Here is a 144,179-nt window from a genome sequence, read left to right as displayed (position 1 = left end):
TGTTCTAAGTGGATCAAAAGGAAAAGGTTTAAGAATATATGAGGATTGCATTAAGAAGTTATAGGCCAAGAAATGCAAGCAAGTTGCTACTTCTAAAACCTAAAACTACTTATATGCTAAAAGTTGTTATGAACAACAAATGTTTCCAATTAAATATACCAGTTCCAATTGATTAGAAACTACCTTATATAGTTGGAACTCTTGGAAGGTAAAAGAATGAAAATGTTTCAATTTAATAAGTATATTATAGAAATTGATTCAGCATATTACTACTTCTTGGACATATGATTTCATATTTAGTTCTCTCATTGAAAATGTGGTTGAACTAAATGAAAAAGTATGACTAAGGGAGAAGTAAATCTACAAGTTTAGAAGCAAATGTTGCTACTTCACAAGTAGAATCTACAAGTCTAGAAGCAAAAGTTACAACATTATAAGTAGAACTTATATTTCACCTTACTTAGTAATTAGTTAGAATTAAATAAATGTTATTTATTCTTGTCGTTCACAAAACAACATTCAATTTTTTTTAAATGACTAAGCATTAAAGATTCAAGAATACGGAGTAAAAGTTATTCTATGCTTTATTGAGTCACAATGTGTTTTGAATAGCTAAATAGGTTGAAATGTTCTATATGGTAGATAGAGATAAACCATTTCTATATGTATAAATTTTATCTCTAAAATATCAAATGGCTCAAATAAAAATGAACATTGTATACAGAAGATCCAAAGGGATGGACTTTCAATATCATTAGATTGTGAATCTGTTAATATATGTAAACATCATTCTGAATTTGATAAAATAGACAAAGTCATCCTTTAGAGAAATGATGACGTAAACTAAGGTTCAAAGGCTAAAATTGAATACATATTCATGTGAGAAAAGCTTGATGTGTCCAATTAATATAGTATTTTACCCCCGTCCCTTGGTCATAATTGGTAGTGTTTTTGGCTCTTTAGAGCCACTTTTATTACTAATATGTGTTTTCTAGTGTTTTTGTAGTTTTGGTTGAGTTTTATAGGGAATTTCACTCTTGGAGCATTTTCCCGGGATTTTATGGAGCGACTACGAGCATTGGAGGAGCACGGCCATCTTTCATAGCCCAACATCGGTTAGAGTCATCGAACCGGTGATTAAGGGCTCGACTTATGAGAATATGAGGCATTGGACCGAATGATTAAAGCCCTAAGGAGGATATTTGGTTTGGGCCGAGGTACAAGCCTAAACAAGGAGTCCAAGTAGCCCGAAGGGTCTCCGCCCGATGGCGCGCCCGATCGGGCGCGAGAAGAGAAACATTCATTGGGAGTAAAAAGGAGGGCCCGATCGGGCGGTGCCTCGCCCGATCGGGCGCGTGTTGGCATTAGTAGATTTTTAATCGTCGTTTAAGTTTGTTTAGTTTAGGATTCTTGCTTAATATAAATACTTTTTCGTTAAGCAAGTTTAGTATCTTTTTTTAGACTCTTTTTTTTACCTTCTCCTTTAGACTTTCTCTCTCTCTCCTCTTAAACTCTAGTATTATTTTCTCTCTCTGCAACTCTTTGTTTAATTCCATCTCTTGTTTCCTTCAACTTTGGTAACGATTTCTTCTCCTTTAATCTCAGCTATTTATTTTATTTCTTCCATCATGACTTGTTTAATTGCTTTGTTTAGTTTATGTTCGATTATGTCTGAGTAGTTTTCTTTCTAGGGTTTATGGGGATCCATAAATAATATGAAGGGGTAATTTATTGTTGTTGATTGTCAAAGCTTGATTAATTTCCTATTGATTGATTTAAAGCTCTGTGACTAGATTAGGCCTGATCTTTTATGCATGAGTTTGACAATATTGATTCGAGATTCGAGAGATGAGAATTGATGTTTAGGTCTAGTTTCAATAGGCAGGTTAATTTATAAATGGTTAAGTCGAGATTCGAGAGATGAGATTTAATACTGGTAGATTAATTCTGTGATTGTAATACGTAGCGAAAGCCCTTTATGATCTGATTAATTGATGCATTGGTGATTGATTATTATGTTTTACCCTGGAATATTATTTATTGCTGAACCTATGCCCTAGGTCTTTTATTATTTGATTCCTCCCTACTTTTATTTCTCCCTACTCATATTCTTCGTAGTATAGTTCCTTCAAATAACAACTTTTAGTTACTTAATAATTTAGATTATAATAATTAATTAGGAATAGAAAGACTCGTTTCCCTGTGGATTCGACCCTACTTCCCTATATATTATTAGTTAGTGGTTTTAGGAATTACTTTTGATTAGGTGATACGACTTTACCCTGTCAAAATTTGGCGCCGTTGCCGGGGAAACGGTATTATTTTTATTTCTAATTATTATTAGAGTCTAGATTATTTTGTCTTTTTTTTTATGAGTTGAAAATATCCATGCTTACGCCACTACAAGAATTGTATAATTTTTATGCAGCACCTAACTACTGTAGTTGTCAACGTCTTTGTCATGAAAATCCTGAATGCCATTATAGTGAGTTTTTTGTGCGTGCTCCGGATGATTTTAGAGTCTTTTCATATACATATGATCATATTCGGAAACGATTAGTTGCTAATGAAAGTTATTGGAAGGCTCTTGATGAAAAAGTCTATGGACACTATAATAATACGAATGTCATTGAGGATGAAGAACCATCGGTTATAGAATTTGTGGTTGAAAAATCATTGGTTGACGAATCGGTGATTGAAAAATCATTAGTTGTAGAAATGGTGGTTGAAAATTCCTTTGTTGATGACGATGTTATTCGTAAGGGTGAAATTTTCAAGTCATTATTGGATGATAAAGACAATGACTACCTCCATGTTCGTTCTATTAATTCTAAATTTTTAACGGAGGAAGTAGAAGGTTGTGGTGTATTTTCATCTCTCTCTTTTGATTTTTCCTTCTACCTTGAGTTCTCTTTATGTGCTCCTAACCTTTTCTTTGTAGGGATTAATGTGCTTGCAATTAAGCCCTATATAGTGTTTAATGAAATGTTTGCAGAAGCGTTTGATAAATTACTCAAGGCGTTGAATTCTTCCGATTAAGAGAAGGAGTATGGTCGAGCGGGACCTTGATAAACTAGCGCTTTGCGGGAGGCAACCCGTACTTTATTTTGCTTTTTAGTTTAGTTTTTTTTTTCTTTTAGAGAGGTAAGGAGAGTGTAACTTATGCTTGTGGGAGTTTGTTTTTGTGCAGATTTTGAGCTAGAGAAGGCTTCATTCACGCTGGAACTGCACTCGTATTCGATCGGGCAGAGTTCGCCCGATCGGGCGCGGAGATGCATTGCAATCCTCGAGGCTTTGATGACATTATTGTGGTGATGTTGAGGAGTAGTCACCTTGACTACTAGCTTCCCTCTAAGACAATGAGGACATTGTCTGATTTAGCTTGGGGGGAGGTTCTCGTGTTTGTATGGTATATCTTTCACTCTCTTTTATTTTATTTATTCATTTATTCCCTTTTGGTGTGCTTAGTATAGTTTTTATTTCTTTCTTTCTTAGGTTAGATTTTTTTCCTTTCAAAAAATTGAAAAAAATCAAAAAATCAAAAATTACGTTCCAATGAATTGTAAATCATGCTTCCGTGTGTCCCATACTTAGAAAATATTGTTTTGATTCTTGGTAAATGATAATGAGCTTTGTGAATTTGTTGATCATAATTTGAAGTTTAATTGTTTGGATTCCTAAACATGCGTCAATTTTGCCAACTATTTGTGAATATAGTGCTTGACTAGTTGATTTGGTTAGGAATATCTGATAGTTCCATAGTTCCTGGTATGTCAATGAATTTGAGTATTGGTTTGCAACTATTAGTAATGTCTATATAGCTCAATATTATGCACATTGAGGAAGACGAAGGCATATGTTTTCTTAGGAAACCTTCAGACGATATTAGATACATTTGTTCCCTTCTTGTTACCCATGTTGTTGCTTGTGCCCTTTTATTGTTTATTTAGCCACATTACAAGCCTATATGAGCCCCATTGGTTACTAGTCCCAAGCTTGGCTTGGGGGAGCTATTAGTTGGAGAGGTGAGGGAGTTGTGGTGTGCACATTATTTGCACAATGTGGGAATAAAAGAAGAGTGATTGTTCTTTAATTTTATGATTGGAAAATATTGATATGTTGTGTTACAAAGTTGAAATTTCCAATATGAGTTAAAAAGAAAAAAAAAAGAGCAAAAGGAAAAAAAATTTAATGTTCAAATGTTCCATTTGAAGGTTGTTCAAAAAAGAAAAAAAAAAAAGAATGAGTCCAAAGTTTGTATTTCACTTAAGTTCTACATTATCATATTTTTTATAAGTGAAATTGTAGGTGTTGGGATTGTTTATATTGTTTGGAGTTATATTTGGTGGATTCTTGTTGGAGTTAGTTATGTTGTTGGAGATGTATGATCATCATTTATTTTGATCATGGGTTTATTAGGATTTGGCTCCGTTAATGCATAGCTTTTCTCTCACATATTCCCAAATTTATCCTACCCTTTACCCTAGCCTTACATTGCAAGCTTTAAAGACCTTCCGACCTTTGTGCATAGAGTTGTGTGAATGTGAAAGTGTTGTTTATCAATGCAAGTTATGATTTGACATATTTCGAGTCGACTAGTAGGTTGAGCGTTCATTGTTTTAAACACACGAGAGTGTGAGATGGGTGGGCATTGTTCACAAATAAATGGGTTGGTTGGAGAGCGATCGAGTACATCTTTTACTCGCCACATAAATGAGAGTTGAGTGCGTGAGCACTAGTCTTGAATTCTATATGCTCATGTGGTTTGCTTTACTTGACAATTGTTGGGGATGAATGATAATTAGATATATGATATTGATTGACATTGAAGCATGTTCATTAGATTTATCTTGAATCGTTTGTGCTTGATTTTGTTTATTGGGATGAGGCATGTTTTATATGTTCATTGATGAGATCTTTGCTTAGGGACAAGCAAAGGTTTTGCTTGGGGGAGTTTGATGTGTCCAATTTATACAGTATTTTACCCCCGTCCCTTGGTCATAATTGGTAGTATTTTTGGCTCTTTAGAGCCACTTTTATTACTAATATGTGTTTTCTAGTGTTTTTGTAGTTTTGGTTGAGTTTTATAGGGAATTTCACTCTTGGAGCATTTTCCCGGGATTTTATGGAGCGACTACGAGCATTGGAGGAGCACGACCATCTTTCATAGCCCAAGATCGGTTAGAGTCATCGAACCGGTGATTAAGGGCTCGACTTATGAGAAGATAAGGCACTGGACCGAATGATTAAAGCCCCAAGGAGGATATTTGGTTTGGGCCGAGGTACAAGCCTAAACAAGGAGTCTAAGTAGCCCAAAGGGTCTCCGCCCGATGGCGCGCCCGATCAGGCGCGAGAAGAGAAACATTCATTGGGAGTAAAAAGGCGGGCCCGATCGGGCGGTGCCTCGCCCGATCGGGCGCGTGTTGGCATTAGTAGATTTTTAATCGTCGTTTAAGTTTGTTTAGTTTAGGATTCTTGATTAATATAAATACTTTTCCGTTAAGCAAGTTTAGTATCTTTTTTTAGACTCTTTTTTTTACCTTCTCCTTTAGACTTTCTCTCTCTCTCCTCTTAAACTCTAGTATTATTTTCTCTCTCTGCAACTCTTTGTTTAATTCCATCTCTTGTTTCCTTCAACTTTGGTAACGATTTCTTCTCCTTTAGTCTCAGCTATTTATTTTATTTCTTCCATCATGACTTGTTTAATTGCTTTGTTTAGTTTATTTTCGATTATGTCTGAGTAGTTTTCTTTCTAGGGTTTATGGGGATCCATAAATAATATGAAGGGGTAATTTATTGTTGTTGATTGTCAAAGCTTGATTAATTTCCTATTGATTGATTTAATGCTCTGTGACTAGATTAGGCCTGATCTTTTATGCATGAATTTGACAATATTGATTCGAGATTCGAGAGATGAGAATTGATGTTTAGGTCTAGTTTCAATAGGCAGGTTAATTTATAAATGGTTAAGTCAAGATTCGAGAGATGAGATTTAATACCGGTAGATTAATTCTGTGATTGTAATACGTAGCGAAAGTCCTTTATGATCTGATTAATTGATGCATTGGTGATTGATTATTATGTTTTACCCTGGAATATTATTTATTGCTGAACCTATGCCCTAGGTCTTTTATTATTTGATTCCTCCCTACTCATATTCTTCGTAGTATAGTTCCTTCAAATAACAACTTTTGGTTACTCAATAATTTAGATTATAATAATTAATTAGGAATAGAAAGACTCGTTTCCCTGTGGATTCGACCCTACTTCCCTATCTATTATTAGTTAGTGGTTTTAGGAATTACTTTTGATTAGGTGATATGACTTTACCCTGTCAAAGCTAAGGTTCAAAGGCTATAGATGAACAATGAAACTTCATTTGTGACATGATCACCTGTGCATAGTTGAAGCATAAAGAGTGAGATTTTTGAAAAGTTCAAAAGTTCATAATGAATTTCAAAATCAACTTAATGATCATCTAAGGGATTGTGAAATTGTTTCACAATTTACTCCTCCTATAATACCACAATTATAAAGTGTATCAGAATGGAGAAATCGAACATTGTTAGATATGGTTCAACCTATAATGAATATTAAGATTTTAACTTGACAAGATATAAACATATTACAATATGATTGTGATGGTGAAGCTTTGAGTCAAGATATTTACTTGGCAATATATTCAAAGTATTGCGATATGATTGAAATAATGAGAATTTAAGCCAAGACCTTGATAAACATCCAAGAGTTGTGAAATCGTTTTACAACAAACTCTGAAAGAAAACCTTGTAAAGTGCCTATGGAATGAGCTATCAATCTATGTGAGATATATTTTGATAATGGATGAAATTCCCTATCTTCCAACCATTATTCAAGGGATATACTTTTAAGATGAGCTACAAAACTAAACAAAACTACATACGTCAAATCAAAATGTAGCAAAGGCTTCTTATGTGATATGGATAAAAAAAGTTCTTATAAATTTTTTTTACAAAGAAAGGAATAAAATTTGTATTAAATCATTTAATACACGTTTGATTCCTATACAGAGCACGGGGTACTACTACACAAGTCACATACTTAGTGCAAAATGTTTGTTGCTTAAGTAAATGCCTTTATGGAAAAGATGTCATTTCTAAAAGGTCAAGTGGGAGTAGTGTAAATCTCAAAAGAGTTTCAAGTAAAGCAACAAACAAACATGGTCCAAACCATGGCTGGTTCACCCCATGCTAATGTGCCTCTTAAAAAAGGCAGGTGGGAGTATATGAATCTCGAAATAGTTCGAGACCCCCGAAGGAGTTCGATAATCTTGAAGAAATTCGAGAAATAATCAAATAAAGGCAACAATATGAGCATGATTCACCTCATGTTATAAATGACAATGCGTGGTCCCATTAAGTGTAATGGGAATGATAACCATGTGTCGAAGGAAGTACATTCCACGTGCACACCCTCTATTGACGTTTCTCATTAAAAACTAAACAAAGTTTTTATAAAAGTTAAAAATTGTTGCATAAAGACCCACAATGATGACTAGAATATGTGAAACTTGGCCAAAGAAATATGATTTCATATTGACTTCTAAAACGTTGATTTGAACATAATGATTATGCAAGAAGTAAAGATGATTTGACAAGTTATAACTCCAAGTGTTTTAAAATCATGGAAATCTGAAATAGATTCTAAATCTGTAAGCAAGTGTATGACACTTGATTAAATAGCGTAATTGGGTAAGACCCATTATAAGCGAAACTGACAAGGAAGAAAATGTTTTCTAGACAAAGCAAAGACTTGTTAAAGGATTCGATGAATTCTTAGTATGACTATAGTGAAACCTTTACATTATTCATGTTGCCAAGATCTATTAAAATATTTTAGTGATTTCTACCTTATGAGATTTGGTAGATAGATTTCAAAATGCTTTATTGAAATGGTTCATGAAAGACGATTAATCATAATAGTTTTGAAAATTCAATGATCCCAAGGATGCATAAGAGATCCATTTATGGATCAAAGCAAGCATTTTGGAGTTAGAATCTTCAATTGAATGAGTTAATTAAATTAGTTGATATCCTCATAAATGAAGGTGTTATGTATACAAGAGTTTTAGTGGGAGATATAAAGTCTTCTTGGTCTAGTATAAAAAGCAATTATTCCATGCTTGATGGGTCAAGTGATGGTTAATGCATTTTGTATGAAAAACCTTGAAGAGGATGATGAGTACATTTGGGAATCAAGATCTATAAAGATAGGTCTTAAAGGATGTTTGAACTTAGTTAAGAAACTTATATTGATAAGATTCTTATGAGGTTCAACATTATATTGAAAGGAGTTTCAATCCCATATAACATCGCACATTACTTAACAAGAATCAATGCTTTGAGAAAGGTTGATAAAATTAAGGGTTTGAGTGAGTGCTCTGTTAGGTTTTGCGGTGTTCGACACCGCACGAAAACAAAACCCACAAAAGGATCGCATGCATAATAATTACAACATAACAACATAACATGCAATTAATGAAAGCATAAACACATAAAGGGAAGAGAGAGAAAGTAGGGATGAGACTCGCTCACCCTTGACTTGAATTAAGACTACAAGGCGCAGCATATTGCAGGGATTTATGATTAGCAACACATTTAGATCTTAGTTTTTTTTTTTGGTGTTAAGGAAGTCTAGCTCTTAGATAAAAATTTGATTTTGTTTATCATTTTACTCCATTAAAGATCCACATTGATTTGTCTTCATGTTTAACTTACTTCTTCACCTAATTCTAGTTAGGTAATTATCAATTGAAATATCCCTAAGTAGTTTCCGAATTTAGGATTCCTTAGCTTCATGCCATTGACCAATATAATCCTCTTGTCTTTGATTATGGGATCTATGTTTTAGGGGGTTCCTCCATTATTAGAGCTTATTGGTGATGGGATTTGGTGGAGTGGACTGGTGGCTAGGATGTTGCGTTTGGTGGCTAGGATATTATTGCTCGTGGATGTGATAGTGGTGGTCAAGAACACAGGGTAAGTTCGGTGAAAGAGTTAAAGAGTCTCGCAAAGTTTCCTTAAACTTTGAACATATTGCTAACCTTTCCTAAAGTGTTTTAATCCAAAATTATTCATTTCGTGCTTTATACCCAAAATCATTCATTTTGTGTCCTTCAAATCATTCATTTTGTGTCCAAATCATAAAAACGTCCAAACCAAATTATTTTGGTCCATAATCCAGGTCCAATTATTGCATTATTGGATGAGCCTTGAAAAAAGCTTTCCTACGATATATTATAAGTCCAAATCCAACTGATAACGAATATGCTATGGCCAAAATACCAAATCAAGCCCAAACCGAGCCTAGGTCCACCTTACCTACGACCCAATGATCATATGAGGGTCCAAATGTCATAATCCTAATACTAAATATATTAAGACTCTTTTAGAAGTTTTTAGAAGGTTATAGTTTATCCTTTTCGAAAACACAGTTAATACATAAGTAAAGGTAATAAAGTCATTGGGTACGCCTCATCCTATTGAAATTCAAAAACGTTTGGATATATTTTACGATCATAATTCCATTAGAATTCAAAATCCGAATAAATTATATTATCTTTTAAAACTAGAGCGCAACGCCAAGATCAACGCAAGGCGATAGCTCTTACGCGGCACATTGGAACCCAGCGCAGCGCGTCAAACCCAGCACGGCGCGTCAGAGTCAGTTTTACTTCCTTTTAAATTCTGATCTTTTTCTGATCGTCTAAACTCTCTTTTTTCATTATAAATAGAGGTCATTTTCCCCTCTTAAGATCATGGACAAAAAACATCAATAAAGGGAAAATAACCATCGATAATCCGTAGTCACAACAATCATCAACATCCCCCTTTCATAATCTCTCATTTATCATCAATTCCTCTTTTCTTAGCCTTAGCCTAAACACATCATCCTTAACACATCCTTTATTCATCAAAACACCAACTTCCTTTGCGATATTTGAATAATCTAAACCATACTCGATAAAATCTTCGACCTCAACATGAAAGGTTGATAATTCTAAGTGTTTGGATCCCAAATCTATGTTTCTATTCATATTTGATTGATTTTATTTTTACTTTATTGATTTAAAGTTCTTGAAGTTTACTAAGGTGTATAATGTTTTAATAGCAAGAAAGTCGAGGCATCAAATTACTTAATTATACTTTTGGTTTTGGAGAAGAAATCATGTTTAGGATGTTATTTTTATTTTTAGTATCATGATTAAGATGTTGATTTTAATTACTAGTATCATGTTTAGGATAACTCTTTGATCTTATTATTAGTGACATGCTAGGATTTGTTATTAATCAGATTAGTATAATGCCTAGAATCTTATTACTAATAATATTTTGATGATGCTTTTATGATGATGATTGTTATATTAATCATATGTTGCTTGATTATTCATGATTTATTGTTACAGCTTGATTACACCCTTTTTTGCAGGTTTTAAAGGAATTTATATTTGAAATCACGCCTACTAAAATAATGAATAATTGAATTTATGTTCAATATGATTTTAAATCAAGTGATCAGCAATTATAGATTTTATTGTGCATTAATAGTCAACCAACGTAGCTTAAACAGGTTTAGGTCTAACTTGATGATTGCATGTTGATTGAAAATCGCGCATGAATATCTAAGAATTGAGTAGAGGCCTATTATAGGGCGAGTTTGGCTTCTCTTAGGTCAAATTCGTACCATCATCCCGAAACATCCAGTCATGGTTCTGGACCACTATGGAGTTAGCAATCTCTGTGATTGTGAATGGGGTGTAACCTTCGCACCCGTGAACGGTTTACAAGTTCCTAAAACTTGTTGGCGACTCTTTTTCTCTAGCTTCTTTTCCTTGGAATGCCGCCTACCTAAAAGAATGAACCACAGTAGGGGTCAAAGATTGATATTTGAAAATTTCTCTACACTCATATTTTATTTACATAAAAGTAATAATAGTATATAGCGTGTGCGTACCTTTAATTGCTAATGAGATCTAAATAATCGGTCACGTAAGCCTTGGTGTTGATAATGTATTATAAAATAGAAATAATTGAGAGGTTGGGAGAGAGTAAATTAGTATATCTATTTTTCATATGATAAAGGTATACATTTATATAGTACAATATAATGAGTTTGCTTGGAGAATAGTAAACCGTCAACCTAAAATGTTCCAGGATAATACAAGGGTACAATGGGCATCCACAAATATATTTCATAAAATTTCATATTTAGTTTGTTTTTTAGTTATATTTTTCTCTTTTTATTAGCTTGTAATAATATAAATACGAGTTTAAACTTTTAAATCCAAATTAATTAGTTTAGGCCTCTCTTTTATTTTCTCTCTCTTAGTTTTAGGAATACAATTAGGGTTCTTAGTTTTAGAGAGAAAAAGTGAGGAAAATCAAAGAAAGTTTGAATCTTTTGGAAGATTATTTAGTGACAAAATGATCTAAAGAAGGAATCAACAATCAATGAGCATTTTACTTGCTTTCATTAGTTTAATCTTTGAATTTATTTTGTTAATTAGTTGTTAATCTTTGTTTAGTTTTCGTTTATTTTTCCTTAATGCTTAGTTTAGTTGCCTATTTTGCTAGTTTCTTTTAAAATTTCTTCTTTTATTTCATTATGTTGGGCTAGGTTTTTAATCTAGGGAAGGGAATGAGAGAATATTGAAGTTTTAATTGATTAATTGTGTTTAAATTATTATTGATGTTTAATTTATGGATATGGATGATGACTTCATTGCTTATGGTCTTTCTAGCTAATTGGCCTTTTGATTTTTATAACACTCTCAATAAATTGAGGGTATAATTGCATCCAGATTTAGGTTAGTTTAATTGTGCGGGACTTAAATAATTTTAGTTAAGTTAATTAGCATGTTTGATTACACAAAAGTGAGTTAAATGTGTTGGTTTCTTCTAATTAAGCTCTTGATAATTTACGCACATTTGGTTTTTTGAACTCATTACTATGCCTCGATTCCCCTATACCTAGTGTTTTTTATCGCTTGATTTCATTCATCTTGTCTTGTTTAGTGCTCTCTTCCAATTTAACATCATACCTTGTTGTTTAATTAACTCAACTTTGTGCTCTTAGTCCTTGTGGTTTAACTCCGAAACTTGTCCCTATACTCGTTTAGTGGTTAGTTTAGAAATAATAAATATTATTTGATTACGAGGAGATAGTAAGCGAGCTATTTTCCTATCTCTTATCATTAACATCATACTAAGTTGCATCCTGTATTTTAATGTCACATGCTTTATTTTCTATTCATGGTTTTATTTTTTTAGTGCTATGATCAAAATATTATTTGTTAATCCATATCGATATTTAAAAATCATGACTAATAAGATAATTAAGAACAACCAGATTAGGTTCCTATTAATACTATTGCATGTTTAATAATTCAATCGTAATTTATGTGTGCTTTAATATTCAACAGACTTAGCATAATTAGTTTGGATTCAATTGAATATTTGTTTGTATCTTTTGAATTTCAAATTATACATGCATGTCGCAGTAAGAGATGAGTAAAGGCCAATGCGGATGAAATTGTCAATGTAATTTTTTACCATTATCCCCGACTCGTCTTTCCGTGTTTCGCCCATAATGACCACATGGGGTTAACAATCACATGGATTGGGAATGGAAGGTAACCTTCATGGATTAAATTGTTGTTGTCTTTGGTTTTTGTCCCTTTAGTGGTTTCCTTTAATGAGCCATGAACAACTTACAAGTTTTGTAAAAATATTGTTGGCAGCTCTCTATTTTATTCCATATCCCTATCATTATAATGTCAAATTCACCGCTTCCTATAATTTTCCAAGCATATTCACGTATGCTAATGTAGGCCAATTCTTATGACTCCTACATTAGTTTTAGGGGAGGGAATGACTCGGGTACATGTACCGTCAGCAATATCGGTTCGGTTAATCGATAACCAATAACACTAAAAATGATATATATGAACCGAACCAGTAACTTCGGGTACCCAAACTTCGGGTATTCGGTTTTTCGGATCGGTTATCGAGTACCCAATATGATATATCCAATATTGAAAATTTAGACTTTATAATTTAATTATTATGATATCAACACTAGTTAACAACAATACCACATGATCTAGACCAAATTACTAATAGTACTACAGTACTACTAATCATTCAATTTACGAATTGATTATGAAGTAGTGTAAAAGTTTAGATTTTGGATAAATAGATTTAAGTAAGGAAAAAAAATTGCTAATCGGATTGGATCATATAATCGTTAATTTTAAAATGATACTCAATAACCGTACCCGATAACAAATTATCGAATTGGGTAGCAAAACAATTATGGTTATCGAAACGGGTACTCTAATTATCGGATCGATTATAGTTTGGGTTTTCAGTTATTTGGATAATTTTGCTCAATCTAATTAGTATTATATCATTAAGTAAAGACTAGAATTTCAAAACTAATGGCTTGATTTATCACTTAAGAGATGTAGCGAATATTGTTAATTTTTTGTTTTTCCACAATTTAATTTAAGAAAAACAGCATTCGTTTGAAATTAATTAATATGTAATCAGATATCATGTATCGTGTATTTGTTTTGGCTATGAAATTATGAATGAGTAGAGTTAGTAAATCTTGGTTTAGGACCAATTTGACACTTCTTTAGAACAGCTTTTTCGTTCCCTCACTCACAAATTCATCTTTGGTTTTACCTTTAATCGGTGACCTTGGCCTCTTGGGGTTAAAATGACAATGAACTCATGCATTATGATTTATCCTTTTGCACATTACTTAAAGACGGTATGAATGGGGTAATGAGTGTTTAGGTTTCAAAATGGCCTTCCATTTAAGGCATTTATTCTCAATTGGGCCACCAAAGTCCAATAACCGTAAGTCATGTCCAACAACCTCAAATCATCCTAAAAGGCATGTAAAAGTCCACCAACGGAGCCCATTCGCTCAGGGTTTGACACCTGTCCTAAGCACCTCGCTGTTTACTACCTGTAGAAACCTGATTGTGTCACCCCAAAAACCAAATCCAGTGATGAGTACCATTCACGTCTTTGATTATCGAGTTAGAGGAAGAGTTTAAGAGTCTCGTGAATTTCCTCTTAGCCTTGACCATTTCTAACCTTTCCTTAAATGTTTTAGACCAATATTCATTCATTTTGTGTCTTTAAAATCATTTATTTCGTGTGCTCTTCATAAAATTGTCCAAACCAGATTATTTTGGTCCATAATCCTAGTCCAATTATTTTTTCAGTTGTATGGGGCTTGAAAAGTGTTTTCCAACGATATATTTGATAACTTGTTATTTGATATGATTTTAGGGTGTTTTTAATGTTGGGTTTCGATAAGTCTAACTCACCGCGAAACAAAACCCGACCCCTAAGACCCGCTCACAATTAATATAACTAAATGACATAAATAACAAGAAAGAGAGAAAAGACGATCTTACCCTTGTCGCATGCTTCGCTCACACCCGGAGCTCCTACTTCAAAGCCAAGTCTTGCAAGTGCAGAGACCTCCTAAGATATCCACCCGCAACTCGAACCGATCGGTCTCTTACTCGGAGTTCAGCCGAGTCGGACTAAAACACTACTCGAGTATTATATGAACTTAAAGGTTTTCTCTCAAGTAGAGATGCCTTTTTGAGTTCCTACTCAAGTGAACAATCCCAAGGTATGCCTTGGCTATTTATAAGGAGTATGCCTTGGCTATTTATAAGGAGTGCTTCCTTGTGAATTTCTCTCATCTTTCAATGTGGGACTTTTTCTAAAAAGATCCCACATGGAAAGAATGTTGAATTCAATTCCTAGTTAAATAAACCAGGGAATCACTAAGTAACAAGTGTCACATGGTTAGGTGAGGACCACTTCCTCACTTGCTCCCCAAGGCAACTCACATCCATTGTGAGCTAACCATGTGGCACCCAACCTTGAGCTCCACCCTTCAGCCTGCGTCCATGACCCGTCACCCGGGTGCGCGGCCCACTGCCACATGGCGCTGCCAATGAGGCGCGCTACCAACGTGGCTCGCTGCCACGTGTGCTGCCACATGGCGTACTACCATGCACGCTGCCACATGGCGTGCTGCCATGTGCACTGCCACGTGGCGTGCTTCTATTTGACGTGCTTCCCTAGCCTTTCACGTGGCTAGGGTTTTTACTTGTTACTTGAAGCATTTTCTCGTCTTGCCAATTCCTAAATTTTGGCTCGACTTTTGAGATTTGGTTCCGACGCTCTAAGCTCGGAATCCGACGTCTTTGTTCATAATACCCGAGTGACTCATTAATTCCTTTCGCATTAATTTGTCGTGTCGGATCATTAGTTTCTTTGGTATGATCCGAAGGGTTCAGTCAAGATTAAGCTATAATATTAATTATACATTAGTATTACTGATCGAAAGCGGCCTCCAACTAGGCATTCTGATCACTTGACCTCACTGAATAATTAGCTTTCTAATAATTCCGAACCCTCTATCGGAATAATACACTTGTTCGAAGGACATCATTCCTATCAATCTCCCACTTGTCCTTCCGGACAGGTGCGGTTTTTGTGTATAGCCTATTTCCTTTGTCACTTAATATCTCTTTATGAACTATAAGGTAAGATTATTCGTCATCCTTATTACGTCCTGAAGTGTTTCTCGAAATCCGAGTTTGACTGTCAATAAACAGATGATTTCTTAAAATCCATCTGAGCACGGCCATGCATTTTACAGTCTCGCTCTTTGAGAGGCCTTGTAAACAACAAAGACATGTTCCCTATTGTTAGTAGGGGGACATTCCTAGTCTTGCACTATCAGCTTCTCTTACTAAGAGAACCTAGCCACTCGAGTGTTGTCGTTATAATCTCCATTTACGGCAGACGTTTGACTAACATCAAAACGGACTAGTACTCAAACAGGAGAACTCACAATACTCATGGTCGAGGAAAGAGATTCCGATAGCCATAATGAGAAGTATACTTATGACGATTTTTAAATCTCTTAAAGCATTCTCATAGGTCGATCAAGTATGGTTCTAAACCAATACCTGTGCAAATGATTTATGACAATCATGTCCTTGTAGCATAAGAAACGGTGTTATAAATCAAACTACACACTAATCTCAAGTGGTCATTAATCGTCCATAATTTAAATGACCTCGATTAGGGATAATTTTCGATTATAATATTTAATGTTCACTTAATAGGTGTTTCTTTATCCAAGACTGGTCTTGATACCCTATTTAATCTCTTAAAGCATTCTCATAGGTCGATCAAGTATGGTTCTAAACCAATACCTGTGCAAATGATTTATGACAATCATGTCCTTGTAGCATAAGAAACGGTGTTATAAATCAAACTACACACTAATCTCAAGTGGTCATTAATCGTCCATAATTTAAATGACCTCGATTAGGGATAATTTTCGATTATAATATTTAATGTTCACTTAATAGGTGTTTCTTTATCCAAGACTGGTCTTGATACCCTATTTTGAATATTCTCATAATCAAATGGACTCAATATTTAATCCTAAACCACAATTAAATAGAAACGGAGTGATAAAATTGCATGAAATTAAATTACTCCAAAACTTGAATGGTTCATCGTAGTGTTTTATATAAAATGTTCAAAATTAATTAAAATACTAAATAGGGAAATCAAAGACAATCTCCAACGTGCCTGATTCCCATTGCCTCAATGTGCTTGTTGTGCTTCACTTGAGGCAGAGGTTTAGTAAGTGGATCGGCTACATTGTCGTCCGTTCCAACTTTACAAATTCTGATTTCACGATCTGACTTCTATTCCCTTATCATGTGAAATCGCCGCGTGACATGTTTGACCTTCTGATGTTCCCTTGGCTCTCTAGCCTGAGCAATAGCTCCATTGTTGTCGCAATAGAGGGCTATTGGACCCTTGATGGAGGGTACAACATCAAGTTCGCCAACGAACTTACGAATCCAAACTACCTCCTTAGCCGCTTCAGGAGCTGCCAAGTATTCGGCTTCAGTTATAAAATCTACAGTTATGCTCTGCTTGGCACTCTTCCAACTAAAACTCCTCCATTTAGACAGAACACCTATCCAGACTGTGATTTGAAATCGTCTCTGTCTGTTTGGAAGCTTGCGTCGGTATAACCTTCAACAACTAATTCATCTGAGCCACCATATACCAAGAATTTATCCTTGTTCCTTTTCAGGTATTTTAGGATATTCTTGGCCGCAGTCTAGTGCACCTCTCCTAGGTCTGATTGGTATCGGCTCGTAGCACTCAAGGCATACGATACGTCTGGCCTAGTACATATCATAGCATACATGATCGATCCAATAAGCAAAGCATATGGAATCTGATTCATCCTTTCCCGCTCATCAAGTGTCTTCGGACACTGCTTCTTGCTTAGGGTTATGCCATGTGACATGGGTAGGTGACCTCTCTTGGCCTCCTACATGTTGAATCGAGCTAGTACCTTATCAATGTAAGTACTCTGGCTCAATCCAATCATCCTTTTAGATATATCCCTATAGATCATGATCCCTAATATGTACTGAGCATCTCCCAAGTCTTTCATTGAAAAACATTTTCCAAGCCAAGCCTTTACAGATTGTAGCATTGAGATATTGTCTCCAATTAGCAATATGTCATCGACATATAAGACTAGGAAGGCAATGTCACTCCCACTGACCTTCTTGTAAACACAAGACTCATCTGGATTCTTGATAAAACCAAACTTATTAATGGATTCATCGAATCGCATATTCTAACTTCTTCTAGCTTGCTTTAGCCCATAAATGGACTTATTAAGCTTAAACACTTTCCCATCATTGTTTTGGTCAACAAAACCTTCAGGATGTGTCATATACACAGTTTCTTCAAAAATTCCATTGAGGAAGGCGGTTTTGACGTCCATCTGCCATATTTCATGATTGTAATATGCAGCAATCACTAGGATGATCCGAACAGATTTAAGCATTGCGACCGGAGAAAAGGTTTCATCATAATCAATACCATGAATTTGCCTGTAACCTTTTGCTACCAGTCTAGCTTTGTAAATGAATACATTTCCATTTTTGTCAGTTTTCAATTTGAAAATCCACTTACATCCGATAGGTGTGTAACCTTTGGGTAAGTCAACTAAGTCCCATACTTGATTTTCAAACATGGAATCCATTTCATATCTCATGGCCTCTTGCCATTTAGTAGAGTCGGTGCTCGCCATCACTTGCTTGTAAGTTGTCGGTTCGTCTCCATCCATTACTAGGATGTCCTGATTCACGGTTAATACGACATCAAGATACCTATCAAGTTGAGACCTTGGCCTTTGCGACCTACGTAGGGTAACGGACTGAGAATTTGCATTGCCGGTTTGACTTTGCACTTTTTGACCAACGACAACAGATGTTGTTTGAGCACTTTGACTTTGTTGCTCGTCCTCTCGAACTTCATCGAGTTTGATTTTCCTCCCACTTGTCATTTTGGAAAGGTGTTCCTTCTCCAAAAAGACACCATCGCAAGCAACAAACACTTTGTTCTTGGATTTATTATAAAAGTAATACCCTTTGGTTTCTTTTGGGTAACCCACAAAGAAAACCTTGTCAGATTTGGGGTGAAGTTTGTCAGAAATTAATTTCTAGACATATGTTTCGCATCCTCATATCTTGAGAAAAGACAACCTTGGAGGTTTCTTCGTCCATAATTCAGATGGAGTCTTTTCCACAGCTTTTAATGGAGCACGGTTTAGTGTTAGTGTCGCGGTTAGAAGTGTGTGTCCCCAGAAAGAGATAGGAAGATCACTAAGGCCCATAGTTGATCGTACCATGTCTAGCAAGGTTCCATTTCTCCTTTCAGATACTCCGTTCCATTGTGGAGTTCTTTGAGGTGTCAATTCTGAAAGTATACCCTTTTCTTTCAGATGGTCATCGAATTCTTGGCTCGAGTATTCACCACCTCGATCCGATCAAAGGGCTTAGATTTTCTTGCCAAGTTGATTTTCAATTTCACTCTGAAATTCTTTGAATTTCTCAAATGATTCAGATTTGTGCGACATAAGGTAGACATACCATATCTGCTATAGTTGTCTGTGAATATGATAAAATATCGATGGGCATTTCTTGTGGTTGTGCTCATTGGTCCACATACATGATGAGTGTCATTTATGGTACTCATTTAGCTTTTTTTAGGATGATTTCATTGTTTTTACATCTCTTTTATCTCCTTTTCTCTAGTTTTATTTGTATTTTCTCTACTTTGCATTTTCTTTAGTTGCTTTCTTAATTTCTTGCTTTTCTTAGTTTATTTTGCATTTTCTTCTTTAATTGTTTGCTTTTCTTTGATTCTAGGAAGTTGGTGATGTTCGAGAGGCTCAATGGCATTTTCTCGGGGTTTTCAAGCTAAAGATATGTTCCGGTCCCTCCTTTTGAAGCCCAAAAGCAAAGGTATGCAAGAGTCAAGTCTTCAAGGATGCGCCCTCATACTACGTGGACATGAAGAGGCGGTGTTGAACCCACCATAATGGCTCCTAGAAACTGCCACTATCAACATGCATCATCCGAAGATCACGGGGTCATCTTCAAGCGCACCATAGGAAATCCCCTGCTCTCATGGTGCGGCTGCGCGTGAGGGAGAAGCGGTCGCGCAGGTGGCTGGCACGGCCGCGCCTCTCTCTCTTCCCTATTTCCGTACCCATTTTGTTGCGGCCGCGCTAAGGAGTGTTTGTTGCGGCCGCGCTAAGGAGTGAGAGGCTGCACCTTTTGAGGTCTCTTTTGGACGTCTAACTAACTTCTTCTTAGTTAGCTTTACTATATATAGATTTCCTTCATTTCTAGAGAGAGAAGAATCAAAAGAAGTTTTAGACATAATTTTGATCATAATTTTAGCTTAGTTGAGAATTTCTCTCTCTAGTTTTAAGGTTAGTTTAGGAGCAGATTTAGAGAGAGAAAGTGAGAGATTTTAATGGTGATATGAGAGATTGATGATACAAGGGTGACAATTGTGTTGAGGAGCTTCTCTATTATCGATGAGCATTTCTAACTCTATCTCATCTTATTGTTTTGTTTAGATTCATGTTTGTTTAGTTTGATTTTGATGTTTGATCTTCATTAGTGTAATTGTTCTTGATAATTTTTTGATTCTTGATTTCTTTAGTTGATTCTTGTTAGATGATGATTCTTGAGTAGTTGTTTGGCTAGGAATTGGGTGAAACGTGTATGATTGATTGATTGTGATTAATTTGGGAATTGTGTTAGTTGATTGTTGAGATTAAAGTGATTAATGTAAGTTTGCATGTGTGTAATTTGATTAAGCCTTGAGAATTATGCTAGATTGCATTATGATTGCTAATGACACGACCAATTGATTTAGGAATTGCAATTATCGATTGGTTTGGATTGTGATTCTCTTAGTTTGTTATTCGTAGAGACATCTAGCTTAACGATTAGGAGATAGCTCTTTGATTCCAATTGATAGCTCTTATCATTAGTCTTCACAACCATTGATTGGCATGTTCTTCCCAAGTTGTTGCAATTGTCATGATTACTTGTTGATCCCCATTCCTAGTGTTTTATTTGTTTGGTTGTTTGTTTTGTTAGATACTAGTGTTACCTCTTTACCCTCGACTTCGACCTAGCTTAGGCTCCCAAATTGAAAGTGCTTGAACGTAACCGTTCCTTTGGGTTCGACCCTTGACTTACCTCTATACTTGTATTTAGGTTTGTTAAGTGTTTATAAATTTAGTTTGACTTAGGGAGGATTAGTCAACGACCTAGTCTTTCCCCTCGTCAATACATCGGTGTGTATTAGGCCCAATAAGTCACTTTCCCTTTCTCCTAACTTGGAGAATGGCTGCTTTATCATCTTGCCTAGTAAACATCCTTCGTAATTTTCAAACGATTGTAAATCGAATGAGTCAAGAACACCTTCCTGTAGAAGTTTCTTGATGCGTTTGATGTTGATGTGGCCTAGACGACAATGCCACAAGTACGTCTCATTTGACTCTATGGTCTTAGCTTTGTTAGCGGTGTTATTAACATTATAAACTTGTTTGTCTAATGAAAGCACATAAAGACCATTTTCAGAATGTGCAATACCATATAAAACATTATTGAGATAAAACGAACATTCATTGTCCTTTACTTGAAATTCAAAACCTTTGGCGTCCAATGCCGAAATTGAAATAATGTTTTTGGTAATGTTGGGAACATAATAACAGTTTTCAAGTTCCAAAACTAGCCCGGAGGGCAAACACAAACTGAGATTTCCTACGGATACGGCCGCAATTCTGGCTCCATTGCCGACCCGGAGTTCAACCTCTCCCTTCGCTAGCCTTCTAGTGTTCCTTAGTCCTAGAGAATTGGAACAAAGGTGTGAGCCACATCCGGTATTCAATACCCATAATGTTGAGCTAGTGAAGTTTAAGTCTATAACGAATACACCTGATTCAGAAGCAACGGTTATATTCTTCTTATCTTCCTTGAATTTGAGGCAATCTCTCTTCCAATGTCCCTTCTTCTTGCAATAGAAGCATTCGGAATCAGATTTAGAAGATGCTACCTTCTTCTCCTTGTTATCTTTGGTAGCTTTAGGCTTAGGCGGAAAAGTCTTCTTACCCTTCCCCTTGAAGACTTTCTTCTTCTTGCCTGAGCGCTTAAACGGCTTGCCCTTTTTTATCATGAGCATATCATGCTTCCTCTCATCCTTGAGCGTTTGCTCGGCTTGCTTCAACATACCATGAAGCTCAATGAGGGTTTTGTCTATGTTGTGCATATTATAGTTCATTTTGAACTAATCATAGCCTTTGTGAAGCGAATGGAGAATGATGTCAATGGCCATCTCGGTTGAATACCCCGCGTCAAGCCTTTCCATGTTCTCAAATAATCCTATCATTTTGAGCACATGTGGGCTGACCGGATCTCCTTTCTTGAGCTTACTCTCAAGGATCTGCCTATAGGTTTCAAACCTTTCAGTTCGGGCCTGCTCTTGGAACATGTTCTGAAGCTCAGAAATGATCTCAAAAGCTGTCTCCTTCTCAAATAAAGTCTTCTGAAGGTAGGGAGACATAATGGCTAACATGATGCATTTGACATCCCGATTGGCAGTTTGCCATCGGTTCGGGGCAGCCTGAGTCACTTCCTCATTGGGAGTGTCGGGAATTTCCTTATCAAGGACTTATTCCTTTTGCTCTTGCATGAGAACTATATGCAATTTTCTTTGCCAATCAAGAAAATTTAGCTTACTCAATTTCTCCTTATCGAGAATTGAGGCAACGAGAATTGATTGCTTGAGTTATTCGCAGACATGGTTCTATAATTAAAAGAATTTGAAATGAAAAAACATTCATAATACTTAAATAATATTGAATTCATGCATATTTATCAAACTTATTTAAACGTCTTATTCACACATTTAAAATTGTCCCCATTTGGTGAGAATAAGTCGATTCCAAGATCCAAAGAATCAATGAGTAATTAAACATGCTTTGTCTTGTCTTAACACTTAATATTCTAAGGTAAGCAACTCTTTGCTAATGGCTCCAAGCCACTCTCGGTTAGATAAATCGTCGCATCTAATGCTCTCTCAACAACTTATCCACTTTGCCACGACATGTTAGGACTCCATCACTCATATCGTTGAGTATAACCAAAACCAACATGCATACCCGGTATGCCTTATCTTTCCTAGGAGTAATAGTGATGCCTCGCTTTGGCGTAGCCCATCACTACTCTCAATAGTTCGGTAAGTGTTGTTTTGGAATGGCAAGTTTTACTCAATATTTTAGGGACCTAGGGTTTTTATATATATCGAAAACATAAATAAATGATGCATTTGGCAACTAGCATGACCCCTTGAGTCTTCAAATCTTCAAGAGTCTTCTCTTGCAATTTCATGGCTTCGTCTTCCAAGAACCTCCGTCTTCAAGACATAACCAAAAAAAATGCAAATACTAGTATATACGATTAGGACTAATCTAAATATTAAGGTACAAAAATACTCAACGGTTCGCAGATCGAATTTAGATTTACAAAAGTCAAAGTGGGGGCTTCTGTAGACACCCAAATGTGTCTCCCCAAAAACCAAACCCGGTGATGAATACCTTTCACATCATTTGATTATCGAACGAAGTAAAAGTGTGAAAAGTCTAGTGATATGGTTGTTTTTGAACCAATGCCTTGGTGCTTGTAATAAGCCAATGATTAGGCGCTTAAGCTAAGTGAGATGATCGTCGTCAGGCCGATCACTGATTGCGATTGTAATCGAGCCGACTATTAATCATGTCAATTTGCTTATAGGGGCTAACTGGCATACCAAGGAACCCAATCAATCAATATGACCATTTGACTCTAGTTGATTTGCTAAGTTGTTTGCGTCCTTTTGCTTCAAAAATTTTGTAAAGATCACCTGTCCGTCTAAGACTTAGTATGCTTGCATTTATATTTGGACTATAGGACTTTCCTCATGTTTTTCTTAAGGTTGACCTAAGGTTTGTTATACTTGACTCATCGAGATTGACTGACTTGAGGTTGACTCAATGTGTTTGGACACGACATGACTCAATGTGCATGACTCGTGTTTGCATTGTATTGTGATGTGTTTGACTCAAAATGCAAAAAAGCAAAAAATTTCCGTCATTTTTGTGGAGGGTACCGACTTTCTCCCGAAAAAGAAAGACACAAAAAAGAATCGAAGTGGGTGTTTGAGGTGCATGTTGAATTAGCTTAGTTAAATCTATATGTCGATGTTGTATCTCATAGTGCAAAAATTAGTTCATCCTAGGCTATCTCAATTGTTGACTCGATGATGAAAGTATTTGGGTAACTTAGGCACGGAGGCTAAGTACTTCGTACTTTGTGATGCAATAAGAATTATGATAATGAGTGATCTTGATATGACAAGGCGTGCTTCATCGTTGTGTTAAGATTTCATGACAAAGGGTTCCTATGAGGAGGATTATTTGTCTATGTATCTGTGATGTGTGTGAAAGTGACACTAAAGCTAGGCTGCAAAGGCTAAGTGTATGGAATATTTTTTTTTTTTTTTGAAAAGAGTTAAATAGTGGTGACTCTTAGGCTAGGTAAGTTAACAATGTAGGGATCAAGCCCCCAAGTCTAGCTCTAAATGGATAGGGATGAGCATCGGAGATCTCTTGATATGATCAATTACGAATGTAAATATGAATGCATTTTTTATTACGGCCGCACCTCAATGTGAGGTTGCCTACGTATCCGTTAGGAATCAGGCCGAACGTAGCTCTAGCGGAACCTCGCACAAGTGTGTGTATACCTCAAAGAGGTCTTTGAAGGGTTGTAACGTGGTTAGGGTAAAGGTTGAAGAAGAAGGGGATAAAGGCTCAAGACTCTAGATAAGCCCCCAAGATGTGCAACCTTGCTTTTGAAATCTTTATATTTTTATGCTTGAGGTTTCCTCACTTTTTAACTCTCTTTTGTTTATATTTTTGCTCTCTCTTTTTTTTTTTTTTTTTTTTTTGCTTTTGCATTTTTTTTTATAAGTGTGGGCAATCTCGATCATGCGGTTTATCACTCACTTGGCATTCATGTTTCTCAGGCACGATACCTAGCACTCGATAAGAGACGCAATCTGAGACGTGTTCTTATCAAAGATATATTCATATCAAAGACATTGGAACACTTGCCCTTTTGCACACTTTTATTATTTTTGCTTATTTTAATTTTTTGAAATTACTCAAGCTTTTGTTCTTTGAAAATTGCATAAGTTGCACACATCCCTTCCCAAGGTTAGGTAGATGTGGGTTGAAAAAATAAAGGTCTATCGTTAGACGAGGCTCAAAGTGGTTTGTAAAGAAATGATTGTATATTTGAAGGTGATATGATAGGCTACAAGGGGTGCCTCAAATCAGTGGTATACCTTGTGCTTAGTTCGGCATGGATTTTTTTTTTATTATTTATTTATTATTTTTTTTTTAGAATGCGATGCAATGATCATATGTAAGAAAAGAAATGCTCATTTATTAAAAGGAAAAAAGAAAAATCCTACAAAATAAATCTAAGGAAAATAAAAGGTTCTTATGCTAGACTTATTGGGGGAAAGGAAGAATCGAAGAAATAGAAAAAAGAGTCACGAAATCTTGTCGTTGAAGCTCGCCTCGTGTCTTGTGCTTTATCATCACTCGGTCTTCTTGCCGGCTGCAGGTATGGGAAGCTTGTTATTATCGATCAAATATTTGATGGCTTCTTTTAGCTTCCAACAGCTCTCAGTAGTATGACCCCTACCTTGATGGTACTTGCAATGTGCATCTGGGTTCCAAATAGGCAATCTCTTCTCAGGTGTGGGATCTTGAATAGATCCAATGGGAGTAATGAGTCCCTTGGCATGGAGTCGATCGAAGGCAGTATCATAACTCATCCCAATATGAGTGAACTCTTTCCTTAATTGCTTTTTAGATCCTTGGTTATCCATGGCTAAGACTTCATTGAGATCAAAGGTACTAACGTTGTTGCTAGAGTGGGTGTTTTCAGAAGAAGAAGGATTGTCGTTCTTCTTTCCTTTCCAACCACTGTTGTTGCTATTGTTAGTAGCTTTTTGCTTTGCAAGGTCATCTTCGATTTCAATACCTATGTCATAGACGGCCTTGAAAGTATTCAAATTATGTTGATATTTCAAATGCTTCGAATACTTGTCTTGAAGGTTCTTGATGAACATCCTTACAGACTCCTTTTCAGTAGGGACCTCGACCATATTAGCGGAAGTTTCCCTCCACTTGTTAAAGAAAGAGGTGGACCCTTCGTTTTCTTTTTGCTTTAGCATCTCAAGTTGTCTATGGTCTATTTCAACTTGAATGTTGCACTTATATCTATCAATGAAAGCGTTTCTTATTCCATCCCAAGTAGAGGTCTTCTCTTTATCAAGAGAAAAGAACCAATGTTGACAAACTGTTTCTAGAAATAGTGAGAACAAAGAGTGAAAAATATTCCTATCAATTCCCTTAATGTTCATTATAGTTTCAAAAGCCCTTAAGTGAAAATAAGGATTGTCAGTTGGCTTAAACTTAGGGATTTCATTGGCATTGAACTTCTGCGGAAGAAGCTCCTTATCCACTAAGACCCCTTGTGAGTTAATGCCCTGGAACCTATAGTCATTGGAGATTTTGCTCAAGCTTTCTTGCATGAGCACCATTTGTTGTTGCTTCACAAGGTCATTGATTTGAAGAGCCATAGCCTTCATCATTTCAGTTATGTTAGCCACGTCCTTCCTAAGTTCGTTGACTTCTTCCTGAGACGCCATTATCTTCTTACCTTTTCTCTTTTGTCGAATCGATTTATCAAAAAGTAGTACTTGGACAAAAGTGTTATCCTTGATTAAACGCCCTTCTCTCCTTGACCAAGTGCTGTGGAAAGGGAAATTGGGGGTAAATTTTATTTTTGACTTCAAGCTCTACTCAACATGCAATAAATGAGAAGAGATCATGGAAGAAAAAGAAGAATGATATGTGTAAAAAAAGCGATGTTGATAGAGAAATATGAGAGAATTAGGAATAGAATAGACCCCCAACTCAAATGACGGAAAAACGACTCATGCATGAACCTAAAACATGGTCATGGTGACATATACACAAAGTGTGTGCTAAGACTAGTGAGTGTGAGTGACATGTTTTGACTCTTGTGTGAGACCATGGGACTATGTGCTTAGACTCAATTAAAAACATGACTACTTTCATTAATAAACTGGTTAAACCGATTAAGCAAACTGATTAATTAGACTCCTCGTGAAGACTCGAACGGAAAACTGGACTGTCGTCGGAGCAACAGGACTGTCGCCAAACGCTAAAGACCAGCGCCAGACGACAACATTGTCGCCTGGCGCTAATCACTGGCGCATGGCGCTACAGCCCAAACTTTTGCGCCATTGCTGGAACATTGGTCTGGGACTGTTTTCAGTATTTTACTCTAAAGGAACAAGCCTAAAGTCGTACTAAGTCAAGTTTGATCAATTTATTTAGACTTTAATCATTTATATTAATTAATTAATTAAGAAAAGTCCTTTAGTCATTAATTAGTTCATTTAGACTCATTCACAAGTCAAATAAACGGTTAGTGTAAACACATATAGGTTATGCATAAGCAAATAATGCACAAGTAGTCAAATAGTCACAATATGATGCAATGAGTTTGCAACCTAACCATGGCTCTAGTTCTCTAAAGTTCAAGGATATGGGTTAGTCAAAGGGTTATGGTCATATGTAGAACACATATGGGTTAAGAAAAGAGGGAAAAACTCAATCAGGAAGTAAAACCGAGCAAACAGTACTAGAACTGGTCGAAAAAGAAAGGTAGATTTCTGACTCGGTATTGGAAGAACTCGGCGCGAGACTACAGTGCCCGTCGCCAGACTATGGCTCTGTCACCAGACGATAATTACTGTCGCCATGCAACAGAGCCATCGCATGGCGATGGCACTGTTTTATGAGCGCTAGTTCCCACATGCCTTAGCAGCTTTCTGTTCTTGAATTTTCCAGTTTTCCGCAACGTTATTTTGATTCTAGTTGTGAAAGATATTTCCCTAATTTCCTACGTGTAAAAATCCTATGTTTTTAACGCATTACGGATGGTCTTTCCAATGTGGACCTTTTTATGCTTATGCCAATAATGTTAATCAAAATTACACACATGAAATACTTAGAACTTTTCGAGTCTCATCCACTCATTCTAAATTATTGCCAAAATAAATTTCAGGAATTAAAATAGAAATCCTCCCCAGTGAAGTCGCCAAAAAACTGTAGGGAATATTTCAAGCATCCCACACTTGAGCCCCACTGTGATCATACACTTAAGTATGGTGGCGTCCAAAGGGAAGGAAGCCAGAGAAAAAGAGTCGCCAACAAGTTTTGGGAACTTGTAAACCGTTCGCAGGGTGAAGGTTACACCCCTTCACGATCCATGAGATCGCTAACTCCATAGTGGTCTGGAACCATGACTGAATATTAGGAGATGAAGTACAAATCCAACCTAAAAGATATTGAACCTGCCCTTACTTCATTCTTCTCATATTCATGTGCGCTTTCTGACTAACATACAATCAATATATTAATCCTAAACCTGTTTAATCTATGTTGGTTGAATATTAATGCACAAACAAATCTATTATTGGCGATCACTTGGATTATAATCATATTAGCCTAAACAAGATTATTAATTATCTTATTAAGCGTGATTACAAGCACAAATTCCCTTTAAACATGCATAAAAGGCGTGATCAAGCAATAACAATAGCAATATCAAGCAACATAATAACAATCATCATCATCATAATAATATTCTCAATAAAGCATAATAATAATAATAGCAAGATCGTAGGCATGATATTAACAAGATTAGTAACAAATCCTAGTATGTCACTAAACATTAAAGATCAAACCCCTAACATGATACTAACATGATATAAAGAAAGAATAGGAAGCATCATAGAAACATGCACGATATTAGAAATCTTAGTTATTACCCTAAACATGATACTAGGAAGCAATAAAACATCCTAACATGATACTAGGAATAAAAAAAATAATCAAAACATGATTTCCATATCAAAATAACAATTAAATTACTTACTTGGATGTCTCGTATCTCTTTCTAATAACAAAATACACGCGTTAGTAACTTCAAGGAAAATATCAAATCAAACAATTAAATAAAATAATTGAAATAGAGATTTGGGACCAAACCCTCAGAAATTATCAACCTTTCACGTCTAGGGCGAAGGCAACTTCGAACTTGGCTGGGTGTGCCTAAGACTTGTGAATGTGGAATTTTGTAAAAGGGAAGGTTAAGAAGAAGAGAAAGAGAAAGCTTCTAGCTTTTAGGAGAGAGAAAGAATAGAATTAGGTGATTGTTGATAATTGTTAATCCTAAAAACGAGGAGATACGACCCCTATTTATAAGAAAACAGTCCGGAAATGATCAAAAACAAATCAAATCCCATTCGGAATAAAATACTTCCTGTCGCGAATGACAGGAGTTAGCGTCAGACGACAGGCATTAGCGCCAGGCGATAGGCTTGTCGTCTTGCGCTGAGTCAGAAATAAAACACGCTTTGCACGCGGAATCCTCTTCTTAATATGATTAAGCAGTAAATTCCTCGTTTATCAAATTAAAATCAGGTTTATCATAAAACACTTATTTTATTCCAAATAAAACTCTTTAAAATAATAATTATCAATCCTAATTCCTTTAGCATTTAAAAGAACCTTCTAAATATTCCAGATGATTAAAATCAATCCTAACAACTTTAGGAATAATAATTAATAGGCCCTCCTCTAGATCATTGGGCCGCATATAAAATTCATTTTGAGCCCAATTTAATATTTTGACCATAACTTCCTCATTACTCATCGAAATTGGGCTTATAATATATCGCTGGAAAGCTCTTTTTCGAGCCTGATCCAACTAAACTATTATTGGACCCTTATCATGGACTAAACTAAATTGGACTGGCTACTTTCATGAATAGAGTACGAAAAGAAATATTTTTCAAAAATAGAAAGAAGTATTTTTAACAAAAACAACCACATCACTAGACTTTTCACACTTTCCCTTTGTTCGATAATCAAATGACGTGAAAGGTATTCATCACCGGGTTTGGTTTTTGGGGAGACACATACAACCAGAAATTAAATCCATTTAAAAACCTTGAAAATTTTTGTTACAAAAATAAATGGGCAAGGCTCCGATACCGCTATTGGGTTTCGGTTAGTCTAACTCACCACGGAACAAAACCCGACCCCAAGACCCGCTCACAATTAATATAACTAAATGACATAAATAACAAGAAAGAGAGAAAAGACGATCTTACCCTTATCGCGTGCTTCGCTCACACCCGGAGCTCTTACTTCAAAACCAAGTCTTGCAAGTGCAGAGATCTCCTACGATATCCACCCGCAACTCGACCCGATCGGTCTCTTACTCGGAGTTCAGCCGAGTCGGACAAAAACACTACTCGAGTATTATATAAACTTAAAGGTTTTCTCTCAAGTGGAGATGCCTTTTTGAGTTCCTACTCAAGTGAACAATCCCAAGGTATGCCTTGGCTATTTATAAGGAGTGCTTCCTTGTGAATTCCTCTCATCTTTCAATGTGGGACTTTTTCTCAAAACAATCCCACATGGAAAGAATGTTGAATTCAATTCCTAGTTAAATAAACCAAGGAATCACTAAATAACAAGTGTCACATGGTTAGGTGAGGACCACTTCCTCACTTGCTTCCCAAGACAACTCCGTCCATTGTAAGCTAACTATGTGGCACCCAACCTTGAGCCCCAAGATGGGTTTGGTTGGGCCGCCACCCCTCGGCGCGCATCCATGACCTGTCACCCGGGTCCGCGGCGAGCTGCCAACGTGACACACTGCCACTTGGTGCACTGCCCACGTAGCGCACTGGCACGCTGTCACATGGCGTGCTGCCATGTGTGCTGCCACGTGGCGCGCTTCTATTTGGCACGCATCCCTAGCCTTTCGCGTGGCTAGGGTTTTCACTTGTTACTTGAAGCATTTTCCCGTCTCGCCAATTCGTCGTGTCGGATCGTTAGTTGCTTGGGTTTGACCCGAAGGGTTCAGTCAAGATTAAGCTGTAATATTAATTATACATTAATATTACTGATTGGAAGTGACCTCTAATTAGGCATTCCGATCACTTGACCTCACTGAATAATTAGCTTTCTAATAATTTCGAACCCTCTATCGGAATAATACACTTGTTCGAAGGACATCATTCCTATCATTTAAACGTTGATTACTTGATAGATTGGTGTTTTGGTTCACTATTACTCTATTTTCATGCATTTTTCATGTATCCTTTGCTTCACAGGTAGTTAGTGTTTTTTTTTTTAGTTTTAGGTCAAGACAACTAATTAAAGTCCTAGGATGATAAATTCAGGTTGGAAGCAAGAAGATGATGGAAAGAAGCCAAGGCAAAGGAGCCAAGTTAAGAAGAAAGAGAGATGTGCAGTGGAGAGGCCTCTCCAAGCCCAGCCAAAACTTCTTGCCTTAATTTTGAAAAGTGAAGAAATTAGGAGAAGCGGCCTCTCCTGTTAGGTGCGCAGCCTCTCCACTTGGAGAGACCTCTCCAGGTCAGTGGAGAGGCCTCTCCACCTCGCTGTTGTAGCTACTACCTCCCTTGGCAGATTCAAGGAATTTTGTGAGGAGAGGCCTCTCCAACATAGGGGAGTGGCCTCTCTACCAAGGGAGCGGCCTCCTCACCCCGCTACTGAACATTATGCCTCATTTACCCGGTTTGGAGCGGCCTCTCCAAGTCATGGAGTGGTCTCTCCAGCCCCTTGCAGCGGCCTCTCTAGGACTTGGAGAGGCCGCGCCCGATATCTTCTGCGGTTTTTCTTTTGTGGAGTTTACTATGTAATTGGGGGTTATAAATAGTATTAGGGGTTCTTTTGTACGGAGATCCAAGTTTTTAGAGTCCTTTCTCTTAGTTTGTAATTTAGAACATCAAAAACTCTCAAATCATTGCTTAGTTCTTAGTTCTTAATCTTGAAAATTTTACTTCAATCATTGTTAGAAGACAAGTTCTACCATTGTGATTCAAATTTGAAGCTTCTAGTAACTATTTCTCACTCTTTCCTTGTATTTCTCTTTACTTAGTTGTTAATTACTTGCTTAATTCTTGTATACTTAGGTTGTTAATTAGTTTAATTCTTAGTTTAATTTTCTAGCACTGCTACAATTTCCTTGTTTTTGCGACGCTTTTAAGGCTTATTTTGGACGCCTAAAAGCGTCGACAAATTTTCTCTTGACTCCTTAAAAAAGCGTCGAAAAAAGGTGAGTCGAGAATTTTGCATAACACCAAAAAACGTCGAGAATCTCGACGCTGATTTGTGTCCTAATTTTTATACTAAGTGTCCATATTTGAACTGGTTGGCGCAATTTATCAAAGTTTACGACGCTTTTTCATGTCTACCAACAAAACATTTGCGACGCTTTTTATTGTCCTTAGTTTCTAATATATAATTTATTCACTCCATTTTTCTACCTATGTTTTAATTTTGGCGACGCTTTTCAACGTCCATTTCAATTAAAAAATTCCCTTCATAATAGCGTAAAGAGTTCTTATTTATGAAAAAGCAATGCTTTCATTAGCGCTTTTTTACTGATATAATATTAGGTTTGGTAATTGAAGACAACTCAATATCCTTGTGCTATGAAAACTTCAAAAATAATTAATTAAAAAACAAAAATCTCATTTTATTAATATAACTTTATTAATATCTTCCCTTACACTCGAATATTCATACAAGCAAAAATAGCACAAAAATGTTTCTAAGCAATTAGTTATGGATTTTATCAGCACATTTTGAATTTAAGGATTTCTTCTTAATCAATAAGTTCATTTGTCGTCATGTCTAGCAGACAAGCTCATTTTTTCACAAAAAAAATCTTCAATCAACCTCCAATAATCCAACTGCTCCTTTATAAGCTTGTAAGTGGGGGTAAGCAAAGTTCAAATTATAGACACTGCGTTGAACCTGAACATGAAAAACAGGGTGCATTAGTGGGAGTACTTAAAGCAAATTACATAGTAAGTATACTGACTTCATTTTTTGTTTACAAGTACCAAATTGAATGACAATAAGCAACGTATTGCAGGCGTAAACATGAAACAATTCTTACAAGTCAATTGCCATGTTCATTAGGTCACCTAACCAACGTTATATATCTATAACTATATATGAACTATGGAGTATCATACCTTAAGAAAATATGCTTACATCTTGGATTGTTGATCTTTAAATTCCTGAAAGAAAGTAGAGAGCCTCATTGTTTAAAATTAATTAACTCCTCAACATTTTCAGCAATGGTCAAACTCTTTCATTGATGCAGAGCTAGAGAAAGTGATAATTACCTTACATGGGCACTCTTCTTTGACTTTAGAAATGAAGAGACTTCCCACACCAGAACGTGCACCACCTCCATAATAGTGACATAATTTAAAGGTTTTTCCATTATGAAATGACTGCAAAAAGACAAAAAAGTGAATATCAAAATAAGAAGATGAGTTTTAGCCCTGCTATATAATTTTACAATCAATTCATATAATATATGAAGTATACAATGGTTAACATATTTATGTATTAATAAATATGAATTAAAAGAAGATACTACATGCAATCAAATAATTAAACAATAATTTCATTTCATTATATACAATATACCTAAACTCATCCTGAGATCAAGATATTGTACGCAACAAATTAAGGAGTTGCATAGCATAGTTGAGTTGTAAGAGATGGCCACCTCTAGCATACTCTCCACCTATGAATAAAATGACCTTGTGACTAAGAATGAATGAAATATATTAGAATATATTAGAGCATTATGTCAACAAAGATATATAAAATGAAGACTGATTAGATAGTGACAAAATTTTTTTGAAAACAAAAATAAAATTTAGATTCAACTATACCAGCAGAAATCAAATCCAAATAATTATAAATGACAGAAGCATAGATAGAAATAACACTGCCCACATAGCACTTATTCTAGTAGTGAAATCAAATTCAGAAATAAAGAGAGATCCAAAAATACAATTTATAAATGCAACCACATAGTGCAGAAAACAGTTTAAGCGACATGGAAGATTTCTCTCAAACTTGCGAAAACTAGAAAATCTATGCATACTATAATATACTTTAATCATGAAATGGGAATCGAAAGAGCTGGAAATTAAGAAAGATGCTAGGCATAAAAGAAAATTTATATCCATTTTAAGGATTGTAAAAGAGTCATTATCACAATCAATTCATATGTACATGTTACATGGAGGCAAAAAGTTTGTTATATAAATGAGTAGCTAGAGAAAGACAAGTAATTATCAGTAGGACTAAATTGCTTTAATCTCTTATTGTTTATACAAAGCACTAAGTCAAGCATTGTTTTCTTTTTAAATCTTCAAATCATGTAATATTATTCCTTACTTCAATCTAGTAATCTTTAACAAGCTAGAAGTCACACTCTGACAAAAATAACCAATTTTCATGAAAGTAGAGCAGAAAATCAAATCTTAATTAATACTTAAGATGTGTATAACCAATGCTGAAAAACAAACAAGTATTGTAGTAAAGATTTAAGATCATGAAAAGAGAAATGTCACTAAAAACCTTGAATCAAAGGTTTAAAGAACTTACCTCTAAGTATACAGATAAGATTCAATATATATACTTGATATATATCTTTCAATTTGATCCCGTTAAAACATACTTTGATGTAGTTTATGTCATGAGAATAGGAATTTCTAGTCAAGGGAATGTTTATGTCATCGTGATTATGCTTTAACACTTGTTTTACGCTTTGTAACCACGAGAGTAGGTTGTATTCACGATTCAAGTAATCCCTCTAGCTTGAGAAGTAGTTGGGTACTTTAAATGACTTCCCCTATGTTATCCCCTTAATTTACCTTGATTGTTGCATGCTAATTGTGTTTTGTGATGAAGTTGAGTGGTATAACCCGATCCTTGGATTCCTCTTAGCTTTTAGATGATTTTAACTAGTAGGAGTTACTTAACCAAACCAATTTTGACTTCATTTAGCTTATTTGAAAGGTAGTACCTCGGTGGTTGATTCAACGCCTCTCTTGGGTTTGACCCTTTTTACCCTTGCTATTAGTTAGTGAGACCAAGATAGGATTTATCTTTGGTAGGCTTGAGGACTGACTATCAAATTTTGGTGTTGTTCCCGGGGAGGCAAAGTCACATTGAATGTATTATTATTGAATGAGACTAAATGTGTGTATATGTATAGTCCTTTTCTTATCTTAATTTTTGTTTTTGTGCTCTTAACTTGTGAAGTCATTGCTAACGTTTTTCTTAGCTTTGTTTTTGCATGATGTGAAAGAGTAGGCAATCACCGCTTATTCCCGTTGATCTAGAGCTAAACAAGACTTTGAGAAACATTAGGAGACTTTTGCAAGGCACACTCGAGTTCTCCATTTTATATTCGGATTCCGATCTGGAAGAGGGTTTTGGAACCAACGAAGAAAATAACATGGGAGAGAATCCTCCTTCACCTTTGCTACGAGACTATGACCACCCCAACGCTTTCCAGCTTCAGAGTGGCATATGTCTCCCCATCACAAATGCAAACAACTGCGAGCTTTCACCTCAACTCATCCACGTGATTCAAAGCGACCAATTCAGAGGTAGTTCTCATGAGTGTCCTTTCGCTCATTTGGACAACTTTCTTGAGTTGTGTACAAGTATCAAGCAAAACAACATTTCAAAAGAGTGCAAGTAGTTGGGGAAAAGGGAGGGGGTGGGTTGCGTAGGTGGGGAAAAGGGAGAGGGTGAGGTCACGGGCTTCGGCCGAAGCTTTGGGCACCATCCACCGGCAGCGGGGAGGGGTGGCTGACGGGAGGGGGCTAGCAGTTGAGGGTGGCTGGTTTTTTTTTTTTTAATAAATTTAACGGAACCCTAACGAATTCCATTAAGTGGTAGTTAAATTTAACATTGTTAGATTTGGGTGGTAGTAAAGTAATATATATATATATATATATATATATATATATATATATATATATATATATATATATATATATATATATATATATATATATATACAGGTAGCAAATGTGAAACATGGTGTTTTTAATGGTAGCAAATGTCAAATTATTCAAATCAAAACAACTATGAAATTAATTTCCAACAATATTGGAAATTGCCTCCTCGAAGTACTGTTGAAGTATAATATTTGCAGCTTTTTTGTTGAATATATAATTGGTAATTTCAGGCTTAATCAAAGGATTTTTTTTTCTTTTTTTTTTTTTGGTAGAAATAATCAAAGGAATCTATTCACAATATAGCTGACAAATATATTCAAGAGTAAAATAGGAAAGAAATCTATTGATAATACAGTAGCCAAACTTATTGAAGGGTAAAGTGGTCATTACACTATTCATAAGCTTTTTAATTGCCAAGTTGTGGCTTTTTAAAGGTTATATCATTCAAAAAAAATGAATAGTTCTACTTTTACATTAAATTGTCTTGTATTAATAGTTCTACTTTTAACATTAAAATGCCTTGTATTGTCACGTAGTTAGATTATTTATCTCGAATCTCTAATGTCTCAAGAACCTACATTTAAGACTAGGGATGGCAGTGGATCTAGACCCGACTCAGATCCGTGGATCCAAATCCGTTTTTCACGGATCTGGGTCTTCAAATTTTGGACCCGTCGGATTCGGGTTCTGCTGAAAAAAATGGATCTGGATCCGGGTCTGGCCCCTAGACCCAAACCCAAATCCTTTTACTCGTTTTTAAATTTTCCTATTAAAAAATAAAATTGTTTGTTTCTTTATTAAAAATGTTGATAATGTTAGTAGTGATAAAGATTAGACCTTTTAAGAGATGAATTTTAGATGTTCATATCTGATACATCATCGTTGTTTTTTCACTTGCTCATTTCAGTCATTTGTAACATCGTATTTCGTTGTTTATAATTTTTATTTCAAAGTATAAGTGTATAAGTTGGTTACTTTGTGTTTTTAGATTAGTTGTATAACATTAATTTAGGTTGAACTTAATAACCATCAACGGAAGTTTGAAATGCATTTTTTGACCCAAACATTACATTTATTACAAAAAATTAGGAAAAATACGTTGGACCCGTTTTGAACTCGGATCCGTGGACCCATCGAAACTGGATCTGGGTCTCCATTTTCCAGACTCGACGGATTCGGGTCGAAATTGGATCCTAGATACAAAAACGGATCTGGATTCGGGTCCATCCAGACGCGCTCCAGATTCGACCCGTTGCCATCCTTATTCAAGACTCGAGTCAAGACTGAAGCACATAGTATAATTTGCCCCTTAAAGGCTCCACCTCTTAAAATATAAGTATACAACAGATGTATGAGCTAAGCTTAGATCAAAATCCAAAATAAATTGATAAACATGTTTCCAGCCATTGTTTTGATAACCACAAATCGCTGAACTATCTCAATTTGAGAAACTGAATAAGTATTGCTCTAAATCATAATCTTGAATAAATATTAAGTTTAAGATACAGATGAAGTATGACTATGACGATTGACATATAGTGAAACAGATGCAAATTACTTAATATGCTCATTGGACTACACAACTTATTGAGCTATATAATCTAAGGGTTGAAAAGAATCTATACAACAAAAACTGGCAAGTATGGGACTAAAGTACTTAGCGACGGGCTATAGACTAATACTCCGAAAGCTTCACCTTCGAGAGCTTCTTCACTACAAAAATTCTTCAGACACCCCAGAGTGGCAGGAAAGTTTTAACAAAAGAGTACACGAGTGCACCAGTAAACATGTAACTGTCAACTCTGTCTAGTATTCCACCTGTGGATAAAATCGCAATTAAGATTTTGATAAATTGGATTAAATATGGAGGGTTTTACACATATGTATTGCGTTTCTGAGCTATGTATGAACATTTTCTTATTTCCCACTCAAGTTCAAACTTTCAACAACCCTTGTTTAATGCTATTAAGTGCTTAGTTTTTTTTTTCCTTTTAGCTTCTTATACGTAGTCCTTAGGGTTCCTTTTTCCTAAGAACAAAAAACAAATGTAACCTTCGTGTTCCCCCACCACCCCCCTCCCCCTCTTCCCCATGTAAAAAGAGAAACGAAACACATGGCATACCATGTCCTGGTATAAGAGACCCAGAATCCTTTACACCTGCATCACGTTTTATCATCGACTCAGTCAGGTCACCAAACAACGACCCAAAGAAATTCAGAAACCCCAATGCAACTGCACTGCAAAGAGTAAAAAAAGAGATCTTAAGTCAAACTACATTCAAAGGTTGACAATTGAGTAATCAGAATTGCAATCAGTTTGACACCTACATTATGATTGTTAAATAGGATCAACAAAAATCTTTTACAAAAGGGTTAAGGTTGAATAAACAAACCTACACACACATAAAAAATAAAAAAATAAAAAAAACAAAGCTCTTTCCACTTTTCCAGTAACAAGAACATGATCATGAAATAATTAAAAGTGTGGCAAAAGATTATCTTTCTTACAGCTACAAGATCTCGCTGAAAAATGTAATCTAAATACCAGCACAACAAAGAGAAGCAACAGCATAGATGCAAACTTTTTACAGAAAAAACAATGATTATATCAGGCTTACAAAATTTTGATCACGAGATTTCAACATCCGGACGAGTTTAGCAGAGAGGCATTAGATACTACCTAAAGATAACACTAAGACTATGCCCTTTCAAAAATACAATAAGAACTTTCCAATAATCAGACATAATCACTAAGGTTATGCCCGTTCTAAAGAAACATCAACGATTTTGTATTTTAGACCAAATAAGAGATATAGATGAACCAGGTAGGCAATTACCAGCCTAATAATTGGAACCCCAGTCCTATAAGCAGAGAGCAGCCACATAAGCAGACAGAATGACTGACAATCCAAAAGAGCTACTGAAGGCACAAAGTTCAAAACTGCAAATTTCTATTAAACTCTAGATTGAAAATCACTTTCTACACAATATACTAGGATTTTTACAATGACTAATCAATAGGCAAACTGTATGACACAATCAAGAGGCAGTGTCACAATACAGGACAACAGAGTGACTCTAATCTGATGGTTTACCAAGCAACATAATTTAAAGAATTCATTAACTACAACAAAAGGAATATAGCTATGTATGTACTTTTAGAATCCTTACCTAAATGTTTTGATTCTTCTATTGTAGATAAAAGATATTTCCTTCAATATTATTTAGTTGAACGGTTTGACTTTTGTACAATTCACACACTATTTTTACTCTCTTTAATGATTTATATAGGAAAAATATAGTTATGTGAGGTCTCGTTTCTCAATTCATACTTTTATAAATGATTGGAAATACGCATTGGCAAATGTGAAATGAGAAACATTGCAACTAATAAAAATGGTCGAATTAAGGAGGGAAGGTTTGGTACACACATCAGAAAGGGAAGCGAATCAAGAATAAGAAATAAAGGACAATAATAAAGAATTATGCTTGAATTTTATAGGTAATCCAATCCATTTCCCTTGAAAAAAGCTAGGTTAATTTAAGAGAGAGAGAGAGCACATAGCTACTATAACACCTCACCCAAAGTCACTCCAACCTGACCTCCATCATCCCTTGAAAAAATTCCTCGTTTTGCGTGCTGAAAAATGTTTCTTTAGGGTTTTAGGGGGTCATTTTAGTTCTTTTGGGTCCAAATTGAGCTATGACAAAAAAATAGCATAAATGGATTTATGTGTTAATAATTTTTCTAGCCGCGAAAATTGTTCGGGTAAGGTTTAGGGATCGATTTAGTCCTTAGGGACCCAAATTGAGCTCGAAATTCACAAAAAAAAATGTAACTCTCTTGTTTTGCGTGTTCAATAATGTTGATTTGGACACACAAAATGAGGCATATATGTTTTTTTTTGCCGTTTTCGGACTTAATTTGGACTCTTAAGAGCTTAACCGACCCCTAAAACCTTACCTGAAAAGTTTTGCAGCTAAAAATATTAATGACATGCAAATTAATACATTTCTTAGCACGCAAAACGAGAATGACTCTAAAACCTTAACAGAACATTTCGGCACACAAAATGAGGAAAAAAAATTTAAAGTTGGTTAGTGGGCCCCACTAATGGTTTCTTTGACGAATCTGTTAATGGGTACGAAAAAATAAATTTTTGCATTTTTGGTGGTAGTAAAATAATATTAAATTTTAGATAGGTACCAAAAATCAATTCGAGATTAAAAATAAAATGTTCCAAATCAAATATAATTGTTATATTATACTTCATAGTTTTGTAATATCGCATGAAAACTAACAACTTTTGAATTTTTTTTTTTTTTTTTAAATCTTTATATATACCTAGCTGCAAGGTACTTCAAAGAGTTGTTTTGCTAATTTGATGATTAAAGCAATAAAAATCAAGATAAGCAAAACATACCCTTAATACACCCGGACCCATGTGTATATAAGAATCTTTGACATGGAGCAATGGTAATATATTTTTTATATTCCAAACATAATTATTAAATGAACATTAAATCATGAGTAGCATATTGAAATAACAAAGATATCATCTTAATAATGAAAAAACAATTACTACACCGTTGTTTCTCATATACAGAGTATATTTCTACCATAAATATTTCTTTTATTTCTATAATACCTAGTATATATTTTCTTACATAAATCAATAGTTAAAATCAGAATAAAAAGGATTAAATGTCTCTTAGTGAATGTTATTTATATCATTGATAGATGTTAAAATTTGGCATTTAGGAATAAAACTTGTCCTAAAATTTTTATTGACAAAAATCCACCTCACAAAGTAGCCACCCATTTACTTTTTCATAAAAAAAAAAAAAGTAAAGCCCAACTCAGTCCCCAACCTATTACACATGAAGGTGAATTTCAGAAGCTATGCACCCTCTGCCCCTCTGGATCTATTCCAAGTCGTAGAAAAATGAATGGAGTATAAAAAAAAATTAAAAAAAAAAAATTAAGAAAAAATAGTCTAGTGGTTGATGCAACCACCAAAAGGAGGCAGTTTGATGTTCATAGGCACGATATTATCCAGTATAGACACTATATTATCACACCTTAAACCAATGACTTCCATGTGAGAAAGGGAAAAGTGTACTCCAACTATATTCTGCAGATTACTACTTTAAGGTCCTATAAAAGAGGTCAAAGAGTGAATATACGCTAAAATTATCTCAGGGTTGGCTAAATAAATAATGATATCTAGACCACGCAATGGCTGAGCTGAAAAACAGGAAATTTTACCTTGTCAAAGACTTTGGCCAAAAAAGTAATTTCGATAATATGACAGAAGTAGCAACACAACCAGCCAAACCCACTATAGCTCCTTCCCACGTCTTTTTTGGGCTAATATTAATAAGCGGAGTGCGGCCAAATGCCTGCTTAAGTAAAAAGGAAAAGCAAAAAATATGCATTATATAAATAATAATATCAATAGTGCAGAGACATATGGCTATCATCCTATAAATCAAAGTAGAAATGACATCATCATATCCTTCTAGTACAACATCGGTTGAACTTGTGTTAAGCCATGCTGATTTTAATTATTTGAAATATTTCTATAAAGATTATACTTTAAACTATATTTGAACAAGCAAACATGCAATTTATACACTGCCTCCATCAGAGGTACAGATTACTGTACGTTCTGCTAGATTAGCACACTTTTACTAATATTATTTTACTAAAAGCAGATGGGTACTAATATAATTTTAATAAAAAGTGTGCTCAAGTATTAAAAAGTGTTCTTAGTATTACAGTAGTAAAAAAATTTAGAATCTAGCAGATGCGTATCATTTACCAAAAAAAAAAAGTTGTCCCACATGGTTTCTATTAACATTTTTGCTAATCTTTGGACTCGCACCCATCCACTATTGTTCTTATCTCAACATTTTTCCTCTCCTTAAACTCCATGCTCTACAATACTTATAACCTTTGAGCTGCCACGAAGAGAATAGCATAAAAGAAGCACATAATGAACTTAAAAAAACTATCTAACAGTCGGCACAATTAGAAAATTAATTGACCTGGGCTTAATAGCAGAGGAGGAACAGGTTCATCCTCTCACTGCTTTGAGCCGTGAGATTCATCACTTTGTTAGAAATAAATATATATACTTCAAAACATAGTCAGGTAGGATAACATGATTTTTATTTTTCCAAATATATAATTATTGTATATTTTCGCAATATGTAGCTTGAGATATATAAATTACAACATTGCATTTAGAATTGTGCAATTCGAAATAGGATAATCAATTAGGAACGGATGGTGTATTAGAAATTTAGTAAAAAAAACTTAGGAGTTCCTCAACTACTTTAGTAATAAAAGACAAAGAAAAAATAAATAAATAAAAAAACTCCTTATCATTAACCGTAGAGGGCAAATATTGTTGAGGAGAGAGACCATAAGCTTCAAGAAGAAGACGATTAACCGTATAGGATCTGGAATGTTTTACAGGCACCAGCTTTGATAAATTTGGTGCCTAAACCACCGGGAATTGCTCTCCGGCATACTTTATTGTAGCAACAGTCATCAACTTCTTACATTGCTTAGCAACCCGTACAATAGGGTTTTCTAATCATTAGGGCTTCCAATTGGGTGTTAGGTTAAAGTAATTTCATTCAATTAAAAAAGGGATGTTACTTAATTGTCACTTTAAAAACCGGATAAGATTCAATTTGAAAAAAACAAAGGTCTTTTTAAATTATTTTTTTGGCTCCTTTTCCCGCGCATTCAAAACATAAGGTGGCTGGTGGAGGCAGCATAACAAGTGCGCTTATTAGTGCCTTCTAGAATGCACTGCGCCTAGGGTAAAGACAGTTTGGTCCACACCTTGACTAGCCTAGCACCTAGGCGCACCTTGAGCACACTTTTTAATACTAAGAACCCATTTGCTAGATTTTGTACGTTCTTTATATAAAATTAAGTTTTCATCATTTTCACAACCATTCCCCCGCACCCCCCCAAAAAAAAAAAAAAAAAAAAAGTTCTTCACTTCTCAAACCTCCTATAGTCACTTTCTCTTATCAATCAGTATCCTCCCACACCCTCTATTTGTTCTTCTCTTTAGAACTCACCACAACTCTTGTCCAGCTTGCCACAAAATAATATAGGCAGTAAAAAATAATGGCCTCTCTAGTTGAAGCAAATAGATCTATTCATTCACTGTTATTGTGAAGGGAAAATGTGGCAATAATAATGCTTGGATGTGTTGAATAAAGTGATGACTGAGAACTATTCTTCATTCTATATTTATTATTTTCCTTTCCATTAATTTAAAATCCCTTTTAAAACATTTTCATACCCTTGGAAGGGATAGGGTTTTCAACTATAAGAGATTAACATTAAGAAAAGTAATGAAATAAAAAGAAAAAATAATGAAATTAACATCAACAAAAAAAATAATATCTGCTATGATCCATTTCCAATAGTAAAAAAAAAAAAAAAAAAAAAAAAAAAAAAAAAAAAAAAAAAAAACTGAATACACATCCTCAAATCAGATGGCAACATGGTGAAGAAGTTGGGAAGCAATACCTGAGATAATCCAAAAAACCTAACTCGAGCCCTAATGAAGTAAAGTTCATGTACGGAATCTTTGTCATACAAAATACAACTAGCATCAACCACTCAATTCAAAAATTAGTACTTACCTTGCCTCCAAGGAAAGCAAATGTATCTGCTGCGATAATGCTGCTGATAGATAATAAGGTAGCCACAAGACCTACAGTCCAATGTGTTGGGCCACCAAGAAGAACAGGCCAGAAATTTCCGATTTCTGTCAATCATTAAAAATTTATGCACTGTTTTAGATAAAAATATCTGGGTAAACTCTATAAATTTTAAGTGAACTTGTCTTGTAATATAGAAAGGATTTGTTTGCACTTGATGATACAGCAACAAAGAACATAGAAAAAGGAGTGGGAAGGAGCATAATAGAAGAAGGTATAACACAATCCATCTTCAATTCAACATATTCAATACTCAAAAAAGAATAATATGAGAGGGGAAAAAAACACTACGTAATCATTATGAAATATCTCGCAACCTACTCACCACCAAAAAACCCCCAACTACAATCGGAAATCACCCCAACAAAGAAAAACCCTAACCTCCCTGAAAAATCCAAACCACCGCAAGATAAGGCAGAGAGAGAAGAGGTCAATGTGGTGACAACGGAGGAAGGGAAAGGAAAGTTACGGCGGTGGAGAGGGTAGACCTGTGGTGGAGCAGCCACGGAAGTGACTAAAGTGAGAGAATGGGTAGTTAAAGTGAAGTCAATGCCTGAAATTGTGAGTTCACTGGAATTCAGCTAAAGGTGGTTTATTGCAAAAGAAATTATGAATTAGGTCTCTTCTTACAAGTTTTAAAGGTGGTTTCTCACAAAAACCACCGTTTAAAAGGTGGTTTCTAACAAATTTTCCAAAATTTAAAGCAAATCCAGGATAAAATCCGCATCAGCACATCAAAGGAGCATTAGTAGGCCCCTTGGATAATAGCCACTAATTTGGTGTGACAAACAGAACTATGCCTCTAGCCTCTGATAGATATAGTCTGTATTTTAACTAGACAAACACCCCAAACCATTCTTACAAGACTTTACATATTGCAAACAACTCTGATACAATCAGACATGGAGTCATACTTTTGAGTCTTTCCCAGATATCCAATTCCTAAAATCACAAAAGCATAACTTCTATTTTTTCTTTTTGGTATCAACATTCATTTCTCTTTTTTCACATGATTTATACAAGAATGGATTAGGCTTTACAGTAATTAGGATGAGAGATAAAAAGTACCCTACCTCATAACAAAATTTATAACACACAATTCTCATTCAAGGAAATGCAAAAAGTATAGAAAGCTAGATAGTTGGCTCTCATGGGATCTTTTCATATTGCTACCAATATATATATATATATATATATATATATATATATATATATATATATATATATATATATGTACTTGGCTACTTGTACTAAATCGATAGTTCTTACATCATAGAATGTGTATGGAGCTCCAAAGAGATAGAGCAGGAAAAAAACGGTTGAAGAACAACTATTATCCTTGGGGTTCTAAGACATGGCCTTGTAGATACAAGTTCCCCCCCCCCCCCCCCCCACCACCACCACCCCGCTCAAACAATTTTTATTCAGGAAAAATTACAATATTATATTAAAACCATGCAAGGTATTACCAACTTTATTGTATAATCCCTCTTTTCCAACACGGTCAAATTTAACACACTAGCTAATGCATTAATTTTGACCAATAATATATATAACCAAACATACAAAAAAAATCATACAAAAATTATAACATGAAACTTCATACTAAAACCTAATTAAAAACAGTTTACACAGTATATAGTGCGCCTCACTTCAAAGAGGCGCGCCTCGGCGCTGCAGAAGCCCTCTCACTTCAGTGCGCCTTAAGCTTTTATATATATAGGAAGGCAACCCCTCCTTTACGTGAGATCCTTCATATGTGAGAACACTCTCTGTGTTCTAATTTGAACCCTTCTTTTACATGAGATTCTTTCATACGTGTGAACACTCTTTATGTTCTAAATTTGTACTCGTATGTTTGTAAATATTATATCAGAGGTATTCTAAATTTTTACTCACATATTCTAAATAATAAATGAGTTAATTCACATGTTCTAAATTATTACTCCTGTGTTCTAAGTGTTAAATTAGTTCTAAATTTTAAATTTTGTGATCTAAAATTTTTAATCATATGTTTTGTATTTTTAATCATATGGTCTAAATTGTTACTTTTATTTTCTAAACTTTTACTCACATGTTCTAAATTTTACTACTCCCTCCGTCACATAATACAATGCCTCTTTTCCTTTCTGGGTAAACCAAAATACAATGCCCCTTCCTATTTACAGGTTGTACTTTTTGACATTATTACCCTCTTTTTTATGATTTGTCATCTTATTTCCTTTTCTTTTTTGTACTTTTGATATCAATTTCCGACACTTTCTCTCTCTATCTCTTCAATTATTCCCAAACATTTTTTCTTTCTCTCTATCTCTCTATGTTCTAAATTTTTACACGTATGTTCTAAAGTTCTACTCACATGTTCTAAATTTTTACTCACAGGTTTAAATTTTAGATCTGTTCTCATATCGGTATGAGTTCTCACATATGTACCTATTAGTAAAAAATTAAATGAATAAAATTTTAGAGTTTAAATTATTTTTAAAAAAATTTATCTTTTGACATTAGTAATTTTATCTATATATCTAATAGAAGAAAATAAAAAGAAATTTACAAATTTTATCATATAAATATATAAAATGTATGTTTTAAATTGCACTGGTTAAAATCTTTTATATATTAACAAATAAATTAAAAAAAAAAAGGAAAGAAACTATAATCAAAGTCTGTAAATGAATAGTGAAAAAGGCAATTGCCAATTATACTAGAAGAGAGGGAATATAAATCATAGAAAGAAAATCTATTAAAACAACTTCGTTTCGTAAAAACATAATTGCATTGTATCTACATTGTATTTCTAAATAAAGTTCAGAACTATACTTGTGTTCAAGGCTGGAAGTGATAAACCACATCGAAGCTTGACCCAGAAACAAGGTAGATAGCCACAATAAAACAGCCCGAACACGGCACTACTAAGCTGAGCAAAGCGAGGATTTCCTCTTTGTAAAAGCAAAGCTGTTGCAACAATGAAAGCTGCAGATGTTACTGAGATGTCAATGTGACCAGCATACCTGACAACAACCAAAAAAAAAAAAAAAAAAAAAAAAAAAAAAAAAAAAAAAAAAAAAGCAACAAAAAAAAAAGTAAGCAATTGAATAATACCCTTAACACCCCCCTAAAAAAGGAGAAAAAGAAGTAAAAGAAAAAAGAGATCAGCAAAGACAGAGAAAATTTATACTCAAGTGAATATGTAGTTATCAAATTATCATATACCATCAAAACCTGAATAACAAAGGCATCTCTCTCTAAGATTGCAAAAAAACCCCATGTATCTCCTTCATCAAGGCTCATCAATGGCCGAGGAGGGTCTGGTGGCTCTTGTACAGCACTGATGACCCTATATCAAGCATGTTTTCAGATCTGGAGATAGCTTCTCACATTCTTTTCTCTGTTTTCCATCCAGCCTATCTTCTTGGTATTTAAGGTATGTTCCTTTTTGTGGAAAAATTGTGTTATAAATTTTAGGAGGCTTAGGGCTTGATCTCTTCACCTTATTTTTGCCGAGCTTATATTATTTTTTATGAACATAAATTACTGAACTCAAATTAATTTTACTGAACTGAAATTATTTTTACTGAATTGAAATTATTTTACTAAACATATTAGTGTGAAATACAGGATAAAGTGTGAATATCTTGATTTTTCAAAAGTGAAGAGTAGACAGAGCACTTATATGACACCTTCAAGCTGTGAGAGGGAAAAGTTAGGGATTACTAAATGGAAAGAGTAGATGAGGTTAGTTCTTGTTGATGCTAGTGCTAGCAGTTGCTTATCTTCTCAGGGAAGAGAATTAGGGATGAACATGGTGCTTGATTGCCCAAATGAGATCAGGGAAAAGGCTTTTTCTCATTATGTAGAATAACATGCATATTTTCATAGCTCTCCCGTCCATCATCATGACTTTCATAAGAAACGAGAAATTTACCTACGAGAAGAATATGAAACCAAGCAGAGCAAGAAACTGACTATGACAAAGCATTAAAGCTTAATCAATCCATGATTTACTTCCAAGCAACAAATGGAAAACCATATTCTTCTGATACAAAAGCCAGCTTATATCTTCACACACAATCATCTGAAAGTTGGACAGGTATTTAAGCTTAAAGCTTGGACAGTTTTAAAACAATGTAGAGGAAAAATAAAATGTTTTATGCTCAATCAGCCTCTGAGATGAAAAAGTGGAAGAAAACAACACAAGAACCCAATACCTATTGCAACCAGTCATAATCAGATACCTCCCCCACCCCCCCCCCCCCCCCCACAAACACACACACACGGAAAACAGATCAAACTCCAAATTCTATTGATCCCTTGCTAGGCTAGGGGGTAATAAAAATAAAATAAAATATAAAAAAAAAATCCTAGGAAAGTCATTACGGATGTTACAATATGACAATAAGATCTGCAATTGCAAGCTGCATCCACTGTACATTATGATTTATAAACTCATATAGTATTATAGTACGTATCTTGGAAAATATCAAATACTCCATCCATCACTCAAAGACTATCACGAAGCACGAATAAAATGGATAGAAATGTGAATATTTTTTTTTTATTATGGATAAAGCAAGAAGAAAAGTAAAAAATAGCGTCACAAACTCACAATACATAGAGAAAAAGGGGTGATGTGATAAAGAGAGAAAGGGAAGATCTTGAAATAGAAGTGTGCGCGCGCGCGTGTGTGTGTGTGTTTTAGGAACAGCCCAAATAAGAAAAGTGTGATAATTATTAGGGGATTTTAAGGTCTAATAAGAGTTTATTCAGAGATATTGCATCCAACAAAGTGGATACTCTCTTCGTATATGTTTCAGTTAACATCTATTTTAAACTCTTGTTTTAGGAGAGGAAAGTTGGTGTAAGAAAAAGGTGGGTGGTATAAGAAATAGGTGGGTAAAGTAAGACAGAGTAAATGGAGAAGTGTAAACATTGTGAGGTAAGAAGGTTAAGATTATAAAACCTATTTGCTAAAAATAGAATATATTAGAACTGGGTACATAAATAAAATACCGCAAAATGGAAAGTGGGTAAACACAAAAGAGGGACTATATAATATCCACTAAATGGTCAAGCATACAGCAGTACAGCCACAAATGGCACAAACACAAAAGATTTGCTATGGTTGACTTGGTACATTTGTTATTTTTAACTCATATCCCACAACTGCAGCTGGTGATATAGCATGAGAAGTATAAAATCACACCCAAAAACAGAGAATCAAAGGTGATGGAGTAGATCTTACAAGGTCCAAATAGGCATAAGAGCACAGATAACAGAACAAACTCTTGACACGTATCGAGGTGGCGGTGTCATTCCTATGGCAATCCCATCACTCCTTACCAATCCAAAATACTCTCTTGCTGCAATAAAAACTGCAGCAGCAACACCGATAGTGTAAACCCATCCTCCTGCCAGTATGATGCCGCCTACTGAAATGCCAATCACAAATCCATATATAATTCTGTTCTTCAACTGACCAGCTTTATGTTGCTCTTCCAAATGCATCTCTTTCTTTTCCAATAGGTTGCTGCCTTCGTCAACTTCCTACAACACACCCTTTCAAAACCAGCAACAACCAACAATTGTGGTAACAAGAAACGAAAACGCATCCTATACATAACAATCCCCCTGGGTTCAGAAACTGAAAAGATTTTCTGAAGACATTTGATTTGTTTTATATCTCACCTAGAGGCACAGCAAACATTTTCTAATACCAATGACTTTGCACAATTATTTGATAGAACCATTACTTTACAAGAGGTTAGTGAAGCTCTGTGAAAGGCTAAAATAAGATGAAAAGACCAATATGTGGACTATAAATAGCTAGTTGTAGTTCAGTTCTACCCCTTCAGCTTTTCCCACAAAAAAAATAAATAAATATATAAAGTATCTACTCATTCTTGTCAACCGCAAATTTAACCTAAAGGACCCTCAATCTTCAAACTAGGGCTCACTACTTACACTTCATTCTCTGCTAGGTAATGAAATTTATAAGAATGTCAAGGAGTTTAAAATGATATAGAGTCAATCAATATCTAGCACAAGGTATACAGCCAACAAGTGACAGCAATGACCAATCCACTCACATCCAGTTGCAAAATAACCAATTTCTTCATGCACAAGCATATGCCTCCATCCACACTTGGTCAAAATATGTGCTTTTTGCAATGAAGATAGACAGTATCAGTGTTTATTTAATTTCCCACCATTTATATCAGAAATACTTTCTTTCATTCTAATACTTCATTTATTTGCATCTTCTTAATAATGAATAATTACATGTTTACATTCCCATGACTCTAGGCTTCAAAGCAACAGGAAAAGGGGGAAAAAGCAGCAATACCTCTACCACTTTAATCAAATATTATAGTATGACTGCAGAACTTCCTAATTCTTCGGTTTAGGTCCAACTCACTTAAAATCAAGTTGCAGTACTGCAATAAGGGACAGAAATCTATGCAAAATAACAATCCATGTAGAGTGGATACCAGCACGACTGGATTTTGAAGCTAAAAAATACTTTCTTTGTCTTTTTAGTTGCAGCGTTTCTCATTTCATGCTTGTCAATGTGTAATTTCAATCACACATGTATATCTTTTAGTAATAATAATAAGGAATAACACCGGTATAAAAGCCAGAAATTCCAACCTTTTGGGCCTTTTCATCAAGTCCATCTGGCTCAACTCTTGCCACATCCATAACTGTCTGATGCCTCGGCAATTTCGTTACTGGAATCCCGCAACCACCATTTGAACCCATCCTCATCAATCTAATGTTCACTTTGGTCGTTGCAAATGAAACCTCGAGGGGTTTGAAAAAAGGAAGAGATCGTGAGCAGGCCCGTCCACGGACAGGAGGGGCAGTCGCCCTGAGCCCAGAGAGAATAGTCCCAATCTCATAGTTCGATCTTAACATTAAAGGGTACTGCAGCACATTAGCAACCAAATTTGATTCAATTATCAAATTAGGCTCGGAATTATAGCAAGAAAAGGCCCAATTTCATAGTTCCATCCTAATATTGAAGGCAAATTTGATTCAAACATCAAATTAAGCTCGAATAATCACATGTCAGTGTTGAATCCTATAATTAAAGTGTTGTGCAATACATTAGCAACCAACTTTAATTCAATCATCAAATTAGGCTCAGAATTATAGGAAGAAAAGGTCCAATTTCATAGTTCCATCCTAATATTAAAGGCAAATTTGATTCAAACATCAAACAGGCCCGTCCCTGAGGCAGGGCAGCCCTGGGCCCAGGGAAAAGAGCTCTGATTTCATAGTTGAATCCTAACATTAAAGTGGTGTGCAATACATTAGCAACCAAATTTGATTCAATTATATCATAATTTTAGGAATATTTGATTCAATTATCTCATAATTTTAGGGATATTTGATTCAATTATCTCATAATTTTAGGGATATTTGATATGATGATAACAAATACAAACGACTTACCTCAGAAGCTGCTTCAATGGGGGATACAAGAACTAGATTCAACGGAGAACGCCAACTGCGCTTCAATAGAGAACGTTGAATGTGCTTCAATGGATATCTGACTAATCTGAGAGAGAGCAATTCTATGGGTTGGACGCTTTGGATACCTATGACCCGCCACAGTTATTAAAGGGTTAGATCAGTCTAATAATCGTCTATTCGTCTAATCATCATGGCGCAGGGTAGATCTTTTAGGGGCGTTTGGTTCAAACAATGGTATGGGTTTGGAATGAGGAATGAAACTTGGGTGGTATGGGGTTGGAACTTGATACTTGATTTCATGTGTTTGGTTGTTATCTAGGAATGATAGTTTTCCTTTTAATTTTAAACCTAAAGGTATGGGTATGAGCCGTACCCACCTTCCCCCTTGGGTTTCAAAAACCCATACCTTAGGGGTTTGAGGTATGGGTTTGAAAAATGAAATTTCAAGAAACAAACACAAGGTATGGGTTTTGGTCATTCCAAACCCATACCTTATACCTAATATGCTTGAACCAAACACCCCCTTAAGGGTTTAGAATAACCTTATTTTAAAAAGTATGGAGTATTATCTTTACACTTCCATTATCCAAATATTATCTTCACCCACCAAAGCTTATATAATTTTTCTCGTAAGAAAAAAAAAATGTATAATTTGTTTGTTGTTATGAAAATATTGTGTGGATATTTATTATCTTCTTGTATATTTTCGGATTATTCTAGATTTAGGGTTTATTGTTATCTAAGCAAACCCTACTTATTATATTCTAAGTATATACCCCTATTATATGGAATCACATACACATATCAATTCTCTCTCAATCCCTGATGTTTTCTCTTATTTTCAGAACACGTTATCAACACTAATTCTAACCGAATGAGCAAACAAAATTAGCCATAATTGAATAAGGAGATAAACATAGAAATCAACTAGTAATTTCACGGGTGTTCCTAAATATACTTCTCCCCTCCATTAGATTATCCTTATCATACATTCCTTCAAGTATGCCTATAAATTTTTATTTTTTTTTCACATTATTTTTATTGATGTCGTCAACCTACTTGAGGTAAATTAATTATAAGGTGTTAGATTTGTTTTATTTGATCAATTAACATGTTCAGTGATATTTTGGTATTGAAGTGAAAGTATGAAGTCTAATGGATATGGGATATGGGCTATTCGATTTATTTCGCCTAATTTGTCTCATTTGAATATTTATTTTTTGGGAATGAAATTAGTTTGTTGGTTTCGTTATCAATCTCCGTTACAGTATGAAGATAATCATAGTATATTTATTTTGAACTAAATATTCAATAATGTTAATTATAATTGTAAACGTGACCTGGCCTTTTTTTTGGAATTTTTAAATTGTTGGTCATGATGATCAAATTATATACATATTGCTTTTAATTGTCTATAATTTACTATCATAATTAGGCGTTCAACTGTATATATTACGTGAGATTTGTTAGCCGCAGATTTCTATGATATACCTAAGAAATTAATCTAATCCTCCTTGAATTAAGCACTGGAGCATGATTGTTAGATATGTGTAATAGGATTTAATATGAAGACTAAAATACTTTTATACTATCATAAAGCTGAGAGTTTTTCCTTCATCACTTCTTTAGTTCCCTTTGATGTCGAGTGAGTATCAAAAAGGTGTGATTTTGAGAAAATAATGATTGTTAATCCATGTGATAAACTATGTTACAAAGTATTATAATTGCATTTGGTTGGATTAATTATTCCATTGATTTAGGTTGACTTCAAGAATAATCTTAGTTTTACCTTGTATAAGTTTTGTGGCTTCTAATTGTTTACTTTGTATTTGGTTTTGTATAACAATTTATGCTATTATTATTGTTTTTATTTCATGATTATGCCTACTCATTGCTATCAAACTTAATTAGCTTTATCACATGATTTTGTTATGTTTATTTGATATGTTTACTATTAATGATCTAAGATTATTCATCATCATGATAATCTATTATAAATATATTTATCTAAACTAAATCCTAAATCTTTATTTATAATATTTTTCTCATGGTATGTTTATATCTTCTTATACTACCTATTGTAGATGACATGTGTTTTTATATAGGTTTAAATGTTTTTTTTTTTTGTGAACACGAGGGGCAAGCCCGAAAAGAAAAAAGAAGCTACAAACTACGAAGAAAAAACTACTAACCAAAGAAAAAACAGAAACCGAAAAAAGCAATAAAAAACAAAAGAAACTAAGTAGAGCATGAGCTCTTTATTCCAGCAAACCAACTACGAATCAAGTTTCCGGAGGTACCATCCACATCGTCGACACTCCCCGCAAGTCCTCCAATAAAACAGTTCGAAGATCCTTCGAAACCGCCTCAAAAAAACACTACAACTAGGGATATCAGTGGGCCCGCTTCATCTCCACCCCAATGGGGCGGGGATGAGTCTCGATTTGGCGGGTGGTGGGGCGGGGATGGGGATAAAAATCATACCCAACATGGGTGATGGGGCAGGGGTGGATTTTAAGTTATCCCCGCCCTATTCCCGCCACACTTCGTACTTGCCCTATCCCCACAAAAAGGGGATAGGAACTAATCTAGACCGTCAGATCTAACACAAAAAACATGTGATCTAACGGCCCAGATTAATAAGACGAATTGAATGAGTTTCACAGAGTCCTAAGACTTCTAACCGCAAATTCTCTCTCCTCCGCCATTTTCTCTCTCCTCAAACATTATTCAAGCTTCCTCAATTCAATCAATAGCTCCAATATCAGAAAAAGTTGCTACAATTCACATACTTCTTCAATATTGTGCTGAATCCGTTGCAAAATTTCTCGACGATAGAGGTAAGCATTGTCAATTTCGTGTAAATCGATGTTTAGGGTTTAATACTTAATTCGCCTAATTAGATTATATATCCTTTTAATTTGCAGCATATATTTGCAAATTCGTCAACAATTTAATTGGTGCGTTTTTCAGTTTAGCTTAATGATTATAAACTGTTTTTATGGTGAATTTTGAAGCTACCTATGAATCATCGTTAATTATTATGTCAATTTAGGGTTCATTGTAGTGAAACTCGAGCTTTTATTTACAATTTTGATTTTATGAATGGTTATAGTGATTGATTTTGTCGCTAAAATTCCTAAAAAACTATATCTTAAAGCTCTGATATAGCAGAGTCTTTGGAATTTTGAGTAGTGCAGGCCAGCTAGCCGCTGGATTGTGCAAGTTAGCTTGTTTTGGATTATAGTTTGTTTAGCTATACTTTGTCCTTATCAATTATAAATGCCTTGCTTTCAAAGTAAACTTAGCATAATTTGGCTTATAGTTTGTTAACTAGCTTGTCAGATGCATGTACCAAGTTATTCATGTCATTTATTTTTGGGATTTTGTACTGGAATAGTTGTGAAATTTTATAGCTTCAAAAATTGAAGTAAATGAAAAACACTAAAAAGAAAATAAAAAACACTAATAGTCCTTACTGATGAAATAGGACTTGTCTCTCTTCTGATGTCACAATAATAAAAACAATAAAAGAACCATTTTTTTTTTTATTTTTTTTTTTATTTTAATGTAGCTAGTCTTGCTTTGTTCCCTTTTTATATGTTAATTTTAGCCATGTATCTTGATGGTAATTAGGCTCATCATTGTATAATTTTCTTTTGAGGGATCATATATATGTTGTTTGTTGATGGTGATTAGAAGTCTTAAACACACTTGATGTTCAATCTGATGTCCATTTCATTAGAAAATTTCAATTTAATTATTATGTATAAATCTCATAAAAGTAAACTAAATCTCTTTAAAAGTAAACTAAACCTCTCTTAAAGTAAACTAATGCCAACAATGAGGACTTTTTGTTGTTTGTGTCTTTGGCATAGGGTGTGTGCTCATATCGAAGCTCTGTTATGTTTAATGAAACATGGTAGAGCTGGGATATTGGTCTCACTCTAAAGTAAATAAAAAATAATCTAAAGTGAATAAAAAGGACTTTAAAGTAAACCTATTAGCTCAAGTGGTAGAGCATTATACGGGTTCATAGAAGTGTAGGTTTGATTCCTACATAGGTTATCTATAAAAGTAAATATAAAACACTATAAAGTTATTTAAAATGTCTCAAAAGTAAATATAAATAACTAAATATAAATCAATTTATCTCAAAGATATACAAAAAATTAATTGGATTTTATGATTAATGTCTATGGAAACTTTATTGACTTTCGAATCTGGAAGTAAAGGAAATAAAAAATATCCCACTGCCCCTTCAGAGTAGCACTGGTCAGACAATCACTTTAGATGGCATTTGATGCTAGTTTCGGGAACGTCGTGTTAGAATATGATATCATCAAATTGATCAAGCACTTGTAGCAGCGCATTTTTGAACCTACTGTCTTCGGTCAGATCGTTAAAGACATTATGTGTTTTTCTTCTTTGTGTTCTTCTATGGTTTTTTCTCATGTGAAGAGAAAAGGCAATATTGTTGTACATAAACTAGCTAGATTAAGCTGTCCTTTGATCATGAAAGTGTGGATGGAGGAAGTGCCTGGAGAGGTACTTAGTGTTGTAATTGCTGACTGTGCTTCTTTGCCTTTATAATATTGCTGATGTTTTGGTAAAAAAAGGAAGTTATAAGAAAATATTATATATGGAGCTTATAGTAAAGGTTTTAAAATTAAAAGTAGATAAAATAATACCAAAAGCAAATTAAAACGAAAATAAAAAAAAATTCTATGTATAATGAAATAATTGAAAGTGAGAAATGAGCTTCTTTTATCCTATGGTAGTCTTGTGTTTCTTAATTTCCTACATTATCAACATTACTTATTTACATCTAATCAAAGCTCTACTTTATCAAAATACATCTGTTTGTGCCCTTATTACCCAATAAAGCTAGCTGATAAGATAGTGTCTTTAATTTACACAGACTGTTACTACTAACACTGATGTTAATAAGCCTGAGTTATGATGATGGTTGGACAAATGGTAAACTCGACTTAAATTGTGTTGCTCTTAGTAATCCTAACTCTTCATTTGATGAAAGATGTTTGATTCATCCTAATTCTAATGCTGGTAATTGTGAAGATAAAGTGAAGCAGAATGAAATATGGGTGGGGATAAATAAATCAGATGTCTCTAAAAGTGAATAAAAAATAATATAAAGTTAATAAAACAAGCTATAAAGTAAACCTATTAGCTCTAGAGCACTATGCGGATGCATAGAGGTGTAGGTTCGATTCCTACATAGGTTATCTTAAAAGGTAATTACAAAACATTCTAAAGTTATTCAATATACCTCAAAAGTAAATCAAAATCTCTAAAAAGTAAGTAGAAAAACTAAAAAAAGTAAATTAATATATGCCAAAAGTAAATCATAATTACTCAAAAGTGAATAAATTAAATAATGCTAAAAGTAAATCAAAATATCATTGAAGTAAATCAAATTAGCTTTAAATTATATGAATAATAAATTATCTTGAAATGATAATGAGTAAATAAACTTTGTTATAGCACAAAAACTCCGAATCATTGACTTTCATATCCTTACAAGATGAGTCAATTTTTTTTTTTTTTTTTGACATAAATATATTGAGTTCGAAGTAGGGGTTTTCAAATTAAAAGTAAATAAAACTATATCAAAAGTAAACAAAAAAAGAAGAAATCTAATAAAACATATAACTGCAACCTCGGCAATTGTAAACTTGCAACCTCAGCAATCCTAGTCTCGAGCAAGTGGTCATGCCTGTAGGGGTCACAAAAGTGAACATTGATGCTTAGTTTGCAGATGGCAACCTAGTGGGACTTAGTTTGGTGTTGCGAGACTTTAATGGCAACCTTCTTATGTGTGGGCTACCAACTCTGAGATGGCAGAAGCACTTGCTGTGCGCTATGGGATCCACATTGCCGGACGTTTTGGTTTCACAAACATAATGCTGGAATCTGACGCCTCAAATGTTGTCAATGCCATAAAACAGAATGTTATTGGTTCCTCTCCAGTATTAACCTTAAAGTAAATAATATTTACTCAAAAGTAAATTAGAAAAACTCAAAAGTAAATATAAAAATCTCAAAAGTGTATTTACAATAATCAAATGGTTCGAAGTGTTTCGAAGTATTAGAAGAACCTAAATGGGATTCGAACCCACATCTTTTGTGCATTGGCACAATGCTCTACCTATTGAGCTAGTAGGATAATATAAAATTAAGCATTTGAAGTAAGGAAAAATGACTCAAAAGTAAATAAAAAAATCTCAAAAATAAATAAAATAAAATCTGTATAGTATAATGTAGAGATGTCACTAATTCAATAAAGAAAGAAAACCATTTGATCATCATAGTTGAATTCCATTTAAGGTACAATCAATTAAACTCATTGATCTATAACCATGAATTAATTTTATATAAATTGGATATCGACAACAAAGTATATAACTAAACCTGTACCATTATGATATCATTTATCTTATTTAAATTTTTTTTACAAAGACTTTGCTTGTTTAGGATCCTCTTAGTTAATTGCTAGCCCACCTATTCAAGATCATGATATGATGGAGCAATCATCTAATGTAATAATGAAAATATCAACTCCTTCTAACAATGTGATAATGCAAAATGTCTGACATTATCAATAGTGGCCTAAACTTTCAAGATCATTAGCCACTAAAAAAACACCCTTCATGTTTAGGCCACGCGATGAAGTGAAGGATGTTAGCTTACCTTCCTCTAAGTAAGGACCTAACATTTGTAATGAGCAATAGTAGCTTTCAAATTACTTCCATCAGAAGCCAATTGTACCTTAGTTTCCTTGGATTCACGGCTTATAGAATGATTGAACACCTCATTTCAAAGCCCTAGCCAATTGTGAGATCAATTTGCATACAAATCTAGATCTGAAAGCCACAATCAAGCACCAATATCAAATTAATTCAGAAAAGAAAATCAACCAGAATGCTGCAAATTTAGCAATTACAATGTATCAACTATATCAAACAAATTATAATTATTACAACTAAATAACAATAGAACATAAAATTACTACCAAAATAATATGGAATCATAAATCTGATTAAATAAGCGAACAAAAAAAATCAATCGAACAAAAATTATCAAAACTGAACCATAATTTCAACAATCTAAATTGCAAATTTACAAACATTGATTGCAAAATCCGTAAAATATGAACGATAATCACGAATACTCAAACAAATAATTGGGAAAACCCTAATTTTCGCAATCAAATTCGCAAAAACTTGTTCCAAAATCGAATTGAATCAAAGCAACAACAAAATGAAAATAAATCAACTTACCTGCCCATTAATTTGCCTAAGCAACAATAATCAGAGATGAGAATTTGCGAAATTGATAAGTGCGACGAGATTGGAGAAATCAAAATAGAGAATTTTCAGGCGAAGAGAGAAAACAAATTGAAGAGAGAGAAAATGCGGAAGAAGAGAGAAAAAAAAATGAAACGGCGCATGAGTTAGGACGAAGGTCATTCAACGACTAAATTACAAAAATGCCCTTAATGAGGCGGGTGGAATGTGAGTCGTTAGATTGAACGCGATCAACGGTCCAGATGAATTTCTAGTTCCTATTATTCACCTTGGTTCTCATACGATATCAATTATATATATATATATGACGGACCCACATCTATATATCTTTAAAAACAAAATTATATATTTTTATATTATTTTATAAAATAATTATGTGAAATAAAAAATATTAATTTTAATACTTTGTACAACACTTATATTAAAAACAAAAACATGTGTAATATTAAGAATGTTTTTTTTTTATAGTAATCCGTATTAATTACGAGGATTGTGTATTTGAGATGTGGAGATTATGTGGGTCTTGGGTGGGGATTAGGTAGGGGTGGATATCCAAGTGGGGGGGGGGGGTTCGGTAGGGATGGTTTTGGAGTTGTACCCTTGGGTGAAAGGAATGGTGTCCTTCGAACAGGTTATTCTGATAGAGGGTTCAGAGCTATTGAAAAGCTATTTATTCAGTAAGTTCAAGTGATCGGAATGCCTACGTGGAGGCCGCTTCCGATCAGTAAGGGGCCGTTTGGTTCGCACGGGGTAATTGGAATGGAATGAACAAAGAGAATGGAATGAAAATACCTCATTTTTGCTTTGTTGTTTGTTTTAAAAACAAAGGGAATCAATCCCACATTCCCACCACACCACCACCACAACAACCACCACATATTTCAATTTTTTATATTTTCCAGCCAAGAAACCGATCGCCGCCCTTTGCCCCCTCCACCGCCCTTCGCCGCCGTTCGCCATCCTTCCCCCACCCCTCGCTGGCCCCACCACAGCACATCCTCCCTCGAAAAACCTACCTTAAGGAAGAAAAAACCCTAAAAACTCTCCTCCCTCCCCGTAAAACCGCAAGACTACCCTCCTACCACCCTCGAAACCCTAGCGCCTAGGGTTTCAAGGGTGGTGGGAGGCTCGTCTGGTGGTTTTACGGGGAGGGAGGGGAGTTTTTAGGGTTTTTCGAGGGGCTGGGTGAAGAGTTACGAGGGGAGGGAAGGCGATAGAGGTGCAGCGGTGGTCGGGAAGGTGTAGCGGTGGTCGGGAGAGGCTCGGCGGTGGTCGGGGGAGGGGCGGCGGTGGTCTAGGCTGGTTTTCTGGTGGTGTTGGTAGGTGTGAAGGTGGTGATGTGGTGGTGTCCATGCCACCAACCAACCAAGAAAACGGCGTGTGAAGCTGGGTAGGGAAAGGGAAAGTCTAGGGGGGTGGGGAATGGAGTTGGAAGGATTTGAGGTAATGAGGAGGGTAAAAGGAATGAATAAAAGTGCTAAACAAACATCAACAAAGGGAGTCAGGCCAATTGATTCCCATTCCCTTTCCTGATTACCCCCAACCAAACGGCCCCTAATATTAATGCATATTAATATTACAGCTTAATCTTGATTGAACCCTTCGGGTCACACCCAAGCAACTAACGATCCAACACGACGAATTAATTCGGAAGGAATTAATGAGTCGCTCGAGTAATAAATATTTAGACGTCGGAAATCGAGCTAGGAACGTCGAAACCGAGTGTCACAAGTCGAGTCGAATAAATAAAAGATGAGACGGTAAAATCATTAATTAAACAACAATTCACCGAAATACCCCTAGCATCGGAATGCCCCGAGAAAACCGAGTGCCAGGGGCATTTGGTACAGCAAGGTGGCTAGCATGCGCACCAAGCCGAGCCTAGGATGGCTGGCTAGGTGCTGCGGCATGCTAGCGCACCATTGCTAGCATATGCAGGGGCAGCCGCATTAATGGGCTAGCAGTGCTAGCTAGTTAGCAACGTTGCGCGCATGGTGCTTTCGCCAGCCGCACAACCACGCATAGCAGCAGGCCAGCCGCGCACACCAAGCGCGAGCTTGGCTGCTTGGGTGCCAAGGCTTGGCCTACCACGTGGCAGCAGCCCATTGGCGCAAGTCGCATAGGGGAGCTGGTTTTTGGAAAGCTTGGGGATCAAGTGTTGGTCCCCCCCCTTCCCTTGTGGTCCTTACCTAACCCCGCCTCTTAGAATGGCACTTGTTGATTAATTAGTTGTTGACTATTTTCTTTTGTTTTTGATTTAAAAATAAAAGGAGAAAATTGATTTTACCAACTCTCCATATTGGTGGGAGAGTGGATTTCTCACTTGAGTTTCCTTATAAATATCCCACTTGGGAATTGGGAAAACTCACTTGAGTAAGAGACCCTATAAGCTCATTAATTACTCGAGTAGTGTTTTAGTTTGACTTGACTAACCTCCAAGCAAGAGACCCGTTGCGATTGTGTTGTGGGTGGATATCGTTGGAGGCCGTTGCGCTTGCGAGGCTTAAGCTTTCTCAAGTAAGAGCTCTATTTGGTCGAGCGAAGCACGCTACAACGGTAATTTAGTCTTTTCTCTAATCTTGTTATTTATGCATTTTGGTTATATTAATTGTGAGTTTTTCCTTGGGCTCGGGTTTTATTTTCCGCAGTGAGTTGGACTCATCGAAACCCAACAGCGGTATTGGAGCCTTGCTCATTTATTTTTATAACTAAAAATTTTCAAGGTGTTTTTATGATTTTATTTTTCTGGTTTATGTTACTAATTAGATTAGTAGCTCGGTTTTATTATTTTTAATCCCGTTTTAGTCTGATTTTTGGCGCCGAACCCAGATTTTCGGCCAAAAATAGTGAATTTTGGGTGAAAACAACGTTCTGGAAACTTTTTAACCCTTTCAGAACCGTGAAAAAGCCAAAATCCGACTAAAAATGCCTTTTTTCGAGGGTTTTTCGTTTTGACGAAATTTTTTAAATCTTTTAACCTTGAATCTTAATGGCATATTTATGGTGATTATGTATTTGGTTCTTTTCTTAATATTTCTGCATTTTTTGACTCTTTAAGCAGGATTACTTTGTAGTAATTAGTGCTTGAAAGATTGGTTAAATTTTCACATAATTGCAAATCCATTGCATTAAGTGTGAAAAATTTATTATTTAATGCTTCTAAGTACTAAAGATCCAATCTTTAATTGTTTTAAGTGGTTGGAACTTTGAGTTACTAAATTCCATGAATTTTTGTTGAACTTTTTGATTTAATCATTTATTAAGTTGATTGGAATCATAAAGTTTCAATCTTGTGATAGAAATTTCATTTATCTTCATAATGGAAGATATAATTTTTCAAGAATTTACAAGTTAAAGTTGGAATCTTTATTTGAATTTTTGTGTTCATAATTCCAACTCCCCTTTATTTTTGTCAAATCTCATGAGTAATTTAAGTTAATTAAATTAATAGGGAGAATAGCCCTTATCATTTTATTGCATCAAGTTGAACCAATTTTATTAAAGAATAGTTCTTGAGAATAATTTTGGTTTTGTGCACTGATGAATTTATTTAAGTTGGACTTGTTATAATTTCATTTTTCTCATCTAACATGTTAACTCACAATATTCTTGCTATTTTTTCATGGTTGGTAAGGTATGTCCTTCCCACTGTTCTCTTTCTTACTCCTTATAGACCCTTGCTTGAGAAGGTTCTTGCTTATCAGGATCTTGTTCTTGTTGTTCCTGTGAAACATTATACATAAAATTGAAGTGATTACAAATAATTAAAGGACAAGGGTGAAAGCCTCATGTAGTACATGTAATGATTGTAAAATAAAGATTATAAAGATAATAAAATTGTCTAGAAATGAGATGAATTATTTTACCAACTCATGGCGTAAAATTGCATAAGAGTTACGGCCCATAGTGTGCATGTCATCTAAAATTAGGCGATTGCCTTTGTTGATCTTACTAATTTCCTATGTGATAACACAATCAAGATTTAAAAATTTGAACCACGTAAGTAAATCATAAAAACTGTAAACTAGAAGAGGCTATTTAGGTCATGAAACTATGTCAATATTGCACAAAACAACTCAAAACCATATACATAATACCTCGGCCTCTTTTAGAATGCCAATATTGCAAAAGCTCTCTAAATTGAGGTTTTGAAATTGTGTCGGGCTTATGAAACCATCTTAAAGCATCAGTGGGATATGCATAGAAGTAGTAGTTCTTCTTAGTCAAGCATTTATGAGCTTTCCAGCTTCCATTGATAGCCTGCATCACCCATTCTCTTCCAGCTTCGGGAACCATATACTTTTCCTAAATAAATCATGAATATATAATTAATTATGGTCTAGTAACAAAATATGAAGCATTTTTTTAAAATGAAATCCTACAAATTGAAGCTAAAGAATTATGTTACTACATACTTGGACATACTCCCACATTTTGTCAAGTGTGGGTAGACATGGAAACTTAATATAATTTAGTGGTGCAAGTTTAGAATCCGTAGCCACAGTACCCAAAAATTGCTTGAACTCTTGAACAGTTTCCCGTGTAGGTCCAACTAGTTGGCCCAGTGAGTTTAAAACAATAACTTCACGCTCGTCTCTTGTTTTTGCATGAACCTTGGGTAGCATTGTTGGACCTCGATGCCTTTTGCTTTTAGGAGATTTTTCAGGTTTTGTTTCTATGCACACATTTTCTGTCCACGGTCTCACCGAAAAACAATGGTAAATTTTCTGGATTTAAAACTTTTTCTGCATATGAATAAATGAATAATAGTCTGACTATAGATCCTAAGGCAATAGCTTACAGCATAGAAGCAGATATAAGCAAGAATGTATACATGTAAGAGTGATAAACAGTGTGGCTAATACATATAAGGTCTATCTGTTTGTCGAAAACTCTAAAAAAACTTTGTGCTTTTGTGGTTAACTTCAGTGATCTTTGTGGTTACAGAAGACATGGGAAAGATTGTTACATCAATGTTATTTTTATTTTTGCAAAGAATTCTGCATTGAATTTTAGTTGAGTTTGAACATCAATTTCCCAAACAAGATGCAGATTAAGATGTATGTTTTACAGAAAGAACCTTCTTAGATTCATCTCAAAACTAACAAGTATATTTCTTAATTATCACTCATGATGGTCAAAATTAACAAAGCTCGATCTTTTTCTGTTGTGTTATCTAAATTTTTTTAAGCTTAATCATACATTAATTAAAACAATTTACAGGTTACATTAAGAAAGCAATCAAACTGTCAAAGCATTAATTAAGCTTTGAGGATTATACAGATCCCTCACAGATATGAAGCTACTATTCTACCGATTGAGCTCTACTAGCTCTTACAACGACAATGAGTTAAAAAGCAAAAGCTACTATTCTACTAACAACGAATGTCGATTGCTTAATCTAAAATGTAGGATTAAAGTCCAACACACATGACCTCTAAAGTCTTTATACTTAATGTTTTTCTCACTTCCTAACAGAATTCTAAAGACATATGAGTTAAAAAACAGAAGCACCTTTTCCAATTGATGTAAACAGCTCTTCTATACAAAACAAGAAGTTCCCATCTCCCTAAACCAACATAACTTACCAGAAAGTTCTATTTACCAATGTAATTACTTACAAGCCTAAATTTACCAGAGTGCTCTAACAAGTTTCAAGTGCTTTTCAAACCCCAATAAATAGAAGTCAAACAGATCAGAAACAACAAAGTAAAACAAATTTTCACCAACTCGATTCCGAATACTGACTCATGATATGGTCAGTTAATCAATTCTTTAACACTAGGGAAGCTAGTGGCAGAATCCAACTCACAATGTACTCCAATATTTCATAATTTTTCACATCTCGGCAATATCTTCTAATCAATAATATTGCTCCAAATCAAACTCTAACTAAACTAATGAAGCAATAAGCTGCAACTGAATCAATTTGCACCATAAATCTTGAAATAAATTTAAGCCCATTTAGTAAACAAATCTAGATATAATAAGAGAAAAACAATTCACTAGACTTTGACATGTTAACAAAAGCTGAAATAAATAATACTACGTAAAATGATTGCAAATACCTTGCATTCCTTCGCTTCTAAACTGAAATAGAACTTCATCTTGTAATTCTTGATCACCCTCATATTCATTACCAACATCATCATCATTCTCATTTAGTGCATCCGCTTCATCATTCTCACTTAGTGCATCCGCGTCATCATTGTTATTCTCATTAAATGCAGTGCCATTATTCCTTGCTTTTCTTGTAAGAGAATTATTCAAAGACTGATTACTTGATACAAACGCTTCATTATTTTCTTTTTGCTTTTTCCGAAATCGAGGTACGCTGACATGGAACCAGGAGAGCAGAATGCTCGTTTTGTTCCCTTCTTTTCTGAGATAACTTGCTGCTTCTTTTGGATGCATTGATCTTAAACTCTAGCAACCTCAATTGAGTGAATGTTCTGAACTTCATCAACTGTATGCTTCTTACGGCTATTCACTTCCACAACATCAACCATAGTTTTAGGGCGAAGTGATGATTTCTTCACTTGTTACTTTGAAACCTATAAAACAAAAGGCAATTAAAGCATTACTAATTACATGTAAACCGTGAAAAACAATAAAAATAAACAAGCTGTATAAATGACAAAATAGAAGTGAACACCTGCATATTAGCTTTTCTTTTTCCGGAAGTGACATTGTCAGCTTCCATAATGTTATCATAATGTTATCAGTTGCAACCTCATTTTCACCATCACATTCCGACATAGAGTCATCATCTTCATTTTCTAGTATACTATTCTGCCCTACACTTGGACAAATTAAGGCTTTTGTTTTTTCTTCAAGTATCTTATTAGCTACAGATGTTGATCCTCGGGCTTCCATTCTATCTGCATTGAATTTTAGTTTTTAAAGCCGTTGCAACTCACATTCTGTAAGCTAACTTTAGGAAGCAGGAACTTTGGGTCTACTCCGTTTCATCTAGAAAAAATGAAAGTATGTTAATTATGTATGTAAATATAATAAACTGAAATAAATTGCAATGTAAAATAAGATCATTTATAACATTTAGTGAAGTATTAAAATAATGTATGTTAATACCATCTGAAAATTCTCTAGGAGGGATTTGAATAGCATAATGCCAACCTTCTCTATTCAAATCTTCTACATAAAACACTTGATGTGCTTGAAATGCTAAGATAAAAGGTTCTTATTTAGAAACGGTCTTATTCATATTAACCGTAATAAGCTCATCATCATCCTTTTCTGAGTGAAACCATTGACATCTAAATAAGACAACACTGAAATGACCATGATAGGATATCTCAATGATTTCAGTTATTGAACCATAATAATTAACATTTCCCAGAACAGGATTTTGATCTTTGGAGCTTGCAAAGCTATGTGTAATGGCTGTTAGAGTGATGCCACTATTTTGAGATACGCAGTTTGCATCTCGCTTCATGGTATGAAATCTATAACCGTCAACTGAGTACTATGTATACTTTTTGGCAACGTGAGAGGGACCTTTTGATAACCACGAAATATGGTCCGAGATATTATCATGGCCTTCTTTAAGAATCAAATCAACTTTCTCCCTAAACCAATCCATGAAATCCTTGCTATGGTCTTGAGAACTATTCCATTTTCTTTTCCTTTTAGCACTTACACAAATCTTGTGCTCACTGGAAAAATAAAATATTTATCTTACGAAGGCACTAGAGTTAGAATAAAGACATTTAAAAAAAAAATAATAATAAACCTACATTTTGGTTACAAATCTTACCTTATATATTTCTCAACTTCCTCACAATGACAATTGAACAAGACATAACGATGCGCTTGTGCCCTTGTAACGCGATCAATTATGTGTCCACGATTTTGTTTCTTTGAGGTCCTTCCTTTTCCTTTGATAGGACATCCTACCTTAGGGAAAAATGATTTTGAGGTACCACACTCATTAACTTCAGGTGTGGCTTTGCTTGATCGTTTCAAAAATCTAGCTATGAAAGCAACACATTCTTTAGCTTGGTATCCTTCTGCCATTCAGCCTTCTTGGTGAGCCTTGTTTCGAACATCTTGTTTTATTTCATGAAGATTCCTCTCAATTTCATACATACACGTTGAACTCATGGGTCCACCCAACTTAATTTGGTCTACCAAGTGTATGGGTAAATGTTCCATTATATATAAAAAAAAGCAGGTGGAAAAATCACCTAAAGTAGGCATAGAGTTTCAACTATCTCAGATTGCAATTTTCCAAGATCTCGAGGATCAATAGTTTTTACTCCATAAACCTTTGAAAAAAGCACAAAGTCTTATCAAAGGACTAGCAACATCTTTGGGTAATGTTGTCTTCACAGCAATTGGAAGAAGATAATTCATCATAAAATGAGCATCATGGCTTTTGTAGCCTGCTATTTTCCTTTCCAACTTGCACACAACGAATAAGGTTGGAAGCATAACCTTGAGGAAGCTTAGCATTTTTTATAACCTGGCAGAACTTACGCTTTTGCTCCAATGACATCTGAAAGCGAGATCTTGAAAATTCTTCACTACTATCTTCCAATTCTATTAGTTGAAGCTCTGGCATCAGATTAAGTTATACCAAATCTCGACGAGCACTCACATTATCCTTGGTCTTCAGAGAAATGTCTAACAACGTCCCAATGACATTATCAAAGACATTTTTCTCAATATGCATTACATCAAGATTATGGCGATTAAAGTAATGCTTCCAATATGGTAACTCAAAAAATATGGGTATCTTTCTCCACAGATTCAGATCATCCACATCACGCCTTGGTTTCTTTTGCTTCTTTCCAAATACATTTGGAAAATCACGCAACATATTCTCAATATCAATTCCTTTTAATGGAATAGGTTGACATCTTTCCTTAAGTTTTCCGTCAAAATTCCCTTTATCATGACACCAAGGGTGAGATGGATCTAAAAATTTACGATTTGCCCTATACACAGTCTTAACACTACAAGGCAACCATAATGAATCTGTTTCATAATGACATTCAAGGCATGCCAAGTATCTTTTTGTGCTCTACCCAGATAACATTGCATAACCTGGAAAATCACTCACGGTAGTCATCAATGCTACATGCACGTCAAACCTTTGATTAATCGAAGCATCATAAGTTTCCAACCTAAACTCCCATAAATCCTTCAAGTAAGTGGCTGGCTGCAAATATATGTCAATGTCATTGCTAGGGGAAGATGGACCGAGAATTAGTAAGGCTAGCATCAAAAACTCAGGCTTCATAATCATCCAAGGAGGCAAGTTATAATTAATCAACATAAATGGCCATGTACTATGGACAATGCTCATTGAATTGAACGGGCTAAATCCATCTGTGACTAACCCAAGCCTCACATTGCGTGGGTCATCAGCAAACTTTGGGTATAAAGAATCAAATTCCTTCCAAGCTTGACCATCAACTGGATGATGTAAAAGATGATCATTTTCACGCCCATCAGCATGCCAAGTCATGTATTTCGCCGTCTCTTGACACAAAAATAGTTGTTGAAGCCTTTTCTTTATTGGAAAGTACCTAAGAATCTTTTGAGGAATCCTATAGGTCTTTCCATTTTCATTTTGTATGTCATTCTCTGTGTTATTTGATTTCCATCTTGGCGTCCCACAAACATGGCAGCTTGTTGCATTTTCATGCTCTTCCCAATATATCATGCATTCATTTGGGCATGCATCTATCTTAGTGTAATCCAACCCCAACACTTTCAGAACACCTTTTGCTTCATTAAAAGAAGCTCCGTTATAAGCTCCAATATATCTCCGAAAGCAACATTAGTTAGCTTATGATCACACTTTAAAATAAAAAGACGGATCATGAAGGAAAGTTTTGAATGATTTTTACAACCAGCCCTCTTCAACTAACTTAAAAACTTTTTTGCCTCGTCATTTGGCCCCTTTCTAAAAGCATCACGTGCATCATGCAACAACCTTACTATGTCATCATTAAAATCATTTGGGGTTGACCCTTCATCATTATCCAAAATAGTTTGTTCCCTTTCAATGTTGATCCCTAACTTTGATAACTTATCTGTTCGTGGAACAAAACCATTACAAATAAAGTGATCTCTCACAACACCTTCATGGCGCCAAAAACGATAATGACAACTTTCACAAGGACAACAAATTTGATTTCCTTGAGACTTAGAAGCAAAAGCCTTTTGTACATATTTGTCTATTCCCCGTTCATATTTAGCACTCCATTTGGCAAACATCCACCACTCGTTAGTTCCACTATCCATACCTTAGGGTAAGAATTAAGAGGGTTAATTTTTACAGTAGCAATTAAGTATTAAGTCGTATAGGTTGATGACATGATCAGAATACTTAAAACTAGTGTATTTCTATTACCAAGGACAACTTTATCAAGTGTAATAAGCAAGGAGTATCAAACTTGTATTCAAACAAATTTATGACCCACTTTACGTTAATCTAGTAACAATGAAAAAGAAATGAGATATTAAAAAGAGGCAAGTGTAATTAGTCTTAAACTAATAATATTAGGGGAGAACCCATATCAGAGTATAATCATTCTTCTAGTATTTTAAGAGCCACCATCAAAAAAACAATGCAAATCAAGATAAACAAATGGACTAAAACATGACAAACAATAAGAGTATTAATATGCAATAAATCACTGGGGCAAATTAATTGATAAATTACAAAAGCCCCACTGCTTCCATTAATATGAAATTTCCCTAAAAAAAACCCATTACACTACTCAAATACAATGTTCAGTATTATAATTAAACCTTCAAAGCAGTTTTGATTTTTCTAAACTGTAAATATGCTGTACTTGTAATATATAGACATACAAGTCATACTTAAAGAGAGACAATTATTTAGAAGAATGACTTGGCTGACTAGTTATTACTATGAGCCCCAATTATTAAAGAGATGTGTATAACTGTACTAGGATAAACGAGCAAAATCACAAGATAAAACGCAGAAGATCAAAAGCCCACAGGTTTGTTTGAACTTATTTTATCTTATTTAAGAAATATAAGTTTAGAAAAATAAGTTAGACATAATAAGTTTTCGGACAAAATAATATTTTTTTCAGAAATAAGTTACACAAAATAAGTTTAGACAAATAAGTTAGACATAAATACTTCAGACGGACAAATTAAATACAACGAAGTTGATACAAAATAATATAAGTTCAAAACTAAAACAATATAATATAAGTTCACAGATAATTCAGATAAAATAACATTTTAGTTACATGAACCAAATAGAGGCTTAGTACGGAATATTAGTTAGCTAGAATCGCTTGACATCAACGAAGCATTATATATAGGCTTTTCATTTCATACATCAGAAGTTCCAATTTGTCATGTCCCAATAGCACTTTATTTTAGTTCTTTATCTTAATTATAAATTTATAATTATACATAGTACGAAGTTCAAACATCAATGTCAGATTTATTCCTGTTATCAATTGGCAGTCTAGAGCAAACTAAGAAACCAAACCATAAAATAAGATAAATAAACAAAACAAAAAACACTAGACAATCTCTAAACAAAGTGCGAACATGCTACGGCATGAACAAGACCTCAATCACCAATGAACAAGAACAAAAAACATGACAAACAATAAGAGTATCAATATGCATAATTGATACTCTTAAAGCTGCATTTCCCACTTGGGAACTTGTAAGTTAGCATTAATTTTCAATTTTATACAATTTTACTTTAAGATTTATGGTTTAATTGTTGAATACAAATGGGAAGGGGATTCTCAGTGTTTTGTGGGTGTTGATTGTACTGTTTTGTGGTGGAAAAACTCAGGTTTCTGATTATATCTTCGTTTATAATTGCTGACAAGTTGCATGTCATTGTAGAAGCTATGAATTAAGTAGTGTAATGGGTTTTTTTGGGGGAATTTCATATAAATGGATAATTAAAACCGAATAGGTATATAACTACCCCAAATTCAAACTATAATTAGAAACCCAACTAAATTTCAACAAACCAAACAATCACCAACTTCTCCCAATAACAAAATTACTCGTGATTTTTCTATTTAAAGGAAGATTTTAGCTCAACAAAATCAAAATACCCTATTCAAACCACCTTTCAGACAAGTGAAAACAATCAATGAAATTCAACCAGATTTCTCATCAATTTCAGAGTTTTAGCTAAATTAAAAGAAACCCAAAAAAATTCATCAAAAACCCAATTCAGATTACTCTCCAAACAATTCAAAAATTCAAATATCAAAGATTAACAATGAAAATCTGACATACCCACAATGGAATAAAGAAAAAGTAGACAAAATAAGGAAAACCCCAGGAAAAAAATGGAGGAATATTCGATTTTTAATTATCCATATATATGAAATTCCCCCAAAAAACCCATTACACTACTCAAATCCAATTTTTAGTACTGCTAGGTTTCAAAAATAATAAAATAAAAAAACCAATATTTCTAAAAGAAATCGATTAGCCGTTTCCAACACACAAAAGCAAAAACTTCATCTTCCATGGCATCAAATATAAATTCCCAGACACAGAAGCAAAAACATCAAATTTATTCACCACAAAATGCAACAACAAAATTTCAATTAAGCAATCTCAAAAACGAAAATTCGTTGTATACCTTAAACAGAAATTCAACCAATCAGCTCAAGGAAGGGACATGCAGGATGAAAATGAGACCGCCTGAGTGCCGCTATCAGCCCCCACTATCTGAGTGTCGCTATCAGCCACCACCGCCGAAGTGTCGCCTTAGTCTACTTCCTCAGATTTCTTTTCTTATTTTCCTCTTAGAATTTTTGAGTAATTTTTTTTAGTAATTTTCCTCTCAGAATTTGGTGACTCAAAAATGGAGAATTTGGGAAAAATGGAGAATTGGGGGAAAACGTGAGAATGTGAGAAAATGGGTGCTTAGAAATGTGAGAAAATGGTAGTACATAATTTTTTTACCTTTCCATTTTTCTTTTCATTTTTCTTTATTTTAGGCCTTAGGATAGAAACACGTGTAACGGTTCAAAATATTTGGGCAAAAAAATAGAGGGAAGTCCTGAAATTTTCCGCGCGCTTCTAAAATTTTCATTATACAATTATCACATACCGTTGCATCTGCTCCCTTTTTTGTTGAAATAGCTAGGCTATTGCAACGGTTCTTTAGAGCTGTTGTATTAGCTCTACCTTTAAGAACATTAGTGTTAAATGCGTGGCATTAGCCTACTCTATTGCAACGGAAATTAAAATACCGTTGTATTAGCCTATAATAGGCCGTTGCATTTGGTAAAAAATGTAGTAGTGGGTAGACACCCAATTTTGATCTTAATGTTGTGGTTAATTATTATTATTATTATTATTATTATTATTATTAATACCATTAATATTATTATTATTTTAATTGTAATTTTGCAACAATTATCATTATTTTGCCTTTTGGTTTTTCAATTATGCTGTAAGTATATGCTAAAATATTTTTATAACTTAATAACGTTTTTTTTTATAAAAAAAAAACTATTTAAAACGAAAAAAAAAGAGTAATAATAATTATTTTATTTCATAATTTCCAAAATACATGTTACAATTTGTATTTCTAAACTACTAAATTACAAAACTTTGAAATACTGTTAACACCACATGTATTTTTACCCTGCTCCTCCGAAGTAATTTCGGACTTCACTTGTGCATTAGCAAGTAAATTGATGCAGCCATTAGGAGGACCACTAGCCCCACAATGTACATGAAGTACACCCATATCATCCTCATGTCTTCCCCGAAGGAGAAGAAAGGCTGATCGTTCTGGTTATCTTGAAACGTGGTGGCCGAAATTAATGGTGGTTTTGTTTGGTTTTTCGGGTAAGGAGGAAGATAGAAGAAGATAAGAAATAAGTGGTGAATGAAGATTTGGATAAGGGTAATCTTGTTTTCCTTAACCCCTAAAAAATGAATAACTTGTTACTGTAGCTTATCTACAGTAATTTCCGAGTGTGCCCTTTGCGCGTATAATGACATTTTTGCCCTTGCTCGAATTTGTTTTTCTTTTTCCTCTGTTAATTTGGTGTAATTGACATGTAAGCTAAATCTCATAGCTTAACTTTTCCACGTGGTTATGTCTTTTCTTTTTGGCAAGAAATTGTTCTTGTTTTTATTTTTTTAACGGTAATTGTTCTGATCCTTCTGTTTTTTTTTCTTTGTACATGGTGATTTTTTTTTTTTTTGTTTTGTTTTTGTTACAGGTAATTATTCTTGACTTTTATACATGGTGATGTTTTTCCTTTTTTGCAGGTAATTGTTCTTGAGTTTTTTTTTTTTTTTTTTTTTCCTAACAGGTAATTGTTCCTTTTTTTTTTTTTTTTTTACCTTTTTTGGTACAATGTTAATTTCTTTTTCTGGTTTGCAGGTAATTGTTCCTGTTTATTTTTTTTTTTGGGGGGGGGGGGGGGGGAGGTTTATTTAATGGAGTTATTGCTTCCTTCCTCTGGGTGGTTTACATGCGCGGGAGCTTGTTGCACTTATCTTTCTTTATTAATGAGGTTAGTGTATAGGTCTTGCTACTTTAATCATATTCTGCTTGCTTATGAGGTGAGTTGTGGTAACAATTTTTGTTGTGTGTGGATTATTAAGTTAGTATTAAGAGAAATTTGATTTTGCTCAATTTTGTTTATGTTCAATTATTTGGCTGGAAAATAGTCCATAAATTGTGCAGTATGGTGATAGCGATGACACGGATTTATTGGGTTTCTAGGAAATTGTTTGTAGTGAGCTGGTTGTACTTATTTATTTAGAAAATCTTTTTTACTTGTACTGTATCTGGTTTACCATCCTTTTGTTTCCTCCTTGCCAAATAAAAAATATTGGATATTACATTTATCCATCGGATTTTAACCATACTTTGTCTTTTTCTGGGGTGGGTTAATTTGGAGAGGGTTAGGTTCCTTATGCTATATATATGAGCAGCTTGTCTTGATGATATTAGCTTGCTTTTGTTTTCTGGGAACTTTGATTTAGGTAATGCCATATTTTACTTCTATAGTAGCTTTTGAATTCTTTGTAAATTTACATGAAAATGCTAAAGAAGTCTTGTACATTTTCCTAATTGCCTAAAACGCTTGAACAATTGCTTAATTATGGGACGTGATACCAGAAATCTACTTGAGCTGAAATATACTTGAACTGATATCTACTTGAACTGAAATCTACTTGAACTAATTTTTATTGACTTGAACTCCAGAACTTTTATATTCATACATTGTGCTTTGATGAAAATTATGATAATTGTTTTGGGTGGTGTATTGTGTTTCTGCTGCTGTTTTTGGGGTTATTATGAGTTTGTGGGGTTGTTGGTGGGGTAGTTAGTTTTAAGATGTCGATGTTTGTTCAAAGAGGGTGTTTGCTTTGGAGTTCTTTTGATGTGGTTTAGGTAATAATTATCTTTTGATTGTTGTTTAGTGATGAGTCACTGTAAGTCTTAGCTTTATTTCAACACAATGGGTTTTAAGTAGTTGTTTTTTTTATGCATGTGGTCTGGTGTGTTTTAGTGATCTCCAGTGTGTGGAACTGGATTCTTTGGACAAAAACGTTTTGTGGGTTTCGTTAGTAGATGGGTATTGCAGGTGTAATTTAAAGTTGAGGTTTTGGGTGTTGATTTTTTTTTTTCCTTTGAGAAAAATATTGAATTCCCTTCATCATGTCTTGTAGGTTTTGGGGTTAGTTCGTTTGGGTCAATCTTATTCCTAGTAATGAAGGGGACAATTTATTGTGTTTTTTGGCAGTTTCATTGTTGTTTTAGAATGATCTATTTTAGAGAACTAGGAATTAGTTGTATTGGTTGATGTGCTCATGCTATGCTTCTTTGTTCTCAGGTTACTTTGCTGTTGCTGGCTTTTGCTTATTGCTTGGTTGCTGATTTGTCTTGTGGGCTGAGGTATTCAGTTTTTTTATCCTTGTTAGGTGTTCTTTGAGGCATGCATATACTATTTAGTTTTCGAATTGTTGTCTATTTTGATTAGTTTAGTCAGTTTAATAATTGGTGCACCTTTTGGATCCTCATGAATCAAAGTTGCAAATTACATTTAAATGCTAACATAAATATGTGCAATATTTTGAAAATTGTAAAATATAATTTAGCTAGCTTGGTACAAAAGGCTATTGCCATGAGTTTCACCGGGGAATAAAAGACTATTATTGCGGAGTGTTGGAAGATTTGCACTATTAAGCACAGAATAACTGTTTTATCTATTCATCATAGAGCTAGCATAAGAAACCACATTGGTGACATCTTCATTCTAAATTAACACTGAAAAACTGAAGTTGGAGATAGTAAAGAAGCAACCTAAACAAATAGACTTCAAGATAGCTTACTTTTGGCATTTGATGTTTTAAGGAACCTTTTTCTGCAACCATTAAGCAGCAGACTGAGAGCATTAGGCACCTGAAGCTTGACACTCAACACATTGGCCTTGAGTGCTGTGTGTAGTGTAGACACACTGCAGTCTCGAGATTAGCATTCCTTCTACGAGAAACTGTTACTGCGATTCTGGTACACATAAACTTGACCAGGTAGTTACGAATTAGTATTGCTTAATCTCTACATCATGATTAAAAAAAGAAAAAAAAAAAAAACTGAAATGACTTCCAGCAAAATTCAGCATTATGTTTTCACCATTAAACAATACCCAATCTAAAAAACAAAGGTCGTGAAGAAGCACAAAGAACAGCAGCAAATCAAGTATTCCAAATATTAAAAAAGTAATAATAATAAATTTAAAAAAAAAAAAAATCAATCCTTAGTCTGGTAGCTATGGCTTTAAAAGACTGTAAGTGTTGTTTTGGGTTCTGATCCTTTCTTTTTTGTCTTAGTTTGGGAATATTGAATTTTCTAATGTAGCGTTAGCTGTGCCTTAAGGCTGCAGCACATAGCTGTTTTAGTTACCGTGGGGGTCGTTGCTTTCCAATGGGTATTTTAATTTTCTCTAATCTTCAGGCTACAATTGTTGTTCTATTCAATACATGTTTTTGGTCAGCTTGTTTAGTTTGAAAAGAACGTTTCCGTTATTACTGACTCCATGAGATCATGGTAATGTGTCACAGATCGCAGATCTCGTGCTCTCAAGACACGAACCAAAAAAAGGAGTCGGCAACTTGGAGCAGGCCCTGAATCTTGTCTTGTTAGGTATGTTATTATTTTTTTTTGAATCAGTATTCAGTTTGTTGCACCTCAGAATTATTAATTTGTTATGTTACCTTTTAAACAGTGATTTAGGAAACTGTCGACCACCTAAGAAGAAGCGTACAGGTCTGTTCTTATTTTGTTCTAAAAAAGGTTCTGTGCACTATGCTGCTTATATGTTACTAAGGTATTGTTCTTGATACATTGTCTTAAACTAATGTTGCAGATCAGCGTATCCCAGCAGCTATGATTGGGCTGCCATTGCCTACACCCCCCCAAGATGCAGCTACCTTATTATTGCCAACACTGCCATGCTAATATATTCGCATCAGAAACGTTACACTTTTGCCGCGGTGATGGAGACATTGAAATAGCCATGAATGAATACCCACCTGAACTTGCTTGACTATTTACATCACAAGAAGCCGATGCAGTGCACTTTAGAACATATGCTCGGTTGTATAACAATCTGTTTGCATTTAGCTCATTGGGTGGCAACTTTGACGCTGGCACGTATAAAGGGATTTATGTATTCAAGTTGCATGGGCAAATGTACCATTTTGTCCCTGACTTTTTGCCCAGGGATGAAGGACCCAAATATTTGCAGTTGTACTTCTACGATGCCCAACATGAAGCTGCTAATCGACTTGGTTGATTCCTAAATTGCGTGAAGATGTAATTGCTATTTCATGTGCATATTCGAAAACTAACAACCCTTGTGCACGCTTCTTTAGGTCTTTGAAAGAAGTGGATGTTACAGAATATACCCAAATTATTCTTAACCAGAGTTCAGTGCTTAATCAACGTGTCTACAATGCTCCATCAGCTGATGAGGTTGCAAGTATCTAGCCTGAAAATGCATCGTCTAGCCACAGTTGCAGTCCACATATTCTTGTTTCTAGAAGATCTAATGATTCGCATCGTATTTAATCATTATGGGTGCTACGACCCCTTGCAGTACCCTTTGTTATTTCCTCGTGGAGAATGTGGCCGAAATCAAGGTCTGAAAAAAAATATCATTGGAGGGGGGGGGGGGGGGGGGGGGGGTCAACAAATGGCAGCACATATAGATCCTGTGCTCTCTTGTGCTGTTCATAGTGCTGAAGAAGTGCTAGATGCAGAGGCATCACGTAAGTGTTTGGAGAAATGTTTTCACTGCACTTATATTTTGCTGCTTATATCTACCATACCCTGAATTGTTGTGGCTTGAAATCATATTCTTTTTAATATTGCAGGTGGAAGTGGTAAACAAATCAGAGCAGACAGATTCATTTCTCCTAGAGAATATTATGCGTACATACTGCAAATTCGCCTTGGCAACATGTTGCTACGTGCTGGTCGATTATTTTAACAATATATATTTGATATGTACATAAAAATAGAAAATACTCGATTAGACTATTTTCGCAACAACCAGAACACCATTCGGGCAAATCTTTATCATGGTATTTTGGACTCTTTTCAGAGTGGAGAAATCTCAGCACATAATGTTGGTCAGCGCGTTATTTTGCCCGCAACTTTTATTGGTGGGCCAAGAGACATGAAAAAGCGGTATCTAAATGCCATGGCCTTGGTTTAAAGGTATGGCAAACCAGATTTTTTCATAACAATTACGTGCAATGCAAACTGGCCAAAAATTAAATCTGAGCTTGCTCCTGGTGAAACAGCTCAGGATCGACCAGATTTGGTAGCAAGGATATTTCGAGCTAAGTTGTTAGCACTAAAAAGAGAAATTATGGACAATGAGATATTTGGAAAGCTGCAATGATATATGTTATTGAGTTTCAGAAAAGAGGACTTCCCCATGCACATTTCTTGATTATATAAAAGGCTAGCTCAAAGCTTAAAAGCCTTGCAGACTATGATAACTTTGTTTGTGCTGAGATTCCATCTCGTGATCATCCACAACTACGCAAAATTATACTCAAGCATATGATGCACGGTCCTTGTGGCCGACTCAATCTGCAATGCTCGTGTATGTGTAAACAAGGCAACAAATCGACTTGTAAGTTTGGGTTTCCTAAACATTATTCAGATGAAACTTCAACAAATGATGATGGATTCCAACGTATCGAAGGCGCAACACTGGCAAGAAGGTGACTGTTAGGAGTGCTCAACTTGATAATCGATGGGTTATACCCTATAACCCTTATCTTTCTGCACTGTTTGACTACCATTTGAATGTAGAAGTTTGTTCTACAATCAAAGCAGTGAAATACTTATATAAATTTGTTTACAAGGGACATGACAAGGTATCATACAATCTGGTCCCAACAAATGGTGAACCTGTTGAGGAAATAAAACGGTTTCAGTCAGGAAGATGGGTATCGCCATGTGAAGCTGCATGGAGGATTTTTTCATTTGATCTGTTTGAAATGTTTCTTCCGGTTTTGCTGTTGCAAGTACATTTACCAAACCAACAAACACTTCATTTAAATTTGCATGAAAGGCTCGATGCTATTGTCACAAACTCAAAGCGTTCTCGGACACAACTAACTGAATTTTTTGCTGTAAATGCGGCTATACCTGGTGGAACAGGCTATTTATATGGTGAGTTTTGTGAACACTATTGGTGGGATGCATCAAATAAGAAATGGATCCAGAGAGCTCGAAATAGGTTCCAAGTGGGTCGCTTAGCTTTTGTTTTCCCAGTAGAAGGAGAACGATTTTATTTAAGATTGTTGTTGTTGAATGTCAGAAGCCCAAAGTCATATTGATGTGTGGTAATTTAGGTCGTTGAAATATAATGCACCACCAATCAAACAATTAAGAAATTCAAACTTACTATAGTATAGGACAAGTTCGAGTCGAACCACAAGGAATGAGGGGGAGAATGCTATAGCCTATAGTCAAGCTACTTCGAAGAATGAGAGGTAAATTGAGGCGTAACTAAAGTTTTAATCAACTAAACAATGAAGAAAATCAATATGATAAACACTAGGGATTAAGGTTCCACATACAAGCTCAATGATCATGCCAATCGATGAAGAACTCAATTGATTCAAACGTTGCAAGGGATAAACAATAGTTGCAATCAATGGAATTCAAGAGCTATCTCCTATAAGTCAAGCTAGGGTTCACTATGAATGACTAACAAGGAAAATCACAATCAAATTCAACCAATTAAAGCAATTCTCAAATCAAGGGTTCATGTCATTGAAAATTACTATGCAATCTAAATTAATCATCAAGGTTGATCACTCCTAATCAAATTAATCACACGCACAACTATGTCAACCAATTTAATTGCAACAATTCAATCAATCAAGAATCATTAACTAGCAAAGATCACCAATTAAGCATGCTTCCCCTTCTCCATAGCTACTAATCTACTCACTAGATATAATGAAATTGAAAAACGAAACAAATTGAATCACAAATATCATCATTTCAAGCTTAATCAAAAAGAAAATCAAATCAAACAAATTTTCAAACCAAAGATCAACAATCAAATCAATCATTCAAGAATTAAAGGTAGAATCAAGCAAAAGTAAATTCAAGGGAAGAAATTCTCACTAATTTTCATTGATTAAGGAAGAAATCCAAGCTTAATGAAGTAATTTAAATTATAGATCAAGTATTCAAGTGTTTCTCTCTCTACTTTCTCTCTCTACTAAATATGGAAAAATATATCAAGTATTAGAAAATATGTCATCCCCTAAAAAAGGAAAAGGTCAAAGGTATATATAGAAAAAGAAAAATAAAGGGATGAAGGGCCATGGTGCGCACGCATAACAGGCCTGTGCGCGCGCACAGAGGGGCCTGCGCGCACGCACAGGGGGGTCTGCGCGTGCGCACTCCTGCTGCAAGCGTGTGGCGCGACTCCTCTCGTTGCTAGCTCGTGGCCTCTTCGTGCGAAGCTTCGATCCTAGTGCTCTCATGCATCCCTATACTCGACGCTCTCATGTGATGCTCGCGAGGAGGGCAGCCTTGAAAACTTCATTTTTGCGCGTTCATGATCAAGACAAGCGATGATGGTGATGCACGAGAGCGCTAAAGCCAAAAGTGGGAGCTTGTCTCTCAACTTGCACATATGCCAACCAAATGAAGCGAAAGCTTGTCCCAAGCATCCAAAAGACTTGGAAAGCCTTCCAAAATGAATCCCGAGGCCGAGCAAGTCCTATAAAGAAAGAAAGTAAAGCAAGTAAAAAGGAAAAGATGAAAATACCCTTAAAAATGCAAGAAATTGCAAAGTAAAGAGAATGAAGGAACTAAATCATAAAAGATCAAAACTAAAGCATTATTTGAAAATAAAAGCTATAAAATATAGGAAAAACGTCCTAAAATGCTACCATATGAGTGCCATAAATGACACTCATCAAATTCCCCCAAGCTAAACTTTTGCTCGTCCTCGAGTAAAGCAAAAGTTAGAAAAAGGAACAAGAAAGCAAATGACACTCACAAGATAGCTTATTCAAACAAAATAGAAAAGAGAAGGAGATTAAGAATATACACTAACTCACTATCGTAGGAATCACGGTTGTTTTTAGTTACAACAAGCCCTTTAAACCCCAAAGTCGCCAATGAGGACGAGTGAGGTCTCGCAAGAGTTTCCAAAAGAGATTATCCCATAACTCTCAAAGTAAATCAAGGCAAAGCACAAAAAGGAGAAAAGAGAAAGTTAAAACCAAAAAGAAGAAAAAAGCTTTCACAATGGACCTTTGTAAATAGACAAAACACAAGTAGATACCAAGCTTTCTAAACAAACAAGGGTAAGCACGTTCCAAGAGTTGATAGAAACATAATGTATGCTAAGTATAGAGAACTAGAGACTTCATCCTCCCCCCTAGTCCCCTCCAAGACGGTCCTCGTTCTCCCCATAGGCTTCGAATCGCCCCTTAGCTAGCGCCTCATGATTCCTCGAAGGAACCGGAAAAAGATTCATTTTGAGGAGTTATAAGGTTATCCCGACATCTCGACTATGCACTCTCTCTCCATAGGGTTGAAAACTATCTCCCTCCAACGAGTAAACGACATAACATCTCTAAATTCCATGGGTCTTTATTAAGGTTGTAATGACATGGTTAAGGGTAAAGGCGGGGAAAAAAATTTGAAAATTTGGTGGCAAATCCTAAGTGAAGCAAAAGAGCGGCCAACTTTCAAAAAACACACTCAAAAAGTCACCAAATAACAAACAAAAATATCAATTAATGCCATCTCCCCCAAGCTTATTCAACTCTACTACAAAATATATACAAGAACGAAGTAACGTTCCCCCCCAAGCTAGAACAAAGCATTGTCCTCAATGCGTAGAATAGGGAAGAAAACGAAACCAACTTCTTCTTTTTTTCCTCATTGATTAATGCACATAATTGCACTTATTTCGTGTCCTTGCCTTTTTTAACTATGGACGGCCTTTTCATTTCAATCATCCTCATTTCTTTTTTTGTCATGAAACATCATTTGATTTCCTTAGAACACAACTTGCTTTTGAAATTTTTTTTTAAAGACAATTCATCCCAACTTTCAAAATCTCAAAGAAAACCAACATTCAAAGTGCTCATGTTCATATACAATCAAACCAAAAATCAAACCTCACAAGCCAATGCTTCACTAACTAAGAGGGTCTGTAAACATAGGTCATAAGGCTTGCAATATGGTATAAACAAGAGCGGGAAATAGGAAGTTCAACATGGTTAGCAAGAAGGTTTATGTAAAATAGAAAATCAAATATGGTAATCTAGGTCGTTTAAATCTAAAGCACTAAATTGATGAGTGTCATTTATGGCACTCATTTAGCTTCTTTTAGGATGATTTCTCATTGATTTTACATCTCTTTTACCTCTTTTTCTTTAGCTTTACTTGTATTTTCTATATTTTGCATTTTCCTTAGTTGTTTTCTTACTTTCTTGCATTTCTTAGATTATTTTGCATTTTCTTCTTTACTTGTTTGCTTTTCTTTGATTCTAGGAAGTTGGTGATGTTCGAGAAGCTCATTGGCGTTCTCTCGGGGTATTTAAGGCCAAAGATGCATCCCGATTCCCCCACTTGAAGCCCAAAAGCAAAGGTGTGCAAGAGTCAAGTCTTCAAGGCCGCGCTCTCATGCCGCGGGGACATTAAAAGACGGTGTTGAACCTACCGTAAGGGCTTTAAGAAACTACCTTAGCGACATGCATCATCCGGAGCGCACGGGGGCATCTTCGAGCGCACCCAAGGCACTTCCCCTGCTCCCAGGGCGCGGCCGCGCGCGAGGGAGGAGCGGCCTCGCAGGTGGCTAGTGCGGTCGCGCAGCTGCCAAGAGCGGCCGCGCGCCTCTCCTCCCCCTGTTTCCTTACCCATTTTATTGTGGTCGCGCTTAGGGTGAGAGACCGCGCCTTTCGAGGTCTCTTTTGGACATCTAACTAACTTTCCCTTAGTTAGTTTTACTATATGTAGATTTCCTTCATTTCTAGAGAAAGAATGACTTGTTTTAGAATTAGAATTAGATTTTGATTAGAATTTTAGAGAGATAAGCTCTTGATTTTGTGATATTGTTCTTAGATTTTAGAGAGAGAAACTTGATGTTTGATGATTGTGATATTGAAATCTTCATTCCTCTTTGATATTGATCAAAGTTTTGTAAGAATCCTTTCCTTTTCAATGCAATTTTATGTTTGATTTTGATATGTTGTTGAATTTCAATTGTTTAGTTTGATTTTAATTGTTGATATTTGGATTACAATGTTGATGATGAGATTGATGATTACTTTTGTTATACTTTTCAATTTTACCACGAGTAGTGAATAGTTCCTTTGCTAGGGATGTGGTGAAGCATGTATTGGTGATAATCTATAGCTAATTTGAGGCTTTTGATTGATTTGTTGATGTGATTAAATTGGTTGATGAAATTTGTGCATGTGTTTGATTTGAAGAGGAGTAGCTAACCTTGATGATCATGCTAGATTGCATAATAGCTTTCAATGGCACGAACAATTTATTTGGATGCTATTATTATCGATTGATCTTAATTTGCAATTTTCCTTTGAAGTAATTTGTAGAGACATCTAGCCTGACCCTAGGAAATAGCTTCTTGAGTGATTTTGATTGCAAATTTCATTTTCCCTCACTTAATTGATCAAATTCCTTTGAATTAGCAAGTTTATCATTGGTGCATGTGGTTCCTAAATTCCCTAGTGTTTTGATAATTGATTTTCATTTGATTGATTGAATTGATTTCAATAGCATAGACCAACCCACCGTTTTTAGATTTCGGAATAGCTTAGCTTAGACTTTAGCAAAACCTCCTTCCCTTGGGTTCGACCTGGACTTGCCCCTATACCTAGGTTGGGTTTAGTTTCACAAATTTTGTTTTGACCGGGAAATCTAGTTTCCAACGACCTAGGTTTATCCTCGCGTCACAAATTGAGACTCCGAGATTTGATGATCATTGTTGAATAGTTGGAACAACAAGGTCCTCGAAGAATCACCACCATTTTCTCTTATCACCTCGAGAGATGAGAGAAATTCGAATGTCAATCGGGCATAAGTGGGCGCATTTAGATCCAAAAATTCCAAAAGCCCCAAATTCTTAGCAAGAAGCCGAACATTTTTATCAATTCCTAACATTGTCGTTGTTGCTTGATCATAGAAACGAGTGGACTTGAGCTTCCTTTTTGTCAATTGAACAAATCTCTCCCAATGTAGTTCCTTTGAAAATTCAATACCATAGATTTGAACCGCCTCGGGAGGAGGAGGGACAACCTGCCGTGATGGGATTGTGCTAGCATTGGTGCGAGCCCTTTTCTTGCGACGTAAAGGAGCCATTTACAAGGAGAAAGGGCAAGCATAAGCAATTCATCATGAATTTGGATCAAACACACAAGTGCACAAAAAGTAATACAATCACCAAATTATCATAAAGAATAGCTCAAGAAATTGAAGCACAAAAATAACCCCAAAATAGAGGAATTAACAATTATCACAAAGAACTAATGCCATGACTAGTATAGTAGTAACATAGAAATATTAAATAAGAACTAAGAAGCAAACCAACAAAAATTTCAATGGCAAAAGTTTATCATGGAAGCACAAATTCATGAACATCATTAGCAAAATTGACCAAGATATTGAATATGCAAAGAAACAATGCTACCATGAATAATACCCATGAGAGAGAAACATGACCAACAATGGTGATGTCAAGAGTTCAATCAATTTAAATAATTTCATCATGAAAAAGCTTCAAAGTAACATCAAATATCATCATACAACACAAAATACAAGCAAAATAAACTAACAATGGAGTTCTACCATTAAAGCCCAACCAAGGGTTTCAAGCTTCAAAATGAGGAAGATGATGAATAGAAATGGAGAAATCATACCTTAATGGAGCCTTAAAACCCTTGAAAATGGAAGAATTAAAGGTAATAAGCCAATTAAAACACCAAATTGCAAGCTCCAATTCCAAATATGAAAATCCCAAAATTTGAAAATTACACCCAAAAATTCGAAAATTGTGTTCGAAAATTCGGATAAATCAAAAGTAAAAAGTGGAAATTTGTTGTAATTTGTGATTGTTTAATAAAAGGATTAATTTGATGATTTTTGAAGCAAATTCGAATAAAAATAAAATGAAATGAGGAAGGAGAGTAAGGGTGAGGTCAGGGAGAGAGAAAGAAGATGAAATGAGGGGAGTAAGGTGCGTGTGAAGCAAAAGGGGGGAAGAAGGGCTGAATCTTCTGTGCACGCGCGTACACCCCCTCGTGCGTGCGTACAGAAGGGTAGGGTATGGCTGAGCGCGTGTGCGTAGTGAGGTGTGAGTGTGTGCGGCTGGGTGCGCGGCTGTGCAGAGTGAGGTGCAAGTGTGTGCGGTGCTCTCATTGGCGCTCTCGAGCGTCAAGATCAAGTGATGCCCACGAGGAGGACAGACCAAAAATCATAAAATTCATCAAAAATCACTTGTTCATGATTAAAGTCCACGAGAGCATAGCCATGAGAGCATCCCTGTACATCAATCACATCTCAACTTTTAACTCAATTTCAACCTCTCCAAACCTTCAAATGACACCAAAATTGTTGGAAATCAAAATCCAATGAATCCCAAGGTACCTAAAATCAAGAAAACAAAGAAAAATAAGAATGTTTTTCCAGAAAAATATAAAAGAAATAAAAGGAAGAAAAATAAAAGCAAGGGTTAGAAAACCGGGTTGCCTCCTGGAAAGCGCTTGTTTAACGTCATAGCTCGACGTTCTCCACCTATGAAGCTGGTTTGCGAAGAATCATTTTATGAACTAGGCCAACGAAAGCACCATCAAAATACTTCTTGAGCCGATGGCCATTGACCTTAAAAGAAGATGATGAATCCAACATAGAAACTTCAACGAAACCATTTGGAAAGACACTTTGAACCAAATAAGGACCACTCCACCTTGACATGAGTTTTCTGGGGAAAAACTTCATCTTGGAATCATAGAGAAGAACTTTTTCACCTACATAAAAATCCTTTTTCTCTCGATAAGCTTGTCATGAGCTTCCTTAGAACGAGCTTTGTAGGTGCTTGCACAATCATAAGTATCAAGCCGAAGTTCTTCTAATTCATGAAGATCCAACCACCTTTGCTCTTCATGCACTTGCTAAGTCAAAGTTGATTTTCTTGATTGCCCAAAGAGCACGATGCTCAAGCTCCAGCGGAAGATGGCATGATTTTCCATAGACGGTATGGAGTGGTGCCGATAGGAGTCTTAAAAGCCGTTCGATATGCCCATAAAGCATCATCAACATTGTCCGCCCAATCTTTCCTATTCCTAGCAACCGTCTTCTCAAGAATCAACTTAATTTGACGATTGGACATCTCAACTTGTCCACTAGTTTGAGGATGATAAGGAAGGCCAAAACGTTGATGAACACCATGCTTTTTCAACATCTTTTGAAAGGCATTGTGCACAAAATGCGACCCATTATCACTTATCACCGCCTTGGGCACACCGAATCTTGGGAAAATGATCTTTTTGAATAACTTCATCACCACCTTGTGGTCATTTGTTGGGGAGTCAATGGCCTCAACCCATTTCGAAACATAATCAACTGCCACAAGAATGTATTGATTCCCAAAAGAAGAAGGGAATGGTCCCATGAAATCAATACCCCATACATCGAAAACTTCCAACACGAGGATAGGTTCTTAAGGCATCTTGTTCCTCTTTGAAATGTTTCCGATCCTTTGGCACCGATCACAAGACTTGATGAAACCCCAAGTATCCTTAAAGAGATGTGGCCACCATAAACCACTTTGGAGAATCTTTGAAGCGATTTTGGAAAATCCCATGTGACCACCACTGGGATCTGAGTGGCACATCTTCAAGACATTTGGAACCTTTTCATTTGGGATGCAACGATGAAGCAAATCGTCAACTCCTCGCTTGTACAAGATTGGATCATCCCACAAATAGTGTCGAGCTTCTAATGGGTGTCATATTTGGCACCCATTTGATGAGAATTTAGGTCGTTTTTACCTTCTTTTCATAGCTTTATTTCTTAATAAATGCTTAGTTTTATGCTTTTTCTCTTTATTTCCCCTTTTCTCTCTTATTTTGTGTTTTATGGCTTTTCTAATATTTTCTCCTTTATTTGTTCTCTTTTCGTGGTTGTAGGTATTGTACGAGGTTCGGGTCTTGATATGGATGGATTACTAGGGTGGAACATGCTTTTGGAGCAAGCTCATGGCAATAGGAAAGCTCAAGATGCAAGGAAGTGGGTTCTCCAAGTTCTAGCTCCTGCACTCTCAAGCCGTGCTCTCATGAAGATGGGGTGTTGAACCCACTGTCAAGTGCCCGCCTTTTGGGACTGTCACTCTTAGTGTTCATCATTATCATTCGGTGCGTTCATTTGAAGCCTTTAGCGAACGCACAAAGCCTCGAGAAGAGCTGAAGAAACCTAGAGGAGTGCGAGCGCGCTGCCTAGACGTGCGGGCGCGCATCCCCTCTGCTCGGGAATGGCGCCTCCCCAGGTCCATGCTTTGCTCGGTTTCGTTTTGCGCCTCCTATATATATCTACTTGTAACCCGATTTTAGAGAGGAGGAGAAGAAGTAGAATTAGAAGTAGAATTAGAATTAGAATTAGTTAAGAGCTTCTCTCTCTAGTTTTAGGGTTAGTTTAGGAGTAGATTTAGAGAGAAAAAGTGAGGAATTTCAATGGTAATTGAGAGATTGAAGATTCAATGGTGACAATTTTGTTGAAGATCTTCTCTATTATCAATGAACATTTCTAACTCTACCTCATTTTATTGCTTTGATTAATATTCATGTTTGTTTAGATTGATTTTGATGTTTGATGCTTGATTAGTGTAGTTGTTCTTGATATATTGTTGATTCTTGATTTCCTTAGTTGTTTGTTGATTAGATGATGGTTCTTGAGTAGTTGTTTGGCTAGGGATTGGGTGAAACTTGGATGATTAATTGATTATGCTTAATTTGAGAATTGTGTTGATTAATTGTTGACATTAAAGTGATTAATGGAAATTGTGCATGTGTGTAATTCGATTAGGCCTTGAGAATTATGCTAGATTGCATTGTGAGTCTACATTGATACAGACCATTGATTTGTAGCTCACAATTGTCGATTGAGTTTGGTTAGTGACATTTCTAGTTAGAGTCTCTCGTAGTTGGCGCTAGATAGACCTCTAGGATATAGCTTGTCGAGCTCTTTTGATTGCTCTTACCATTAGTCTTCGCAACCTTTGATTTGCATGTTGTTTCCGAGTTGCTACAATTGCCATGATTACTTGTTGATCCCCATTCCCTAGTGTTTTATTTGTTTGGTTGTTTGTTTTGTTAGTTGTTAGTGTTACCTCTTACCTTCGATTTCGACCTAGCTTAGGCGCATAATTGAGAGTGCTTGACATTACCGTTCCTTTGGGTTCGACCCTTGACTTACCTCTATACTCGTATTTAGGTTTGTTAAGTGTTTATAAATTTGTTTGGCTCTAGGGAAGATTAGATAACGACCTACATTTTCCCTCCGTTAGCTTCTCTCTTGAGCTTCTTCCATTGATTCTTAGAGAATAACGGTGGAAACTCTCCACATGCTAGAAAATTAACCAAATCAGCGAACCAAGGAAGCTCCTTCACATCGATAGCATATAAGAAGTCATCAAGCATTATATCTTCAATAGGAGAACCATCATCTTGGATTTGGAAGTCCTCTAGGCGAGAAAGATGATTCGCCACAACATTCTCCGCTCCTTTCTTGTCTCTAACCTCTATATCAAAGGTTTGAAGTTCGAGCACCCACCGGAGCAATCTAGGCTTTGATTCCTTCTTAGTAAAGAGATATTTGAGAGCCGCATGATTAGTGAAGACAATGGTCTTAAAACCCAACAAATAACAACAGAATTTTTCAAAAGCATGCACAATTGCTAAAAACTCCTTTTCCGTTGTTGTGTAATTTCGTTGAGCTCCATTGAGGGTTTTTAACATATAATAGATGACATGGAGCTTCTTATCAACCCTTTGACCCAACACACCTCCAATGGCCGTGTTGCTAGCATCGCACATCAACTCAAAAGGTAAATCCCATCTCGGGGCTTGGACTATGGGAGTGGAAGTTAAGGCTTTCTTCAACTTGTTGAATGCTTCCAAGAGTCTATCATCAAATACAAAATCAACATCCTTTTGAACAAGATCATTGAGAGGCTTATCAATTAGAGAGAAGTCCTTGATGAATCTCCTATAAAAACGGGCATGTCCCAAGAAAGATTTCACGCCTTTCACATTAACCAGAGGTGGTAGCTTTTCAATAACTCCAATCTTCGCTTGGTCCACCTCTATTCCTTTGTGGGAGATCTTATGACCAAGGACAATGCCTTCCTCAACCATAAAGTGACATTTCTCTCAATTCAAGACTAGATTCACTTTCTCACATCGAGCCAAACACTTTTCAAGATTCTCAAGGCAAGCTTCAGAAGAAACACCACCCACCGAAAAATCATCCATGAACACTTCCATTTCCTCTTCCAACATATCTCCGAATATACTCATCATACACCGTTGGAAGGTGGCGGGGGCGTTGCAAAGCCCAAATGACATTCTCATATAATCAAAGGTTCCATATGGATAAGTAAAAGTTGTTTTCTCTTGGTTATCCGGGTGAATAGGAATTTGGAAGAAACCGAAATACCCATCAAGAAAACAATAATACTTATGACTTGTTAGTCTTTCAAGCATTTGATCAATGAATGGAAGGGGGAAATGATCCTTTTTGGTGGATGTGTTTAGACGTCGATAGTCTATACACATTCTCCATCCCGTGACCGTCCTTGTAGGAATGAGCTCACCTTTCTCATTCTCTACAACGGTCATGCCTCCTTTCTTTGGGACAACGTGGACCGGGGAAACCCACCTTGAGCTAGAGATGGGGAATATGATTTCCGCATCCAATATCTTAGTGATTTCCTTCTTGACTACTTCCCCCATTTGAGGGTGAAGCTTTCATTGTCTTTCAATGCTAGGTGAGGCGCCATCCTCAAGAGTGATGTGGTGCATGCATAAAGCGGGGCTTATACCCTTGAGGTCATCAATGGTATAGCCTAAAGCACCTTGGTGCTTTTTCAACACACCACACAACTCTTGAGCTTGGCTCTCACTCAAGGAGGAACTAACAATCACGGGAAAAGTTGAGTTAGGGCCTAAGAATTCATACCTAAGGTATGATGGAAGAGGTTTGACCTCAACCATAGGAACACCTTTAGCTTCCTTCGTTGTAGCCACTTGCAATGCTTCTTGGCTAGTGATATTCATGCACATTTGCTCATCCACGTTTTCAATGCTTCCATTTAGTAAATTTCATACAAAGCCATCTCTTTGCTAGGAACACCTATCTTTTCCTTATTCAACAAGACATTCTCAAGAGCATCATTAGCAGTGAGAAATTGCTCATGCATAGAAGACACAACATGATCAAGAGAGTCAATCATCATACAATTCTCTAAGGAAAAACTTGGATACTTCATGCTTTCATTCAAGTCAAATTCAATTACCTCTTCTCCTATCTTAAGTGAAATTTTAGCACTCTTAACATCAATCATGGCACCCAAGGTAAAAAGAAAATGTCTACCAAGTATGATAGGAATACTAGCATCTTCATCCATTTCAAGAACCACAAAATCCACCGGAATCACAAATTTTCCTACCCTCAAAGGAACATCTTCTACCTTACCCTTTGGGATCTTAATTGATCTATAGGCTAATTAAAAGGTAATGTTGGTAGGAAAGAGCTCCACTAGTTCAACTCTTTGATAGACCGAATATGGCATAAGGCTAACACTAGCTCCTAAGTCACAAAGGCATTATCGATTTGCATCTTATAGATAGAACAAGGGATAGAAAAGTTTCCGGGATCTTTTAACATGGGAGGCATCTTGTTCATTATGATTGAACTATAATTCTCGGTTAAGTTCACCGTCTCCACAACATCACAAGTCCTCCTTCCACTCAAAATGTCTTTAAGGAATTTTGCATAATTTGGCATTTGGGTGACGACATCGGTAAATGGTAGAGAAAGATGAAGTTGATTGAGCATCTCAATAAATCTTCCAAATTGTTCATCCAACTTATGTATCATGAATATTTGTGGGTAGGGAAGCTTGGTTTTCACAACTTCTCTCTCTTCTTTCACCTCCTTAGGTGGCTCTACCACTACTTCACTCAAAGATGTACCATCTCCCTCATCCTCAACTAAAACCTCCTTGGCACCCTCCTTACCCTTACTCTTGCCAGGTAAACTCTCCTCAAGCACCTTACTACTCCTTGTAACTATGGCATTAACGGGTCTCTTAGGGTCTAGGCCTTGAGAGGGTAAAGAAGAAAGGCTTGCTTGGTCTTTTAAAGCATTGGAAAGTTGAGAAATTTGGTTTTTAAGCATCTTATTATGAGTCATCATCTCATTAAATTTCTTATCACTCACCGCCATGTAAGTGTTCAACAACTTGGTTTGGTTTTCAATGATTTCTTCCAAGTTAGTCCTAGAAGAAGAAGAAGAGGGTTGAGCATAGGAATTATCACTTTGGGTCTTTGGAGCAAAACCGGGTGATGAACCCCTTTGAGCATTGTTTTGAAAATTTCCCCTATTTTGATTGTTCCAATTACCCCTATTTTGATTTTGACCATAACCTTGATTATGGTTCCCATTACCTTGGTTATGATTACCATAATTTTGGTTTTGATTTTAGCCATTATAACCTTGGTTATTATAGTTACCTCGGGAGTTTTAGTTCCCTTAGTTCCTATAACCAACACCTTTGTTATAGTTGTCAAAATTGCCATGGTTGTGATAATTCCTATTCCATTGACCCCTTTGATTTTCAAACCTTAAATTGTCATTATTTGACACATAGTTCACATGTTCATTCACATTACCATCTTGATCATCACACACATCCATACATTCATGAGGGTAATAAGAAGCATCATGATCATATGAATCACATACATCACAAAACAAGCAACCACTAGGCATGTTATTAGAAGAGGGAGGAGGTTGAGAGTTAGAAGACATACCTCTCCCCTTAAATTGGGAGGGAAGATTTAAACCCTTGGAGGTAGAACTTTCCGACTTCGCGTTGATAGCGGACATTTCCTTCCCTAAGTTTGTCATTTGTGAGGACAGGTTGTTTATGACATTAAGATGATCAACCGAATACACCGAAGAGCTACTCTTGCTAGTTGGTTCCCTTTCACCATATTTCCAATCTCTATAATACCTCACTAAGTCTTCAATGATGTCTACCACTTCCTCCTCCGTTCTATTCATAATCGGACCTCCGGCTCCTCCATCAAGACACGATTTCCCTTGATGACTTAAGCTACCATAGAAGATTTGAATGATTTGGTAGGTAGGAATTCCGTGGTGAGGACACTCTTTTTGATACTCTTTGCATCTCTCCCATGCTTCATAGAGGCTTTCACTAGGTTTTTGCTTGAAACCTTGCATCAAAGCTCTAGCCTCCACCGTTTCTTTTGTGGATAGAAACGGGATAGAAATTCGTTGGTCACTTCGTCCCATGTCCTTAGAGAATTTAGTTTGAATTCCTTATCTAACCATTCCAAAGTACACCCTATGAGAGAAAAGGGGAAAAGCTTGAGGCGGATAAACTCTTGGGAAATTCCATTCACTTTGATAGTGTTGCAATATTTTTCGAATTCTTTGAGATGGTTTAGCGGACTCTCATGCTTAGCCCCACTTAATTGTCGCCTTTCTATCAAAGTGATCATCGCCGGTCTTATTTCAAAGGCATTCGCCGGCGTTGTAGGTGAAGCAATCCCACTTTCAAACCTATATGTGCCCGGAATCCCCAATTCCTTCAATGCCACTCTTGGATTTTCTCCCATGCTTGCTTGTTCTTCTTATTGTGGTTCTTCTTCACTTGGAGGGCTAGAACTCAAAGAACGTCTAGCAATTCTTATCCTTGTAATTGTCCTCTCAATTTCCGGATCAAATGACACTAGAGAACGACCACGTGCTCTACGCATACAATCTCAAAAGAAACAATTAGTAGACGGCTACAAATGTAGCCAAAAAGAGAAAAATCTTTTTGTGTTTTTCCAATTAAAATGAAGTAGACTCAACAACTATAACAAAGAACCAACGTCACTCCCCGGCAATGGCACCATTTTGATGTGTGGTAATCTAGGTCGTTGAAATCTAAAGCACCACCAATCAAACAATTAAGAAAATCAAACTTACTCCTAGTATAGGACAAGTTTGAGTCAAACCACGAGGAATGAGGGGGAGAATACTATAGCCTATAGTCAAGCTACTTCGAAGAATGAGAGGTAAATTGAGGTGTAACTAAAGTTTCAATCAACTAAACAATGAAGAAAATCAATATGATAAACACTAGGGATTAAGGTTCCACATGCAAGCTCAATGATCATGCCAATCGATGAAGAACTCAATTGATTCAAACATTGCAAGGGATAAACAATAGTTGCAATCAATAGAATTCAAGAGCTATCTCCTATAAGTCAAGCTAGGGTTCACTATGAATGACTAACAAGGAAAATCACAATCAAATTCAACCAATTAAAGCAATTCTCAAATCAAGGGTTCATGTCATTGAAAATTACTATCCAATCTAAATTAATCATCAAAGTTGATCACTCCTAATCAAATTAATCACATGCACAACTATGTCAACCAATTTAATTGCAACAATCACTACTAGAAAAACATTTATTTACAGCTGTTAAAAATCATTAATTTGCTGTGTTTTTCGGGTGGTAGAAAACGGCAGGACAGCAAATCAATTGACTGATTTGCTGCGATGCCATCCGCTGCAAATCAATACATTTATTTGCGGTGGATATCTATTGAACCCCTGCAAATAAATATATTCTACTAATAAAATAATAAATTATTTGCTGCACTTTATGTGTAAACATCCGCTACTAATTAATAGTATTTTTTTTTAAAAAAAACCATTATTTGGTAATAAATAATGAATGAATCAAAATTTCGGCAGCACCTCCTCTGTTTTTACGTGTAATATACTCATGAAGGGCCTGTATTCCTAAACTTTAAGAACAAAATATTTAATATCCCCAAAATAAGATTACCACAATATATATGATAAATTGTGTTGTACTATTCAATTTTCTACATACAAAAAATATCAATCCGAAACAAAAGTCAAAATATTGCTGCAAAACTATGATCACATGCAATAATTAGTGAAATATGAGGCCCATATGTTCTGCACTTCTTCAATATCATCATCGGTGTAAGGATCTTCATTTAAAGACATGCAAACCTATGAACATGATAAAATATATATAGTAAGTAATCAAAGTAATTTTAATAACAATAATAATAATACTTCACTTATATACTTCACTTATAAAAAAAATAATGGCATTTGGACAACGATTGACTCACATAGGTTCAAAAGTGGTCAAAAGACTATGTGTTGCTTCTAGCTTTTATTTTACACCACTAATTTGTGGGAATAAGGTTGTATATATATATTAAAGAGTCATTTTCAAGACATTAGGACAGAAAAGAACCTAATATGACAAATTGTAAACTATTTGGGTAGTCTTATGCTTAAATGGGTTCAAAAGGGGCCAAAATGGACAACAATTGACTTAAAAAAGGTTTAAAGACCAAGTTGTAGTTCCAACTGTAATTTAATACCTTTAATTGGTGTAAATAAGGTTATATATGAATGAAAGAGTCAATTTTATGATATTAGGAATAAAAAGAACCTTATTTGACAAAATTAGAACCATTTGGACAATATTTGACTCAAACAAGTTCACAGGTGGCAAAATGACCATGGTTCAAGTAAAATTTTATACATTAGTAATGATAAGAATGAAGGTCATACTCATACCTCGTCAATATCATTTTCTTCACCATATTTGGAGAGTATGTCATACATGTATCTCATTGTGAAAAGGCCACACTCGGTACCACCTCTTTGTCGAGCACACTAAGTAAAATTCAAGAAAAAAAAAACAGATTAAGGTGTATAATTGTTTTACGGGTACCAAAATAGATTCCATACGATATCATCTAAAACATACTATTTACTTACCTTCACAAGTTTCCATAGAGGTTCTTTTCTATTCACACGGTTTCCATTTAGCGTAAACCTCGTGAAAAAACTATTCATTTTCATTACAAAGGTAGAATTATAAGTATATTACTTGTAGCAAATGTCTTACATATAATGAAATATATATAGAAACAAGAAACAATAAAATAGACTTACAAGATCACAATAGTCTTCATTTTAAAATTTCTCCTTGTCGTTGTTGGGCGAGCAGAGTCAAATTGATTAATAGTGCAAGTAGGTCCCCAAATTACCAAAGCATCCAATGTTCCCGGCCTACGCCAAAAGGTAAGAATGTTAAATTCATCACATGTATGTATACTTAAGTGGTACATAATATGGACTTTGTTACTACGTACTTACTCTTGAAAAATTAGTGCCATAATGAATTTTTCCCCATTTTCAACTGATTTGCTTACTGCTTTGAAGATATAGTCATGAATTTCATGCAAGCTCTTACGGATTTTGGTTTCACAAGTTTGCTCTGGACACAACTACCCAACCGCAAAAACTTTGTCTTTTGATTTCAAATCTTGTTGAAGTAACCTGGATATACAAAATCAACTTAATGATATGATAACAGGTTGGTGCATATAAACGCAAAATGGCTTGCTTATTACCTCATGAATACTTGAATAACTGATATGTTCAGCTTCGCTCCTCTTAAGAACTGAGAGGCATCCTCCTTATTTACCCATGCAATCCCATCTTTTTCAAAATGGAATACAATGTGATATAATATTACAGCAACGGGTTCCCCATCTCGCAAGGACTCAAAAAATGTTGCCAGCCACTCACAATCCGGGCTAAGAGATTCCATCAACATTTGGGGAACAAGTACGGTTCTTTGGGTGGCCTCTCCAGAGCGTAAGTCATTGCTTGCGATCTCTAGTGATAAAGGTTTGAGTTTCTTTGGTTGGAGTGATTCCTAAAATGTGTCATGTAAATTAAGTTACTTAATTTAATAAGGGTCTGAAGATGTTGATTTGCTAAAGTAATTTCAGCTTTGAGTTAGTTAATTTAATAAGGGTCTGAAAACATAAAAATTAAAAGTATGTCAAACATGAAAACTTACCTCAGTCTGGAATTTTATCAATGACAACGACCATTGTACATATGTATTAATCCCATGTTGTAACACTTCGATCTCAAACGTCGGGATAGGAACGGGAAGTGGTAGGCCATAAAACTCCTCATGTATAGTATGAATTTTCACCTTCACATGACCAGATAAGATGGCCATAAGATGAACCAATTCATTCTGAACAGGTGGATATGCAGTAGCACTCCCCACGTCATATATCGATAATGTTTCAGGATCCTTTAGAAGTAAATTACATAAAGTCTAACCCTATAATTTAATTAAACATAGTACGAGTGGCAGAAGCTCATTCTGCTTCGTTGGTGAAGTAGAAGGCACACGAGTATAGGTATCTTGCCCCGGTTTATAGGTAGTATCATTAGGCAACTTGAAACCCATGTCTAGCAAGTATGAAGACATTTTGTCCCTCATGATTGCATCAAACTCCTCTTTCAACTCTTGACGAAGTTCATTTTTTAAAGCTTCTCGTTCTTCAGTTGAAGTTCTAGTTTGGCTACACTTGGTCCTTCCTGCTTCCTTGCCAAATGCCTTTTTGATCCCGACGTTAGCACCTCCAAAACCTCTTGCATGACCCGAATGATCTAGCTTCTGCCCAAAAGCCATGAATAATGCGTCCTTGTTTCGGTGTGGAGAAAATTCTCCTTTCTCTTGCTTCTCTCTATAGTCAAGCTATGTAAATTATCAATTACTATAAGCCAAATAATTATGATGTCTTTTTTTTTTTATAGCTTGCTAATAATTGTACTTACATATGTATCAGCCACTTCCTTAGTTTTGGAGTTCGAGATGTATCTTTTACCAGTTTCCTTGTCCTTCCTATGCATTGCACAATACCAATCATCACCTTGATTGATTTTAATGGTAATTTCTTTGGTTTTTAACTTGCATGATTTCGACGATATGGATTTGCAAGACGGGTAAAAACCCTCCTCAATCCAAATCTTTCTGCTGTCCTCTTAGTTTCTTTCTCCCATATCATGGTGATGATTATTCATACTCGCACTCTTCTTGGCCTTCTCTCGCTTTGCCTAATCATGAAATTTGTTTTGTTTAAATTCAAAACTTTATCTATTAAATTGCCAATAAATTAAAATAATGATATTACCTTTGCTGCATCGGACATCTTTGTTTTCTTAAATAATTTCCAATCTTCTTCCTTTATGTGTCTGTAAAGTTGGTATGGTTCGCGACCTTCCTCTTGTTTGGACTTTTTCGCGTGAAAATTATCCATCCAGACACTAGTTTAGCTTTAAAATCTCAAAATCTCTTAGCTACTGCACTTAAAAACACCTTTTTATCCCTAGATCATCAGGTATATTGAATTGGGCCTGTTAGGAATAATAATATAAGTATTGAAACACATCAATTTATCATTTACATAAAGTTATTCACATTAGCACTCATCAGGCTAAAATTGCAATATAATAGCAGCCCCATTTGCATTATTCAGATGTAAAAATAGTAAATGTTAGATAACTAGTTAATAAAAGGTGATAGCTTTTGATTTAGAATTACATGTGTCTCTTGCCACAAAGTATTCTTTAAGCCTTCACTGTACAGTAGTACACCATTCCCAATTGATGTTCAGCTTGCGTATACACAAGCCAAGCTGCTGACCATACTTAAACCTCCATTTCCCAGTTGGACGTAATAAATGATCAAATTCAAGGTGCATGGGTTCATTCACTCTTAAACCTCTAGTCGGACATCTTTCTTTACCAGTGCTACGACCTCTTCCTGTACACATCCCTTTCTTAGCATTTTTCACAGCTTGATGGGTGGTATTTGCAGCAGTAGAAGGTGTTGCACTTGTCAAAACGACATCATTCAGAGAAGCCGCATCAGCCATCCTTTCATAATCATCAAACATTTGCTCTAATTTATCATTAGCAATGTCCTCTGGTTCACCCTTATCAACCTCTACTTTAATATCATACTCGGGATCACTCTTAGATTTATCAGACAACTCTTCGTCATCATCAGCTTCCATATCACCATCAAATTCAGCATTACAAGCCATGATCCTTAACCTACAAGTGTACAAAAATAATTAGAAACACCTCGCAACATCATAGGTAAGAAACTGGAATACAAGATAAGTTATTTTTGGGGACTTGTACGTGGCTGAGATTAGCCTCCAATTCCATGTTATTGTCAGACATATGTTGTGAAATACATATGTTGTGCTTGAAACTAACTCATCAGGATTAGTGTTAAGAATAAAATTAAAAAAAATAAAAAATTTCACTAAAACGGGTAGAGAAGTAAGATAATCCAAATGCAGAGGTCTGCTAGACTAATTTGAAATACATAGTAACTAAAGTACACAATAACTACAATACAGAAACAATCAAAACTGTCACTGACACTAAAATACACAAAATATCAACTGAAGTAATAATGCTCTATGATCAATAGGAACTGATCATTAAGGTTCTTCGACAGTATTGCCTTCTTAGTGATCCACGCGCATATAATTAGTGTCAACATCTAGTCCTTCTGGCACATTACAATCTGGAATTGAGAATGGTGGCATGTCATCAAACTTATCATACTCTTCTTCATCATTGACATCACCTATCCCTAGAATGTATCTCTTCCCTTGAACAACAACATACCATTCATTATCAACGATGTCCCTTACGTAGAACACTTGTTTAGCTTGTGATGCTAATATAAATGGCTCTGCAGTGTCACAGAAACGACTCTTGTTAACTAAAGTGTTGAATGGTCCATCCTTTTTCACACCACGTCACCCTTTATCAGACCACTTGCATTGAAATAGTGAAACTTTGAATTCTGTGTAATCAAGCTACCAAATTTCCTGGATTACTCCATAGTATGATAAGGTCGTATCAATTGGGGACTTATCCTTGGCACTTGCAAATTCTCTGGAAGAAGCAACAACCATAACACCACTATTTTGCACGGTCCTTGACTTTTTATCTTGGCGTACAGTGTAGAAACTATATCCATTGATGTCATACCCTTCATAAGAAAGTATAGTTTCTTGAGGACCATATGCTAACCATTTGATCGTTTCAGAGACGATGTTTCCTGTTTTAGAAAACTCATGCATCACTTCATCACAAAACCAATCAACAAAAAGGCGATTATGTTCTAAAATCAGGGCCCTTTCACCTTTGGAAGGATTTTTTTATCTCAACTCACTCATATGCTTGTCAAGGTAAGGATGAACCTCCGTAACATGATGTAACAAAAAGAGGTGAGCTTGCATATACTTGTCTGGAGGGGAGAATATATCTTTACCACCAAATGTACCCTCACCTTCAAGCCTCCCTTCATGTCGAGATTTTGGGAGTCCAATAGGTTGAGCTCTAGACACAAACTCAGCAATGAAGTTACCAACCTCCTCTGCCACCGTCCCTTGAACAATACAAGCTTCTGGTCGAGTTGGATTCCTCACCTTATGTTGCATGGATCCCATATGTCTTTCAAATGGGTAAGCCCATCTCATAAAGACCGGACCACAAAGCTTAATCTCTCAAACTAGATGAATGACCAAATGAACCATTATGTCAAAGAAGGAAGGCGGGAAATACATTTCAAGTTGACACAATCGATGACCTCTGATTGCAAACTATCTAACTTTTTCGGATTAAGCACCTTATTGCATACTGTATTGAATAATGAACAAAGTCTCGTGATGGCATCTCTAACATGCTTAGGCAATATCCCACGAATTGCAATCGGCAAGAACACTTGCATCATGACATGACAATCATGGGATTTCATGCCAACCAATTTCAAATCGGTCTTGGAGACGAGTCTTTTAATGTACAACAAGCAGGAGGCAAATAAGATGAGGTGCCCTTTCCTTTCCTTGCATTTTCCTTAATCACGGGCCATAACTCTAGTTGAATCTTCATTTCCATCATATCTTTGCGAACCTTTACCCCATCTTTGGTCTTGTTTGGAATGTTAAACAATGTACTGAGAATAGCATCACACACATTCTTTTCTATATGCATGACATCCAAACAATGTCTAACAGGTAAATGTTGCCAATATTCAAACTTCCAAAACACTGACTCCTTCTTCCAAATGACCTTGGGATCACTGGCTTTATTCGGTTTCCTAAACACCGTTTCAATACCTTTAACTTGATCATAAACTTCTGTTCCCAATAATGGTGTACGAGCTATCCCCTCTTCTACCTTACCATTAAATGCAGCTTTTTTCTTTCGATAAGGATGCATCCTATCAAGGAACTTTCGAGTAGCTCTATATAAATACTTCCTAGAATTTGGCAAATAGGTAGATTATGTATTGTCTTCACATATTGGACATGCCTTCTTTCCATTGATCTTATACCCTGATAGATTACCATAAGCTAGAAAGTCATTGATTGTACAAAAGAGCATAGCTCGCAAGGTAAAAGATTCACTACAATAAGCATCAAAAACCGAGATTCCTTCGTCCCACATTTTTTTCAAATCATCGATGAGTGGAGCAAGGTAGACATCAATATCGTTTCCGGGCTGCTTGGGACCTGATATCAGCAAAGGCATCATCATATATTTTTGCTTCATACATAACCAAGGAGGAAGGTTATAAATAACCAAGAGAATTGACCATGTGCTGTGTTGTGTGCTCAAACTACCAAATGGATTCATTCCATCCGTACAAAGGGCAAGCCTAAGATTCCTTTCTTCTTTGCCAAATTCTGGAAATTGATTGTCAATAAGAGCCCATTGTGGAGAATCTTCCGGGTGTCTTAGAAGTCCATCTTTCTTCCTATGATCAGCATGCCACCTTAAATTTTTTGCATCATTCTTTATTGAAAACAATCGCCGAAACCTTGGCATTATAGGCATATACCAAAGCACTTTGGCAGAAGGGCCTTTACTTCCCTCCTCGGATTGAACTCTATCGGGCAACTTGTAACGAGACTTATGGCATCGAGGACACTTATCCAAATGTGCAAATTCATTTCGATACAATACACAATTATTCAGACAAGCATCTATTTTCTCATACTCCAAACCAAACGGGCACATAAACTTCTTGGCATAGTAGGTTGACTTAGGAAATTCATGACCCTTCGGAAGCATATTTTGCATCGCTTCCAGCAAGGATGTAAAGCTAGTGTCAGACCAACCATGCTTTGATTTCAAGTTGAATAAGGTTAGCACGGCGGATAACTTGCTATATGCAATACATCCAGGGTATAATTGCTTCTCAGCTGCTTCAAACAATTTCTCAAATAAATAGGTCGTTCATCAAATTCATGCTGAGCCCCCTTTATCATTTCTTCTATATTGTCTTCCTCAATGTCATACTCCTCATCAACATAAACCTCATCAAAGTCATTATCCTCATCTAGTTCAGATCCATTATCTCCTACCCCAACCATCTCATCATCATGAACATGTGGATGTTCAAGTTCAAGTTCGACTTCGGCATTAGATTGCACATGTCGTTCATGCATTGAATGTAATGTAGAATTTCCCCTGAACACTCCACTCTCACCGTGCCATAACCAATCATGATATTGTTGTCGAAATGCACGTCGAATAATATGGTCCCTAAGTGTAGTGATATTATGCACCCTTTCAACATTTTGGTAATCGACGCAAGGACAATAAAATTTATCATCCTCTATGCTAGATTGGTGATCTAAAGCACATTTGCAAAATTCCTCTACCATATTCAAGAACTCGATCGAATTTCGTGGACCATACATCTAACTTCGATCCATTTCTACAGACCAACCACTACAAACACAATATTTTTGCAGAACTAATATGTTACAACATTGCAACTAATTAATCATATTTTAAACATAACCACAAGTAAGTTTCAAATGGACATATAAGCTTATGCAATTTTTCCAAACATAACATTTATTTTCAAGAAGCATATAATAAATACATAATACAAAGCCACTTGCAATAAGCATATCATAGAAACAGTAGCTCACCAAGGATTATAATAAATATGTACATGACCAATACAAACTTATAAAGAAAAATATGAAAGGAAAGATAAAGTACCAGAGTCACAATTAAAGGTAGTCGGTGCCAAGCTAGCAAGGACAAAGGTGATCAGATGTTTGGCCTTCACTTCTCATTTGTTCAACAAAATTCCTAGTAAAAAAAAATGCATTAGCATAAAAATATAACCAATTGAACTAAATCATATCTCTCTTTAACGAAAAAATGAAAAACAGAGAGGAAATGCATCATTTAAAATACAAAAACTACAAGCATTGATCCTTGAACTAATGATGGAACATTTTGGGAACATAATACAGATTACATTTTCTGGAGACTTTAGAGAAATTCTTATCACAAGTGAAGCAGCTGCTTAAACTGCCAATACTGTACTTACTACTAATACTACTACAAAATCTCCACAAAATATAACCAAAAGAAAAATAAAAATGTAACTCAATTTTACCCGAACTCTAGTACTGTAAATTAATTGTTTAATAACTTAGAAATGAGCAGGAATTTTGTTGTACAAGTGGATCAAACAATTAACAAGAACGTCATAGAGGGAGCATGAAAAAGAAGGGGTTTTTGAAACTAGAATTTTAATGATAACACTAAAAATGATTAGACAACTCCATTTATCTATTCACACGATCAAAGAAAAGGATTAAGCAACAATGAACCAAAATCACATTATAAAAAAAGAGGTGTTTTTAAACGAAGATTCATGCAGCATTCACTATATATATATATATATATATGTTAAAATGCAGCTAGTTACGACTTGCAACATTGCAGCAATAACTCAATAACTGAAATAAATTGCAGAATGTCAAATTATCAGCGACATAGTAATAAAATACGTATGCCAAGTAATATACACAAGATCATCACTACTAGCAAGAATCTATAAGGCTAAGGCAACCTGTGCAGCCTTATAAACATAATAGAAATGGAATATACTCCTATTGTCTCCAAAACTTTTTGGGCTTCAACTTGCTAATTAGCTGGTTGTGATTATTTTCATTAGTAAAATTTTGCGATAACCCTCAACAAATTCCACTAGGTCAGACTGGTAAATTCACCCCTGATAAAAAATCTACTGGTGTAAAGGGTCTATAAGCTACAAACACATTAACTTCTTATCATAATAAATCGAATTAGGCATGTGGCAATAGATTATGTCAAACAGAACCAGAAAAAAAAAATCCATAGATTAAAAAAAAAATTATTCTACACATTTCCCTACAGCTCCAATCCTCAACTCCCTCCTCTTTTCCCAATTTACACAGCTTTATACATCTAGGTAATGGCTAACAGCATGCATGATGCATCACCACACTATTCCCATCAGCTATGATTCAAACATATAGCTTTTCTCGCTTCAAATAATAGAGTCATAAAAAATTTCTGATTAGGTCATTACCATGAGTAACTCTCATTTTCATCACCAAAACTAAACCTTCACATGACAAAACACCATTACTACCAAAATTTCAACATTTCAAAGTATCCTTATCACGCACAGGATATAGATTTAAAAAACATACCAAGTGGTAAGAGCTTCAAACTTGAATGACAAAGATAATAACCACAACCATATTTTCCAAATTAATAGTAAAATGTATGTTATGATAGCAGCACGTCAAATATAAAGATATATCTATTAAGGTCATATATCTAGCTTATAGCATCTGTTAGCTTTTCAAGTGGGTTACCGCAGATATTTATAGCCTTACCAATTCTTGATTAGATGGTTTAAAGTAACTAACATAGAATTCATCAAAAGCTATAATACAAAGACATGAGCTCAAAAAGCCTAGGCTCTGAAACGAAAGAATCTCGAATGTTCAGAATATGTTGTAATGGGTATGGTATTGCCCCTTCAAAAGGTTATCCACAAGAAATATCCAACATTTTGATTCCTCAATGTTTCATACATACCTTTAGTCCTCTACAGTCTACACTACACCCTTGAACTTAAAATCATTCATGGTTACAGGGAATTTGTTTCTGAATATATTTTTTTCTCCAAATCCATAAGTAAGCCTTAGAAGATGGTTTCATAGATTCAGTCACCCATTGCACAGCTACTTCAGCAAACCTAATTGAAGGCATGAAATACTTATGAACTCGTATGTTTTCCTACTCCCCCGGAAAAAAAAATAGAATAAACCCAGAGATGTGGCAATACATTATGTCAACCAGAATTCAGAAATATACAGTAAATTTCAAACCAAAATGGGCGAAAGAATTACATAGCACATGCAATTGCATTGACTAATAGGAATACCTATAAACTACCTCTGAACTAATCAATTGAAGCAAGATCTAATCAACTGAAGTGAGAACTAATCAATTAAAGAATTTCAAAGAATTTTAAACAATTACAAACACTAATTTGCTTCTCATTTAATTAAACATAACTTAGGACAAGTATAAACAACTAAAACACTACCCAAATCGAAATTTATTCCCAATTAAAGAGATAATTTTTAACATTACCTTTGGTAGTACATGAGTGAAAGGGAGGGCTAAGCCAGCAGAAAAAATTGACCACAAAAAACGAGTGGTAGGGGTATAGAAGCTCTGCACCGGCGGCAAGGGTACAGCGAAAGAGGCTCCGCACCGGCAGCAGGGGTACAACAGCAACGCACCGGCGGAAAGGGCACAGAAGCTCCGAAAATCGAAGACAACAACTGGGCTTTTGCGACCGACGGTGGAAAAGGTGAATTGATGGTGAGGCGAATTGAAGGTAAAAATATTTGAAGGTGAATTGAAAAAGAGTGGCGACCGGTTGTGGAGATTGAGGCGGTGGAGTCGGTAGCTCGGTGATGGTTGTGGAGAGTGAGGTGGTAGTGAGTGGCGGATGAAGGTATTTTTAAGCAGATGAAGTTTGGAAGAGGGAAAGAGAGTGAAATGAATTAGGCGGGTAAGGATGGGAGGGTTTAGGGTAAAGGGATTATATTATTCATTTGCAGCGTATTTTATAAAAAAAAACCCCTACAAATCAATATTTTTTACTTATGTACATGTAAAACTCGTTTTAATTGCTGCGTTTTGCCAAAAATGTAGCAAATTAATAGCAACAAATAAATATTTTTCTAGTAGTGAATTCAATCAATCAAGAATCATCAACTAGCAAAGATCATCAATCAAGCATGCTTCCCTTTCTCCCTACCTACTAATCTACTCACTAAACATAATGAAATTGAAAAACAAAACAAATTGAATCACAAATATCATCATTTCAAGCTTAATAAAAAAGAAAATCAAATCAAACAAATTTTCAAACCAAAGATCAACAATCAAATCAATCATTCAAGAATTAAAGGTAGAATCAAGCAAAAGTAAATTCAAGGGAAGAAATTCTCACTAATTTTCATTGATTAAGGAAGAAATCCAAGCTTAATGAAGTAATTTGAAGTACAAATCAATTATTCAAGTGTTTCTCTCTCTACTTTCTCTCTCTACTAAATCTGGAAAAATATATCAAGTACTAGAAAAAACGCCATCCCCTAAAAAAGGAAAGGTCAAAGGTATATATAGCAAAAGAAAAACAAAGGGACGGAGGGCCATGGTGTGCACGTGCAACAGGCCCGTGCGCGCGCACAGAAGGGCCTACGCGCATGCCCAAGGGGGTCTGCGCGTGCGCACCCCTACTGCAAGCGTGTGGTGCGGGTCCTCTCGTTGCTAGCTCGTGGCCTCTTCGCGCGAAGCTTCGATCCTAGCGCTCTCATGCATCCCTATAGTTGACGCTCTCATGTGATGCCCGCGAGGAGGACAACCTTGAAAACTTCATTTTTGTGCATTCATGATCAAGACAAGCGATGATGATGATGCACGAGAGCGCCAAAGCCAAAAGTGGGAGCTTGTCTCTTAACTTGCACATATACCAACCAAATGATGCGAAAGCTTGTCCCAAGCATCCAAAAGACTTGGAAAGCCTTCCAAAATGAATCCCGAGGCCGAACAAGTCCTGTAAAGAAAGAAAGTAGAGCAAGTAAAAAGGAAAAGACGAAAATACCCTTAAAATGCAAGAAATTGCAAAGTAAAGGGAATGAAGGAACTAAATCATAAAATATCAAAACTAAAGCATCCATAGGTATGATGTTACAATGCTAGTTTCTACTGTTTCTCGTTGTGTTTTCCAAGGAACAACTGGAAGCACCTGCCGAAAATCTCCTCCAAAAACTACAAGCTTGCCACCAAATAAAGCCTTGTTCTCGCACAAATCCTGTAACAATAAATCCAAAGATTCTAGATTTTCTTTGCGAGCCATTGAAGCTTCATCCCATATGATAAGGGTGGTTTCTCATAGAAGTGCTGCAAGGCTGCTTTGTTTAGGAACAACACATGCCAGTGAAGTGTCAGAATCAATGGGAATTTTAAACCTTGAATGTGCTATTTGACCTGAGGGAATATTTGCTGCAGCAATTCCTAAGGTGGCAGTTGGTAACACAGCTTATTTTGCAGTCTGATTTCAGTATAGAGTGCATTGTATAAGAAAGTCTTCCTGGTGCCACCCTGACCATCAATGAAAAAAGCCCCTGACTTATTATCTGCAACATGCTGCATGATACACGTGAAAGCAGCTTTCTGTGCAGGGTTAAGACTTTCCCGGCAATCAATGCACTCCTGAGGAATAGGTGCATCTAGAGCATCACTTATATCTTTCGTTCGTCTAAGCTCATCATCATCATCCTGATTCATCTCTTGAATTCCAAAATCAGCTAGTGATTTCCCCATAACTTCTAAGTGGTTTTCTATATCTGAATCAGTAAGCTTTTGAACTTTAGCAACATCTCGTGGGAATTTGTGTGTGAAGTCTTCAGCCAAAAAAAGAATAGAATTTGTTCCATAGAGCTCTAGGATCCCTGGCTGACAGAATATAAGAACTGTTGCAAAAAGGCGACACAATGCAGCTGGCATCTAACTCTCAGATGCCTCTTGAAGACAAAGGGTAGCAAGACCTTCTTCTTCCAGCAACCCTAGTTTAAGAGCTGCTTCTTGAAAAGAAGAACAAATGTGACCATTAATAGTTATGATGTTTTTATATGTGATGAGTGTCATTTATGGCACTCATATGGTAGCATTTTAGGACGTTTTTCCTATATTTTATAGCTTTTATTTTCAAATAAGCCAAAGCTAAAGAAGTTTAAGCTCACCGAGAACATAAGAGCAAGAGATGATCCACAATATTCATCATTTATTTTGTCTTTGGGGAATGGGGAGCTACAACAGGAAGAAAACAGCTATATCCAGTTGCCTGTAGAGATAGTTTAACATTTTATGAGTGATACAGATCCTGTGACAAAAATTATGGCAGCCACTTTTCCGGAGTTTAGCACTAGTACCTTCAGCAACGATGTTTTCACAAAGAGGGCTATTCTTACACCCTTGAATGATGATGTTGATGATATCAATTCGGTAATGATTAACTAGTTCCCAGGTGCTCCTGTTGTCTACAAAAGTTTTGACACCATTCTTGATGATATGGGCACAGTTTACCCATCAGAATTTCTAAACAAGCTGTGCCCTGGAGGTATGAGCCCACATGAATTGGTCTTAAAGAATGAGTGTCCTGTGATTTTGCTACGTAATATACTTCCTTCCTTTGGCCTTTACAATGGTGCACGTCTTATATGCAAGAACTTCTATCCAAATATCATAGAATGTATGATAGATGTTGGTCATGATCAAGGAAAACATGTTTTGATACTGAGAATTTGTCTTCGGCCTCCTACTTCACTGAAGTATCCTTTTCAATTCCAAATAAAACAATTTCCACTAAAACTAAGCTTTGCAATGACCATAAACAAAGCTCAGGGGAAAACACTTGATCAGGTTTGCATTCATCTTCCAGGACCATCTTTTTCACATGGGCAATTATATGTCGCTCTTTCACGTGTAAGGAAAGCTAACAAAGTAACAGTTTACACCCCTATACCTTCAAGTCAATATCCTTCAAATTCTACAAGGAACTGTGTTTCATATGATGTATTACGCTTAGCTGGTATAATTCATGGCAGGTGAGACCTACTTTGTTGACAAAGGCTTTTGAACTTTTTAATTGTCAACATGACTTTGGTGTTGTAGGCTAATGCATTCAACAATTTTTGAGTGATTGTTGCTGTAGAGGAATTTTACATGTGTATCATACTGTCATGCACTCATATTTTTGTAATTTTTTTTTTCACTTTTGCTCTAAACTATAACTGGAACAGCACTCACCAGCTCTCTAACAAAACCTGATGTTAGCACAGGCAATAAACCAGCTGATCCTGTCACTGAACCTGCTCTGAGTACTTGTAGGGAATACTTCAAGCTCCCACACTTGAGCCCCACTGTGATCATACACTTAAGCATGGTGGCGTCCAAAGGGAAGGAAGCTAGAGTAAAAGAGTCGCCAATAAGTTTTAGGAACTTGTAAACCGTTCACAGGGTGAAGGTTACACCCCTTCACGATCCATGAGATCGCTAACTCCATAGTGGTCTGGAACCATGACTGGATATTCGGGGATGAAGGTACAAATCCAACCTAAAAGAGATTGAACCTGCCCTAAAAATAGGCCTCTACTTTATTCTTCTCGTATACATGTGCGCTCTCTGACTAACATACAATCAATAGGTTAACCCTAAACCTGTTTAATCTATGTTGGTTGAATATTAATGCACAAACAAATCTATTATTGGCGATCACTTGAATTATAATCATATTAACCTAAACAAGATTATTAATTATCTTATTAAGCGTGATTACAAGTACAAATTCCCTTTAAACATGCATAAAAGGCGTGATCAAGAAATAAAAATAATATCAAGCAACATAATAAATTAATAATGATCATAATAACCATGTTAACAATAAAGCATAATAATATTAGCAAGATCCTAGGCATGATACTAACAAGATTAATAACAAATCCTAGCATGTCACTAAACATTAAAGATCAAAGCTTTATCCCTAACATGATATAAGAAAGAATATGAATCAACCTAAACATGATACTGGAAACATACATGATATTAGAAATGTTAATTATTACCCTAAACATGATACTAGAAATCATAAAGACATCCTAACATGATACTAGGAATCAAAATAATTAAAGCATGATTTCTATAAAATAATAACAATTAAATTACTTACTTGGATGCCTCGTATCTCTTTCTAATAACAAAATACACGCGTTAGTAACTTCAAGGAAAATAATAAACAAACAATTAAATTAAATAATTGAAATAGGGATTTGGGACCAAACCCTCAGAAATTAGCAACCTTTCACGTCTAGGGCGAAGGCAACTTCGAACTTGGCTAGGTGTGTCTAGAACTCGTGAATGTGGAATTTTGTAGGAGGGGAAGGTTTAGAAAAAGAATAGAGAGAGAATAAGCTTCTAGCTTAAAGAGAGAGAAGAGAATAGATGATTGGTGATTGTTGGTGAATGAAAACGGGGAGATACGACCTCTATTTATAGAAAAATAGCCCAAAAATGATAGAAAATACTTCAAGTTCTATACGGAATAAAACTGGCATCTATCGCCAGGCGACAGACATCAGTGCTAGGCGATAGACATTAGCGCCAGGCGACAGACGTTAGCGCCAGGCGACAGACGTTAGCGCCAGGCGACAGACTCTATCGTTTGTCGCTAATTAAAAGATAAAACGCGCTTTGTACGGAATCCTTTTCTTAATATGATTAAGCAGCAAATTTCGTGTTTATCAAATTAAAATCGGATTTATCATAAAACACTTATTTTATTCCAAATAAAACTCTTTAAAATATAATTATCAATCCTAATACTATTAGAATTTAAAAGAACCTTCTAGATTATTCTAAAAGATTAAAATCAATCCTAATAACTTTAGGAATAATAATTAATAGGCCCTCCTCTAGATCATTGGGCCGCATATAAAATTCATTTCGGGCCCAATTTAGTATTTAGGCCATAACTTCCTCATTATTCATCGGAATTGGGCTTATAATAAATCGTTGGAAAGCTCTTTTCGAGCCTGATCCAACTACACTATTATTGGACCCTCATTATGGACCAAACTAAATTGGACTGGCTACTTTCATAAATAGAGTAAGAAAAGAAATGTTTTCAAAAACAGAAAGAAGTATTTTTATTAAAACAACCGCATCACAAGACTTTTCACATTTCACCTTGTTCGATAATCAAATGACGTGAAAGATATTCATCACTGGGTTTGGTTTTTGGGGAGACACATTTGGGTGTCTACAGTACTCCATCCAAGAATGAAGCACCAAAGGAAAGCTAATCTACAGCCTTACCTGAACATATCTGAGCTGCTTGTCACGGGTCATCTCCCTTGCCAACCATAGGCGTCATTTGGGTCACTAGGCAGCAAGGCAACAATCGGGGCTAGGGGGCCTGCCTTGGTGCTCAGCTAAGCACTTCCCCCTAAAGAGCTTTATTTTGATCTGGTGCTATTTTCCTAGTGAACACCCAAGTGATAGTAACACAATAATGGGTCATTTGGAGACCTAAACGAAGTTCAAAAGGGCCCAAATTTGGGGGTCCACTGCATTTTGGGCCAAGGAAGACCATGGTGGTGTCGATTTTCCGAGATGAGGTCCCAAAATACAAGTTTTGGCAATATGTAGCCCGAAAAACGCGAGATGCTTCTAGAAGGTTCCGGAGCTATCTACAAGGTTCTTTGGAAGACTATTCTAGAGTGGATAGCTCTAGAATAATCAAGGAAGGTCTAGTACATCTTAGAAGTCTTCTAGGATCCTCTAAGTATGTACACAAGTATGTATAGTTTCTAGAATGTTCTAGGATAGTACTTTGGCATTCTTGGTAGGAAGTGTGCAGAAACCTCCATGTATGTAGTTCCTAAGGAGGTGGGAACTCTCTAGATACTTGTAGTCTAGAACCCTCCATTTGAGGAGGGTAGGAATTTTCTAGAGAAGCTTGTAAATAGGATGGAGCACTATAAATAGGCTCCAAGGATCATTTGTACATTCAAGTTGAGAGTAATACAAAAAGCCTTCCAAAAAGCACTTGTGTTCTCTTGCAACTCAATCCTTTCCTTTAAACACTTAGAGAGTGTGGGGAAAACCAAGGCACGAGGGTGGTAAGTGAGTGATCGGGCATACTAGCAAGGGTGATAGCTCGTGTGCTCTATTGTCTACGACACTTAGTCATAAATCCGAACTAAGGCACTAAGGGTAAGTGCTTAGTTCAACCAAGGGGCCTTGTTAGCACCAAGGGGTCATGCTAGCAAACATATTCGAGCAACACAAAGGGTTGTGCTACATGGGCACAAGGAATAGTGCCAAGGAAAAAAGCCTGACTCGTCTTACGATGGATTGTAAGTGGGTGACGCACGGTGCGTGACTAGGGCAAAGTAGTCGGCACGTGACAGGTGGTATCAGAGCAAGGCTACGATTGTCGTGTGGGATCGACGTTGTAAATTTGAGGCGTTGCTGTTCGGAGCTACGAAGGGACAGTAGCTAGGCAACAAAGGTACGTCGCTTCATTCTTATTGTGGATATAAGTATGGCTGGCGAAAAAGAGGATCAGGTGAGTCAAGTTTTGCAAGAGGAAGAGGAACCAACGAGGAGGCCCAAGAAGAAGAGCACGAGGGACCCGTCGAGGGAACCATCGGTGCCCAGAACCTTGCCCTCTGAACTGGAACCCCGCCTCATCAGGGTAGAGTGTACTGTGGCGGACATGCATGATGATATCACACAACTTTCGGACTCCGTGGAGGGGCTCGAAGTAAAAGTGAACGCAGCACACACTGCTACCCAAGACCTAAGGGACGAGACTCTTGGGCTCGTCAATAGCGCGTTAGCAACAATTCACGATGAGGTCGCGAAACTTAAGGAGGAGTTACTTGGGCAACTAAGGGACATCCGAGCCGAGGTGGAGTCGGTGAAGGAGGATGTCATTTTATGCAAGAAGTCAGCAGTGACCGGGGGTGTCACTATCCAAAAGGGGCCAAAGTTGGAGGTCCCAAAGCCACAAAAATACCATGGGAAGCGGGACGTCCGAGAAATCGACAACTTCCTATGGGGCGTCGAAAGGTAATTCGACGCAATGATGTTGGATAGCGATGCATCGAAGATCAACACCGCCACAATGTACTTGGGCGAGGATGCTGTCGTTTGGTGGAGGCGTCGGGAGTTGGACATCAAGAAGGGGACTTGTTCCATCAGCACATGGGACGAATTCAAGAAAGATTTCAAGCGTCAGTTCTACCCGGAGAATGCTAAGAAGGTCTCTATGATGAAGCTACGTGACTTGAAGCACACTAGCACCATCAAGGAGTACATCCGGCAGTTCACATCACTCATGCTTGAGATCGACGATCTATCGGAGGAGAACCAACTCATTTACTTCATCGGAGGTCTACAACGATGGGCTCAGTAAGAGGTGGAACGAATGAACGTAAAGACACTTGCTGAGGCAATAGCCGTGGCGGAGTCCTTGATCGAAATCCCGAAGGAATCGAGAAGGGACAAAGGCAAAAGGGTCGTGGAAGGTGACCAGGTTGATTAGGAGGCATCGCATCCAAAGGCAAAGCATGCGGATCATGGCAAGGACAAGGCCAAGTCCAAGTGGGAGTCCAAAGGGGATGACCGAGACGGAGGTAAGCCCTCAAAGCCTCTCAAGTGTTACCTTTGTGAGGGTCCTCATTTAGCAAGAAATTGCCTGGGCGGCAAAAGTTGAATGCCATGATCACAAGTGAGGAGGAGCCATCTCCGGAGATGAGTATTGGGGCAATGGTCTTAGGGGAGAAGGCCTAATTAGCCCGCATGAAGCTCCTCAATGCTACGAGAGTTGAGGAAGATGTGCCCAAGGGTAAGGCATCCTCAACAACTAATGGGACGGGCATCAAGCAAGGGAGCAGCTTGATGGTCGTAGATGGGGAAGTGAACGAGGTACCGACAAAGCTGCTTATGGACACGGGAGCGTCGCACAATTTCTTGGCTAAGAAGGAAGCCAAGGCCTTAGGGGTGAAGTTCACAAGAGTGGATGGCGAGATGAAGGCCATCAATTCAAGGGACACACCGGTGTATGGTAGGGCGTGGGGAGTCCCAGTCCGCTTGGGGAAGTGGAAGGGAAAGGTCGACTTCTTGGTGGTCGACATTGATGATGAGGACGTGATGCTAGGCATGGATTTCTTGCACAAAGTCCTACCTTTTTGAGTGGGTGATGGCATGATCACCATCACATCAAAGGGGAGCAAGATAGATATCAAGCTCGCTCAACTCAAGGAGCGGGACGTACGGGTCTCGTCCTTAAGAGCATGGCGGGCGCTGATGCATAGGCGTCAAGATACGGTCCATGGGAAGACCAAGGAAACAACGATGCTAGGGACAAGGCATCATGGAGGGACAACAAGGCTCAAGTGTGGAGTCAATAGGAGGGATAGAGCAGTGGCGCACGGAAGTATCATATGGACGAGTGGTGCCCTAGACTGGGTCGCAGGAACGTACTCCAACGGGCGATCTTGCCAAGGTCGGCAAGAATTTGGGTGGGGGAGAATGTCACGGGTCATCTCCCTTGCCAACCATGGGCGTCATTTGGGTCACTAGGCAGCAAGGAAACAATCGGGGCTAGGGGGCCTACCTTGGTGCTCAGTTAAGCACTTCCCCCTAAAGAGCTTTATTTTGATCTGGTGCTAGTTTCCTAGTGAACACCCAAGTGACTGTAACACGATAATGGGTGATTTAGAGACCCAAACGAAGTCCAAATGGGCCCAAATTTGGGGGTCCATCGTAGTTTGGGCCAAGGAAGACCATGGTGGTGTCGATTTTCCGATATGAGGTCCCAAAATACAATTTTTGGCAGTATGTAGCCCGAAAAACATGAGATGCTTCTAGAAGGTTTCGGAGCTATCTACAAGGTTCTTTGGAAGACTATTCTAGAGTGGATGGCTCTAGAATAATCAAGGAAAGTCTAGTACATCTTAGAAGTCTTCTAGGATCCTCTAAGTATGTACACAAGTATGTATAGTTTCTAGAATGTTCTAGGATAGTCCTTTGGCATTCTTGGTAGGAAGTGTGTAGAAACCTCCATGCATGTAGTTCCTAAGGAGGTGGGAACTCTCTAGATACTTGTAGTCTAGAACCCTCCATTTGAGGAGGTTAAGAATTTTCTAGAGAAGCTTGTAAGTAGGATGGAGCACTATTGTAGACACCCAAATGTGTCTCCCCAAAACCAAACCCAGTGATGAATACTTTTCACGTCAGTTGATTATCGATCAAAGTGAAAGTGTGGAAAGTCTAGTGATGTGGATGTTTTTATTAAAATATCTCTCTTTCTGTTTTTGAAAACATTTCTTTTTTACTCTATTTATGAAGATAGCCAGTCCAATTTAGTTTGGTACATGACAAGGGTCCAATAATAGTGTAGTTGGATTGGGCTCGAAAAGAGCTTTCCAGCGATATATTATAAGCCCAATTCCGATGAATAATGAGGAAGTTATGGCCAAAATACTAAAATGGGCCTGAAATGAGTTTTATATGTGGCCCAATGATCTAGAGAAGGGCCTATTATTTATTATTCCTAAAGTTATCAGGATTGATTTTAATCTTCTAGAAATATTTGGAAGGTTCTTTTAAATTCTAATGATATTAGGATTAATAATTATATTTTAAAGAATTTTATTTGGAATAAAATAAGTGTTTTATGATAAACCTGATTTTGATTTGATAAACACGGAATTTGCTGCTTAATCATATTAAGGACAGGATTCCACGTACAAACGCGTTTTATCTTTTAATTAGCGCCAAACGACAGAGTCTGTCGCCTGGCGCTAACGTTTGTCGCCTGGCGCTAATCCTGTCACCTGGCGCTGATGCCTGTCGCCAGTTTTATTTCGATTAGGACTTGATTTGTTTCCAGACTATTTTTCTATAAATAGGGGTCGTATCTCCCCGTTTTCCATCATCAAGAATTAAGAATCAACAATTCACAACAATCATCTCTCTTCTCTCTCTAAAAAAGCTAGAAGCTTATTCTCTCTATTCTTTTTCTAAACCTTCCCTCCTATAAAATTCCACATACATTAGTTCTAGACACACCTAGCCAAGTTCGAAGTTGCCTTCGCCCTAGACGTGAAAGGTTGATACTTTCTGAGGGTTTGGTCCCAAATCCTATTTCAATTATTTAATTTGATTATTTAATTTAATATTTTCATTGAAGTTACTAACGCGTGTATTTTGTTATTAGAAAGAGATACAAGGCATCGAAGTAAGTAATTTAATTACTTTATTGATCTTTTGATATAGAAATCATGCTTAGATTATTTTGTTAATTCCTAGTATCATGTTAGGTTGTTTTATTGCTTCCTAGTATCATGTTTAGGGTTAACTAATATTTCTGATATTATGTATGTTTATGATGCTTCCTATTTCTTTTCTAAATATCATGTTAGTACCATGCTAGGAATAAAGCTTTGATCTTTAATGTTTAGTGACATGCTAGGATTTGTTATTAATCTTGTTAGTATCATGCCTAGGATCTTGCTATTATTATCTGCTTTGATGAGATTGAGAATATTATTAAGATGATTGTTATTATTATGTTGCTGGATATATATTATTATTGTTATTGCTTAATCGCGCCCTCTCTTGCAGGATTAAAGGGAATTTGTACTTGTAATCACGCTTAATAAGATAATTAATAATCTTGTTTAGGCTAATATGATTATAATTCAAGTGATCGCCAATAATAGATTTGTTTGTGCATTGATATTCAACCAACATAGATTAAACAGGTTTTGGGTTAATCTATTGATTTTATGTTAGTCAGAAAGCGCACATGAATACGAGAAGAATAAAGTAGAGGCCTATTATTAGGGCAGGTTCAATCTCTTTTAGGTTGGATTTGTACCTTCATCCCCGAATATCCAGCCATGGTTATAGACCACTATGGAGTTAGCGATCTCATGGATCGTGAAGAGGTGTAACCTTCACCCTGTAAACGGTTTACAAGTTCCTAAAACTTGTTGGCGACTCTTTTACTCTAGCTTCCTTCCCTTTGGACACCACCATGCTTAAGTGTATGATCACAGTGGGGCTCAAGTGTGGGATGCTTGAAATATTTCCTTCCAATTATTTGGCGACTCCACTGGGGACGGATTTCTATTTAAATTCCTGAAATTTATTTTATCAATAATTTAGAATGAGTGGATGAGACTCGAAAAGTTCTAAGTATTTCATGTGCGTAATTTTGATTAACATTATTGGCATAAGCATAAAAAGGTCCGCATTGGAAAGACCATCCGTAATGCTTCAAAAACATAGGATTTTTACACGTAGGAAATTAGGGAAATATCTTTCACAACTAAAGTCGAAATAACGCTGCGAAAAACTGAAAAATTCAAGAACAGAAAGTTGTCGAGGCGTGTAGGAATTAGCGTTGAGAAAACAGCGCCATCGCCAAGCGATAGCTCTGTCGCCTGGAGACAATAATTGTCATCTGGTGACAGTGCCATCATCTGGCGACAAGCACTATTGTCTCACGCCGAATTCTTCCAATACCGAGCCAGAAATATACCTTCTTATTTCGACTAGTTTCTAGTACTGTTTGCTCGATTTTACTTCTTGGTTGAGTTTTTCCCTTTTTTCTGAATCCCATATGTGTTCTACATATGGCCATAACCCTATGGGAATTCATGCTCCATCTACCCAATCGAACGCTCCTGGCAACGAAGGGTACATCCGAGTTTGTTGAATTCACCTAACCGTGGAAGCGAGTTTAACTCGCGGGGTCCCATCCACTCGCGCCAACCCTTCCAAAGGTAAGGCTTCCGCGCGGTGCATCCGGACTCATAACCATGGACCCTCTTTGACTTACCCATATCCTGAACTTTAGAGAATTAGAGCCATGGTTAGGTTGCAAACTCATTGCATCATATTGTGACTATTTGACGATTTGTGCATTATTTGTGTGTGCATAGCCTATATGTGTTTCCACTAACCATTTGTTTGACTTGTGAATGAGTTTAAATGAATTAATTAATGACTAAAGGACTTTGCTAAATTAATTAATTAATTAACATAAATGATTAAAGTCTAAATAAATTGGTCAAACTTGACTTAGTACGACTTTAGGCTTGTCCTTTTGAAGTAAAAATACTGGAAACATTCCCAGGCCAATGTTCCAGCAATGGCGCAGAGGTTTGGACTGTAGCGCCATGCGCTAGTGATTAGCGCCAGACGACAACATTGTCGTCTGGCGCTGGTCCTTAGCGTTTGGCGACAGTCCTGTTGCTTCAGCGACAGTCCATGTTTTTGCTCGAGTCTCCACAACGAGTCTAATTAATCAATTTACTTAATCAGTTTAACTAGTTTATTAATGACAACAGTCATGTTTAGTCCTTAATTATGTCCAGTCAGATAATCTAGTCACATGGTCATGACACGAGTCAAACATGTCATCTACACTCGCCAGTGCTAGCACACACTTTGTGAATATGTCACCATGACCATGTCTTAGGTTCATGCACGAGTCGATTTTTCCGTCATTTGAGTTGGGGGTACATTCTATTCCTAATTCTTTGATATCTCTCCATCTACATCGTCTTTCCATTCTCTACATGCTTTCTTGATATCACAACCTTCATTCTTCCTACCTCCTTCCATCTACTACATGTTTAATAGAGTTTGGGTCAAATAATTAACAAAAAGTATCCATAACTTCCCTTTTCACAACACTTGGTCAAGGAGAGAAGGGCGATTAATCAAGGATAACACCTTTGTTCAAGTACTACTTTTTGACAAACCAATTAGTCGGAAAAGGAAAGCTAAGAAGATAATGGCGTCTCAGGAAGAAGTTAACAAATTTAGGAAGGACGTGGCCAACTTAACCGAATTGATGAAGGCTCTGGCCCTTCAAATCAATGACCCTGTGAAGCAACAACAAATGGAGCTCATGCAAGAAAGCCTAAGAAAACTCTCCAGTGACTATAGATTCCAGGGCATTAGCTCACAAGGGGTCTCGGTGGACAGGGAGCTTCTTCCGCAGAAGTTCAATGCCAACGACATCCCTAAGTTCAAGCCAACGGACAATCCTTCTTTTCACTTAAGGGCTTTTGAAACCATAATGAATATTAAAGGGATTGATAGGAAAGTCTTTCATTCTTTGGTTTCTTTATCTCTTGAAACCGTTTGTCAACAATGGTTATTTTCCCTTGACAAAGAAAAAACCTCTACTTGGGACGGAATAGTAAACGCTTTCATTGATAGATACAAATGCAACATTCAAGTTGAAACAGGCCATAGACAACTGAGATGCTAAAGCAAAAAGAAAACGAAGGGTTCACCTCTTTCTTTAACAAGTGGAGGGAATTGAAACTTCCGCTAATATTGTCGAGGTCCCTACTGAAAAGGAGTTTGTAAGGATGTTCATCAAGAATCTTCAAGACAAGTATTCAAAGCATTTGAAATATCAACATAATTTGAATTACTTTCAAGGCCGTCTACGACATAGGTATTGAAATCGAAGATGACCTTGCAAAGCAAAAAGCTACTAACAATACCAACAACAGTGGCTGGAAAGGAAAGAAGAACGACAATCCTTCTTCTTCTGAAAACACCCACTCTAGCAACAACGTTAGTACCTTTGATCTCAATGAATTCTTAGCCATGGATAACCAAGGATCTAAAAAGCAATTAAGGAAAGAGTTCACTCCTATTGGGATAAGCTATTATATTGCCTTCGATCGACTCCATGCCAAGGGACTCATTACTCCCATTGGACCTATTCGAGATCCCGCACCTGAGAAGAGATTGCCTAGTTGGAACCCAGATGCACATTGCAAGTACCATCAAGGTAGGGGTCATACTACTGAGAACTATTGGAAGCTAAAAGAAGCCATCCAATATTTGATTGATAATAACAAGCTTCCCATACCTCCAGCCAGCAAGAAGACCGAGTGATGGTAAAGCACAAGACACGAGGTGAGCTTCAACGACAAGATTTCGTGACTCTTTTTTTCTATTTCATCGATTCTTCCTTTCCCCCAATAAGTCTAGCATAGACACATTTTATTTTCCTTAGAATTATTTTGTAGGATTTTTCTTCTTTCCTTTTAATAAAATGAGCATTTATTTTCCTTGCATATGATCATTGCATTTCATTAAAAAAAAAATGTCGAATTGAACCCAAGGTATACTAATGATTTGAGGCACCCCTTGTAGCCATGTCATATTACCTTTCACCCTTAAAATATACAATCATCTTTTGATAAACCACTTTGAGCCTCGTCTAACGATAGACCTTTATTTTTTCAACCCACATCTACCTAACCTTGGGATGGGATAGTATGAAACTTATGCAAATTCTAAATACGAAATCTTGAGTGATTTTACATAGAACTCAAAGATTAAAATAGCAAAAAAAAATAGAAATAATAAAAGTGTACAAAAGGGCAAGTGTTCCAATGTCTTTGATATAAACATGTCATAGATATGAACACGTCTCAAATTGCGTTTCTTATCGAGTGCTCGGTACCGTGCCTGAGAAACATGAATGTCAAGTGAGTGATAGACCGCATGATCGGAATTTCCCACACTTATCAAAAAAGAATTGGATCAAAATAAAAAATGATAAAGCAAAAAAAAAAAAAACAAAAAAAGAGAGCAAAAAATAATAAACGAAAAAGAGTTCAAAAGTGAGAAACCTCAAGCATAATAATATAAAGATTCAAAAGCAAAGTTGCACACCTTGGGGCTTATCTAGGGACTTGAGCCTTTATCCCATTCTTCTTCAACCTTTAGCCTAACCACGTTACAACCCTCAAAAAACCTATTTGAGGTATACACACACTTGTGCGAGGTTCGGCTAGAGCTATGTTCGGCCTGATTCCTAACGGATACCTAGTCAACCTCACATCGAGGTGCGGCCATAATAAAATGCATTCATTCATATACACATTCATGCATGATCATATCAAGGGATCTCCTATGCTCATCCCTATCCATTTAGAGATAGACTTGGGGGGCTTGATCCCTACATCATTAGCTTACCTAGCCTAAGAGTCACCATCATTTGACTCTTCTTGAAATAATATTTTTCCATACCCTTAGCCTTTGCAGCCTAGCTTTAGTGTCACTTTCACACACATCACAGATACATAGACAAATAATTGATCGGGCTAGGATAGGTCGTTAAGCTACTACCCCAAATCAAATTAATTATTTATAACCTAAACTACCCTAATACAAGTATAGGGGTAAGTAAAGGGTCGAACCACTAAGGAAGCTCACTCGTCCAACATCAATATCACTAATGCAAGAGTCAAATGGGGAATATTTTTGTTGGTTTTTGGATAAAAAGCAATAAGACTACAAACAAACAAATATAAAGAAGATTAAAATCAAGAGAGAACAACGTTAGGGATACAGGGGTGTCAAACATGATAAGAAAAAGGGGAATAATGATAGTTATCATGAAGAACATGCCAAAGAACACAAGATCCTACCTAAACAACCCATTCTCATGCAATAGTCTAGGCAAATCAATGAAAGATGTCTATGCTAACTAGGATCATTCTCATGCATCCTATTAGACACAAGCAAATCAAGAGAATAAAGAAGCACAATCCATAAAACTCCATTTTAACAACTCATTCTCATGTAATCATTAAAATAGAGGTGATCTTAATCTAGTTCAAATCATTTTCATGCATTTAAACTAGAAGGCAATCAAATTAAGTGCAACAATAATCTCAAGCCATTAAAAATCATGTCTTTCATCAATTTAAGGCATGTATTCAATCCAACCATCGTCACTCATCCAACATTCAACACATATTTTCCACCCCCTTCCCCTAGCTAAAAGATTAGCCTAGAGAAAGGAGATTAAACATAATAACAATACTAGAAACAAACTCAAGAAACTCAAAACAAAACATAATTAAAAACAATGAAAACAATAATAACTAGATGAACTAAAAAGATTAACAAAAAATAAGCAACAATAAAGCTAAAGGAAAGGATTAGAGATTACTAGAGAGAGGATTAATGAAAGATGAAAACTTGAAGGAATTGCTTGATTGAAAATTAAACTTGACCAAAATTGATTACTTGGAAGAAAATTGAGCAATAATCTACTTTATCTCTCTAAAAATTATCTAATCTAACCCTAAGAGAGAGAAGCTCTCCTAAACTAACTAAGAAGATAGCATAATAGATCCCCCGTACAAAACAAGCCCCGCAATATACAAAGAATCGCGCAAAAACGCAGAACAAGACCCGCTGTGCGCCCGCGCAAGGATCTGTGCGCCCGCACATGGTACTTGTGCGCCCGCGCGTGCGCCCTCGCAGCGGTCTGTGCGCCCTCGCAGCGGCCTGCGCGCCCGCGCATTTGTGGGTTGCGCGGCTTGTGCTTGGGTGTGTGCGCCCGTGTTGCTGGCTGCGCGCCCGCGCACTGTAGTTGCGCGCCCGCGCGGTGTGGGTGTGCGCCCGCGCACATGTCGCGCACAGGCCGCGCAAAACTTTCTGCCTCGATTCTGCAATTTCGCCAGTTTTGCGCAGGTTCTCACAGGGCTGCGCGCCCGCACATTATGCTCGCCCTTGCACCTTGCTTTCTTCGATTCTTCTCTCATGCTTCCTTGGCTTCTTCTTTGCAATCTAAGACTTCAAATACCTAAGCACAAACACCAAGGGAAGCAATAAGGTATAGGGAACGGTGCAAACACGTAATGAAGGTAAGCATTCAAGAAAATACGCGATTTCATTTAAAACACATCGGGACATGTATGCATGCATTATTTGAACAAAACAACTCCAAAACACCATAAGACAAGCTAAAACAAGGCATAAACACTATCCTAGGAGTGACATAAATGTCACTCATCAAATTATTGGATAAAAGACGAGAATAATAAAATAATAGAAATAAAGGATAAAAATGGTGAAATTATTGGAAAATAAGACGGAATACGACTCAATAAACACCCTAAAAGTGACATAAAAGTCACTTATCAAACTCTCCCAAGCTTACCTTTTGCTCGTCCTCGAGCAAATTAACATGAAACACGGGAGAAGGAGAATGATTTATTCATGCAAATCTAGAACACTAAAGGAGACAAGAATGTACACTAACTCACTTTCGTAAGAATCACGGTCAATTTTAGCAACTAAAGACAAGCCCTTTAAACCCCTAGATCGCCCTAGAGGACGAGTGTGCTCTCGTGAGGGTGTCCTAAGAGTTTAACCCACAACTCTAAACAAAACCAAGGCAAAACAAAAATAAAAAGAAAAGCAAAATCAAAAAACAAGCACAACCACGACCAACATGACATGACAAGGCTTAAGAAAACCAAACAAGCTTTTAGAAAGAAAATGCTCCATTTGGACTCAAAACATAGAGACATGCACCAAAGAATGCTCACCTTTCTTAATTAAATGAGGGAATACACGTTCCGAGATGCTCATGGTTGAAAGAGACAAACCTAAGCTAAGCATAGAGAACTAATGATTTCACTTTCCGCCCTAGCCCCATCCAAGACGGTCCACGTTCTCTCCACTAGCTTCAAATCATCCCTTAGTTAGGTCCTCATGATTCCTCGAGGGAACCGGAAAATGAAATTTTTATGCGGAATCACAAGGTCATCCCGACATCTCAACTATGCATACTCTCTTCATAGGGTGTAAATCTATCTCCCTCCACCGGTCATTGACCTCACCCCTCTAAAGTAAAAGGGTCTTTACTAGGGTTGTAACGTAAGGCTAAGGGTCAAGGCGGGGAAAAAATTTGAAAATTTTGGTGATATTTTCTAAGTGAAGCAAAAGGGTGATCAAACCTCAAAAACAAACTCAAGAAATCACCAAACATCAAACAAAAATACCAATAATGCCATCTCCCCCAAGCTTATTCGACACCGACACTCAATAAAAACAAAAACGAAGTAACGCTCCCCCCCCAAGCTTGAACAAAGCATTGTCCTCAATGCTTAAACTAGGGAAGAAAACGAAACCAAACTAGTTTTTTTTTTTTTTGGTCCTTGCTTTTTTTTTAACTTTGGACGGCTTTTTCTTAACACTTGCTTTATTACACACAATATATACAATTTACTTTCTTGCTTGGTACAAAGAGCAAAATACTTTCTCATTTTATTACAACACAAAACAAACTCTTAAACCGAGATGCTTCACAAACTAAGGGTTAGGGAAACGAAAGATCATAAGGCTTGTAATGTGGCTCATAATCAAGAAAGGGAATAGGCTCAAAGGGTTGGCCAGAGGAGCAAATGCAAAATAAAAACATAATAAGTAACAAAACAAAAAGAAGCTAAAGAAAAATGAGAAAAGTGGTGCCCTTTTCCTCCCCTAGAGTTGCTTAGTCACGATCTTGGGAGCTAGAGGACAACACAAGGATTAAGTTATGCATAGTTAAGGATCCTAAATGCCGCTCACAAGAATGATGAAGGCTACAAAAAATGACGCTCACACGGGATAAGAAATAAGCAAATACCAACCAAGGGAATCCTATTCACCATAGAGAGCAACACCATCTTACCACCTTCCCGTGAACTAGGGGTTCAAACGTCCTAGAAAGTTCTAAACCGGGCTACCTTAGCTTACAATGTGTCTAATTCAACCCTAAGCACTCTCAAACCGTGAAAACCCTCATCAACTAGGAAGATAAGCATTCAAAGACACATCATCATGAAAGGCACACAAATCCAAATGAATGAGCAATTCCAAATCAAAATCATTTCAACTCGTCATAGTCATGTTTGTTACACAAAAGGGAAAAACAACACAAAAACAAGAGGAAGAAATAAAAAGGTTCACAAATGAGGCATGTAATTCAAGTAAATCCCAATCGTCATACAAATGACTGTTGATAACAACATCAACGATCCCAGGTTCCTTAGAACCAATGCAAACAACCTCGAACCATTCAACTTCTTCCTAAACTAACCTTAAACTAAACACTCAAAGAAAAATTAAAAGAGAGAAAACAAGAAAGGTCTCACCGAGAGGTTGGCTTAAAAGAATAAAGGAGCATAAAATCGAGTTCACCAAATGTCACTCCGCTCCAAGCTTCCAAAAAGCAACCTACAAGGCAAGAAAAGACATAAAAGAAAACATTAAAAGAAAACAAAGAAAGAAAACAAAAAGAAAAAGAAAGGAGGGGGAGAAAAAGGGTTAGAAATCCTCCGGGTTGCCTCTCGGGAAGCGCTTGTTTATGGTCTCTAGCTTGACCCTTCACCTCCTTCAAGGTGGAATAAAGAACATCACCCTCATCAACTTGAGGATTGAATCATAGATGCCCCCAAGCTTGAGGACTAGCACTCCTTGAGGTCTCAAATCACCACAAGGGAAAGGAGGGAATGAATCAAGAGCCAATGGTGGCTCATCTTTTCTTTTTCTCTTCTTCTTGTCGTTTCTTCTTCTTTTTTCTCTCTTCTTTCTTTTCCTTCTAAAAGGGCGATTAAGCTTGGAATTCACAATATTAGGAAGGGCAACCTCACCTTCCTTAAGAGAGCCTTCAAACCAAGCGGGAACTTCAAGAAATTCATCATACCTCATTGTCACCTTATCATCACATGGAGGTAAGCTCTCATTATCCATCACACCATCGATCACATCAACTCTACATACGCTCACCGCCATGGGGCCCTTCAAAACAACATTCTCAACTAGCCTACAAGGGAAGGGAACCGGGCCTTCAAGCTTGTTTGGTTCACTAAAATCAAATGGCTCCTCATTTTGTTCTTGAACCTTCTTCTCAACCACATCCTCTACAACCTTGTCTTCCTTACTTTCATCCTCCTTACAAGTTTCGGGTTGATAAGTGTATGAAGGGTTAGTAGATGATTGTAAGGGGAGTTTTGTTGTTAAATGGAGAGAAGAAATTCTGGCTAGTTGGGAATCGACAACTTCATTGTGAGATTTGATCTCTTGGAATTGTTGAGTGATAATTTGACGTTGTTGAAGAATTTGGGTTTGAGTGTGGTCGGGTGGGGATTGTTCTTCATACGCTTGAGGAATTTGGTCATGATGTTGATCTTGAAAGTTCCCCATTTGGATGGAAGGGTAAGAAAAATTTTGGGTTAGAGGATTGAAAAGAGGTTCATCTTGGAGGTAGGAGTTTTCTTGTTTTGGAGGTTGTTGAAGTTGTTGAGATTGAGCTTGGGTTACAAACTCTTCTTCCCTCAAAGTCAAAGCCTCACCTTGCTCGGGATTGAACTCTCTACAATACGATGCATCATGATCCGTCCCACCACAACAAGCACATGAGAAATCAATGATTTGTGACGGTTTTGAACCCAAACCAACACTTGAGTTCAACTTGGAAAGACCTTCGTTCAAGAGCTCAATTATGTGCTTAAGTTGACCGACTTTCTCCAACTCATAAAGATCACCTTGCTTTCCTTGGGACCTTCTTTGACCTCCCCAAGAATAGCTAGTAGCCACCTCTTCAATTGTAGCTTCAACTTGGCTTTGAGGGATCTTAATCAATTGGCCACCGGCACCCGCATCTAGATTGGTTCTTGAAATTGGCTCCAAGCCATCATAAAAGAGTCTCATGAGCAAATTATGGTTGAATCCATGGTTAGGACATGCTCTAATCAAATCCTTAAACCTTTCCCATGCTTCCCCAAGAGTTTCATCCGGTTCTTGCTCAAAAGAAGCTATCTTCCTCCTCATTTTTGCGGTTTGCTCATCGGAAATGAACCTCTTGAGAAAGGCCTTCGCAACATCTTTCCATGTGGTGAGAGAGTTGGGCTTCAAAAGCTTGAGCCATTTCTTTGCTCTTCCGGTGAGAGATTGCCGAAAGAGATGCATACGAATGTAATCTTGGCTCACTTCATTTGTTTGCATCATTGCACACAACTCAAGGAATCGTTCCAAATGCTCAATGGGGTCTTCACTTGCACTTCCGAAAAATTGCTCAACTTGTACCATCCTAGCATATTGTGGATGGATTGTGAAATTAGACTCGGTGGTTGGGAGAAGTATACCACTCGTGAGCGCATAGACTTCCGGATTTCCAAACTCCCTAAAAAGAAAGCAATGACAAGTAGGATTAAACAAGCAAAATAAAAAAAAGAAAGCAAATAAAATAACTCTAACAATAGCAAAAGTAAATGTTAAACAAGCCGCTTCCCCGGCAACGGCGCCAAAATTTGATCGGGCTAGGATAGGTCGTTAAGCTACTACCCCAAATCAAATTAATTATTTATAACCTAAACTACCCTAATACAAGTATAGGGGTAAGTAAAGGGTCGAACCACTAAGGAAGCTCACTCGTCCAACATCAATATCACTAATGCAAGAGTCAAATGGGGAATATTTTTGTTGGTTTTTGGATAAAAAGCACTAAGACTACAAACAAACAAATATAAAGAAGATTAAAATCAAGAGAGAACAACGCTAGGGATACGGGGGTGTCAAACATGATAAGAAAAAGGGGAATAATGATAGTTATCATGAAGAACATGCCAAAGAACACAAGATCCTACCTAAACAAACCATTCTCATGCAATAGTCTAGGCAAATCAATGAAAGATGTCTGTGCTAACTAGGATCATTCTCATGCATCCTATTAGACACAAGCAAATCAAGAGAATAAAGAAGCACAATCCATAAAACTCCATTTTAACAACTCATTCTCATGTAATCATTAAAATAGAGGTGATCTTAATCTAGTTCAAATCATTTTCATGCATTTAAACTAGAAGGCAATCAAATTAAGTGCAACAATAATCTCAAGCCATTAAAAATCATGTCTTTCATCAATTTAAGGCATGTATTCAATCCAACCATCGTCATTCATCCAACATTCAACACATATTTTCCACCCCCTTCCCCTAGCTAAAAGATTAGCCTAGAGAAAGGAGATTAAACATAATAACAATACTAGAAACAAACTCAAGAAACTCAAAACAAAACATAATTAAAAACAATGAAAACAATAATAACTAGATGAACTAAAAAGATTAACAAAAATAAGCAACAATAAAGCTAAAGGAAAGGATTAGAGATTACTAGAGAGAGGATTAATGAAAGATGAAAACTTGAAGGAATTGCTTGATTGAAAATTAAACTTGACCAAAATTGATTACTTGGAAGAAAATTGAGCAATAATCTACTTTATCTCTCTAAAAATTATCTAATCTAACCCTAAGAGAGAGAAGCTCTCCTAAACTAACTAAGAAGATAGCATAATAGATCCCCCGTACAAAACAAGCCCCGCAATATATAAAGAATCGCGCAAAAACGCAGAACAAGACCCGTTGTGCGCCCGCGCAAGGATCTGTGCGCCCGCGCATGGTACTTGTGCGCCCGCGCGTGCGCCCTCGCAGCGGTCTGTGCGCCCTCGCAGCGGCCTGCGCGCCCGCGCATTTGTGGGTTGCGCGGCTTGTGCTTGGGTGTGTGCGCCCGTGTTGCTGGCTGCGCGCCCGCGATTTATGGGTTGCGCGGCTTGTGCTTGGGTGTGTGCGCCCGTGTTGCTGGCTGCGCGCCCGCGCACTGTAGTTGCGCGCCCGCGCGGTGTGGGTTTGCGCCCGCGCACATGTCGCGCACAGGCCGCGCAAAACTTTCTGCCTCGATTCTGCAATTTCGCCAGTTTTGCGCGGGTTCTCACAGGGCTGCGCGCCCGCACATTATGCTCGCCCTTGCACCTTGCTTTCTTCGATTCTTCTCTCATGCTTCCTTGGCTTCTTCTTTGCAATCCAAGACTTCAAATACCTAAGCACAAACACCAAGGGAAGCAATAAGGTAAAGGGAACTGTGTAAACACGCAATGAAGGCAAGCATTCAAGAAAATACGCGATTTCATTTAAAACACATCGGGACATGTATGCATGCATTATTTGAACAAAACAACTCCAAAACACCATAAGACAAGCTAAAACAAGGCATAAACACTATCCTAGGAGTGACATAAATGTCACTCATCAAATTATTGGATAAAAGACGAGAATAATAAAATAATAGAAATAAAGGATAAAAATGGTGAAATTATTGGAAAATAAGACGGAATACGACTCAATAAACACCCTAAAAGTGACATAAAAGTCACTTATCAAACTCTCCCAAGCTTACCTTTTGCTCGTCCTCGAGCAAATTAACATGAAACACGAGAGAAGGAGAATGATTTATTCATGCAAATCTAGAACACTAAAGGAGACAAGAATGTACACTAACTCACTTTCGTAAGAATCACGGTCAATTTTAGCAACTAAAGACAAGCCCTTTAAACCCCTAGATCGCCCTAGAGGACGAGTGTGCTCTCGTGAGGGTGTCCTAAGAGTTTAACCCACAACTCTAAACAAAACCAAGGCAAAACAAAAATAAAAAGAAAAGCAAAATCAAAAAACAAGCACAACCACGACCAACATGACATGACAAGGCTTAAGAAAACCAAACAAGCTTTTAGATAGAAAATGCTCCATTTGGACTCAAAACATAGAGACATGCACCAAAGAATGCTCACCTTTCTTAATTAAATGAGGGAATACACGTTCCGAGATGCTCATGGTTGAAAGAGACAAACCTAACACACGTGTCAATCACCTTGAGTCATGCCAAGTCATATGTGGTCTTGCACATGAAGTTGAGTAACACCGAGCCTTAGGTCAACCCTAAGATAATTACAAACATGAGCAAAGTCCTATAGTCCAAGAATATAGATGCAGGTACAATCACAGGCAATCGGATTGAGCACAAATGAATGAGAAAAAAAGCTTGGACTTGGATTAAAGCACAATGCAGCAGGATGCACCCCGGCGCAAGACGATACATCTTGGCGCATCACAACATCCTTTAACGCGGCGCGACAGACCTGTCACTGCGCGACGACTTTGATTTTTTCGCGCCGGCCTTCGATGGTCTCACGACTTTGATTTCGAGCCTTTTTGAAGAACATTTAAGCAATTGATAGATATTTGATTAGTAGTCGGCCCGATTACGATCTTGATTGATGATCGGCCTGATGACAATCAAATTATCGATTGCATATTAATTAAGTGAATTTAAAAACTGATTTGAGTAGTGATTGATTATAATCACAATGGATCCCTAGGATGGAGATTTCTACGAAGATTGACTTGAAGATCGAAGTTTCTTAAGATAAAGTTCTTCCTAAAGCTAGAAAGGTCAATTACTCTTAAAAGTAAGGACAAGAAGATTTGAAGCTTTCAACGGAAGGCTCTAAAAGAGTCTCTCGCTTAGATTTGAGAAGGACGATTCTAGATAAAACGACCTTCGATAGCTTTCACTATGATTGGGGAGGTAATTATTTGATTTGAGAAAAGAACTATTCGAGATGAAGCGGTTTTTGATAGCTTTCGCTAGGATGGTGGAAATTATCACTAGATTTGAAAAGATGGCACGAGATGGGTGGTCTTCGACGACGTTCGCTAAGATTTTGGAGGTTGTCACCTAGATTTGAGAAGATGGCACAAGATGGGCGGTCTTCAACGACGTTCGCTAAGATTGTGGAGGTTGTCACCTAGATTTAAGAAGATGGCACGAGATGGGAGGTCTTCGACGACGTTTGCTAAGATTGTGGAGGTCATCACCTAGATTTGAGAAGATGGCACGAGATGGGCAGTCTTCGACGACGTTCGCTAAGATTCTGGAGGTTGTCACCCATATTTGAGAAGATGGCACGAGATGGGCGATCTTCGACGACATTCGCTATGATTCGGAAGGTTGTCACCATGATTCAAGAAAATAGCTCGAGATGTAGCAGCAATGATAGACGGTGTTCCCTAGGATGTGGAAGATTGTCACAGCAACCCTAAATATTACTACAAGCAGAGTCACCTTCGACGACATTCCCTAGGATGTGGAGAGTTGTCATAAACAATAGAAGATGGCTACAAGCGGAGTTATCTTCGATGGTGTTCCCTAAGATGTGGAAGACTAAAACAGCAGAAATTGAAGGCAGCTACAAGTGGAGCAGTCTTCAGGCAATGTCCCCTAGCTTGAAGAAGATTGTCAAAAAAAATTGGTTACTCTAGAGACGTGTGCTCGACGATGCAAGATACGCGTTTCTTAACTCTTTTATCTGTTTAACTAATGCTAGTTTACATGTATCGGCGTTACAAGAATGATTTAGGATCGCATAACGTTCTGAATCATTCTCCGTCCCTATCACTACTTTGACTTTCGTTTTCGAAACTTGCGTTTCTCCAAACTCAGTCAATGTGGGGGCTACTGTAGACACCCAAATGTGTCTCCCCAAAACCAAACCCAGTGATGAATACTTTTCACGTCAGTTGCTTATCGAACGAAGTGAAAGTGTGGAAAGTCTAGTGATGTGGATGTTTTTATTAAAATATCTCTCTTTCTATTTTTGAAAACATTTCTTTTTACTTTATTTATGAAAATAGCCAGTCCAATTTAGTTTGATCCATGATAAGGGTCCAATAATAGTGTAGTTGGATTGGGCTCGAAAAGAGCTTTCCAGCGATATATTATAAGCCCAATTCCGATGAATAATGAGGAAGTTATGGCCAAAATACTAAATTGGGCCCGAAATGAGTTTTATATGTGGCCCAATGATCTAGAGGAGGACCTATTAATTATTATTCCTAAAGTTATCAGGATTGATTTTAATCTTTAAGAATATTTGGAAGGTTCTTTTAAATTCTAATGATATTAGGATTAATAATTATATTTTAAAGAGTTTTATTTGGAATAAAATAAGTGTTTTATGATAAACCTGATTTTAATTTGATAAACACGGAATTTGCTGCTTAAGAAGAGGATTACGCGTACAAAAGCGTTTTATCTTTTAATTAGCGCGAAACGACAGAGTCTGTCGCTTGGCGCAAACATTTGTCGCTTGGCGCTAATCCTGTCGCCTGGTGCTGATGCCTGTCGCCTGGAGACCTATGCCAGTTTTATTCCGATTAGGACTTGATTTGTTTCCAGATTATTTTTCTATAAATAGGGGTCGTATCTCCCTGTTTTCCTTCATCAAGAATTAAGAGTCAACAATTCACAACAATCATCTCTCTTCTCTCTCTAAAGAAGCTAGAAGCTTCTTCTCTCTATTCTTTTTCTAAACCTTCCCTCCTACAAAATTCCACATTCATTAGTTCTAAACACACCTAGCCAAGTTCGAAGTTGCCTTTTCCCTAGACGTGAAAGGTTGATAATTTCTGAGGGCTTGGTCCCAAATCCTATTTCAATTATTTAATTTGATTGTTTGATTTAATATTTTCATTGAAGTTACTAACGCGTGTATTTTGTTATTAAAAAGAGATACGAGGCATCGAAGTAAGTAATTTAATTACTTTATTGATCTTTTGATATAGAAATCATGCTTAGATTATTTTGTTAATTCCTAGTATCATGTTATGATGTTTTATTGCTTCCTAGTATCATGTTTAGGGCTAACTAATATTTTTGATATTATGTATGTTTATGATGCTTCCTATTTCTTTTCTAAATATCATGTTAGTATCATGCTAGGAATAAAGCTTTGATCTTTAATGTTTAGTGACATGCTAGGATTTGTTATTAATCTTGTTAGTATCATGAGTAGGATCTTGCTATTATTATCATGCTTTGATGAGATTGAGAATATTATTAAGATGATTGTTATTATTATGTTGCTTGATATATATTATTATTGTTATTGCTTGATCGCGCCCTCTCTTGCAGGTTTAAAGGGAATTTGTACTTGTAATCACGCTTAATAAGATAATTAATAATCTTTTTTAGGCTAATATGATTATAATTCAAATGATTGCCAATAATAGATTTATTTGTGCATTGATATTCAACCAACATAGATTAAACAGGTTTAGGGTTAATCTATTGATTGTATGTTAGTCAGAATGCACACATGAATACAAGAAGAATAAAGTAGAGGCCTATTATTAGGGAATATTCAATCTCTTTTAGGTTGGATTTGTACCTTCATCCCTGAATATCCAGCCATGGTTCTAGACCACTATGGAGTTAGCGATCTCATGGATCGTGAAGAGGTGTAACCTTCACCCTTTGAACGGTTTACAAGTTCCTAAAACTTGTTGGCGACTCTTTTACTCTATCTTCCTTCCCTTTGGACGCTACCATACTTAAGTGTATGATCACAGTGGGACTCAAGTGTAGGATTCTTGAAATATTCCCTACAACTATAAATAGGCTCCAAGGATCATTTGTACATTCAAGTTGAGAGTAATACAAAAAGCCTTCTAAAAAGCACTTGTGTTCTCTTGCAACTCAATCCTTTCCTTTAAACACTTAGAGAGTGTAGGGAAAACCAAGGCACGAGGGTGCCAAGTGAGTGATCGGGCATACTAGCAAGGGTGATAGCTCGTGTGCTCCATTATCTACGAGACTTAGTTGTAAATCCGGACTAAGGGACTAAGGGTAAGTACTTAGTTCAACTAAGGGGCCTTGTTAGCACTAAGGGGTCGTGCTAGCAAACATATTCAAGCAGCACAAAGGGTTGTGCCACGTGGGCACAAGGAATAGTTCCAAGGGAGAAAGCTTAAACTCGTCTTATGACGGACTGTAAGCGGGTGGCGCACCGTGCGTGACTTGGGCAAAGTAGTCGGCACGTGACATGCTTCTTTTCATTTGAAGTTCAATTCATAGTGATTTATATGAACATATCTTTGCTTTTCATTTGATTACTACATTAGTAATTTCTATAATTTCTATTATGACTTGTTTCACATTAGCTTTTTTGTGAAAGGGGGGAAAGGGAAAAAAAAAGGGAACAACACTCTCATAGTAAAAATAATCACACTTTAAAGCCATAACTAATGTGAAAAATCTCACAGTAAGAAATCTCAATGTATATAGTGTCATTTGTTTTCTATTGCAAAAGTTAAGAGTTAGAGGAATGTAGGAGATAGAGAGTAATAGTTAGTATTTGTGCTTGATGGGAAAGGCCGAAAGAAGAAAAGTAGACAAATCCTAATGCTCTTTAATTGTATAGAAGTTTGAGCAGGAATTTGGTACAAGTTGAGAAGTGATTTAGAGTGGTTAATGTTCCTATAAGTATCTCTCAGGGATCTTAGTAGGATGGATTTTGGTCCAATAAGATTGTGGTTGGTAGTTTAGATTAAGGTTTAGGTACATTAAGCTCTCAGGATGATGATAGTTGGTAATCTACTGGCAGCTCTTGCCGTCAGATTACAGGAACCTTTTCAATTGATGTAGTGGAGGCTTTGGCTGCTAGACACACTCTTGCTATTGCCATTGAAGCAGGTATTAGGTGTATGATATTAGAGACTGACAATCTGAAGTTAAACAAGTACCTTTCAAAAGGAAAGGGAGAGCACTCACACTCACACTTTGGTGCTATTGTTACAGATACTCAGCACCTTGCTTCTCCTTGTCAGACCATTAGTTTTGCTCATGTGAGTAGGAAAAGGAATGGAATTGCTCATGTAATGGCTAATTGTAGGAGGGGATTGATAATAAGAGAATGTGGCTTGAGGAGACCCCTCCTTGTGCTAATATATATATATATATATATATATATATATATATATATATATATATATATATATATATATATATATATATACAATCAAGTAGAAAATTTAGATTTAAGATGTTCTAATTTACATACCCTTACAGATTTAGCAACAAAATTTAATTAAATTAATTATTCAAAGACAATGACACTCCAACATATTACTAGAAAAGAAAACACTTTAAATACACCAGAAAGATTGATTTTTTTTTTTTTTTTATTTTTTTAAAAGCGCCGTTAAGATTGGACCAGTTTTGGATTCTTGGCTAAATAAGTGATCTCTTATTAGGGCCTACAAAATCTAACAAAGCCCAATATTATTGTTTGTGAAATTAAAATCATTTGGTAATCAAAAATTCAATCACACGAAGAAAATATTAATAAAAAAACAAAAAATGTAGTTGTTACACCAATTAGCCTTAAAGTGTTACCATACTAATAAATTTCGATTAAGATGTACACAAAAATAGGTTACTTCCAACGCAACACACAATTTTATAACACTATATCAAAAGGAAAGGTCTTTTAAACTGCAATTATTAAAACGGAACATAAGCTTGTTAGAATGACAAATGATTGTCAAAATCCTTTTAAACAGCTTCATTAAACATACATATTAATTAATTCCCGCTCTACGTAAAGATCACTATGCGTTCTAAATTACACGTTTAATTTCACAAAATTGGGGGGCGCCCGCGTTACGGGCGCACCAACAACTAGTTATAGTAAAAAATGGGTATTTATACCGTACTTTTTTGTATACGTATAACAATCGTATAGTATAAAGTTACAATATTTTTTTGTCTCGCCAGAGGAATATGTCATTTTCTTTATAAACAAGTATTGTTTAACCCTTTAAAGTATAGTAATTATATTAGTATGTTCACTTAGAGTGTTAGAGTACTTTTTTTTTATTTTATCTAGTGATTTTACGATTTGTGCAATACTCCATTTGTTTTGGGTGTTTTTGTCCCTCGGGAGAGTTACGACTCGAAGACTGGTTGGGAAGCGCCTGTACATGCAAAACAACGGAAACTCCGGGTGGTTGGAGCTCCGCCTCCGACGATCAAGTTAGAACGTGCTGGAGAAAGCAAAAAGTGCGAAAAAGGTAAAAGTGAGATCTTCTCGAATTCCGAGATCAGGAGCTTTCTTTGATGTAAGAGAATGTTAGGAATATTGTAATATTTCAATCTGCCCCACAAATGGGGGAAATCTCCCTATTTATAGGGTCATTTTGGAAAAGTGTGCCCTTACGTAGGTCATTTGACCTAGATTTAGTGGGCTGCCCGCTCTTTTGGCGGCTTTTCGGGAATTGAGCCTATGAAGGCCACCATTTCCTTTCTCTTGACAGTGGATTTCACGTGTCAAGCTATTATTGGCTTCTTTAGAACCAATTACGGGTGGACATGTGTCCTGATTTAAGTGGTCCACGTGGTGGGGTAATTTTCCCCAAAACACCATTATTTAGTCAGCTTACCTATATAAAGTCCACTAATCCAAGGTAAGAAAATGACAAATATTCCTTTTCCTGCAATAAAGTTTGTCACACCTAAAAAAGTATTACATGTCATAGTACTAAAGGGACCTCCTTTTATATACACTTGTTTTACCGCAGACCAAAATAACATTGTCTTTTTGTCCCGCGGTTAATACTTGATCCGATAAGTACAAATTTGGACCAAACACATCGATATTTATCTAAGGATATTGAGTATTGTATGGATGAGAGTAAAAGAAAAGTACTTGTGGAATGTATGAATACAACGCGTTGAAAAATAGTAATAAGTATATGGAAATAGTGAAATCAGCGCAAAAATCAGATCTTGCGCCTGATCAGTTACAATTCGATGCTCATGTATTACTGACTTTCCTTAGCTTTTTTCTTTTGTCTTTGGTGGAAAGTATAATAAGAAGTTATGGGTTTTCAACTTTCTAACAATTTTTTTTTTTTTGGTTTCGTTTTTTTTCATTTTTGTTTTTCATTTCCAATTTTTTTTTATCTTATTTATTTTTTATGTCTTGCTTATTTCGGTCTAGTTTATGTATCCTTTTATCAATTTTGATGAACAATTGTCAATAGTGAAATAATGTTACTTTTTTTTTATCTCCCACGGTTAATATTGTATTCAATAAATTTCAATTTGGACCAACTGTATCAAAAATTATCTGATGGTAATTGAAACAGCTGGATTTCGTACGCATCACATATTGCATATTACTATTCAAACACTATTTGAAACTATTCAAATACTCTTTGACACTATTTAAAACACTATTCACCATTAAGATTAGTTATGTCGCCGACATGAACTTAGATCTCTATTTTATTCGCTTTTCTGTTATTCTGATCTAATTTTGTATATCTTGTCATCATCAATAGTGAAATAATACGACTGTAATAAATATAAATTTGGGTTTTAATAGGGTAAGATAGTTTAAAAGTTTATAATTTTTAAGGTTGCCTGTTTAAGGGAATGATTTTTACTCTTAATCATGTCAACTTTGTGTTGTATGGTTTCACATAGTTTTTTTTTTTTTTTTTTTTTTTTTTTTTTTTTTTTTTTTAGACCATGTCAATTTCATGACTTTATATAATTTACCTTACTTTATACTTTTTTAGTAAGGGTCATTGTTTGTAATGCTTGTGCGTATAAGATTTTTATCGTATGGTTAGATGTTCTTTGGTAAATCTATATGTACTGTCTAATAAGGGCAAAGATTAATTTTTATTTTTATATATAAGCTCTGAAAATATTTTGTCTAACCCTACAAGTATTGTAACCTTATGTCTTTGAGTAACTTTCAGAGCTGACATCTTAGGGAGATATTTATAAGTGTTGTTTTAGTACCTTGGTGAGTATAGTAATCACTTAATAGGTTTAGGTACTCTGTCATACATATACCACGTGAGTATTTTTGAGTTTTGACATGACTTGGTTATATATTTTTCTTTTTTGTAATGTCATGGCATTTTAGAACCTTTTTTTTTATATCACTATTAGAGTCTGTTTAGTTACGGTTTTCTTTATTTTATTAGTTTAAATGTTGCAAACAGATTAAGTAGTTTTTTTACACATAACAAAAGAATTTAATATCAAGATTTTCATGAGTTAAGGTAAAATGTAGTCCTTAAACTTTGGTATTTGTAGCATTTTAGTCCCTCAACTTTCAAATGAGGCAAAATGGTCCCTCAACCACCCAAGCCTCACTATTTCTGGTGGAGGAAAAGCTTAGTCAGCAAAGCTTAGGGACTTCCAAGCCAACTAAGCGAAGTTTAGGGACCATTTAATATGACATGTCATTTATTTTATTTTCTTTTTCAAGCAAAAGTTTAAGGACTTGTTAGATCACAAGTCAATTAATTAAATTAAATATAAACTAAATTAAAGTTTAGGGATTTATAAAGTGAGTTTTTTTTTTTACCTATTAAATATTTATAAAGTTAATTTGATAATCATGATATATTTGTTATTTTTTATCATTTCTTTTCTTCTTACCTTTTTTTCATAATCAAATTTTTTACAATATATTTCATCTAAACTCGTGAACCACACATCCTCAAATCCTAAGTCCTTACCCCCTTATATATTTCACACACCAAAAAAAAATTAAATAAAAAAAATATAATGTGTTTTCAAAGTGAGTGAGTAAGACAGAACCCAAACTTTGTAATATAAAACTAAATAAAAATATGAAAAAGATTGAAACTAAAATAAAAAATAATACCACCCCACTTTATTTCTTTCAAACTGACAATTTATTTCATGTGTTTATTTTCTAAAAGATTTTCAATTTTTTTGGGTTTTTGTATGTCAATTTTGAAGGTTTTTTTTTCCCTATGTGTTTATGTTCTAAATGATTTTCAGTTCTTTTAGGTATTTTGTGTGACAATTTTTAGGGTTTTTTTGGGTATCTTGTGTTAATTTCTAGGAGAAAATAATAATTGCCCTAGATTATTAACTAAATGTACAGTGTTTAGCTGAATGAGTAAGAATTAAAAGCAATTTTTCTTTCACAAATAAATTTCGTATTATAGCTAGATTTTAGCGAGAAATCTTAACATATTTTAGTGAGAGAAAATAAATTGTGACCATGAATTTCACACTTAAAATAGCTTTCACTTATATATTTTTATAAAGCTAATAATTTTTACTAAAATTAATTTGGTTTTGTTGAAATCAAATTAGATTAATTGAACTAAATTACATTTATGGGTTAAAACTTATGATCACTCTTGCGCGGGAGTGCCATGTATCCCTATAGGTCCCTAAACTTTGGTTTATAATAATTACATTAGCCACCTCACCTTATAGGTCCCTAAACTTTTATTTCTAATTTAATTAATTCGAACTCATCAGCTGAAAGTCCCTAAACTTTGCTTTTAAAATCATTAAATTTATTGCCACATGTACACTATTGTCCCTAAACTATGCTTAGTTAGCTAATTTGTACCTGAAAAGTGAGTCATTGGTGGAAGAGGGGTCATTTTGTCTCATTTAAAAGTTGAGGGACTAAAATGCTACAAATACCAAAGTTCAAGGATTGTATTTTACCTTAACTCATATTTTCATTATTACCAAAATCTCTATTTACCATTTAAATACTTGAATTACCTTTTATTTATTTTATTTACAAAATAACCCCTTTATTTTCCTAACCCCCTAATTTTCTCATTTTTAGGACACCAAAAAAATCCTACTAATTCTCTCTCTAAAACTTCTCTCTAAAAAATTCTCCTCTAAGCTTTTGTTTTAGTTAAAATCACTCTAATTTAGCTTTATTTTTAAGTTATTAGCTTATAAAAAGCATCATCTAATTAAGTTGTTATTTTTACTTTTATTAAGTATTGTTATTATATCTAATTCCTATAAAAAAACATAAAAAAAAAATATTTTAAGTTCAAATATTATTGTTATTTCTTATCTTTGTTTAGACAAAAAAAAATAGTTTAATTGCTTACGTATTCCTAGTCTATATTAAAACCAAAAAAAAAGTTTATTTCTCAAGATCTAGTTTTATTAATTTAAGTTTATTTTCTTTAATCAAAAATTCAAAAAAAAAGGGGGTTTATTAGCTTTATTCTCATTAGCTTCTCTTAATATCTCAAAATTTCCAAAAAATATCACTTAGTGTAGGGAATATTTCAAGCGTTATGATAACCCCAAACTTGAACCCCACTGTGATCATACACTAAAGTACGGTGGCGTTCCAAAGGGAAAGACAAAGAGCAAAAAGAGTCGCCAACAAGTTTTAAGGAACTTGTACCCAAAAGACAATCCAAAGGACCGTCAACTACTCCATAAGGTCTTGAACCAAACAGGGTCCGGGGATGAGGGTACGAATCCAATCTACAAAAGAAAGGACCCGCCCTATAAAATAGGCCTCTACTTTGTTCTGCTCGTATTCATGTGCGTTTTTCGAATAACATACAAACATTATATTAAACCTACCCTGTTTATCTATGTTGGTTGAATATTAATGCACAAATAATACTATTATTGGCGATCACTTGAATTAAAATCACATTAGCCTAAACCAAATTAATAATTATCTTATTAAGCGTGATTTCAAGTACAAATTCCCTTTAAACCTGCATAAAAGGCGTGATCAAGCAATAACGATAAAACAATATAATATCAAGCAACATAATAATAAACAATAAACAATAACCATGATAACATGATAAGGTATAATAAAGCTTAAATAATAGTAGCAAGATCCTAGGCATGATACTAACAAGATTAATAACAAATCCTAGCATGTCACTAAACAATAAAGATCAAAGCTTTAAACCTAACATGGTACTAACATGATAACATGATACTAGAAAGCATAAAATAACATCCTAACATGATACTAGGAATATAAAACAATAATAAGCATGCAATCTACATTGTGAAAGAAATAGGGAGTAAGCTAATCTACTTACTTCGAAACCTCGCACCTCTTTCTAATAACAAAATACACAAGTTAGTAAACTTCAATGAAAATAAACAATAATTAAAGAATTAAAGAATAATCAAATTAAATAAAGTTTTGACTAGTTTTGGACCAAACCCTCAGAAAATATCAAACCTTGCACGTCTAGGGCGAAGGCAACTTCGAACTTGGCTAGATGACTCAAGATCTTGTGAATGCGGAATATTGTAAAACTAGAAAAGAGAGAAAGAAAGCATAAAGTGCTCAAGAGAGAAAAGAGAATTAATTGTTGATGATTGATAATTGATGATTGATGATTGAAGAGTTGATGATTCTGAAAACAGGAATCCGGACGCTATTTATAATGAAAATAATCCGGAAAACACGAAATTTGATAAGGAATAAAACTCCACGCTGTCGCCAGGAATGGACTCTGTCGCGACGCGACAATGTCTGTCGCGAGGCGACAGGGTCTGTCGCGCGGCGACAGAGTCTGTTGCGTGGCGACAGACTTGTCGTCTGGCGACAGCCTGTATAAGCGCATTTTTATCTTTACACGGAATCCGATCTTTAATCAACTTGATCTACGGAATCCGTTCAGAAGATAAAATACGTATTTAAGATAATAAAACAATATTTTATTCCAAATAAAAAAACCTTTAAAGATAATTAATTATTAATCCTATCAATATTAGAATTAAAAAGAACTTTCTAGAAACTTCTAGAAAACTATAATTAATCCTAATAACTTTAGGAATAACAATTAATATTGGGCCCTCCTCTAGATCATTGGGCCGTATTAAAATAAAGCACCGGGCCCAGTTTAGTATTTTGGCCATAACTTCCTCAATATTCATCGGAATTGGGCTTATAATATATCGTTGGAAAGGTCTTTTCAAGCCCCATCCAACTACACTATTATTGGACCCTTATCAAGGACCAAAATAAACTGAAATGGATATTTTCAAATAAATAAAACCATTTTCAAAAACAGAGAGAAAAGAAATTAATTAAAACTAAACCGCGACACTTGACTTTCGAATCACTTTCACCTAATTCGATTATGTTTCGACGCACAAGGCATTCATCACTGGGTTTGGTTTTGGGGAGACACAAATGGGTGTCTACAGAAGCCCCCACTTTGACTGAGTTTGAAGAAACTTATGTTTCGAAAAACGAGAGTCAAAGTATCGATAGGGACGGAGAATGATTCAAAATGTTCTGCGATTCCAAATCATTCTTATAACGCCGATACCTGCAAAACAATCATTAGTTAAAACAGATAAAAGAGTTAAGAAACGCGTATCTTGCACCGCCGAGCACACGTCTCTGAACGTAACCATTTTGCTGCATTTGTTGTTTGTGACAACCTCCACTGTGCCTCGTGAACGCCATCCTTGAAGATAACTATATGTCGCCGTCTTCAATACTCTTGATCCTCCACAGTATTTCGGGAACATCATCGAAAATAACTGTATGCCGTCATCTCCTGGGTGTGGCCGTACGTCGCCACAGCAGTACGTCGCCGCTATAGACAATCTCTTCTTTACCTTGAGGGACCGCCGAAGGTGACCTTGCTTCGCCATCTCCATCATTTGTGACACTACCTCGTCTCGACCGTACTTCGCCGCTAAACAATCTCCCTTTATGTTGAGACATCGCCAAAGAATCACTCTACCTATTGACCCTTAATATCATTATTTATCATTGCTTTTATATTTGTGCCGGTACTTTGGTGCTTTTTGCCTTTGTGAACCATTACTTTGGTGCGTTTATTGAACCAATATTTCGGTGCCTTATTTGTTGAACCATTATTTCGGTGCCTTATCATGAGCCAATACTTAGGCGCTTTAAGCTAAAGTGAGACGATCTTTCATCAAGTCGATCACTCAGTGCATTTTGATCAAGCTGACTAAATCATGTCAATCGCTTAAAGGGCTAACTGGTGTACCAAAGAACCCAAATTACTAAACTGGACCCACAAAACCATAAGGAAGAGCCCAGAACTCTGTCGCCACTCCAGCGCTGGCCAGAAGTATCTGTCGCGAGGGTTTGCCTCTGTCGCCTCGCGACAATTCTGTCGTTTGGCGACAGAATCGGGGTTTTAAAACCCGTCTTCTTCTTCTTTCTCATTTCGCTGCTCTGCTGTTCATTGCTCGGTTTCGCTCCGAACTTTCAATTTGGTCGTTTCCTTACAACCAAATCTGCCCAAATCTTTTGCAAATTAAGGCTCTTCACTTATGATTTACTGATCCATATAATTTTTGCTCAAACTCCTCTCATCTTGGAAGAATCTCATATATCTATATTCGCGGTTTTTCGAAAAAATCCGGGAATATTCTTGCTCGCTGGAATGTACCTGCATCTATATTTATGACTATAGGATTTTGCTCATCTTTTATTATCTTAGGGTTGACCTAAGGCTTAGTGTTTCTTGACTTATTGATTTGACATGACTTAACTCAAATCGTTTGACACATGTGTTAGACTCCACTCAATGTGATATGACACAACATAACTCAATGTACATGACTCGTGTGTGAACTTGACTCGATGTGTACATGACTCAAAAACGAAAATTTTCCGTCATTTTTGTGGAGGGTACCGAATTTCTCCCGAAAAAGAAAGACGCGAAAAAGAATCGAAGTGTTTAATGGTGCATGTTGAATGAGCTTAATCAAGTATATGCATTTGATACTATTCCTCAAGGTGTATGGATTAATTCATCCTAAACTATCTTAGTTGACTCGATTATGAAAGTATTTAAGTAACTTAGGCACGGAGGCTAAATACTTTATACTTTGATACAATGATGATTATAAGTGATGAGTGATGAATGATTTTGACAAAGCATGCTTCAATGTTATGTTAAGAATTCATGACAAAGGGTTCCTAATTGGAAGTCTATTTGATAATGTATCTGTGATGTGTGTGAAAGTGACACTAAAGTTAGGCTGCAAAGGCTAATGGTGTGGAAAAATATTATTTGATAAGAGTCAAATAATGATGACTCTTAGGCTAGGTAGACTAATGATGTAAGGATCAAGCCCCCAAGTCTAGCTCTAAGTAAATAGGGATGAGCATTGGAAATCCCTTGATATGATCATGGTGTAAGTGTGTGAATGTGAAAATGAATGCATTTTTATTATGGCCGCACCTCAACGTGAGGTTGCCTACGTATCCGTTAGGAATCAGGCCAAACGTAGCTCTAGCCGAACCTCGCACAAGTGTATGTATACCTCAAAAAGGTCTTTTAAGGGTTGTAACGTGGTTAGGCTAAAGGTTAAAGAAAGAAGGGGATAAAGGCTCAAGACCCTAGATAAGCCCCCAAGGTGTGCAACCTTGCTTTTGAATCTTTGTATTTTTATGCTCGAGGTTTCTCATTTTTGAGCTCTTTTCTTTTTTTGTTTTTTTGCTCTTCTTTTTTGCTTTTGCATTTTTTTATTTTTGTAAGTGTGGGCAATCCCGATCATGCAGTCTATCACTCACTTGGAATTCATGTTTCTCAGGCACGGTACCGAGCACTCGATAAGAAACGCAATCTGAGACATGTTCTTATCAAAGATATTTTTATATCCAAGACATTGGAACACTTGCCCTTTTGTACACTTTTATTTATTTTTATTATTTTTTTTGTATCATTTTTTTTATTTTGAGATCACTCAAGCTTTTCATATTTGAAACTTGCATAAGTTACACACCATCCCATCCCAAGGTTAAGTAGATGTGGGTTGAAAAATGAAAGGTCTATCGTTAGACGAGGCTCAAAGTGGTTTATCAAGAAAAGGATTATATATTTAAAGTGTGAGAGATATGATATGGCTACAAGAGGTGCCTCTAATCATTGGTATACCTTGTGCTTAATTCGATCTGGATTTTATTTATTTATTATTATTATTATTTTTTTTTTTTTTTTTGACAATGCAATGCAATGATCATATGCAAGAAATGAAATGCTCATTTTATTAAAAGGACAAAAAGTAAATGGAAGTCCTACAAAGTAAAAACTAGGGGAAAATGAAAGGTGCCTATGCTAGACTTTATTGGGGAAAGGAATAAAAAAAAATAGAAAAAAGAGGTCACGAAATCTTGTCGTTGAAGCTCGCCTCTTGTCTTGTGCTTTATCATCACCCGGTCTTCTTGCCGACTGGAGGTATAGGAAGCTTGTTATTGTCGATCAAATATTGGATGGCCTCCTTTAGCTTCCAACAGCTCTCAGTAGTATGACCCCTACCTTGATGGTACTTAAAATGTGCATCTGGATTCCAACTAGGCAATCTCTTTTCAAGTGCGGGATCTTGAATAGGTCCAATGGGAGTAATGAGCCCCTTAGTATGGAGTCGATCGAAGGCAACATCATAGCTCATCCCAATAGGAGTGAATTCTTTCCTTAATTCTTTCTTAGATTCTTGGTTATTCATGGCTAAGACTTCATTGAGGTCAAAGGTACTAACATTATTACTAGAGTGGGTGTTTTCAGAAGAAGAAGGATTGTCGTTCTTCTTTCCTTTCCAGCCACTTTGGTTACTATTGTTAGTAGCTTTTTGTTTTGCAAGGTCATCTTCAATCTCAATGCCTATGTCATAGACTGCCTTGAAAGTGTTCAAGTTGTGTTGATATCTCAAATGCTTCGAATACTTCTCTTGTAAATTCTTGATAAACAACCTCACAGACTCCTTCTCAGTAGGGACTTCAATCATATTAGCGGAAGTTTCCCTCCACTTGTTGAAAAAAGAAGTGAAACTTTCATTTTCTTTTTGTCTTAGCATCTCAAGCTGTCTATGGTCAGTTTCAACTTGAATGTTACATTTATATCTATTGACGAAAGCATTTTTTATTTCTTCCCAATTGGAGGTCTTCTCTTTATCAAGAGAAAAGTACCATTGTTGACATATAGCTTCTAAAGACAAAGAAAATGCAGAATGAAAGGCTTTCTTGTCTATCCCTTTAATATTCATTATAGTTTCAAATGCTCTTAAATGAAAGTAAGGGTTATCCATAGGCTTAAATTTAGGGATGTCATTGGGATTGAACTTCTGCGGGAGAAGGTCCTTATCCACCGAGACCCCTTGTGAGCTTATCTCTTGGAATCTAAAGTCGTTGGACAGCTTGCCCAAGCTTTCCTGGATTAGGTCCATTTGTTTCTGTTTTTCAGGATTACTTATTTGCAGCGATAAGTTTTGTAACATCTCAGTCAAGTTGGCTACCTGTCCCTTGACCTCATTAAGTTCTTCTTGACTAGCCATTGTCTTCTTAGCTTTCCTTTTCCTACCGATTGGTTTGTCAAAAAGTAAAACTTGAACAAAAGTGTTGTCCTTGATTAAACGCCCTTCTCTCCTTAACCAAGTACTGTAGAAAGGGAATTTAGGGATAAGTTTTATACCAATTATTTAGACTCAAGCTTTATTCAACATGCAATAGATGGGAAAAGATTATGGAAGAGTGAGAGGTATGATATGCATGGGGAAAGTATGTGGAGTGTAGGAAGAAGATGTAGATAAAGAAATATGGAAGAATTAGGAAAAGAATGGACCCCCAACTCAAATGACGGAAAAACGACTCATGCATGAACCTAATACATGGTCATGGCGACATGTACAAAGTGTGTGCTAAGACTAATGAGTGTAGGTGACATGTTAAGACTTGTGTCATGACCATGTGGCTAGACTATGTGACTAGACTCAAGTAAAGACTAAGCTAAGACTTCACGTATGTGCATTAAACTGGACAGGCTGTGGTATTTTAGTCATAACTTTTAATATGTGACTCTGATTGGGACGAAACCAATGCCAAATTAAAGATAAAACTCGGGGCTATAGATCCATAGGTTGTACGACTCGTGGTTCTTCCTAGAACTCCGGCTATGACCAAAACAAGTTGACGCATGTGCAGTATACGGGAATAAAAATCCGGGTTTACTAAAAGGAATTATGACTCGATTTTAGGCTTTTTTATTATTAGTTCAAATTAA

The 144,179-nt window shown here is 36.1% G+C and overlaps 4 protein-coding genes, 3 long non-coding RNA genes and 2 other non-coding genes across 14 annotated transcripts; 6 read left to right on the top strand and 3 right to left on the bottom strand.

Moving 5' to 3' along the window:
• Positions 1–36,984: 36,984 nt before the first annotated feature.
• On the bottom strand, positions 36,985–50,888 carry LOC145574728 (phosphatidate cytidylyltransferase 4, chloroplastic-like). The gene is made up of 8 exons (XM_081632577.1): positions 50,733–50,888; positions 49,926–50,201; positions 48,520–48,821; positions 46,098–46,288; positions 43,200–43,324; positions 40,792–40,925; positions 37,645–37,760; positions 36,985–37,340 (listed from the first exon to the last, which is right to left on the bottom strand). The coding sequence occupies exons 2-8, from the start codon at positions 50,190–50,192 to the stop codon at positions 37,249–37,251; spliced, it is 1,227 nt and encodes a 408-aa protein (XP_081488703.1). The 5' UTR covers positions 50,193–50,201; positions 50,733–50,888; the 3' UTR covers positions 36,985–37,248.
• Positions 50,889–53,435: 2,547 nt separating this feature from the next.
• Positions 53,436–86,424, top strand: LOC145576574 (uncharacterized). The gene is made up of 3 exons (XR_014098462.1): positions 53,436–53,593; positions 53,681–53,713; positions 85,817–86,424. It is a non-coding gene; the product is annotated as an uncharacterized LOC145576574 (long non-coding RNA).
• LOC145576572 (uncharacterized) lies at positions 72,537–76,030 on the top strand. Of its 2 annotated transcripts, XR_014098459.1 has the most exons (6): positions 72,537–72,612; positions 73,942–74,003; positions 75,170–75,251; positions 75,334–75,374; positions 75,475–75,898; positions 75,983–76,030. It is a non-coding gene; the product is annotated as an uncharacterized LOC145576572 (long non-coding RNA). The 2 variants fall into 2 exon arrangements; XR_014098458.1 differs by having other exon boundaries at positions 75,475–76,030.
• LOC145576573 (uncharacterized) lies at positions 76,289–77,608 on the top strand. 2 transcript variants are annotated; one of them, XR_014098461.1, is made up of 3 exons: positions 76,289–76,378; positions 76,484–76,829; positions 76,916–77,608. It is a non-coding gene; the product is annotated as an uncharacterized LOC145576573 (long non-coding RNA). The 2 variants fall into 2 exon arrangements; XR_014098460.1 differs by having other exon boundaries at positions 76,484–77,608.
• A 4,635-nt stretch (positions 86,425–91,059) lies between the features above and the next one.
• LOC145577306 (small nucleolar RNA R71) lies at positions 91,060–91,165 on the top strand. The gene has a single exon (XR_014098752.1). It is a non-coding gene; the product is annotated as a small nucleolar RNA R71 (small nucleolar RNA).
• Positions 91,166–92,766: 1,601 nt separating this feature from the next.
• On the bottom strand, positions 92,767–103,765 carry LOC145576571 (uncharacterized). Of its 4 annotated transcripts, XM_081634307.1 has the most exons (11): positions 103,339–103,765; positions 100,894–100,986; positions 95,982–96,906; positions 95,626–95,904; positions 94,850–95,545; positions 94,395–94,702; positions 94,138–94,320; positions 93,934–94,050; positions 93,757–93,826; positions 93,553–93,651; positions 92,767–92,970 (listed from the first exon to the last, which is right to left on the bottom strand). In XM_081634307.1, exons 7-11 carry the CDS (start codon positions 94,155–94,157, stop codon positions 92,875–92,877), a joined length of 402 nt encoding a protein of 133 aa, XP_081490433.1. In that variant the 5' UTR covers positions 94,158–94,320; positions 94,395–94,702; positions 94,850–95,545; positions 95,626–95,904; positions 95,982–96,906; positions 100,894–100,986; positions 103,339–103,765; the 3' UTR covers positions 92,767–92,874. The 4 variants fall into 4 exon arrangements, 3 of the variants coding, with proteins under 3 accessions (XP_081490433.1, XP_081490434.1, XP_081490432.1); XR_014098457.1 differs by having other exon boundaries at positions 94,850–95,904; XM_081634308.1 differs by lacking the exons at positions 94,138–94,320; positions 94,395–94,702; positions 94,850–95,545; positions 95,626–95,904; positions 95,982–96,906.
• Positions 103,766–105,273: 1,508 nt separating this feature from the next.
• LOC145575438 (uncharacterized) lies at positions 105,274–105,765 on the bottom strand. Its single transcript, XM_081633309.1, has one exon. The coding sequence runs from the start codon at positions 105,763–105,765 to the stop codon at positions 105,274–105,276; it is 492 nt and encodes a 163-aa protein (XP_081489435.1).
• A 564-nt stretch (positions 105,766–106,329) lies between these two features.
• Positions 106,330–106,960, top strand: LOC145575437 (uncharacterized). The gene is made up of 2 exons (XM_081633308.1): positions 106,330–106,865; positions 106,933–106,960. The coding sequence occupies exons 1-2, from the start codon at positions 106,330–106,332 to the stop codon at positions 106,958–106,960; spliced, it is 564 nt and encodes a 187-aa protein (XP_081489434.1).
• Positions 106,961–124,381: 17,421 nt separating this feature from the next.
• LOC145577331 (small nucleolar RNA R71) lies at positions 124,382–124,488 on the top strand. Its single transcript, XR_014098774.1, has one exon. It is a non-coding gene; the product is annotated as a small nucleolar RNA R71 (small nucleolar RNA).
• Positions 124,489–144,179: the final 19,691 nt, after the last annotated feature.

This window comes from Chenopodium album, chromosome 13 (genome assembly GCF_948465745.1).
Source record: "Chenopodium album chromosome 13, dcCheAlbu1.1, whole genome shotgun sequence".
In the NCBI taxonomy this organism is placed as follows: domain Eukaryota; kingdom Viridiplantae; phylum Streptophyta; class Magnoliopsida; order Caryophyllales; family Amaranthaceae; genus Chenopodium; species Chenopodium album.
This window is presented reverse-complemented; position numbering and strand designations above follow the sequence as displayed.

Excerpts from the sequence above, each read along its gene's own strand:
- LOC145575438 (XM_081633309.1), bottom strand. The coding sequence starts at position 105,765 with ATGCCAGCTGCATTGTGTCGCCTTTTTGCAACAGTTCTTATATTCTGT.
- LOC145574728 (XM_081632577.1), bottom strand. The coding sequence starts at position 50,192 with ATGTTAAGATCGAACTATGAGATTGGGACTATTCTCTCTGGGCTCAGG. Across the intron at positions 43,325-46,097 it reads ACTTCCAGCCTTGAACACAA|AAATCGGAAATTTCTGGCCT; the intron begins GTATAGTTCTGA and ends AATGATTGACAG. Across the intron at positions 37,761-40,791 it reads TGGCCAAAGTCTTTGACAAG|TGCAGTTGCATTGGGGTTTC; the intron begins GTAAAATTTCCT and ends TACTCTTTGCAG.
- LOC145576571 (XM_081634306.1), bottom strand. The coding sequence starts at position 96,896 with ATGGCTTGTAATGCTGAATTTGATGGTGATATGGAAGCTGATGATGAC.
- LOC145575437 (XM_081633308.1), top strand. The coding sequence starts at position 106,330 with ATGGGCACAGTTTACCCATCAGAATTTCTAAACAAGCTGTGCCCTGGA. Across the intron at positions 106,866-106,932 it reads GCTGGTATAATTCATGGCAG|GCTAATGCATTCAACAATTT; the intron begins GTGAGACCTACT and ends TTGGTGTTGTAG.